At 46.2% G+C, this 122,891-nt stretch overlaps 3 protein-coding genes across 6 annotated transcripts; 2 read left to right on the plus strand and 1 right to left on the minus strand.

Annotated features, from left to right (window-relative positions):
* The first annotated feature begins 11,763 nt into the window (after positions 1–11,763).
* On the plus strand, positions 11,764–15,302 carry NHLH2 (nescient helix-loop-helix 2). Its single transcript, XM_048956615.1, has 2 exons — positions 11,764–12,379; positions 13,924–15,302. The coding sequence occupies exon 2, from the start codon at positions 13,944–13,946 to the stop codon at positions 14,358–14,360; it is 417 nt and encodes a 138-aa protein (XP_048812572.1). The 5' UTR covers positions 11,764–12,379; positions 13,924–13,943; the 3' UTR covers positions 14,361–15,302.
* A 25,971-nt stretch (positions 15,303–41,273) lies between these two features.
* On the plus strand, positions 41,274–79,852 carry CASQ2 (calsequestrin 2). The gene is made up of 11 exons (XM_048944862.1): positions 41,274–41,864; positions 54,266–54,350; positions 55,222–55,322; positions 56,719–56,830; positions 57,251–57,324; positions 58,424–58,554; positions 63,404–63,449; positions 65,786–65,840; positions 66,720–66,820; positions 67,142–67,216; positions 71,040–79,852. Exons 1-11 carry the CDS (start codon positions 41,631–41,633, stop codon positions 71,244–71,246), a joined length of 1,221 nt encoding a protein of 406 aa, XP_048800819.1. The 5' UTR covers positions 41,274–41,630; the 3' UTR covers positions 71,247–79,852.
* A 579-nt stretch (positions 79,853–80,431) lies between these two features.
* Positions 80,432–121,534, minus strand: VANGL1 (VANGL planar cell polarity protein 1). 4 transcript variants are annotated; one of them, XM_048944833.1, is made up of 8 exons: positions 121,476–121,534; positions 114,251–114,528; positions 112,299–112,425; positions 108,931–109,538; positions 91,635–91,768; positions 88,274–88,409; positions 86,026–86,260; positions 80,432–85,107 (listed from the first exon to the last, which is right to left on the minus strand). In XM_048944833.1, the coding sequence occupies exons 2-8, from the start codon at positions 114,331–114,333 to the stop codon at positions 84,847–84,849; spliced, it is 1,584 nt and encodes a 527-aa protein (XP_048800790.1). In that variant the 5' UTR covers positions 114,334–114,528; positions 121,476–121,534; the 3' UTR covers positions 80,432–84,846. The 4 variants fall into 4 exon arrangements, with proteins under 4 accessions (XP_048800790.1, XP_048800781.1, XP_048800804.1 ...); XM_048944824.1 differs by lacking the exon at positions 121,476–121,534 and adding an exon at positions 117,835–120,472; XM_048944847.1 differs by lacking the exon at positions 121,476–121,534 and adding an exon at positions 117,835–118,658 and having other exon boundaries at positions 88,274–88,406.
* Between the last annotated feature and the right edge of the window lie 1,357 nt (positions 121,535–122,891).

The raw sequence follows: 122,891 nt of genomic DNA on the forward strand, positions 1-122,891 counted from the left end.
GGAGATCCATACTCCTCACTGCTGCTGGGCGTCACACTCTTTCTCTCAGCAGACATTTCACAGTTGTTTCTAGCTGAGGCCAGAAACTACAAACTTTTTATTAACCCTTCTAGTCACAAGTATCCCCCACCATGCAAACCAGCAACCTTACTGACATCATTATTGCAACCAGGCTGCATCTCACATCTTACCACTTTGATTTTCTAAGTATGCCTTGTGCTCTCAGCTCAATCTCTTATTGCTCTTTATTTCCTGTGTGGGATGTGGCTGTGTGCTTTTGATCATTGCTAGTGTCCAGCACTCTGAGCCCCAGCACTCCAGCCACAGGCAACTTGTTTTATAAGCTGAAGCTCAAAGTCACGAGTAAGGCTGAATACTTCTGGAATTCACATTTCCAGACCAAGGCTGTGCTCCCAGTTTTAGAGTATTCTCCCCTAGTGTTACCAAGAAGATAGAAAATCAAATCTTGCCTGACTCAGCCAGTGGCATTTTATCTTCCTCTTCTCCTCTGTTGCATCTCCATGTTTCCTTGTCCTACACACTGCAACATCCCTTTTGTCTCAAGGGACTTGCATAAAAAGCCTGAATATACTCATCAAGTTCCATGCAGTGATATTAATTCCCCTTGTGCAATTACATCCTTGGGAGACCCTCATATCACCAAGCCTTTGCAGTCCTGGAAAATAGCCATTTATTAGCTGCAGCCCATAATTTCCTTCCTCCTGTGACCCATCCTATAATTTTCCTTGAGTTGACAAGATATAAATGAAAAGTGTACTTTTTTCCAACTGTAGCACATAAAATATGGATATGGGCATGAAATCCTGAATCCATCAAGGAAATAGCACCTTCTCCTTTTAGGACCTATGGTTCTAAAGACATAGAGCAGGGCTGAAGCCTCCATACCCTGCAAGACAAAGTCTGCTTAGACATAAGGCAGTGGTACTGAACCCGGTTACCCATAACTTGATTTGTACAAGTAGCCTGACAGATGAACTTTAATGAGCCTCACAGCAGCAGCTGAAGAACTTCCTGGTGACCCACCTGTCATCACTCCCTTTTCAGGTTTGGCAGACGGGAACACGTATCCTCCCATGGCTCTGCCGTGGCAGAGTCTGGTGCATTAGCTTAAAAGCACTGAGACACCAGATGATGAAATGGAGCTGCTGAGACTTCCTGTCACAGGGGCAATAACTTGTGGCTGATAGACGAGGCAGACATCTAGATATGAAAGTAGCCTAAACTGCTACAAGAAGATTTGCCAGCTCATCTGTCAACCCTAAGTGAGCAGTGAATCAAACTGCATTAGCTTTTCCTCAGTTCTACAGGGCAGCAGTCGTTGGGAAGATAACGCCCAGTATCCACAGCAGGCAACTCACCATTCACATAATTTTCTTTCTTTAAATCTTGACCCTGTATACAAACTATGGTCAACAGTCAGCTAGAGTCATTGCAATTTAACACCTGCTCAAAGGCTTGTTTTTACTGAGCTGGGGACTTGATGACCCACGTGCATCGTTACGAAGACCGCATCTGACACTAGCCTGTGCACAGATTCCCTCATAAATATTCCCTAAATTCTGGGGTCAGTGAATGTTTGCACCAAGGACCCTGGAGGAGTGATCATGTTTGATTTAACAGAGGTCCAATAGCCACTGCTCTATCCTAAGCCATCTTATAGAGTTAGGCAGGGGTCTGCTCTCCTACCAGATGCTGCTGGCATCTAAGCCTTAGTGAAGAGGGGGCTGGGTCATGTTCCTGTATGTTCTCTGCCAGATGTCTGTTAGTTACCGGAATTTCTGTGGCTATAACTCACCCATGCCCCATTTTCCCTTACCCATAAAGGAAGACCAGACAAGCTATTCACCTCTCAAATACACTTAGAGATCAATGGGTAGAAAACATCTCTGTAAGGTCATGCAACAAGTGTTTCTTCACAGAATATCCAAGTTGGAAGGGACAAACAAGGATCATCAAGTCCAACTCCTAAAGCAAAACTGAAACCAATTTTTGGGGACAATAGGCACAGCCGCAGTAGAGATAAGAAAAGTAGTTGAGGTTTATCTACAGGAAGCTGGACATTTAACTGCAATCTACAAAAACTGAAAAATTTTTTCACCTATGGCCTTGAACATCAGGCACCCAGGAATGGTATGAATTTATGAGGAAATATTTAACAGATAATGGCGGTTATTGGAAATTATTTTATCCCTCATGAAGTCTGTGTAGGACTAGGCCCAGACCAGTCAGTCTTCTAGGTAAGTCTTCTTTACCTCAAGTGGTACAGCACCCAACAAAGAGATTTTAGAGTTGTTTATGGTGAACAAGAACTAATAATTGCATTGGGATGGGGGAAGAGGAGAAACTAATAAGTTTAGGTAATAAATAGGACAGCTGCAGGCAAATGATGGATTTAATGTTGAGAAAGATATAAGGAAACACATTCAAAGTGGAGGACACAAAAACAGCACCAGAAACCAAGCAAGAGATGTAAATCAAAATTACAGGAATAGGAGGAGCAGAACATACCTCATTTTGTGATACCAGGTGAGATAAATCCAAAAAGGATCTCGAAAACCAGGAAAACAACAATGCTACATGGCCTCTACGGGATGGCAGATAGTAATCAATGGAAATGACTGAGAACTCAGAAGACTGAAAACCATGTTCCGTACACTCAGGACTAAAGAGACAGAATTCAGGATGATAAGGGAGAAGCTGATGCTGAAGCACAGAAGGCAATTAAGCCTTCATAAAGATGGAGCCTACAAAACGAAGTGAGCCTCTATGGGAAGGGCTTTTTAGGCTTTTCTGTGTATTCCCTGGAAATAGCTTATTAGAAATAACAAATAATTTGTTACGCTTGAGTGATTTCTTGGGGACCTACAAACCAACTAGCTGCTTTAGCCCAGCATCAGCCTAAGGCACCCTCTGATAAAGGAGGTCATAGAGGGCTCCATGTTGCTAGATAAAGAGCTGGGTTAGACGAGAGCCGGCCCTGCTCTCCTTCACACTCCATCACACATTTCAGGGAGAGAAAGAGACATCCAGGCCATTACTACCAATATGGGGCAGCTACCCTGAATGGCAGGGGCATGGGATGTAAATCAGTTTGCCTCTTGAATCAGGAATGACCATACAAATCACAAGAGCTGGTATAAAGACAGTTAAGCTGACCCAAACTGTACATCTGGAGATGAAATGGCTGGTCTGCGTCCTTGTATGCTCTACATGCTAGCATTAGTCTTGCTGCTTGTTCCAGGCATAAAAGTTGTTTAATCATGCTTTTCCATTATTTATCAGTTAGTTTTAGCCCCTGTTTACAAGGGTAATGCAGGGAGTGAGAATAGAGCACCGAAAAAGCCAGTGAGAGAGATGAAGAAGAGAGTTACAACTTCTTTTGTACTGACATAATAATGGCTGACCCCAATTAACATCAGCTTTCCCTTTCCTGGCAACATTCATCTACAGATCTCAGAAACATTCACCTCATTTCACACCGTTTCTTCTGCACTAGACTGGGAAATTCCCACTTTCCCAGGGAACAAAGTTGAGGTACAGAGGAGTAAAATTGAAAGTGCTTTCTGATTCCAATTTGGGTTTGGATTGAAAGCTGAGAGATCCTTAGTTCTTCCTCTATATCAGCCATCTATCTAATATCAGCCACAGACATTTCTGGACCTTTTACCCAGACCCAAAGCTACTGAACATGAAGCCACTTAGGCAGCTGGCAAGCATGGAAAAAAGGTGATACAATGACTGAAAGCACCACTGTGCCATTCTGTGAATCTGCGACTCTTTCCCATCTTGGAGAATACGTTCTGGTCCCTTCCTCAATTCCAAATGACATAGTAGAAATTATACCTTCGAAGGAAAGGTACAACAAAAATAGACAGAAGTATGGAACTGCTCCCATGCAGGTTACTATGTGACCAAAGTGACTATACAGACTTAGGAACTGGAGAAGAAACCACCAAAGGATAGGCTACAGAAGTAGGAATAAGTGAAAAAGCTAACGCAGAGATGATCAGAGTTTACTATTCCTAAAAATCTAGACGTGGGAGGCAAATTAAATGACAGAAACAAAAGGAAGAGAGGTAAGATAAATGATTCAAGTGGAAAAAATGTGACGAAAAACAAACCCTTCAGGGATAGTTAACCTCCAAGCTAAACCAATTCTAGCCTAAGAATTACCTAAGTCACCGTTTGCTAGAAGACAGACAACCATGCCTTGACTATCTTGACATCATCATCCTCTAAACCTTTATTACCAAGCCGGTGTTAATACAGGGCAAAAGAAGAAAACAGAACCCTTCAGATGTCTTCAGGTTAATGAGCAGATGCCCTTCTACCCACCTGCCTGATTAAACACCTCCTGAACGGCACCCACCTTGTTACCATAGGCCGCTTGCACTGTGGCATTAAAATGACATTTATGACTGCCTTGTTGCTAGGTGCCTATTGTGTTCCTCCCACAGACGTGCTCTCAGCTTGTGAACTTTGTTTCACATTGGCACATCCTATTTCAGGCTGCAACACCAGGCATTTGCCTAGATCTTCAAGGGTGTTCAATGCAGCCACCAGTGAATGGGCATGACTGTAGACAGAACACTGCACTGGGCTGAATGCTGGGGTGATCCAGTGAGGCAGTTCCTGTAATGCGCGTGTTTCTTCCTCATCAGCTGGCCTCATCTGGCTAAATATGATCACTGGCTTTTGTTTTACTTCTTTGAAGTACAGAAAGGAAGCCAGGCAGAAAGAGTGACGTGACATCAGTTGAAGGAGAAATGTCTGCTTGTGGAATACAGGTATCTTCAAAATCTCCTTCTTTGTTTTTTTGCCCTTTTTCTCACAAGGAAGAGCACTCCTATGGCTACACATGCAGACATCAGATTTAAAAATAGCCAAGTTCCACCTTGACTGCGGGGGAGTGAAAGACAGAAGACAGATGCATTGGCTGCCAGCTAGTCTTGACATCCACTTTTTCTTTCCCTCACCCTGGCAGCCAGCAGCTGCACACACGTACGCAAGTGAGGTCCTTGGGGGCAAGGCATGTTGCATCTGCAGCCCCCTGTATCACTAATTCTCTAACTCGATTTGGGATGCCCACAGTAAGGTAAACCAAGCATGTATGAAAACCACCAAGTTCCTGCTATTTATCCTGCTTAATTCATAGACTACTCATTAGTTATTTGTGTGCATTTTATTTTGTTCACTTCTATAGTGCCTGCTCCACAAGATGTTTCTCAGGGCTCAAGTTATACAACACGTGTGTGCAGGTCTGCTCATATTTACAGACACAGGCACAGGTCAGATTGAGGGGATCAGCTGCTTTCAAGGAGCCTGACCATGGTCATGGTCTTGGCCATGGACTTGATCTTGGTCTCGATGCCTTCCTACTGCTCAGGCAGCAGCAGATTCCTCCTTTTATTTCCCTGGCTGGCTATATTTCACCCATTATTTATCCTTTCAAGCAAATTCAGTCATTGAAAACATATGCCACTTCTGCCCACGTACTCAACACTACTCTTTATGCATTCACAAGTGGTAGAAGCCCCAGTAATACAGCAAACTTGCTTAATTTTTCGTGCAAACATATTTGCTATCATCTCCTTATGCATTTGTCTAAATAGTGTGGCTCACAAAGAACCCCTTGCCACAGAAAATTATGGATGCTAAAAGTTAATATATTATAATGTGAATTCAAAAAGCAAAATGACAAGTTCATAGAAGAAAAGTTCATCCGGTGCATTAAAGTGCAATTTACTGGATGTCAGGAGAATGTTCCAAGGAAATATCATTGAGGGTTTGTGCTGTTCTCAAAGGTTTCCCTGGCACACTTTTTTGATCAGAACTGAAAACGGGATATTTCTAACCTAACCCACTTGTAGGCATTCCTGGGTTCCTAAAGGTACTTTCTGCGATTTTATTGTGATATGGCTTCTAACACACCTATCCCAGGAATATCCTTTATTATTCAGGCTGCATTATGATCTTAAAAACTATGAAACATAATATATACTTATTGTTTTATTTTCAGACTTTAGCATACAAAACATCTCTGTTTTGGTCTAAGATTATGGAAAGGAAGAATGGGAAATACCCTAGACCTTAAGAGCAAAACAAGTTTAGCCTTTCCGACCTGGTAACAAAGCATTCAAACCTGTTTACTTTAACAAAAAGAAGGCTACATAACAGATGCAGCCACTGGTAATGAGTAGTGATGCAGGATGGACTAGGAAATATTTGGTTTATTCAGGCACATCTTCTCTTTCTACTGAAAATTCGTGCCCAGGTGGAATTTTCCCATTTGTCTGAAATTTCAGGAAGCCTGATCAGAGCAGCAGCAATTACTGTAGCTAGGCTCTGCGTAACCACAAACTCCTAGTTACTAACTGGTGCATGCAGGCAAATCAGCTGTACAGCACGCAGGCATTCAGCTGTTCACATGGCTCCTACCTAAACCTGGTGATGTGATAAAAAAGAACTCTTAAACAAAAGGGGCAGAATGGAGGAATTTACCATGGGTAATGGTGAATCCATCAAGATTTAAATCAAGAGAATACAGTATGTGAAAGATACATGCTTATTTTATTCTTGCAGGAACCAATCAGGAAATTCCTGAGGCCTTTGACCTATGGCTCACTGTAGTCCCTCCTGCCTTTGAAAACTGCACCATCCTCCATCTCCTGAGACACCTTGCCGTCACAAGGGCTGTGGACATTAACTAACACTGCAAGGATGATCTTCAAAGATATTGAAGCAATACGGCAGTGAAGGGTCGCAGCCTGGTGGTGGATACTGATCACAGTAACAGCTGGAGCTTGGTCTTAACATTGCAGCTGGTCTAATCCAACAAGCAAAGGGAACTAAAACAGAAACCGAGTGTCATGAGCCAAAAGCTTGTACCATGTAAAAAGAAATAGGGTTTTATCCAAAACCACCGATTTCACCCATTAACTAGCATGGAGACAACAAATATAAACAGAATCCCTGGGACAGTCACCCTCAGATTGCAAGGGGACAGCCAGAGGGTATGCCAGTCAACCAGTAGCTCACAGACCTCCCAAGGTTGCCTTACATCCAGACCTCGTAGCCTTCATTGCCTGGGATCCAAAAGGTTGCTCCTGACAGCATCCTCAAGGTTTCTGTGTGGTTATTAAAGCAGCTCCACCACCCTCCTCCCCCACTTCTTTAGCCTCCCCCTCCCCCCCTCGCCTAGAGAAAGCAAACATGACTGGTAGAAAACAAAAAACATCACCCAAATGTCCAAGGAAACCACAAATTGAGCTGCCAAGCTCTACCCAGCACAGATTTTTCAAAAAGACACAGATTTTCATGGCTCAGAGTTCTAATTTGTTTGACCGTTTATTTCCAAGGAACATATCCAAGAGTGACAAGCTCCATTTATTTCAATGGGCAGCATATGCCAGCAACTTGAATGGCGTATGCTATAAAAGAGAATGAATGTTCTCAAGCATTCTGGAAAGTTGTCCTTTCCACAGATAGAGGACATGTCAGTAATGGAAGTATAGCTCTGCTCTGACAAGCACTACCATAAAAGTTGCACTGTAGGTCTCCTATGTCTGATGTTTCCCATGACAGCCCTGGGGAGGTTTGCTCCCAGTGCAAGTGAAAAATGGCTGTCCTGATACCTGATCTAGTGCTGGAGAGCCCAGCTGAGTTCCTTCACTTTTATTCTTTGCCAGGCCAGAATGACATTTCTGCAGTAACAAACATCTACTCCAGGCCGTTAGTGCTTCACTCATGTGCTGTACAGCCAACTCAGGTCTGTTCTAGCAAAAGACATTACTTTCAAATGATGGCATGACACGAGTTTGAGATGTTTGTGCAAGCATGCACCTCCTTTCCATCAAATATCACCACACATCAATGCCATTTTCAGTCTTGCCTCCACATGCTCTCTACATCCTGCAGATGACCCTGCTGTGCATCTTGCCCAGCCCCACTGTCACGCTGGGAAGCCCCAGGTTCTGAATCTCTCTTGAAGATTCAGTATCATCCATCACTCAATATGTGGTGACCAGTTATGTTTTACTGATGGGCTGTATTCTTGCAGCACTGGGAAGCTTTTATTCACTCTCATTAAGCAATTATCTAAAATCAGTTCCATGTTGGGCCTTACCCAATGAGCAGTATGTGTCTCAAGATTTTCCTCATTTGCTGGTGAGCCTTGGAAATCAAAACAGTTTCTTCTTGCTTTTCAGTGAGATGGTCCCTACAAAGGTGGAATGTGTTTCTACTCACTATGAGTCTCTCTCTGGCCATCTTTCATTGTCATCAAGCTTATGAGCTTGCTCAGAAGATCATGGGTGCTGTATGAGCTGCAACTCCATCCATAGGAATTTAGCTCCACTTCTCCCATGCTTCCAGCCCTGGAGTCAGCATCTCAAAGCCAGGTAATGGAGAACAGATGCTGCTGGCTCCCTTACAGCCCTCCAGCATATCGAGATGTAATCCCAGATTCCCCTCCAGGAGATGTCTGCCCACTTGAGCCTCCAGGTTCACCAGCATGGATTTGACCTGCAGGATGGCCACATCCATGCAGCGCCCCTGAGCATCCATGTGTACTATACCTTTGTTATGCCCTTTTTTCCTATCCTTTTTTTGTCAGATGCTGCTTGGAAACTTAATTTTCACCTTTTATGGGGAAGCCAAACCTGTGCTAATCATGCCACTGAGGTCACCTGTGATACCATTGATGCCATTTGGGCATTTCAGTTAGTCTGGATGCCAGTGATGCTTGCTTAGTGAAGAGAACAACCATAGGCCATGACTGTATTTGATGATATAAGTCGTAAGATGGCCTTGCAATTACACAAATTCCTTTGGGACCATACTGATGCCCAAAGTGCAGATGTCCACTTGCACTGGACCATATTCTGATCAGAAAGACATAGTGATCTTAACAAAGAGCTTTTGTTGTCCATCTTTTAACTGCTCTTCTGCCACAGAATTTTGGGTTGTTTCTGGCGACCTCCACATCGCAGTCAGTCAAGCCGTGACCAGACTCTCCCTCCACTTGTAAGCAGAGTGAGGCATGGGAGCTTTCCACTGGGAGGCTTTGGCCTTGCACTTGAGCTCTGGGTCTCTGTTCCTGTCAGGCTGTCAACTCCAGCATCTCCGAGTGGCTTCTTGGGGCTAAAGACACAGAAGCTACACTCTGGCTCTTGTGTTTGATGTGAGGAGATGTGCGTACTGCAGTAGGGCAGCTGGGGAGATGCCACAGGCCTGACATGCTCAGGGCAGGGTAGGAACCTCTGGATTTAACACAGCTGAGAGCAGAGCAGTGGGGTAATCAGATCACAGTGGTAGTAAGCAGTACTTTAAGAGGTGTCAGAAATGCCTGCTCCTAACCGAAGGGCACTGAGATGCAAGTGCTTGGTCTCATCCCAGAAAGTAAAAATAAGAAGCAAGCCATGTGATGACAGCATCTGCAGCAGAGAGCAGAGTGGCTTGCATGAATTAACAGCTTCCTGGCTGCTGTCTGTGGCAGCCTTAGCCTAACACATGTGCTGTCACCCATAGCTTCTGTGGGCTTAGGCCTCAGGGTGACACCTTGAGTAGTGCTTCAAGGCAAAGTCACCAGTCCCTGAGCCATGAACAAATGAGAGCTGGAGAAGATCTGCTTCACAGTGTGAACTTTAACCCTTCAGAACCTCCACAGCCCATAGAGATTAATAGCATAACAAATTCTGTATTGCACAAAGCTAGGGGAGGCAGAGTTGACCAGACTTTCCACACTTCTTCACCCCTCTAGCCCAAGAGGAGCAGGCTATAGGGTTGACATCATGCTGCTTGAAGCATAGCATGGTGGTAATTTTGTAAAATGAGGACATTATTCTTGCAGAGTCCTTGAATGGTTCAGATCTCCAAAGAGCACTGGTGGGTGGTAGCTACCTGTGAGCTGATCCGAATAGGGATGTGCCACGGCCTCAGTGATTTACATCTGAACCCTCTTGGATGAAATTTTGATCGCTTCTCTTCATAGTGGCAAAGGGAGTTACTGAGAGCTGATACCTAGGATCTTAAACACACTTCTGAGCTCCATCGTGACATCTCTTTCCAGGCAGAGCAGGGCACCTCACAGTGACATCTCCTTAAAGCTCAGCATGAGGTTTATGCAGAAGCAGGAACTCCCTTATTGGGACTGGAAGATAACACGTTTCAGACCTTCCCTTAGCCAAACACCTCCAGAAGCTCCTCTAAAGTAAGGAACTCATGCTGGATACCCATGAATCCAGTGGCAGTAGATGGAGCCACAGCACCTAAGCAAGTGGCAGTGTCCCACTGCATTGGAGACCCGCTCTGGATAGGAGAAGGAAGAGGAATGCCCTATTTTCCCCCAGATAAATATCCACTAGAATTTTCTTGCAGATGTTTCTTCTGTGGGGCAAGTCCAGGATCACCACAAGAAGAAACCTTGGTCACAGGTACCCCTGTTTCCCGCAGGCAGGGACCTGGCTCCATCCAGCCTCCTGTGAGCAGAAAAGGCTCCCTCGCCTCATTGCCTGCATGCTGGAACCTGGGGGCATCAGGCAGACAAAGACAGACAAACTGGGGGGGGGGGCTCTTTGCCCCCACACAATGACTCCAGCAGAGCTGCTCCTGCCCTGCACCAGACTTGTAGGGAGAGTGCATGGACACAGGACGCAGGGAGAGCAGAAATAAACGCGCTGGGAGAAAAGCCTGGCAATTCTCCACAGGCTCAATGTACATGATGCAAATTGATGTTTAAAGCCTATTTATTAGCTTGCATGCAAAATGCCAGCGGTGTTTTTCTAGATCAGTGGGTATCCGATATTTTGGGGAGGGGAAGGGGACAGGGGGTGCGGTGGGAGCAAGCGTGGCGAGAGACTGTATATCCAGAGGCAAGGCTTTATATCATGGGCTGCTCTCGACTGTTATAATTTGTGGCACAGATTCAGCGAGAATCTGATCTGCTGAAAATATTTGAGCTGTGAAAACTCCCACACTGTGACAGATGTCAAGTCCAATTAAGAGACTCGTGTCCAGGTTTCTGTCCAATAGGATTTCCCATTAAATATCAATTTAAGAGGGAAAAAAATGCCGTCCCCTTTTTCTCTGAGTCTTTATCTCTTCCAACCATCTCTCGGCTGAACCCTTTGGCACCAGGAGCGGCTCTCCGCGCACATCTCCGCGCTGTCTGTCTGTCTTTCCGCATCCCTCCTCGGCTGCTCAGTCGCTCCGGGAGGAGTGGGAGGAGGAACGACACTTTTATTTTGCGCGTGAGCGCACCTCGTGCTGCAGCCTTTCCCAAATCCGCGGCGAGATTTTTATTTCTTGGGGTTTGGTGGGGTTGTTTGTTTTGTTTTTTTTGTTTTTTATCTGTTTTGTTTTTCTTTGCTTTCCTCACGTCCTCTCTTCATTCTCACTCAGAGATGCAGGAGGAGTTGGGAACCTCGGGAGTGGATGAGGGATTCTTTTCTCCCCCTCTCCAGCTCCTGAGGGACCGGCTGAGAAACTACTGAGCCTAACATTTGTCTCCTTACGGGGTCTCCCCTTCTCATCTGCCGGAGCTGCGAAAACTAACTGAACTGTGTGTTGCGTCAGAAAAATAAATAAAAAGAAGAAAGAAGGAAAGAAGAAGGAAAAAAAAAAAAAAGAAAAGAAAGAAAGAAAGAAAGAAAGAAAGAAGGGAGAAAAAAAAAAAAAAAAAAAAAAAAAAAAAAAAAAAAAAAAAGGAGAAAAGGAAAGGAAAAAAAAAAAAAGAAAAAAAAAGAAAAAAAAAGAAAAAGACAAAAGGAAGATACAGAGAGAGAAGGAAGGAACGAGCGCTGTGTCCCGACCCGCTCCGGGCACCGGGCCGGCCCTGGCGGAACAAAGCGGCCCCACCGCCGGCTCCGCACCCCGGCTCTGCGGAGAGGCCGAGGGGCGGGGAGGGGAGCAGCCCCGCTGGTGGCACCTCCGCATCCCTTTTGTTATTGATCCTGGCAAGAGGAGGACGAAGAAGGCGAATAATTTTTCTTTTTCCCCCTAAACGCGGCTCGTCGCCTCTGCAGCCCGCTGCCCCGAATTAACGGGCGGAGGAGGGTTCGGATGGGGGAACGGCTCTTTTCTCCCCCGATGCATCGTAAGTAACTTAAGTTGTTATTTATACTCCGTCACCGAGCACGGCGATAACATCTCCGGAGCGCTGGAGGCCGCGGCGAGGGATGAGAGCCTCCCTTCCCCACCCGAGCAGGACGCAGCTCAGCTCCTAATTCCCTCCGTTTGATTATTATTTTTTTCTGAATTGTTCCATGCTCTGCTGCCGGAGGCGCATCTGAACTGTAAAGGCACCGCCGAGGGGGCGAAGGGACCCGAGGGGAGCGGCGGTGCGAGCGGCGGCGCCGAGGTAAGCGGCCCCGCGGTGCGTCCTGCCCCGGCTGTGCGGGGTAGCCGGGGGAGGGGGGAAGAAATAGAAAGGAGCCTCTACCTGGTTCGGATCGCGGGAAACAACCGCGATAAAAGCGAACCAAACGGAGATATTAATCTCACAGTGTAGAAAAACCTGAAAGCAACTTTCTCCGGGAAGCACCTCTGTCGTTGCTCGTTTTCATTCACGTCTTTCCTTTCCCCGCCGGTGCGCTCTCAACCAGCCTGCCCGCTGGGGTCTCAGCTGAGCGGGGATTCTACTCTTATTTTTTATTTTTTTGTTTATTTTTTTTCCTCTCAAGAAGTAGCCGACTCGCTGAGCTGCCCTTATGTTATTCCTCACCCCTGCCTTGCGGGCCTATTAACATCCAGGGTGCCTATTAACATCCAGGGTGCCTATTAACATCCAGGGGGGAAGGACCTCTCCCGGCCCCGGCGAGGCTCCCTGCTCGCCCAGCTCTCTGGCCGCCCCTCCGTTCCGTTCTCTATTCTTGCCTTTGATTTTCCCCGAGAGCCGAGGCGGACTTTGCCAGGGAACTTCACAAGGAAATCCACGGCAATGGGATTTTTGGAGACGGGCCGTGCCCCCTCCCCTCCCCGCTCGACACCCCCCGACTCGCACACACGCACCCGGCATAACACACACACACCGCATCCAAGGTTATCCCCGAGCTCTGATGTATTGTTTTATTACATGCCGGCATGTCCCCGTACGCGCCCGGGTTTGTGCTGCTGTCTACATGACAGATGGTGCTCCGTGAGGCCGCAAGAAGCTACGATTCAATTTTCTTTTGAAAGGCACCACCGCACTTATTTATTTATTTCCCCTTTCTTCCTTCCCCCCCCTCCCTACTCCCCCCCAACCCTTTCCGCGCAGGGAGGGGAGAGGAGGGAAAATTTAAAGGAATCGGGAAGTTCGGGCCCTGCTTTGGGGTTTTTCTACTTCTTTCACCGTTTATTTCTTAATTCGCACCTAAATATATATATATATAGAAAATAAAACCTGCGGCTCTCCTATAGTCCCCATATAATTGCCGGAGAATACCACGACTAGTGTCAGGAAAATAGCAGTAGAAATAATAATAACAACAATAATGAAAGGAGCGCAGAGCAAAGAGCAAGTGGAGATCCGGGCACACGCGGCAGATCCCGCAGTTCGGACTGGGGAAATGAATTTCCCCGCAAGGCTTGGGAGCCTCGAGCCGGGCTTTCCCCTGCTTATTTACCAGCGGCGGTCTGCAGCCCGCATCCCGACAGAGCAATGGTGCGGCGGCGTTTGGCAGGGGAGAACGGAGGTATTCAAATGGCAGGGAAACAAACCGGCCCGATTTGAGCCGCTGGATGTTAGCTCGTTAGTAAGGCGGGTGTATTTCTTTTCTCGCTTTCCGGGGCCGCTCGGACAAAGGAGCGAGCGCTGGCAGCTCCGCGACGGAGCGCGGCCGCGGGGAGGCGGCGGTGGGGGCAGCGCTCCGCCGCGGGACGGGGGCTCTGAGCCCGCTCTCTCTGCTTCTCTGTCCCGGGAAGGCTCCTCCGCCCCCTCCACGATGATGCTCAGCCCGGACCAAGCGGCCGACTCCGACCACCCCTCCTCGGCGCCCTCCGACCCGGAGTCCCTGGGCGGCGCGGACGGCCGGGCGCTCAGCTGCTGCGTCTCCGACCCGGAGCCCGCGGAGGGCGGCGGCGGAGGGGGAGGCGGGGAGGGTCGCGGCGGGGGACGGCCGGGGCTGCACCCGCCGCCGCTGAGCCGCGAGGAGAAGAGGCGGCGACGGAGAGCCACGGCCAAGTACCGCTCGGCCCACGCCACGAGGGAGCGGATCCGCGTGGAGGCCTTCAACCTCGCCTTCGCCGAGCTGCGGAAGCTGCTGCCCACTCTCCCCCCCGACAAGAAGCTGTCCAAGATCGAAATCCTGCGCCTCGCCATCTGCTACATCTCCTATCTCAACCACGTCCTGGACGTGTAACTCCCGCCCGACCCGTCGGCCCCGCGGAAGCCGGAACGGGGCGCGCCGCCGCCGGTCAGCCCGGCCCCCAGAGCCCGCGGGCGGCCACGGGGCAGAGCGGGGCCCGGCGGAGGGCGCGGAGGGCTTCTCCTCGCGGTCGCGTCGCAGCGCTGCTTTAAGCAGAGAAGTGTAAAATGGGATCGTTCCTTCAGGCTGTCAAGTGCCCCTTTATATATATCCAAAAACATCTTCTTGTGACCTTAAACGTGTGACCCGTGGGTGCGGTTGAAAATAACTATTTTTTATTTATGGTAGAAGGAGTTGACAATTTATTTTTTTCAAGACTTATTTATTTTTCAGAGTGGTGGCAATTTTACTTTGGATACTTTGTGCCAATTGTTTTCTATAGTCGGGTGTTTACACTTTCTCCTGTGGAATATTACGTTTGTAAGTGTGCGTTGGGATCGAGGCAGTGCTCTGTTTTGGTTTACTTTCTTGTTTGTTTGTTTCGCTCCGATTATATTGCACTCGTGTGTGACAAACCTTCCCTCCCTTCCCGTTTCTGTTTTATATATACCAAGACGTTTGTTGGCCTTCTTTTCTTTTCTGTGTGCGTGTGTGTGTGTGTGTGTGTGATGGACAACCACTAGCACTTAACTAGGAGAGTTTTTTAAGACTTGTCGTTCTTCTGATCTATAGTTCCGTCTGAGAAGTACTTTGCAAATCGTTTATAAGGGAAGTAGTTCTTTTGTGGGTGTATCGCTGCGTGTGCCTATAGGCGGATGTGTGTGGGGCTGAGCGTGGCCTGTATGTGTGCGGTATATTTTTAGGAAAGGACTTTTTTCTTTTTTATTTTTTCTTTTTTTTTTTTTGTTTCCTAAAAAAAAAAAATAAAATAAAATAAAAAGAAGTAAATCCAGGACTGCTTTCCTTTGTGACAACCAAAAAAAAAAAAAAAAAATTGCTATGACCTGAAAATGTTTCATGTTCTTTGCTGTGAATCTCTTAAAGCAAGAAGCGCATTCTAGGGATGAGAAAGAAAAAGAAAAAACAGCAACAACAACAACAACAAAAAACCAACAAAAAAAAAAACCACATCTGCTATCCAAAGATTTTAGTCTTTTTCAGGGTTTTTTTGTGTGTCTCTGTTGCTTTATATAATGCAATATTTTGTAGTGAAAATAGATAAATCTGGTTTCTATCTGATACGTTTTTCATATCTCTCATGAATGGTGACCTGTTTTGCATATAAATAAAAGTATCAAATAAATGCTGTTTTTTTCCTAATTATTTCTCCCCGTTGGTCTTTCTGTAAAAACGAGGGTTGACAGACTCTACTGCCTGCCTTGCGAGCAAGGCTTGAAACCTGCTCACGATGTGCATGGAAAGCTCCAACAGGTTCCCTGCCCCTTGCCTGTGTGAGGCGGCCACCCCCCAGCTCAGCTGCCGGTGTGTGGATGAGGCACAGCAGCACGACTGTCACTGCTGCCCCACAGCAACCTGTACTTGGCTGCAGGCTTCAAGGCTGAGGCCTTAACAACCAACCCGATGCTGGGAAGCACCTGCTTTGCTGCACTGCTCTTTGATATGTCCAACTTCGCAACCAAAACACACGTGTTGCATCTTGTCTGCATGGAGTGGATTTCCTCGCTCTTGTTTAAATTTGGTTATGATCCCGGTCATGTCAGGTCCAATGCTATTGAAACCAAGCAATAAATCTTGTCCTATCCTTACTTATGAGAACCTCGTCTGTTCTCCTTTATAAGGCTCCACCACCGACAGGGGAAACATGACGCAGATACAGACTCAGTAACAGAAAGGTAAAGCAAGACCTCGCTGCCACCTGACTTATTACATTCTTTTCTTCTTTACTGCAAGGGGTTAATTTTACCCACAGTTTGAACATCGCCATCGACATGGGCAGGCTGCATTCAGTAGGAGCAGCACATCCATTGTTACTCGCTTTAGAGATAAAACCCTCCCTCCCCTCCCATTTTTATGGCTGACACTTTGTGCAGTGGTTTAATTAAGTGTGGTCTTACCCAGCTGAAAAGCTGCATGCAGAAAACCTGTCAGAGAGGCTGTTAATTCCACTTTCTACCAATGCACACTTCCCAAGTCCCAGGGGACAAACACAGACTGGGTAGTTCAAGGCACAGTTATCAAATCCAGCAACTTGCAGTGCTGAAATAACTCCGCCGCTCTGGAGGTGCTCTGCTTCAGGACAGCCTTGTTTCTTGGCATCTGCCAAAGTTTGGACACTGGGTCAAGTCTGATGTGCAAGTCCTGCCATCCAGCAAATCTTCCTGCTACCAACATCCAGGAGAACTTAGTTAATATAAAGATTAACACGTTTCTTCCTTCCCAAGTGTGGGAATGGATGTTTAAGGGAAGAGAGGACGGTGACTGCAGCTATCAGTGCCTTATTTTGGCACACAGGTTGTGGGATAAGGAGATGTGAACACATTGTCCCTCTGCCCACCTAGGGTGTTGCAAACACATTTTTTGGAGTAGTGTAAACATCAGCTCACAGGCTGAGAGATGGTCTAGCGTGGGCCCCACAGTGATATTTGCTGATATCCCTGATATCAGCCCAAACGCGTCCTGAGTTTCAGAGACATAAGCACGCCACTCCTTGCCCCAGCAGTGAGGCCAATGCACACTCCTGCAAGTGTCCCCACCATGCTCCTCATGGTCTCTTTGCAGTGAAGGCTGCAAGGTTGGGCTCCTGGCCCAGCAAGGTTCCTATCCTACAAACACAGATGAGAGTATTGCCAAGGTGGCTGGGTACTGCTCAGATTGGGAAGCAAAAGTCTTCTCTGGGTTCAACCATTCCTACCGTTCCCCAAGACAACAGAGAGCATGATTGTACTCAGAGAGAAGGCAGGAAGGGCTTTGCTTTTGCTGATAGCAGAAAGATCCAGCCTCACTTTTAACCTACAGAAAGGCTGGGGTGCATGACCTGAAGATGTGTCCTTTTCTTCCAAATGCAACTATTTATCCGGTACAGAAAATTGCTTCTCCCTGAAAAATCCATCTCACTTCCATCCACTCACCACCTTGCTCATGTTCTCTCACCACTGTGACATCAGCAAAACCACTTCTGTCTTTCCTCCTGGCATCAAGAAGGAAGTCATTCTTATCTAGCAGCTGATGACCACTGAAAACAAGACGTAGGTTTTTTTCTCCCACGTCCCCCTTAAAAAAATACAGATTAAGAAAGATCTGAATAGTATGAACAAGTTACAAGGACAACACAGTGAAAAGGCTGCATGACTAAGTGCTCTAAACTCTGGATTTATGGACGAGTAAACAACATAAACTCCATCTCATTGCAAATCTGCATTACAGAGTGATAAATTCTAATTATGTAATCAAAGTTACTTTGCCTACATCTGTGTTCCCTCGGCAATACAGGACTGACTGATCTTGCACAATGTTATGGTGGGAACAGGATGGAATTGCTCAATGGAAGGTTACATCATGTTCAGCCAGTCCAACAACCAGACCTTTTTGCAGGGCAAAAAGAAGGAGTTAATATTTCCTGGGTTTGTAGTGATTAACGTTAATGTTGAAGCTACATTCAGGTTTTGTTCTTTCACATTTAAAGAGGAGCTCATCCTGCAGACTGAGAAAGAAAGCACATTCAGAGACAAAGAAGGCAGAACCCCAAGAGCATCAGTTAGGGCTAAAATAAGTGGTTTAAGCCCAGTTCAACCCTATATATAAAACACAGCACTCATGTACAGAAAGCACTTTGAATGTATAGATCTCTAATACCCCAGTAACCACAGATATCCAACATCTCCTAAACATAAAATAAGATGTTTTAATGCGTTTACAGATGTATATAGATAGACACAAATAGATATAGGACACAACATGCATTTACACTGATACTGTTAGGAAATGGGGTAACTAACAAATTCAGCCGAACCCTGCAAACAGATCCAGACTCTGATACAGCAACTGCAGACAATCAGCAAGCCAAAAGTAACCTCTACCAATAAACACGCTGATATCCGTGCGACTATAGTACAAAGTATTGTCTTATTCCACATGTGAACCAGGTAGTATTTTACCACTTATATTTACAGCAGAGAAATACTGAGGGCCTTGGCTACGATTTCATATCTTTGCTGTGTTTCTAGCAAAGAGTGCATGTGTGTGTGAGAGAGGGAGAGACACGGGGGGGTGGGGAGCTGAAGGGGCTGTTGTGTGTATGAAATTCAACAAAGAGATGGATCTTTTCCATTATACAGCCATGAAGAAATACCAGAGACATTCTATCTGTTCATGTATCCAGCCATCCTGTAACCCAATTAACCCGGTCCTTTTAGGAGGAATAAATACGTTCTAATATCAGCCATTATTTTTCAGTGCTCTCCGTTTATTCTCCAGGGTGGGACAGATCAATAACCACAATAGCAACCGACCCAAAAGGAAAAGGCAATCTCCTGGCACTTCTTATTTATTTCTTCTGAGCCAATTCTGTTTTTGCCGTCTCTTCCCCTGGTGACGGATTTTGCCTTTCCTGCCCAGAATGGCCACGTCGCTTTATCCTGGGCTCTATTTGCATGTGGGCTTCAGATTTGTCTTTGGCTCCTCGCGCGGTTTGGGATGAGACTCTCCTGTCCCCAGAGAGGGGGGCAGGTGTTGCTCCAGTCGAGCGAATGGAACCAAATTACAGGACCGTCTGTCGCCTCCTCTGGGAGACGGCGGAGGGAGGGAAAGGCGGGGTGGGGAGCGGGATGCCATATGACAGCAAAGAAAAGCAGAACATCATACTGATGCCGATAAGAGCTTGGAAACATGAGTCACCCCAGCCCACCGCCCCACCCAAAACTAGGCAGCAGCCACCTGAAAGAGAAATGTCAGGAGCAGAGACAGAAATAAATTGAGTCACTGGGCTGGAATAACTCGGGCTTGGAGTGAAACGGAGCTCAGACCCAGTCCACTTGCAGGCGCATAAGCGCAGGCACAAAGTTGGGCTGCCTAACACAGCTTTCTCAACTCCTCACTGCACAGTTCAGTGGCCACCAGGCCAGGCTCCTCCACAAGCAGCTCAGTGCTTCTCTGTCTTCCCTCAGCCATGAGTTTCAAGGCTAACGAAGTGATCTGGCATCACTGGACCATGCTCACTACTGCAGCCTCCCTGCTTCCACCATCCAGGGCTGCAGCACTGGAGTTCCTCACTGAGATATGGAAGACAACTGGAGAAAGCTGCTGTGGGGACAATTACCTTCCTGGAGTAAGGGATGAAAGAAGATGATAACACAAGTGCTTAAAACAACAAAAAAGAGCACAAAGTTAAAGAAAGGCAAAACCACTCATGTCAGCTAGACAGAAGGGCCACATCAAGTAAGAAACTCGGCACAAGGCAAGGGATTTGGGGGTATACAGGTGAGGAATGCTGTGTGAACCTGGGGCATATTCAGGTGCAGCAGTGAGAAGGAATATCAGCAGCTTGATAGAACTGCTAGCATGGGAAGAAGGGGAGAACCTGCTCCAGCAAGCCAAAGGCAGCAGTTTGCTCTGGGCTAGAAATGAGTTCAGTCCAGGAAAAGACAGACACCAGGCAAGGGGGGAACTGGAAGGGGTCAGGAAATAGACTTCAACCATGACTAAAGAGATGGACTGGCTCAGGAACATCTCCTCAACAACCAAAAGAAAAGCAGTTTGTCATACACTGTCTGCCCTTCAGTGAAGTCTCCTCACTCTCCCTCCTCAAAACTTCTGCACATGGAAGTGGCAGAAAGGTTTGCATACCCCGGGACTAGGGCTCAGCTTGAGCTCACAGAGAAAATAACCACAAAGAAAGAAAATGAAAAGAAAAGCAGAGCAGAAAGCAGGATGGCTGTGTGTAGACTTTAAAAAGCAAGCCTTGCCCACATCTCAGGCTTTCAGACTCAGTATTTTCAATATTGATTTTTTTTCTGCTCATTCGAGCAGTCCCAGGATCTAAGACAGGCTTCAAGACTTTTCCAGAAATGACCCTATATACAGACCCTATATGTCACCCGAGGATGTAGCCACAAACCTGTATTGGAATTTTGTTATTCCGGATAACAAAGACAAAGACTTACCATGAAAAATTGCAGAAGGACTGTGCAAGACTGATAAAATAGCCCAAGAAATTCAATCTAAATGAAGTGATAAAGTGGTGCACACAGGGAAGAATATTTCTGACTCCGCATTCAGCTGATAGGTCCTGAGCTAGCCATAGAAACAAGATCTTGTATTTATGATATATTGTTTCTTGATAACATCAGCTTGGTTCTTGGTGGCATGGAAGAAAGAAAATGAAATGTCAGATATTATCATTGTAGTGAGAGCAGAGCAGGTAGAAATCAAGACAGAGAGTATAATTATGCCACTGTACAAAGTCAGGGTATCTTGAAAACTGCATGTGGCTCTGGCCTCTCAGTAAAAATCAGAATTACTACAGAAGCACCTGAGAAAGTCAGTATGGATAAGCCAAAGTACAGAGCAGGCTTCCTACAAGAATAGCTGAGTAAAAACGACCTAGTGAGATGTCATTTTACTGGAAGTCATTGTGTCCCAGTTACCAAGAAAGTGGTGAGAAAGGACCAGTTGTGCAATGCCTTCTGATATAGCAGGTGGCATCAATTGAAATTGGTGTGTGCCAGGTTCAGACCAAACAGAATGAGGTGTCTTGTCACATCGTGTACAGTAAAACTGTGGAACTTTTTCCTTGGAAGACTGGGAAAACAAAAGTGTTAAAGAGGTTTAAGAGCAGAAGTTCACAGAAGAGCAATCTGTCAAGGATCTCTAGATGTGCAAAAGCTGCTTTCAACTCAGGCTATCCTCAAGCCACAGGTGGCTGAAGGCCAGCAGATCTGTAGGAGAGATCATATATACCTCCATTATTATGATATACTCCAGGCACATGGATTTTGCCCAAGTTTGAACTAGATGGATGTTCAACCTGGCTCAGTGCAACTGTTCTTACACACATCTTCATGCTCTGAAGGAAATGAATCTTTGACAGATGACCAGTTCTCACAAGCTTCAGCCTTTTTGGCTCTAGACACAATAACTTTCTGTTAAGTGAGTCCTCATAGGACCAATGGAGCAAGGTATCTTTTGGATCAGGAGGGAGGAAAGTTTGTTCCTGGGGTCAATAATCAAAACAAACGTGTTTTTCCTGAAAGCTAAAATGTTGGACTCCGATGTCAAACAATGGTAAATCTACAGTACTTCTACTGATCTCAATTGAGACACTTAGAATTGTGAGAGTAACCAAAAAAGGATGAAGTCCTTTTGTAGTAGTCAGTAGGACAGTCAAATGGATCTAGCAATTAGCTGCAGATGAAAATGACAAGTGTCCAAAGAGGGAAAGAACTGATGACAGACTTGAGAGTTGAGTTTCAGACATACCGGTCACCAAAAACTACCAAAATCCTATATACCTTAGACTCAAGATGCAGAAAAGAGAAAAAATAAGGAAGGGAAATTAAAGTGGTGACTAGAAGAGGAGAAGCAAGAGCAGAAGAGTATGAGGGTTATCAGTATTCTATTAAAGAAACAGTCAATTGTCTTCTAAGTCCATTCCATTGGGGCTTCTCGGGTATTCAAAAGTGTCTCAGAAACAAGCACCTGCAGAGTGACATCTTATGTAATTACTGAAATAGTACAAGCAGACCAGGCTAAGTTCCACAGCCAGAGGCATCTCCAGCACAGGACAGGTCTTCCTACTCAGGTAGGTATGGTGTTTCCAGAAGTGGAATCATTCCTGATTTGTCAATAATAAATAATTGGGAATAACAAAGCATGAAGGCCTAGGGAATGAGAAAGGGTTTTCAAAGGTTTAAACTGCCTTTGTGTACCTAGTCATACGTACATCTCAAAGTCTATACTCTCTCATTTATCCTTATAGCAGAGAAAGTGTGGATTTCAAAACAAATAGCCCATTAGGCTCTCCCAGTGCAGGGCTCCCCACACAATGCCCCTCAATTCCAAAGCACTTATTGAGAAGGAGCTGCTAGATTTCTTGACCCATGAAGTAGCTTCACACAACATACAAAGTGTATCAGTGCAAGACTTCCCTACTCCATTCACCCTGTAACAGAATGCAAGATTAGAACCTTACTCTGTAGAGGTGAATTTGCCTCACGTGACCTTTTCTTGAATCACTGTTAAAGCAGCTCTCAATGGTGGGCTTATAGAGAATGCTTGACCTACTGACACTAATATCTCCTGTGTATCGTTTCAAGACATACAGGACTTTTGCTACCAAACAACTTCCTCCTCAACAGCATCCACAAGGTGAGACTACTATGTGAAATAGGATTTACAGGCTTCCAGAGTACATGGTATTATGAGAAGACTCAGGGTCAAGTCCCATCAGTAACACAGGGATTCTAACAGCAGACCACATCTTGGCCAAAGGGTAAGAAAACCCTGCAACCTTTTTAACCATGCAGATAGAATTAGCAGCTTTTAAAATGTTCCCATCCAAAACAGAAGTCCAGACAAGAGCCAGTATAGCATGAGATATTGAGACAGATCCTAGAGGGACTGATATGTCGAAGTCTGCAGTGCCTCTTGGTTTTCAGGTTTAATTCAGGAATGTCAGAAGACAGCCCAAGGACAAAATGTGCAGAGAAGATTGCATGTAGCCTGAAACATAGCCTTTCTAGGGTGAAGTTAAGACACACTGGCAGAATAGCATAGAGAAACCTGCATTGTTTGCTAGCATAAACAAGCCATAATAGCATTTACTGCCTTTCTACTCAGACAAACCACATTTAATTACCTTGTATCCAAGTTGCAATAATCTGGATGCAGATAGATCTGAGTAAATTGAAAGGAAATGGATTTTACATGACAATGTAGAAAGGAAAAGCACATTAAGATAAGGATGATTAGGTGTATTGGAAGAATGGAAGAACCTTGTAAAAGATAATTGGATTCAAAACAATAGCATCTTCAGCAGGGGAATTTCTGTCAAGTGGAAGTTATACCGCTGTCACAATCAGAGAAGTGCCTATACCAGATTGGCTACTTTTATTTTCTATGCATGGTGGATCCTTGAGTTTCTCCAAGAGTTGCAGCTTCTGGCTTGATTTGATATCAAGAGAGCCATTTCTCTGGAACTTTCAGTCAGTCTGGTATTTCTCCATGTCTCACATCCTCTTGGGAGACACCATATGCTTTCTTCTTTTACCCTTTACATGTTCAGACTGCAAACTATCAGCAGTAAAAGGATCTAACCTACCTAGCCTCAGCTAGTTCACTCTATCTATCTACATAAACTCTTGATTGGCACAAATACTTGCTCACTTCCATGAGGTGACCCAGACACTCTGGTACGTGCCTCTGGAGAAACAAGAACTGGTTACTACAGTCTGAGGCAATCACAAAGGGCTCTTAATTACTAGCACTGATATCTGAAGCAGAGAAAGAGAGCTGAGCAGAACTGTGCCTACCCGTAACCAGTAAGTTTACGGAAGCCCTATTAGATTCATCCATCAAACTGGGAGGCAGCTTTCAAGCAGTTCAGCATTCCAGGCCATTCTGATTCAGAGCTGTGAGTTAGTCCTGCCCTATTGCTGGTCATTGTGCTACAAGAGCAGGAACTCTCACTAATCGCTGAATGAGAGTTAAAGGCTGGGTCCTTCAGCAACTATGCAGAAGTCAAGATCCCAATGGAGATCACCATCATTCACTCCTGAAGTGGATGGTAGAGTATGATGTGAGTTTCCACATGTGCTGCAATCCAGCTGTACTTGTTTGCTTGCTACTAAAACCAATTACAGATAAAGCTCACCACATAACAGGAGAAGCTATTGGCATCCTTGTGGCACAGAATAAACACCTACCAGTAGAAATATCTGGTTAGTCTCTGGGTTAACTGGACCAACAATGCCAAGCTTATTGTGTCTTTAGTTCCGTTCTGAGAGAGCGTAACAGAGTGGCTGCTAAGGAGCAGTAAATCTGTCACTGAGGTCATGTTACATCAACCACCTTATCGTGATTTTGCTGTCCTTATGTTAGGCCCCTGAAAATAAGATGGCTGTCTCACTCCAGCTCCATTTTTACTGTTTCTGTGCGAAGAGGGACGGAAGTGATGTCTTCACTGTGCACATTCACCTGACAAATGTAGCTGCAGCTAGTAAAATAGCATCCTTGTGCATGGGCTCCACTTGATTATTAACAATATACAGTTTTTTGAATGTGTTTCTCACACTTCTTCAGAGTCAGCAGTCCTTACGGGTGGATTTTTTGCCTCAGAATCTTGGTCACTTCAACCTCCAAGGCTGGCATCCTTCATAAAGCAAGGTTGGTGCCCAACAACTCCTGTTCCTTATTTTGGGCATCTCTTGGGTACCCGTTGTCCCGTCAGTACAACTGGAAGGTGAATGGCATGTTCAATGTTCCTTGCTGCCATCCTCGTTGTCAGAGCTCATATCTGTGCTGGGACACCTCTGAAGTTCAGGCCTGACGTAAATAGCATTTTCCTCAGTGTCTACCAGTTTGACTGCTGTCAGTCATATCTTTAGTGCTCAACCCAGGCCAGACTTTCAACACTTACTCTATTTTTTTCTCTTCGTGCTTTCACGTAATCCTGCATTTCTGTTCATATTTTACTCGCAGTAATTCTACTATTTCTCTCCTGCCATTCTCACTATTTCTGTAACTTATCTCTAGATATGTGAAAAGATTCATCAGCTGTCTTGATGTCACTGGACTTCTGATGCTGACATGAAACACCTTTGGCTCTTCTCTTTGATTTTTCCAGTTCCTGCATATCTTTGATGTATCCCTTTGAACACATTTTTTCTTGACTATCTGGCGATGTTAACTTCTCTTTCAGGCACATCATTTCTGTCATAAGAAATACACGCTTTTGCTTGTCCAGCCTTCAGCTCAAAACTCCAGCTTACTCCAAAGTTGCTCCAAGACACCTATCATCCCACTCACCTGTTCTTTCCCTTATAAAAATGTTACCTCTGCAGACCTAGATATCTTAACACCAACAGGCTTGCTACTACAAGTATTCCTGGAAAGCGGGTAGGGTGCAAAACACTGTTTGAGTGACAGCCAAAGGAAGAGTTATTTCCCAGAAAGGGTGTTGAACGCATGCCAGTGAACGCTCTGCTTTCCTAAAGCCTTGTGCTGGAAGCCTGCTGATACATCAAGTTCAAGTAATATATTTGAGGATCACATAACTGTCTCTCAGAGTTTTTTTTTCTGGTAGTCTGCATTGAAAAATACTCGATTTAGTATATATATATATGTATATGTATATTCGTATCAGGAAGTAAAGGAAGAATTTGACCTATTTCATCTGCAACAAGAAGTATCTACTCACTGGCACCTCTCTTTAGTCTGTGATTCCTGAAGCCCCATCCAATTACTCTTTTGGACATTTACTAAAATAAACTTCCCTGCATTCCTCTCAACTATACTAGCATAATCCATGCTCTCTTCTTGTGCCAACATCACATTTACCCTCACATAGCTAAGCAAATGGCAAGGCAAATGCAGCTCAGAACTGCACACCTCCTTTGCTTCTTGGTGATGGGTCACACACAGTGGCCATGTACACAGTTTGGCTGTTAAACTCTGAAAATACTCTGTTGTGCATGTGCAAATGAGATCTACACTGATTTTCTTAAGGGGGTCGCAAGCTGGCCAAACTGGAGCAGTTTTTCAGGAGATGACAGAAGTCATATCCGCCTCAGTAGAGGCCCTTTCCAACCAAGCTTCCAGTCACTGCTCCAAAGAATCTTCAGATCATCTCAAAGAAAAGCGCTGTAAGTCATTTTTAAACCACAGATACATCTGTTTCCTTTTCTCTTGCTTCTTTCTGAGAAACACTTTTTGAGCTGCTTCAGATTAAATTCCTCTGCCCCAATCCAAACCACCAGAGACATCCACCAGGGCAAGTCTCAGCCTCCAGCTCTACTTTTGGCAAAGTTGTAAGAGGCTGAGAACAGATTTTTTTACAATGCAGCCAGCATCGTCAAATGCATCGTCAAAAATTGTGTTTCCTTGTTTTCTACAGATAGCTGTCACAGAAAGAAAACACAGGAGCTGAAAGCGACCCACCCATTGATTTACACCTATCTGCATTGCTAAGGGCCCTATTTCTGTCACATTCATTTTTCCGTCTTTTCAGTAAACCAACTACTGCACGACCTCTTCTCCTTGCAGTCTCTGCACACACCCACCACAGCATTAATCCCTAGAAATCACCTGCTGCAATTGCTTGATAGATGAATCCAGCAGAGGCCCTTCCTGCTCGTATCTCAATAGCACAGAGTGAGGCCAGGCTCAAGGGGTCTGCTTTTGGCCACAGAGTGTCTTCTATGTATTAGTTATATCCTCTGTGGGAAGATGTGTTTCTCCTGCAAATTTTCTATTTCAGATTTGCCCTTGGCATCAACATAAACCAGGTTGTTCCCAGTTATCAGGATTCAAGAAGAAATGTGTGCAAAGGATCAGTGCTGGCCAGTGTGATGAGCCCCACATCTTGTTTAATCCCAGCACAGAGAGGAATAAATGAGTACTGGAAGGAAACATCTCCTGTCAGTCTGGAGCATATACCTGCTTAGCTTGGAGCACAGCATACCAACCACAGAAGAATTTCATCTTTCTGTGAAGGAAACAGCTCCACCTGTTTGAGTGAAATGAGAAGTAAGACACTCGGATTTCTAAAGCTTTCATGAGCACAACCACAACTTAAACTAGTTGCTTAGTAAATGTATTTGATTGCATCTCTACAGGCATGAGCAGGTCAGATTCAGCTGGTTCCCTGGTTTGGACCAGCTTCACTGTTTCTGGCTCCCAGCAGTGAGAGCTAAGCACCAGTGGGACCACCACATGCAGAAACTCCTGACTGCTGAGGGCTGTTGGACACATTTGGTGGGATCAGTTGGTGCACTTCTGAAAATGGCCCAGAACTGCTAGCAGAACACTGGAGACCTTGCTTGACATTACCGACTAGGCTCAGGCCCTGTGTTTTGCAAATTCCTTCTCATGAAGACTGATTCTATGGCTGCTGGATCTATGACAGTCAGAGTGCACTCAGTTCATGCGCTGAATATCCTTCTAACTGTCCAACAGTGGCTACTTGTGAGCTCCCTGCTCCATCTCATCTCTTCGCTTTCCAGAGTCTCCCCGGCCTTTTTTTCCATCATAACATTTCTGCAAGCCCTTCTCCTATTTTATTTTAGTCCCAGGTGCCCCCTGAGCTCCTTGATTGCATTTAAAACAGACACAACGACATTATGAAGCATTAAACTAATGGCATTTGAGACCATTTTTCTCCCGTAAACCATTACGACGTCCCTGGAATGGTTGGTGGAGGGCTGCCATCCAGGGCTGCATCCCTCTCTGCCGCACGGTGCCTGCTGTGGGACTCGAGGTGCCATCTCTCATGCTGCTCCTGCTGTAACAGTCCCCAAGAAAGCTGTTTTGATCTCCAGATGAGTTGTTTGGCATGACCATAATGACAAATATGCGAACGGGGGGTTAACCATGAATTGCAAAGTACCCCTTGATTCCCCAAGGTGGAGAGGAATATATCTTCCTTCACACCCTTTTGATGTATAGTTAATTACACGAATCTGGAACTGTTTCCATGTGCAAACACAGTGAAAATTGACTTTCTAAGCCATCCCTGGTCCCTCTGCATATGTTGCTTGCTCTATCCCAATACCGCGCTCCGTCTGTACACGCACAAATATAATCAGTGCTGCATTAGACTCTTTTTTTGATAATCGAGCTTTATAAAGTGTTAGAGGAATAGAACGGAATGTAGCATCCTTCAGGCCTGACACAGCTTTTTAAAAAGAAAAAAAAAAAGAAACTTATTTCATATTGGTTGTTCTTTCTCTTGCCTGAATAAAAGCTTTAGCACAGCTTGAAAGGGTTGCATGTGCTGAAATGTAGCCCAAGGATATGTGTTATTATCCATCCCCTCTTGACCAGCAGGGTCTCGGCTCTCTCTCCCTTTCAGCCTTTTGTTTGAACAGATGGGATTGGGGAACACAGGGAAAGAAAGGCAGTCTGTTCTCATTAACTCTCCCAGTACACAAACACAAACCTGAGCACAGGGGACCTATGGAACAGGACTGCTTCCACTCCATACACATCCACCGAGACCATATGTACCCGCACACAAAGGCAGGAGGAAGACCCACATCAAGCCAGCTATGAGGCATTTACTAAGGATGACTCCTACCTAACTAATTAAAAAAAATTTTTTTTCAAAAGCCCTCACAGGTCATTTCGTTTTCATTCAGCTGTGCAATTTAAAAAATAACCTTCAACTGATGTGTTGTTGAGGCTGTTTTAAAAGAAAGCTTGTCATCAAATCAGCCTAAAACCTGAGTGGAAGTGTTTGCTGCAGCCAGATCTGACGTGAGTTCTGTGAAGAGGTTTCAGGCTGAAACTGCAGGACCAGGGGTGAGGTTCCTTAGCTCAGCCTCTGGAAAGGCCTTAGGCAGCTGCTTCTAGAAAAGATGCCCAAAACCTGCAGTTCCTAGAATCATAGAATCATAGAATGGCTTGGGTTGGAAAGGACCCCAAGGATCATCAAGTTCCAACACCCTTGCCACAGGCAGGGGCACCAACCATCAGTTCTGGTACTAGACCAGGTTGCGTTGGCCCCAGTGGGCTAACCCCTTCTTTGGGTTCCTCTTCTTTGAAAATATCTGCTCAAATAACATGCAGCCAGGGAATGCTGTAACCCCAGAGGGCAGAGTGTTTCTGTTTACATAGACAGAGCTCTTGGGAACACCGTTTAAACAAACACCCAACATTCTTCTGACTTTTTTTTCTCACTTTAGAGAAGACCGAGTAACCCCAAGGTGGAGGTGACCACACATCAACCTCATGACAAGCCCAAGGCCACTTGTGCTGTCTTGGCCTGTGAAAATGGAGAGGTGGGTTGCTCTGCACACCACCACACATCATACAACCAACAGAAGCCGGGGCACACAAGAATATCTACTGCTGGCACGTGGCAACTTACCCAGCTGTCATCCTGCTGCCAGGCACCAGCTCAGACAGTTCTTAAATGATAACACTGGGTTCCCACCTGAGGACAGCAAGCCCCTCCAGACACAGAGCTCCTCCTACTTCTCTTCATCACAATCTCCATTGCCTCTCTGAGTTGAATCTTGCCACCTTCCTCTCCAGGTCTGCTCCTGGCTCCGTTTGTGCTCTCCTGCCCTTCCCACCACTAATGGGGTCATAACTGAAGGGAAATGTGTCAGGCTTCTGCAGCTGCCTCACAAAAAGTCCCCAGATCAGAAGCACGGCAGGATCCTGGCTGCTCTGAAACAGCACCAGCTGAAATGAGGATGTTCGGGAACCAATTTCCCAAATAGGCTCCTCAGATAAAGCCCCCATTTGATCTTCCTGTTCAATTACATTTCCCCATGAGCCTCGTCATGCCCTAACAAATGCCATGTCTTTATTTAGCTCTCAGGTAGAGAGGTGGCTGAAGTTGAAGAGCAGCTTTCCTCCAGGTGCAGCGAGATGCTGTAAGCAGGCTCTTCCCTCAGGTCTGCAGGACAACACCCATGCCTTATGTCCAGCACTATGGCCATGCTCAGCACCAACAATCCCTGCGGCATCCCTTAGTGTGGTTCAGAAGCCTGGGGGGTGGCTGCTGGAGCCCAGCCCCCCAGCTAGGCAAAAGATGAGCTGGCTGAGCCTCGAATTTTGCCCATGAGCACATCTGCAGGGCACCAGGAAAAAAACAAAAACAAAAACATTGCTCTTAAAAACCCCCCAGCTGGCAAACCATTGAACATAGGCCCCAGAGCTTTCAAAAGCAAAATGCCTGAATTCTAGGTTAGGCAAAAATGACAGGGCTCTGAAGCATTTGCTTTCTAGCAATGCTTTCAGCCAGAACACTGCAACATGCTTGCAAGGGAGGGAAATTTAAAAACCCCAGCAGCCCAGAAAATTTAACAGGCAGGAGGTGACCAAGGGTTAGCTGAAGTACATGAATATTGAGCTTCCTTAGATTTTCTCTGTCTTTTCAGCAGAGAAGTTTCACATGTAATGAAAACGCTTTGCAGCAAAATGAATTTCAGATCAATAAAAATAAGCAGCTCGGGCTGTGAGCCATCCTGCTCCAGGTACATTATGTCCCAGAAGGACTGATCAAACTTCTCATTGTGGGCATATCCAAGATGTGCCAAAGCTGTAAGAAGAGCTTGATAAGTGCGGAGAGATCCTACTCTTGGTGCCTATCCCTTTTTCCTGTGCAGCTGCTACCAGCTAAGTTTGGAAACAGCACACTGAAAAAAACAGCACTTAGGTCTAATAAAGTTCTCTCAGAATTGCACAAAATGCTTTGCTCTGTCACGTACAAGAGTCTCTTTCAGACCATCTGTGCCTCAGCGCAGGACACTGCTGCGCTGCCCGTGCTTGCAGTGCTGTAGGAGGGATGGGACTGTGCCAGGCTGTGTCCCTGTGCCACCAAGCCACCTCTGCTTGAGCTCCATCCCTTGATGTCAGGGTGGGCAGCTGCCAGCAGCTGGATGTGCCTTATTGTACTCCTCCAGCTCCAGAGGGATGTAAAAAAAACTTGAAAGCGTCAACTCAGGTGGTGATGAGCCTGGAGCACCTAACATATGAGATTACAGAAGATGGGCTTGTGCTCTGGTGAAACATGACTGTTAGGCAGTATAGCAGCAACTGACACCTCACAGAACCACAGAATCACAGTGTGGGTGAGTTGGCAGGACCTTCTGGGTCCACCTGGCCTGATCCTTGCTCAAGCAGGGACACTCAGAGCAGGGTGCCCAGTCCCGTGTCCAGGTGGCTTTTGGAGATTTTCAGGAAAAAAAAACTCCATTCATTACAATGAGAGCCCCAAAGATGATGGAGCTTAAATCCTACACATCCCTTGTCGTTCACGGGCTGGGGAGATGATGTAGAGTGGCTGGAGGGAGAGTTCAGTTGACAGTCCCTAAAAAGCAGGTGGAGCCAACTGGGAACTACAACTGCTGCAGGCAGAGAGCAGCTCCCTCTCTCCTAATTTTCTCTGGGATCGGTAGCCAGAGGTCTCATTTCAAGTCAAGGTCAAGTGTTTTCACTGAGCTTCAGAAATTGTGCTAATTCCTTTGTGTGGCAGAGGCCACCACAGAAACATCTGGCTGAGCAGGGATGATTGTAAACCACCCTTGTAAGCCAGTGTGGAATCACAGTCTTTCCAATTCACCTGTAATGTCTGAACTTGGATCACAGCTATTACAAAAGGGTCAGAGAAAGCAAGTAAAACCCCGTATTTTAATCAGCTGTGAAAATTACACAAGCCCAAAAGTCAGAACTTCACATGAACTCTGAAGAAGTTCTGAGATGGATGGAGATCTGAATCTCTAGGTTGTCTGATCCAAGCGCTCCTGCAGTGGGGGAGGACAAGCTGGCTCTGAACTGATGAACTAAAAGAGGGAAGATTTAGATTAGATATCAGGGAGAAAATTTTTCACTGAGAAAGTGGTGAGGCACTGGCATGGGCTGCCCAGAGAAGCTGTGGATACCCCTGTAGGTGGTCAAGAAAATGCTGGATGGGGGCCCTGAGCAGCCTTATCTGGTGGGTGGCAGCCCTGCCTGTGGTGGGGGGTTGGCCCTGGAAGATCTCTAAGATTCCTTCTAGCCCAAGCCATTCAGTGATTCTGTGAATCTATGATCTGCAGCTCACCATGAAATGGAGGCTCAGCAGCGGCAGCGCAGGCAGAAGGAGCCACAGCCTCACCATACAGCCTGGGCTTTTTCCCAGAGGGACTGCAGGGCTTGTGCAATCAGGCTCAGCTGGTAATCAGGCAAAGTCCAAACTCGCATAAAGACAAATTATCCCTTAGTCCTTCCAACACAGGGGAAAGGATATTGATAGGGGAGAAGAGGATGCTGCTGCCAGCAGCACATAGAGGCATCCTTCCACCTCGCCTGCCCCTCGCCCCATTGTCATTCAAATAGACGCTGCCAAGCTCCTCGAGGGACTCCGCAAATCCAGAACGCCTCGCTCAGCCTCACGGCAGCAAGGGGCGGCACCGGCGACCCTTTGGGGGCAGAGAGACCATCTGCGCCGCCGGCACTCGGGGAGGGCTGCCTACGGACACCGCTGCTCGCTCGGTTGTGCGAGTTCACCCCAAGCTTCTGCTACCTCTACTGCCCCATCTATAATCAATCAATCAGCCAACCAATCAATCAATAAAAATAACGGTGTGAGGTTACGGCTGGGAGAAGCGGGCTGTGCCGTGCCCGCAACACTCCGCTGCGCGCCCGGTCTCCTGGCCGCTTCCTTCTCCACACAGAGCAAAGCGGCGCGCCTGAGGCGCGGTGCTGTGGCGCCCCCTTGCGGCGTGCGGGAGATGCGCTGTTCCCGCGGTGCCCGGCAGGGGGAACCCGCGGCCGCGGGAAGCCGTTGGTCGTTACGGGTCTCATCGCGTCCCTTTGTTCGGCGGCGATTTCGGAAGGAAAAGTATGAGGTTGTAGTGGGGTCTGTGCGAGCGATGCTGGCGCCGGGGTCCTGGGCAACCTCTAACGTGGCGGGGCAGTGCCACTGATACACGTGTACCTGTTGATGAGTGGACGCGTGCTCATCAGCAGCGCCCAGCCACCACGGTTGCTAATGGAAAAGAGCAGCACCTTGCTATACTGTAGGTTGCTCTGAAAGCAATGCCTCCAGTTAATTTCCATGGAAACGACAACAGATACAAAAAGCACAACACTGTTTGTACTGTTTGATAGAGCAAATTCTCAGCTACAAAACACTATTTTTCAACACAGCTACCGCCATTAGCTGTGCATTCTCACCAGCACGATTGAGAGCCTCCATGCCACACTTGTCAAAATCTGCACCAGTGGAGGTGCCTCACTACCACTGTCACCACTGCTGAAATGCACCACCACCACCTCGCTGTGTTCACATCCTGTCTTTGGTCTCCACAAATGTTCAGCAAGTACCAGTGAATGTCAAGGGGTGCCATTTTTCCCACATGGAGGAATTCAGTTCCACACCTTTGCTTCGTATGCACTTCCATGTCAGATGTCATTCTATCAGACTGCCCCTCTGCTGCCACCTGTTGCACAGCAACAACATGTAATAGAATATTGGTGGGAAGGTTCAACTTCTGCCATACTACCAACATCTGCCTCTGACATCATGGGCCAACATAATAAAATAGGAGGCACTACTTTCAGAGCAGCCCTCGTAATTGCACCATGTCATTTGACAAGTTTGGCCTGACCATATCTTCAAGGACCTTCAGGAGTTGGGCTCTTATCCAGGAAAAACTGTGACCCATATGTTTAACTCAGCATAAGGGCATACCTGGCAGGATGCACAGCGAAGCACAGGTCTCAGTGGTTTTGCAGGGTTCAGGCTAACGCTGCAGAGAAGGCTGACATCCTACAACACGCCAGCAGCAGGGAGGTGGATGAAGTGCTGCTTCCTAACTTATGCTAATAAATTCTCCACCTGTGCCCAGTAATTTACAGGCCAAGAAAAAAGCCAACCTACTGTCAAGGGGAGCTATAGATAGCAGCTAGTCAGAGTTCACCAAGGTTCAGTTAAGCAAAATCTTTCTGGTCCTGAGGGCTGTGGGAGAGCTGCACACTCCTGCTCCTTATGTTCAGGCAGCACTCACCTGAAATGCAGTGTGAATTCAGGAAGGAACATTTGGATGGAAATAAAAATGTCACAATTAAAAATGTCAAAAGAAAAATGTTGACTGTTTTATCTGAGCTATGTCATCAAATTAAAATATAACTGGAGAATTATCTACCTTACAGTGCCTGTGTTTTCCACCACTGGAGTGTTTTGGCTGGCTGTTTCTCAATTAACACTTCAATTAATGTCATTGAGGTCTGCTGAGACAATACTTCGTTAGCATTTGCCTTGTTGGCATATGCAGGTTCACACTGTTGGGGTAAACAATCCTGTTCAGCCACACTTCTGTGCATGTTCACAACATGCTGAAGTCAAGGGGATTTATTTAAGTAGTAAGTGCTTGAGGCCTTCAGCAGATCTGATTCATAATGAACACATAACGGAATCAAGCCCTGCCCTGATTCATTTAGCTGCCCAAATCTTGGCTTTGTGAGTCTAATCCAGATAAATAGTAATTAGAACTAGAATTAGTATCTGATCATTCTGATGTAGGGAGCAGCAAAAATATTTAAAAGTTTTGCACGTTCACAAGTCCAAACTTAAACATCTAATTGCTGGCTTAACCTCCCACAACCTGCTACCTGCAAATGAGAGTAATCTAGAATAGCTGCAGCCTGAGACCGGGCATGTGTTTGTTCATACACAGATATTACCTCAGGCTACACAGTAATATAAGTGTCCAGAAAACATCACCACATGGCAGGGTGGGTGTTAGTATCTTTGTTGGGACATCCTAGGTAGCATGAGGAACAGGAAAGGTCCTTAATCCTTCTTGGAATCCTTTTCCCTGTGCTAAATTGAACTGGGAAAGAAAAAAAGAAAGGAAAAAAAAAAAGAAAAAAGAAAAAAAAAAGAAAGAAAAAGAAAAGGCACACAAAGATTTTGACAAGGAGGAATAGGGATTAGTTATATTTACTGATTTTAGGTTCCCTTTGTTTGCTGCTCCTGGCTGGTAAGAACAGTGAGCTAACTTCTGTGCTAGATTGCTGCAGATCCCCTTTTCACATCTGACATTTGCTGAGCTGTGCTAACTATCAGCGATTCCAGATCCAGTTACTTCCACCCCCCCAGCCCTGCATACCCACACCTGCTAATCTGGGCAGCTTTTTAGGGCTTAGCTGCAGCCTTCGTTGTGCAGGGGCTGCACGCAGCTGTGATGTGCAGCTCCAAGAGGAGGTGGATGAGTGAAGCCTGCAGTACTGCCTGACATGGCACACGTGCGGGGAGGTGGGATAGGCTCCAGACACACCACAGCTTGTAATGCCACTGCTGCTCACCTAAGAGCTGTCACATTCCCCAAGGTCACCTGTTTCTCTTCATATCCTCAGGGGTCTCCAGCTTTCTCTAGCTCTCAGCAATGAGAGCAGTATCATGGTTTACCCTGCACGTCACACCATGAGGAGTGTCTGAGTGTAGGCCTCAGGCCGGCATCTGGTGGTCTCCTCTCTGCCGCAGCTCCGTTTGGAGAGAGCAAGGTGCTGCATGTGGTGTGTTCAAACTCATCTTTGAGAAACTTAAGAGAGCAAGGGTCCAAACCTTGTGCAGGTCCTCTGCACTGGTTTTGAGATCCTTCTTACTGGCAGTGCCAACTAAAATGCACCTGAAGAAGTGCAATCCACTTGCCTGGAGGCAACCTGTCATCCATGAGGATGTAGCAACTCACACTTTCCCTGCACCATCAGAAAAAGCTGCACACCATCCAGAGCTTACAGGAGAAGCAAGAAACCACCTCTCCTGCCAATCCATTTACCCCAGTCCCTTTCCTTACCCTAGACTGCTCTGCCATGCTCCCAACTCCCAACAGGTCTCATCTGAAGCAGGTGGGAGGTCCTTGGCACAGTGTGATGGAAACAGGAGAAGAGCTTGTGCGGCATGTGCAATGACACCCCTAGGGCAGAGCTGACCTCTGCAAGCTGGCACACCCCGAGTCCCATAAATATGACCAAAACCTGCAACCCCTCACGAAAGCCATGGCCCAGGTTGCAACTCTGGGCCCTCAGATCCTGGCTGGGCTTCTGCACCCACAGTCCACTGACAACAGCAAGAGAAGGAACTCCACTGGAGTATTCAGGTGATGTGACAGAAAGGACATTTCCATTCTCTCTTTTCCTTCTCCTGCAAGAAAATGAGAAGTTGTAGCAAAAAAAAAAACAAAAAACACCCAAACAAAGTCTTTGGTGAAGCATGTCCCCATTGTATCAGTACAGTCTGAGCTTTGAAGAGGTTTGCCAAGCCTCAGGAAACTGCTGTAGGAAAGGAAGGTGGTCTAAAAGTCACATAGAGTTATTCTTCAGTTTCTCCCTGCTATCACAGGGCAGATGAATGGAGAGGTGAGCATAGTCCTGGAGCCATGGCCACCAGGATCTCATTGCCTTCTGACAAGTAGCTGGGGGTCCCAGATGACATCTAAAGAACATCACTGTAGCCGCTGGCTTCCTACCTGCACCAAAACTATGAAATTCAGATGAGGTAGCACTTCAGCAACACAGGCCAGCAGCTCTTCAACCATGGGTGACAGCTTCTAAGAAAGGGGTTGAAAAGACTCAAAAGAAGATATGAAATGTTTCCTCCTTCTGCAAAGCTGCTAGCTGCCCTTAAATAATGGTGGCAGCTAATTTTTAGTAAGGTAGAAATGACACCAATTTTCAGTGATCCCTAATAAGTAAGGCAAGGTCTCCATCTTTTTACTAACTTCTACTATATCATTATACCATTTGTGATTTTCAGGTCTTTCCTTGGCTCTTGACTACAGGGTTCATGCTGTTACTGAAGAACTTCAAGCTTCCGTTTTTAAACAGGGAAGCTTTCTTCTCTTTTGTGGATGCAAATAAAAGCTTGAAAACAGGCATTCTGAAGCTGCCAGGCCAGAAGAAATTATCACAGGCAAGACACTTCTCAGGTCTCTGACTCGGTAGGCTGACTTAATGATCTGAGGAACACCTGAGTCATTAGCTCTGAATGCTTGGGAATGCTGTGTAACTGTACCCCATCTACACACTGATATCTTGAGTGAGTTAGCTGCCAGTAGGGATTATTCACATGGAAGAATTTGAATTTAAAAACTGTCTAACTGTTCTTTTTCTTAAAAAAAAAAAAAAAAAAAAAAAAAAAAGGTTGCATGTGTTTTAGCCCAGAGCTCTTAGTGCATAAAGGACTGCCTGTGATACACTGATACTTTCTGGAAAGCTATTCCCTAGAAATGTGCACGCCTGAAAGGTGCCAGCAGGCTCTCTAGAGAGATTCAGGGAGATTCAAGTGCAGCTAGAGAGAAGTGAAAACAGAGCAGAAATTTAAGAGCAGCAAAACGTTTCTGTCCCCTTGAGAAAATCAGGAGAGTGCTAAGCTTGTCCAGCTCATCATTCGAAAGGAATGAGGTTCCTGGTAGCACACTGTGGTCACTTCGGCACTTCCCCAGCAGACATCATGCTCCCAGGCAGCACAGCAGGTTGGGAGCGAGGGAGGGCTGAGCTGCCACTGCGCAACAGGTGTGAATCTGCTGGCCACAGCTCCCTCCATGGCCATTAAATTAAACACCCAGTAACCCTCATTGCTGGGACATTGCTAAACATGCTGGTGCTCATATGGCTGGGAAAAACCCGAGTGGCACCCGATCTGGCCACCTCAACCTTGCTCGGTGTAGGATCCTCATCTCAGAACCTGGCTAGGAGGTTGAGTAAAGATAGTGCTGCTACTTAATACACGCATCAGTGTGTGGAGATAGAGGCACAGAGCTGTGCTCACACATACAAATCACAGTCAAAGCAAAGCAGGAGCCCAGTGATCCTACCTTCCTCCAGGAGAAACGTAGTGGGCTGATGGATATGGCTAGATGGGGCTGAATTTGTCCTAGTGACAGCACACAATGTTAGAACACATTTTTTATTTCTTATGTTAATTAGTAGTAATTGAATTACTACTATATTAATGATAACTACTTCATTAGTAGTAATGAATGATAATGTCCAACAAAGAAGGCCTTCTGAACTATCAAAGAGCTATGTGACTCAGGGTGAGCCAGGTATCCCCAGTCAGCCCACTGACCTTCCCTTTACAACTTCTACATGGTATTGTCTTCTGCATGGAAGAAGACAGGAAAGCCGGTGGTACTTTCTCATCATACAGCAGGTCCTAGGGACATCTCAGTCAAAACACAAAGACTGTCACCAGGTGATAGTTGCAAAGATCTCAGGCTGTTTAAAAGAGGAACAGGAAGAATCCAACTCTGCCTTGTACTTATCACCACAGACACAGCAGCATCAGTGTTCAGGCAGCTAAGCACTGTGAAAGGCTTCTCGCCCCTCAGGGCTTTCAACAAGGGTGAAGGGAAGGGAAAGAGAAGTAGGTTTCGCACACTGCAGAGCTCTCCTCAAGATGGTGGTGATCTTCTCAGCCTCCTTGGAAAGGGTCAGTTCATGCCGGAGGTTCCCACCCTAATGACAGCCACTCTGCAAATTATGACAAGCTATGACCTTGCTTGTCAAGCTGGTGGCAAAAGGCCTTTTTTCTGAATACTCCTATCTTGCAAAACACATGAGGTCTTAGAGGCTTGCAAAGAGATTAGCTGAAGCAGAATCTTAAATCCTGGTGCCCTAGAAAAAGCCTCACTGAAGCATTCGGATCAGAGGTGGCTGGGGAGCAGCAGAGGACAAGGAAGGTGAAAGCAGTGGCGTGGGGCTGGAGTGGCTAGGGGCGAGGAGCATCAAGTAGATCCCTAATTTCTAGTACACAAAGAGAAAAAGATAATCAAAGAGCTTTCTGTTTCTCTCCTGCTTTTCACTAGCAGGAACTCAGTATTTCTACAAGCCCAAAGTGAAGGCCTGAGGCTGTCCTGTTCTGAGCCCTTCAGTTCCAGTTACAACCCTGCTACTAGTATCCTCCCAGGGGCAAAACAGCTCTGTCTCAGTCTCAAGCACTAACTTCTTGTTCTGAACACCCTCAACAAATGCATCTGGAATTGCAGGTCTGTATTGGCAGGTTTGCAGTGAGAACACGTGCTTTGACTAGAGTTCCACTCATTGGAATTAAGAAGTTCAGGTGACCAAGACAGTTGTTGAAGATTTAAATCAAACACACAAATTCTACCCCCTAGGAAGCTTATAATCATTTAAAACCAATTCTGATACAGTGACCAAGGTATCTTATGTTTCAGATGGATGCAGCCACAACTGAAATACCTCAGCAAATGCCCACTGAGTTTAGCACTAACAGTCCCACTGAGTTTCTGAGCAGTTTCTCAGATGGAGTCCCATTGACCAGGATATGTTTGTTGTCCAGCTGGAATAATTGCCCTAGAGGCAGAGGTGAAGCGTAAATCACAGGCTGCTGCTACACAAACAGATAGAATAGATGGGGATAGGGTGAGCAAGGCAGTATTTTTTTTGTATCTAAAAAAAAACCCCAAAAATATTTGTTCATCTTTCAAAAGGCAAAAAGAGGAGAAAATGAAAACTGGATTGTGTCTATTCTAGGCACGTGAACAAGTTATTCAGATTAGAGAGAAAGCATGTCAAAAATAACTTGGGTGATATGAAAGTGGAGCAATTGCTGTATATCTACAAAAATAAAAGGAGGGCAGGAACCTGGGAAGCTGATTTTGAAGTATCTGTGAACATTTCATTTTTGCAACCCTGTCTGATGTGTGCCTGCTTTAAAACATGCTCTGATGGCAAGGACAGCCTATTCTTGCACCCCAAGTGCATGGAGTCCTTCAAAGGCAACCAGTCAACCTAGTGTAGGTCTGATCATCACATGAGCTCAGTTCTGTGCTTTGCAGACCAAACATTTAGCAAAAACCTAGCTGTTGTCACCCACTGTGACAGCAGTCTTGCATCTCCTGCTAACAGCAGTCAGATTTATCCACGTTTTTCACATCTCCCTCTGAAAATGACAGCCCTCACAGAGAGGAGTGAATTTCAGAGGCTGTCTTGCCCTGGCTACTACCTGGATTTCTCAGCTTCCATCATTAGGACATCGAGTTGCAAACAAAGAAGTTCCTAAAAAGACAAGACCAGAAAATAAGAGGTTTTGGAAATAGGACAGACTTCAAAACTGTTACCCATAGAGTAGCAGCTCATGTGTTGTGGGCTACATTGGAAGTGACATCTATGGGGGAAGTGTGCTCCTACATCACCCAGAAGTGAGGTATAATTGCTAAGTAGCACTCACTTTTTGCCCCGAGCAAACAGCAAAATACCCCTGTCATAGAATTAAATAGGACCAGGGACATTATCTCCTCACAAATGTGAATGGAGTAAGGGTACGATGGAGCAATGTTCAAGAAGCAGGCCTGATGAAGGTGTTTGTCTGCACATCATTTTGGCACAGGAGACAACCCACTGTCACACTCCTCTTTGCCATCCTCCAAATATCTTCCCCAGTAGATCAGCATCATCCTGGTGGCAGGGCTGGCCAGCAGCCAGCTGGCTTGCCTCCATGTCCCTGTTGCTGCCAGTCATGGGGCAGCAGTGACACACAGTCAGAGGAGGGGAGGAGGTGAAAGAATGTGCTGCTGCACCAGGAACAGGGAAGCAGTCATCATTCTCCATTTCACTTGTTAGGAGATGCAGCAAAGCTCTGTGAAAAGACCTTCACGGACAACAGGCAGGTCCCTGAGGCTGGGAAGCCAGCAGCGATGGTGGCATCTGCCCATCATCTCAAGGAGGCCCATGTCTTCTGCCCCAAGGCACCAGTGTAAATCTTGCCCTTATTCTTTAGCGTGACAAGCCTTTAATCGGTAACCAGCAACCTCTGGGACTTGGCAACTGCTGTGTGAGTAAGAAGCTTCTCTGTACTTGGGATTACAGTTGCGAGCAGGAGATCCCAGGGCCAATAGATCTCCTGGCACTCTGTTAGCAGAGAGAGTGCTTCAGAAAAGAGCTTGAATTCCATCAAGCAAATCAAGTTCGTGCCCCAGGCAGTGTGACAGAGTCTCAGGAGTGCTCACCTCCTTTACTGCTGTGGAAATGTGACTTTTCCTCTAGTGGTAGTGATAAGTCTGAAACGATTTTATCCAAGCTCTGTTATCCACTGCCTAATCACTGCGATGCCCAAGTGGTTACAGAGATACCCTTGTTACAAAAGGCAGCCAATATCTTCTATTTTTGCTAAGCCCTAGTAGGACGGAGTGTGCCTTGGCTCTCTGTATAAATGAAGTCTGCCCCTTCCCCAAATCTGCCTGCATCCTCCCAGCATTGCCAACCTCCACTCCCTCCTGCACTCCCTCACACTCCCTCTCACTCACTCTCTCACTCTCAGATGATGCAGAGTGCCAGCAAGTCCCTCAATGCTGTCATATCTGTCCTTTTTATTCATTGCAGGGTTTATTTTTAGCCTGAAACAACTGCTTCCTAAAAATGGAGTTCCTAATGACACGGGAGCTGGACACAGCTATGTAAGGTATCCAGGGCTTGGCCTGACAGCTTCTCCTGTCTGTCTCTTTGTTGTGAGCCCAGGACAGCAAAGTTTGTTGCTTGCCACCAGCCTTGCAGAGCTTGGACTGAACGCTAGGAAGGCAGAAGAAAGAGAAACTCGGTGCAGACTCCCACTGGAGCCCTTGGCCTCCTTCTCTTCCCAAACTGAGAAGGAGAGAGACCTTTGCCAGCGCTGCACTGAACTCCAAGGGTTCCCCAATGAAGGCAACTTGCTGGATCCTGGCAGGCTTTTGCCTGCTTTTCTGCTGCAAGGCAGAAGAAGGACTGAATTTTCCCACATATGATGGGAAAGACCGAGTGATCGACCTGCACGAGAAGAACTACAAGAATGCCCTGAAGAAGTATGACATGCTTTGTCTGCTCTTCCATGAGCCTGTGAGCTCTGACAGGGTGTCCCAGAAGCAGTTCCAGATGACGGAGATGGTCCTGGAGGTAAGCACCACTGCGTGTCTCCCTGCCGGGTCAATGCCACTGCACATCTGGAGTTATGGAGACAGGTCATGGGACAGTCAGGGGCCTGGTGGGAATGGCCAAAGTTTTGAGGCTGCTTGCCTGAGTATGATTTAGACCCTGAGCTCTGTGAAGCACAGGGTAAAGCTTTTGTTGTAGTCTTTTGAGTTGTCAGCTGGGAAATAGCCTTTCTGGGTGGTGCACCAGAAAACGGGGAAAAGCAAATAACCATGCACACCCCAGCAGTATGAATTCAGCTTAGCTGAGCTTTTTCAAATCTCAGCACAGGTCTGAGTGCAGCCTGAAATTGTTAGGTCCCTTCTCCTTCTAGTATATCCTCCTTAGATTCAAGATTCCTTCCAGTTTCCTATTCCATTCAGAGCAAATAGCCAAGTCCCACCAAACTGTGTTGCAAATGGGTGTCCCAGCTCCACATCTCAAAACTCACTGTTGGTGCGGCATTAAATCCCCCTTTTTTTTTTTTTTCTGACACTTGGTTGCCTGCTTGGAATAAGTTTGTAGCTACTTGCTAATACAGCCGTTCATTTCTGTGCTGGAAATAAGCATTGTTAATTCTTTGGTGAAAGAATGATTAATTAATCCTCAGTAAAATAAATCACACTAAAATTTACAAAGTAGATTCATTGCATTCTTTCTTGTAGTGTGGCTGTAATCTAGGGACTCTCAGAGCAGTAGACCTTGATGGTTAGTTGTTCATTTCCTCCCAGGGGCTTACAGATATTCCTTCTTAACTAAAAGGCATATTTGGATGGAAAGTGAGAATTGCTGAAGAAATACATAATCTCTATTTTTCAGAGACAAAACGTAGTAACGGAAAACTACTTATCTTTAAGTATAGCAAATGTGATTTAGAAAATATTCTCACTCAGTGAGGGCTAGGACCCACAAAAGTACAGTGCCAAGTTCAAGGTCTACTGACCTCCTCAACAAGGCAAGCAAGAAAGATTCAGACCTGACCAGATTTTATTCACTTGTCAGGAAACAGTTACTTGTTCCAGGTGAGTGATCAAATAACACTTGGCAAAGAAAAAATAACCCTGGAACTCCAGCTGAAAAGTTTATGGCTGGTAGTATAATTGCATTGTTGTTTAATAGGATAGCTATTTTGTGCTTGATAGATGGCAAGCATTTACTAAGTGTGTATTTATAGAAACCTGGCAGAAGCAGGTACCCGTTGTACACTGTCAGTTGTACTCCCCTGGACACCTATCCCCATGGTAGCAGTCAACCATACTGAGCGTGCAATTGCTACAATGCAGCATGTGTTAGAGCTTTTATTTTGCAGGACTTGCTTCAGAGGGTGAATACATTAGCTCAGGGCTCTGGTGGTCTGGTTTCCAATTGCTTCTCTTCCATTGAACTCTGATGTGACCTTGGGCAAGAGATTGAGGATTAGATCTGCAGCAGACTTTATGTAACTGTAGTGCTCTGGTTCACTAATGCTCAGCTACAAGCTGACCATTCTACAGTCCTCAAAACTTCTCCAGCACTTGCAGTGCTGATTCAGTGCATGTCCCCATTGTCCCCTGGGCTGGGAGTTGCAGCAGCAATCTTACAGTTCCCACACAGCAGAGATCTGCAGACTGGACACTTCTTTGCCACAGACACCCAAGGCTTGGATTGGATCTGAGAAAGCAACAGAGAATGTGCTGCATAGGACACAAACCAGCAAGGTGCTGGTGCTCTTAATTTCTGTTACTAACTTAACCATTGCAGTGAGCTAGGTTTTAATCTTCTCCGTCTGGTGACAGCACTCAAAACTTCACCTCCCTCACCTCAAGCCACAAATGTTGTGTGGCAAAGATTGCTCTCAATCTGCCCTGCCTGTGGAAGGATGCCTATATGGAGCATCTCATGCTTACTCACTGTATTAAGGATTTATTTTCTGGAGCATCTCATATTTTTTTCACTTTACATTATTGAGGATTTGCCTGATGACTCACAACAAGGTATGCTGCTTCCACAGCCTGGAAAACACCACATCCTTAGCCTTACTTCTATAAAATTGCACTGATCTCCATCATAAGGAATAATGGCAACCCTTCACATGAGACCTTCAGGCAGGTGTGGAGTTAAGCAAAGATCTGAGCTAACCATCTAAGGGTTATTACTTCCTATTGCCTGATGAACACAGGTATGTGTGTACACAGAAGAAATAGGATTCATGGATGTTAAGTGTGACCTGGTATAGGGAACCTGCTTTGGCAGGGGGGTTGGACCTCTCTGGAGGTCCCTTCCAACCCCTACAATTCTGTGATTCTGTGATTAAGTCCTGAAAACCTCCAAAGTGCCCACCCCTCCTCTTTCTCACACACACCTTAGAAGAAATGTATAGTTCCAAAGACCAAAGGCTTGAACAAATATATTAGGACTAGGAAAAAACATGGAGAGATTCAGTAACAGGTCCCTCCATATTTGCTAGGACAAAATTACAGGTGTGCCCAGGTAGAAGATAGTAGGGCATATTATCAAAGCAAGCAGAAGTCCCAGTAGCACCTGCTGGTCCCTTCTTCACTTTAGACCCAGTCATTGGTTTAGGTCTCAGCAGGTGAAAAAAGACATGGCTACAAAACATCCAAGGAGGGCAGGATGAGTCTAGACAACACTCCTACAATCTAGGAGCAAATTGTCCCTTGGCCATGGTTTCATCCAAATACGTTGGTCATAATCATCAACAAGCTTGGACTTTAGTAGCTAGCAGGGCTTGAGCTCATGTGGCAGCACTTCCCTCTTCTAGAGTCTCTTCCCTTCCAAGTCCCTGCTCTGTTTGAAGCTTGCAATGCCTTAATTATGTCTGAGATCTCCCTGGAAAATCTTTTTGAAAATGGCCAAGAGCTTGAAACTTTATTTGTGGAGGCAGCTGACAGACAAAACAGGGCAGAGAGAAGAGAATAGCGAGGGTCTCATTTCCTTAGTGAAACGTGCTGAAAACCTGACAGCATAAGTGAAGTTAAGCACATAAGGTCTTGATCCAATTGCAACCACAAACATCAGGGTGAGGAGAAAGTGATATGCTAGGAAAATTCTCCTCCCCATTACAAATGCCCAGTGTGCAGAACTGACCAGCAGAATCTCAGGAATGTTCACCAGGCATCATCAGATAAAGGGATGCTGTGGTTACACTGATATTACAGGATCTCCAGCTCCCTCCACCCAGTCCTATTGGGATCTGCCACTGGATTCCCACACAGCCCAGCATGCCCTTCCAATTTGGAAAGGCAATGAAGAAGATCATCAGCTGACCTGGCAGCCCCTACCACCTACTCTGTTGTCTTTTCCAACCAAGGCAATTCTACGGCTCTAAGCTGATGAGTGTGGCTTCTTCACAGCTCAGACTAAGGGGCTCTCATGCTCCTTTGCTTCCCTTTCTCCCTCCACTCACCCCAACTCCTGCTGAACAGCTCCTCTAGGTTGTGAGGAAAATCCTCCACTCTAGATGATGACCCAGCAGCCTTGAGGACAGTGGCAGCAGTTCCTATCCCGTGGCAATTTTTCTAAGAGCCTGCATGCCCTGTGAGGTGAGCACAGAGAAGAAGATCACATACAGCCAGACACAAAGCTTCACAGTGCAGATTTAAGTGCCAAGTAAGACAAAAAGCTACTTGTCCCCAAATCTCTCAGCTTTAATGGAAAAAGGGTGAAAGAGGACAAGAACAAAGCAGGGAAACTTAAAATATCTGTTCTGCTACTCTTCTTCTTTGTAACTCTCCTATTTCCTCCAATCTCTTATCACTGCTTCTCAGACCTCTGCCTTCTCCCTCTCATCTCCAAACCCTTCCCAAGTATTGGCAGAGCTTTGCTTTCCAGTGGGCCAGTTTGTCTCTAGGGATCACGTTACAAAACTAAAGAGCAGCAGGGTAAGGGATTTTTATTTTGCACATGAGAAGCTCTCTCCAGCAGCAGAAGCTGTCTTAGTGCAGAGCAGGCTGCCTGCAAAGCAGACATTGCATCTCTCTCCCAGTGTCCAGTCAGTAGTACAATCAGTACTACTTGTGCTGTGAGAGAGAAATATAGCTTTTGAGTTCAACAGAATAAGGGTTGAAGTAAGCATAAGGTCTAATTCACTTGAAAGCAAGGATTTACTTTCAAGTGTTGACACTTGTAAAGCTCCACTCACAGGCTTTCAGCTGAGAATGGAAAAATCAATTAAGATTTGTCTGGTTTTAGGGCAGTTCCACCCATCTGGTCTTCAAATCATTTTAGTCTGATAGCTCCTGTGAGAGCTCAGAAACATGTCATATGTAGCAAAAAGGCCTTCTCTTCTGATCCAACAGAGGAAAAAAGTTTGCAAGTACAGATGTGTATCAACATTCATAGGAAGCAGTGGCTGAGAAGTTATCCCCATGTCCAAACAGATTACAGGAGAGTATAAAACCAAGAGCTTTCTTTAAGCACCCTCATCACTTTGTTTCATAGACTCAGTTTGCAACCTTTTTCTTTGAAAATAATATGTTCATGAGACACTAGCTCAGTATGACTTCCTTGGCTGGGTAAACATGTTACACATTGAGTGCCACAGAAACTGCCTGGTCCCTGCGACCCTACAGAGCAAGTCTTCAGGGTGAGAGATGGAGCACACCTGGAGACATACCTGAAGAAGCCTACAGCATGAATACCTCATAATACAAGTAATAAAACAGGTTGCCACACTGAGGCAGTGGCTTCCACTGCAGATAAGTTAATGCAAAAGGTTAGGAAGGGAGAGAAAGGAAAAGATGTGCACTGCTTCCTTTGGCCTCTGAGACAATGTAAGTACATCTCAGTCCATTAACAGCTCAGAGCGTTGATTTCGGCAGCAGCACTAGGAAAATTTCACTCCCTGACATGCCAATCATAAAGGAAGCTACAGCGAGCTCCCCAGGCTGTAGATGGGCACACTGGCACCCAGGCACAAATGGACAATTTGGCCTTTCTGTATAACTAGTGGTAGAAACAATTGCCAAGACTACTTTAATTCTTATCACCTAGTTTCCTTTCCCAATGCCCTTCCATCCATCTCATCACTGAGGCTGGTCTGGCTGCCTGAGCAGTTTCTAGCATAAGACCTTCATTTCCATCACCACTTCCCTCTTGGAAAGGCAATCTTCATGTTCAATCATGTATGGTCAGAGGGAGAGAAGTGTGCTGATGGCTGTTCTCAGAGTAGGAAATAGCTGTCATCCCAGTGTCTAAGGGAAATTCAGCAGATAGCCTCTGTAGGTGCCCTGCAAGAGCTTAAAGCAGTTGGAGACTCCTTCCATGGCACACCTTTGTTCTGAAATGCCCAAGAGATGAGGAAAAGTTGTGAAAAGCCCATCCTTCAAGCCTCAGTCATCTTGCCACACCAATTAGGCTCCCTAGAAACATGCCTGTGGGAGTTTCTGATGCATTCTTGATATCCAGGAGGCAGGATCACACTCCTGTCTAATAAGACGTCATTGACCTATCATAGTGCACCGTAAGTGAGCATCAAAAGGACTGGCCTGAGAAATCATTCACCAATGGGCATAGAATATTGCAAGTTGGAAGGGACCCATAAGGACCGAGTCCAGCTCCAGTGTATGTGTACTGTCACCATTTGTTGTTCTCTGCCTCAGACCTTGACATTGCCCAGGAGACTGCTGAGGCCAGATAGCATCCTATGAGCTGGAGCAGGTACCACACTGCCCTCATTCCAGACCTCAGTCTGGAAGTGGTGCCCTTCATTTAAATCAAGCTGATCAAAGCCTGCCACTACCCTGCATTTAAGCCTGAGTTTCACCCATGGGGAAAAGGGAAAGGAGATACAGTAATTCTCTTTAAAGCCCCAGGAGGGAGGGGAACTATTTAAGCACATAGCCTGAGGACAAATGGGCTATGAATAAATCAAGTTTGGAAACTAGGGAGCTCCTAATCACCAGAGTCAAGGGGAGAACAGCCCAGTGAGTTTAAAGGACACTCAGATTGAGCAACCTGGTCCAAGTTCTGATGACCAAAGATGTCTTTTTGAGGCCTCTGTCTGCAAACAGCAGTCACCCAGGCAAGGAATGAGTGGCCCAGGAAAGAAGTGACTTAGCAAGGTCCGAATTATCTTGTTTTATTTAATCCTCTGCACACTGGGATTTACCTACTTATAGAAAGAAAACCTTGCCTGAGGAAATAGAACAAGCAGCAGCCTCTTGTGCAGTTCCCCGCTGCGCTGGCCCCTGAGCACTGCTGATGGGGCTCATTCCTGCACACACTCTGGCGCAGCTCCGGTGCAGGCCAGCTGCACGACATGATACCTTCTCTTTCTGGGAAATTGCTTCTGCCCTGGCAGCCGACAGACTGAGCAGAGCTCTGACACCTTGAAGCCTGCGTAAGGAGACACTTGTTCTGAGAGTTTCCCTTGGGGCTGGTTGCTCACTGCTCCTTGGCTGAGTCCTCCTTCACCCCAAGGAACCTATTGCTCCCCCACATTCCCATACAGGTGTGGATTCAGGGCAGGAGCACCCAGATCCCTCCTGTGGCACTCCAGGGTTTCAGAGGCGTTGGCTCAGGCCCACTGGGTCAGAAAACTGAGAAATTTCCTTGGAGCTGGAAGCATGAAAGCACCTCTGGGTCCTGAGGAGGAGAGAGGACTGTTGTGCACTGAGCTCACTTCCTTCTTCCAGCACCCACTTGAAAGCAGAAGGCTGCTGCTCCACATAGGTTTTGCTGTGGCATCCAGCCTTTGCTTCCAAGCAAAGCTAGTTATAGCATCATTTTTGTAGAGGAAAGCTCCCAAATTCCTCCTCCTGCCTGGTTCATCAGAGTGGGGTTCAACAGAGGGGGTTCTGCAGAGCAGCCCCAATCCACCTGCAGAGCTGAGGTCAGCACATGCACACTCGCAGCCCCAGACTGTCCTCAGTGTGCAAGCTGCTCAACTGAGTCGGCAAAACACCTGTGAAGCAATGCCAGCAAGCACCAGCCAACAGCAGCAGCAAGTGGCCCCTGCCCCATGGATGCTCACAGCCACCAGCATCATCCCCAGCTATCTCAGGGGCTTTAACTTACAGCTGGCTAAAATTAGGGATGCCCGGGCGAGGATAAAAATACAGCCCTAGCTATGTGAAACCTTTAGGTAGGTGGCCAAAGAGCACATCATATGCCTGGCTGGGCTGAGCAGCCGGGTAGCTCTTAAAGGGCCGCAGCACCGTTCTTGGAGTGCTACCTGTGAAAGGACCTCCCTCAGTGACCTTTGGCTGTTCTGTATTTGGGGACTTGCCTTTTCATCAGGAGAGCAGCAACCCCTTAAGAGGGCAGCTCCAGTGGTGGAAAAGGGCAGTAAGATGGGCCATACTTTCTCTCTCTCAGCTCTGCTGCCAGGCCCTGTTGCAGCAGCTACTCAGCAGGCTCCTGCCCCTTCTCTGTGGCCATCACAATGTTTCAGGAGCTGTCATTCACCAGCCTGAGTTACAAGATCCAATACTTTTCTGATGGGTATTGTGAGGGGATGCAGCATGGCACAAAACAGCATTGAGGAGAGTGATACCCCTCTGCTCTACTACAGACTGTTCAAACAAGGGAGAAGCCAACCACAGTGTAAAGGTATGAGTTCTGCAGAAGCTTTCAAAGCCTTTGGGGAAATACTCTAGTTTCTTGCCATATCCTCCTGTTGTTTCTAAAAACAAAAATAAGTTTTAAGACATTAAGTCATCCTCATCTTCACATCAGCATGTTCTGGCCATCACCAAGCTCTTACAGCTTTAAAGAGCAGAGCAACAGAAAAGTGGAAAGAAAGGTGACTTTCCATATAATCCCATTGCTCTGTTCTTTGTGTTTCTTCAGTTTTGCTCTTCTACCACTGCCTGCTGGGAAACAGCAATTTCCCTGTGCATAGCAGAGGTACTCCCAGAGGCTATCAGAGACCCAGGTGCACCCAGCACCCTACCTTCCAGCCTGGCAGCTGGGGAATGTCAGCCTTGCTGATGGGGGGATCTTGACGGTGAAGTGAGAAGAAAATCCAGGCCAGAAACCTATAACGTCACTCCATGATGAAAGACTGACTATGCTGGGATACCTGTCTCATTCATCTCTATCTGTAACCCTCTCTACTGCATTTGTTCATCTCTATCTGTAACCCTCTCTACTGCATTTGTTCTGCCATTTGATGGCAAGACTGACGCCAAACGGAAGGTCCAGAACAATCACCGCCATCTGCAGCTGAATAGGTTTGTTGTCAGACAACTTATCACCTTTACAAAGGTGATGCTGCTGCTTCTGGTAGCATAGGATTTCAGAGTCTCCTTAAAGCTTCCCATCACCACACCTCAGTTCAGATAGTTATGGTAGTAAGAAGCTGAGATGCTCTAGCAAGGAGCTGTTTCCTTCTATCACCATTATTCAGATTGCTAGCACCTGCTGACACCACCCAAAATCATAGAATCACAGGCTTAGGTTGGAAGGGATGTTAATCATCATCTAGTTCCAACCCCTGATGAGACGGTGCTTTCTCACTCGTAGGTCATAGAACTGTAGAATTGTCCTCAGGCTTCATTTGGGGCTGGCACTTCTCACCAGTCTCACAGGGCCATGCACCTACTCAAATGAGAATAGGGCTGTTACCTGAGGAATACTCACAACTCCTGTTCCTGAGAATGCACAGGACTCAACTTGTGACCCCGTGGCTAGAAAGAGTGCACTGCAAAGGCTTTGTGCTTACGAGAATGGGATACACCTGCTGTCTTTGCTTGTGCTCTAAGCCCTGCCTGCCCTGAGCCTCTTCATGTACCTTAGGAACTGCATAACCAGCTAAGCCCAGTTCTTCCGGGGCAGTTTCTCCCTCCCATCTCCCCATGCAGCTGTTGAAGCTAAATTACTCACTATAGAGGCTGACACAAAGGCAGGGGCTCTGGCTGAATGAGACTTCAAGCAATATGAATTTAAGTGGAGAAGAAGGAGTAGGAGCTGTGTTCTTATATTACAGCCGCCTCTGTTCCGAAGTTCTGAGCCAAAAGGATTGTCAAGATCAGAAACATTATCTGCATTCAAATCCCACTAGCATTATGGAATCAGAAAATACTGTAAGGGGATATTACAGATGCTTGATACTGTAATGAGCTGGGGGCAACCAAGCTGCATGCCTCTGGCATCCTCTAAATGTTGCTGCCTGATGAAGTTCAAATGTGGATACGGGAATGCGTGCACACCTGGGCACTGCTCACACCCACCTGCCCCACTGGGAAGCAGCAAGCAGGAGTAACATCCAGCCCCATGGAGCTGGCATTTGAAAATGTGACTGTAGGTACAGGCAGCCTGCAAAGGTCTCCTACTTTCCAGCAGTGCCAGTGGAAAGAGCTGTACTGAGTCTCATGTTGCAGAAAGATTTTCCCACTAAGGACTGAAGAGCTCTGTGGATTGGCATGGGCTGTACTGCTCACTCCTTATCTCATTATCCTGAAAGCTCCAACAAAGGAGAAAGGCTGCCAGCAGAGTGCACAGTTCCATCATTTGCACACGTACACAAACACACTCTCCTCTGTACACACACTGTCTACATGCACTTCCATCTATTCACATTCATCTTCTGTCTCTCTTCAGAGAGACATCTCACATGCCTGTAGAAGAGACTGTGCAGTCTCCCTCTGAGAGGTCTCCAAAAGTCACCTGATGTGGGCCTGGCACCGTGCTCTGGCTGTCCCTGCTGTGGCACAGCCATGCTGTGATTCTGGTTTTTTTTGCCTCCCAAGCCCTAATGAAGTACATGTTCCCACAGTCTTGCACAAAGAAGCTTCCATCCCATCCCTAATTTTCTAGACACGTCTACTCTTTTCCAGCAAGCTCCCATGCTCACACACTCAACCCTGAAGAGCTGTCTTGCATACACTGCATGTTCACATATGCTACTCCTGATCTAAGCCTCCACTTTTACAAACATCTCTCACTCCTGCCCAGCCACTTGTCTGCAGCAGGTGTCACAGCCTCAGATGATGAAGGCACATTGCTGAACTTCTTCAAACACCCCCAAGAAACTCTAACCGTCTCCTGCACACACTAGTCAAGAGCTATAGGGCTCAAACTGCCTGGGCTGGATCTGGCACTTGACTAGCAGATGTAAGTAAGTAGCCTGTAAGACTGCAGCTAGATGAAGCGTATTTACATGACTGGACAGTCTCAGCACAGCCAGAGCCTCAAACTTTGAAGGTCTTTGTGCTGGTCTACACAACTGCTTCAGTGCAGGGAGTCACACGTCCCCTAAAGCTTCTGATCCCACAGGCTCCATCCCTTTTCCCAATAAAGGCACCTCCACGCAAGAGGTGCCCATCTCCTCCTTCCATGTTGGACATCAGCTGCTCTAACAAGGCCCAGGTGAGGGGACACCAAACTGATCAGACCAATGCTCTGAAGCTTTATCCATAGATGTGTGAATATAGACCATTGTTCTGCTTTATTCAGGCAGTGTCCTCTGTAACCAAGAGCCCTGACCTGCAGCCTCCCTTTTATTTCCAATTTTCGGTAGAGAGTGAGAGAAGAATAGCAAATCAACGCAATTCCTTTACAACCTACAGCACCTCCTAGAGACAGCAAGCCAGGTAGCTGCGGGAGGTTAAGGTAATTGGGTGTTCTTGTTCCCTGATGACATTGTGAAGGGGATATCTGGGTATGCACTGCTGTAGGCACCATCCTTTGGAAAAAGAAGCTGAGGTGCTGTGATGGTGGAGAATGTCTTTCTAGGGGGGCTCTGGGACATGCATTTGGTGGCAGGGAGAAGACAACCCTGTCCTTCAAATAAGCGTCACCGCTCTTAGCCTAAGTAAAGTCTCTGAGCCCATATCTTCAGGGTCCCTGCTGTTCTCCCCCAGGATTTTGAGACTTTTCCTCCATGATCCCTGCAATTGCCGGCCATCTGCAGGTGGAGACTATTTATAGCGGGGAGCCAAGAGGACGCATGGCCACGGACACAGCGGCGCTGGGTGACATTCAAACTGGCTCTGAGGTTGAGGGGGTGCTGAAATGGGCCCTGGAGGAGGGCAGTACCATAAATCAGCCCGCCATCTCTCTGGCTGCAGCCTTTCTGCTGCTCCCTCCAGTGAGTGGAGGTGGCCATGCCCTAATAGGGACATCTCGGAGGCCTCCAACTCTTATTCCCTATCCCCAAATTCAGTAGGGTTTTGTGGATGGGAATGGGGCAGCAGCTGAGATGGGGTGTGCTCCCTGTGGCAGGGTGCACTGGAAGGACAGCAAGGAGGCTGTCGGCATCAGAGGCATCTGTGGAGCAGGAGAAGAGGGATGAGGAGGGGGTGTTACAGCTGCTCAAGGGTCTCGAGATGGTGTTACCGCTCCAGAGAGTGCCTGTGGATGAGGACGTTGCCTGCCTGCCTTCTTCCCAGGGCCGACACATGTCCACAGCGCCCGGGAGGAATTCGCAGGGTCCCCACCACAGGGCACTTGCAGAGCGTCTCTCCTTTCCACAGATATCTATTTTCACAAATCAGGCAGGAACTTGATATCACCAAGAGGCCCCTTCATCAAAAATGGTGGGGATGGGACAGCAGTTTCCAAAGCTGCAAGGTGACAAATACGAGCGTGGCTGGGATTAGCCCTGTTTCCTGAGGAAACAGGGCAGAAGAGAGGACCCAGAGCAGGGGAGCTGGCCAAAGCCAGGACAGGAGATGGGACTTGAGACACTTCAGAGCAGAAGAGATTGAATTGTGTGTTAGCTTGACCATGTTGTCTTAATACTGCGCTGTTACTCTCTGACTGGCCCACAGTTCAATACAAGCTGGGGCATTAAGCACCACTGGATTTGAATTTCCTTCCAGAGGGACAAGACGAGCAATAAAGGATTGATATAGCAAGATACAGGGAGAGCCCAGGACAGAAAGGCCAGGAGCACTTCATGGTGTAGCACTGCTATTTTCACAAAGCCTGGGTGCTTTTGCTACTCCATCATATGTAAGCAGTGATACTTTTGCTACCCTCAGTTTTCCAGCCACTGGTCCCTAGCACCAACCACTCCCAGAATTAAAACATCTTCAGTACCTAGACAGTGTCACGGTCCCCTGTACGATATCACAGATGCATGAGGAAGGAGAGAGTTTTTGGTCTGCCAGAGGGTGTAAGTCTTTCTCCCAGCTGTTCCCACTACTTCGGTGTCACCATTGTGGCTGGGAACTCTCTCCTGATGCCCAAGTGTCAAAGCGCAGTTGGCAGCCCGTGGTATCACCAGCAAACCCAGCGCTGTGACACAGTGGGAAGAAATCCAACCCTTATGACCTCCAGACAGCCTTATCTCAGCAAAGAGGCAACATGTGATGTGTGCCACCCATCGATGCTGCCTGGGAGCAAAATATGGGTCATCTGTGCCTCCTGTGCCATCCTGACAGGGCACAATGTCCTCCAGCATTCCTGCTGCTCATGCTGGACTCTGGTTTTCCCCACAGCTGGCAGCTCAGGTCCTGGAGCCTAGGAGCATCGGCTTTGGGATGGTAGATTCCAAGAAGGATGCCAAACTCGCCAAAAAGCTAGGTAAGTCCCATGTTTGCTATCTCCAGAATAGCTTGGATACCGTGGTGTGAAAACTCCATGCTCTTCCTGCACAGACAGCTCTGATACAGTGATGCAGAACCAACACCTATTGAAGCAACAAGTGTCCACAGATGCCATCTGGTTCCTGGAAGGGTGATCCCCAGCCACTAATAGGAACTTCAGCCTTGCAATGGCAACCAGGTGCCACCCCTTCCTGAGTTGCTCCCCAGATATAAGAGGAATCCTCCATCCTCCTGTTTCCACCCCTTGAAACAGCTGCCCTCTAGTAGCTATGTAGTATTTTTTCATATTTCATCCCACAAAGAATATGGAAATACTACGGCATGCAAATACAATGGTACTTAAATACCACACTAGGCTTAACACCAGAGACTTATTTTCTTTCCTAAATTACAGGGTGTCACAGTATATGTGAAAATAAAGCAGAGAGCTTCTGCTTCTCCAGAAAGCAGTACATATCCCTGTCATCATGCACTGCAGGGCTCAGAGCCCCTCATCTTGGAGACTTCATCAAGATGGTGTGGCATCCAGTCCTCAGCTCAGTCATGTGCCAGCCTGCCTTCTGCACCATCTCCAACAAATGCTTCTAACTTTTCCCAAAGCAAGCTAAGCATATGAGAGTTTAAAATTTGCTTTGACTTCTTGGTCATTTTTTACATTCACAGAGTTAAGTCTCCTCTAGGCTCACGAGATCATTAGGATTGTTTCTGACTTGACCAACCAAGTCAACAGGCAACTGCATTTCCCCAGGAGGTGTTGCTAGAATAACCAGCAAGATGCTTCGATGTAAAAAGAGTGATGCTTTTAGTGACCTGTTGATCACATGATATTTCCTGTTTCCTTCTTTCAGGCTTGGTTGAAGAGGGAAGTCTCTATGTCTTTAAGGAGGATCGGTTGATTGAATTTGACGGGGAACTGGCCACAGACGTCTTGGTGGAATTCCTCTTGGATGTAAGCACAGATAAGTTCAGACAAAGCCTCTCAGAGAAGACTTTGCACTCACTTTGCAAAAAAACACAGGTTATCTCTATTTGAAACTCCATCCCTGTTTGCTGCACACCAGCATGCAAATGATGTTGTTTGCCAGCTTCCCAAATACTTGACCATGAGTTCCCTGAAAAGCCAGGACCTTTATATGCCATCAACCACTTATGTCTTAAATATATTTTTTTCTCTCTTTCCTGTTTGTGGAATATTTGGTTGCTCAACCAGGGAGCAAGCAACAGTCGCACATAAATTCCAACTAAAGCAGAGCTTTTCTGGCAGCCTGGTAGTGATGGAGTCCTCATTTATGTGGCTTAAACCCCAACAGCACAACAGCAGGAGGGAGATGTGCACAGTGGAGTGTTACTGGTAAGGGGTGCAGCATAAGCCACCTCACGAGGCTCCGTTTGCCATGCTTTGTGGTGCACCACGGATAGTACAAGTTCTGCAAAGAAAGGAGGAGAGTAAGGATTCCTATTTGTATGTTTTCCACTCAAGGAAAAACGCATAGAAAAGCAGGGAAATAAAAGCAAACACATCAGTGGTACCTGGACAGCCTGATCTCAAACAAACCCAGTGTTTCTCTACTGCACTTCAGGTTATGCAGTGGCATGCCTGCATTTGTTTTCCTAGTGAAGCCACACGCAATTTACACCAGTATTGCTTGGCACATCAAAACAAAACAAATAAATAAATCAGACCAAATCCTTCCCCCAGCAGTGTCTGGTTAAGAAATAAAGTTTGGACTAAAACTAGGATAAACTAGCTGATTGGTCTTCCAACTTTTTCATCAGAACTGTGATGTGTCTGGGGCCAAAGAACAGATTTAACCCACCATGCACATGTAGACCAACCAGGAAATTTCACTTCTAGACTTCCCACTGCTCCGTTTTTTGGTCACACTCTAGCATGTTCTTTTAAATATTTTTCCAAAATATCTTAATAATGGTCTCTTCCAGCAAGCTACACTTAAAAACAGGTATGTCCCTCATTCACAGAAGAACACAGTCCTCATACTGCAGTCCTTTTAACCATTCTACCATCTTCACAGCCTCTCCAAAGCCAGCTGCAATCACTACACTTTATCTCCCATCACAGCATCTATTTGGGTCACCCATACTTCTCTCAGCGTTCCTCTGAATGCTTCAGCCTGTGCAGTGAACCTATTAAATGCTCCTTCTGAAGGTGACCTACGTGTCTCAGTTAGTTTCTCACAGAGAGGCAGAGAGCACCAAACAGGGTTTCCAGCAGCAGATAAATTAGGTGACCTCTTTCTCCCCACTTAAGCAGCTAGTGACACAGTCTGGCAGTTACGGGTTGGTGCAGCAAATTGTTGTGTTATCAAATGCATTTGTCATGGCAGTTGCTAGAAGACCCTGTGGAAATCATAAACAGCAAGCTGGAGCTTCAAGCCTTTGACCAAATTGATGACGAAATCAAACTGATCGGCTACTTCAAAGGAGAAGACTCTGAACGTAAGATGATTATGTTCCTTGTGGGAGCCTTGGTGAGGGTGCTGGGGGTTATATGTTCCTGTTCATTAACATTAAGGAGACAAGCGGTTGCAGTGCATTAGTCACTGGAGGATGAGGTAGGGTTGCAAAAGTGAGCTTCTGCTTTTGCTGTGCATAAGCCCATTCCTACACCCTTGGGCTTGCTTCACAGGGCTGCTGATTTTAGCCCCTGCTTAATGTAGCATTTTGGGATCTGTAGTGGAGCTGCACGAAGTGTATTCTGTTCACTCTACATGAAACGGTTCTTGTTTGTAAATCCTGAAGGTGTGTAAGAAACACATCTGCTGTATTTTGTAATAATTTATATTTGCCTCCTGTACTGATCAGAATGAGACCAGATGTCTATGAAATCTTTCCTTCATTCCCCTTTTCTCCTTACAGATTACAAGGCATTTGAAGAGGCTGCTGAACACTTCCAACCGTACATCAAGTTCTTTGCCACATTTGACAAAGGGGTAAGCATCCACACACCTCATCATTGGGAGATCATAGACTCCTTTCTGCACAGCTTAAAGCCTTTCCACTGCGAAGGTATAGGCTTTGAAGCAAGAAGTTGAGAGAAGGCTTTCCCTAAAACTCTGAGTGTGAGGGTTAGAATGGCCATGAGCATCCTATTCTGGGTAACTCTTTTGGTGCAAGAGGGTTGAACCAGATGACATCAGAGGCCTCTTCTAGACTCAATCATGCTGTAATTTTGTGAACTACCGGTCAACAGTGCTCCCACCTTCCTTCAGCTCTGCATCTGCCCCTGGCCCTCCTTGATCACGAGCTGTCACTTGCACATTCACAGTGGGCATGTCACTGCAAAGATAGATCAAGGCTGGTATGCGTAAGCGAGGATTGGGAGTCTTTTGCTCTGTTGTAGCTCATTTCCTCCTTTGCTATTTGAGGCTGTTAACGTCTCAAATGGACAAGATAGGTGTACTCTGGCTTCAGGCTCCTCGTGTGCAACACCTAGACAGAAATGAACTGGAATGGAATAAATGAGAGCTGTTCAAATAGGGGTCATTAAGACATACAAATCAACAGAAGCATATTGTGCAAGAAGGTGTTTATTGCACAAGCCGTGTTTATCACAAAGCCTTGCTCTGCCTGTAATTTCCAAATCCACAACTTATACAGCATTTTCCAGAAGCTCAGAATGTTCCTGGATTTAGTATCTGGCTCTAGCTTTTCATTTTGAGCATTCCTGTAACTTGTAGTATTTCTGTCTGCTTTTGCATTGGCTCTGTTCGAAGATTAAAAGCCATTTCTGTAGTGGGGAGTCAGATTTGGATCTGGTTTTGGGAACCAGCTCCAGCTCCATTAGGCTTGCAGGACAAAGATTCTTGCTCTGCCACAGTGCTTGGTACTTAGAAAGAATCAGTGCTTTTTTTTTTCTTTTTTTTTCTTTTTTTTTGCAAGGACATATTCATTCATATTTTGCTGGCCACACTAAGAGTGCACTTTGAGGGAGAGAAAATTGCTTGGCATCAACTCTTGCACCAGCAGAGGCTCTGGATGCACAGGATGCACCTCAGGCTCATTCAACTGTGACCATTTGAACTCCCACAGGTTGCTAAGAAACTGGGTCTGAAGATGAACGAGGTGGATTTCTATGAACCATTCATGGATGATCCTGTTCACATCCCCGATAAACCTTACACAGAAGAGGAACTGGTTGAATTTGTGAAGGAGCACAAAAGGTATGTAGCAGTCAGGATTCTCCTGGCCATAGTAAGAGGGCAAAGGTGTCCTTCATTGCAGGTTGCCTCTCCAGGACAGTCCTTCTCAGTAAAAATGAGGATGGCTACCACATATTGGCTGTTTGTTCACCCATTCTTGAGATTTTGGTGAATCTTTCTACTCCCTTATTCCACTTAAAGGGTTAAAAATGTAGGTTGCTCTGAAAGTAATTCCTCCTATTTATTTCTGTGGAAAATATGACAGATGCAAAGAGCACAATAATGCTGTCTGATAGAGCAAATTCTCAGCCACAAAGCACTACTTTTCAACATAATCACCATCATTACTAACTCATTTTCATCAGTGGTGGACAAGAGCCTACATGCCACTCTCACTGAAATCTGTGCTAGTGGAAGTGACCCACTGTTTCACAGCTGCTATCATGGTGTTGTTGCCCATGCAGTTCATCTTTCATTGGCCTCGAAAAGATGGAAGTCAGAAGGTGCCAAATCTGGACTATACAGTAGGTATGGTAGGACAGTCCAGCCAAGTCTGGCAATTTGCTCCATGGTCTTCAGACTGGTATGTGACCTGGCATTATCGTGTTGCAAGAGAAAAGCTGTATTCTTCTCTAGCTTGAATTTGAAAGTTCAAGCCTTCATCTTAGTCAGTGTCACAATGTAGTGGTCAGAGTTGATGCTTTGTCTGGGTTCTAGGAAATCTGGCAGGATCACCTCTTTTCTGTTCCAAAAGACAGTTTTTTAATGTCTGAGAAGACATTACTTCATCCACTGAGAGCTGTATCTTGAATTTTTCTTTGATGGGGAATTCACATGTCGCCACTTCATGGACTGCCATTTTGATTCTGACTTATAGTGTTAGCACCACATCTTGTCACTGGTAAAGATACAATCCAGGAAACCATAATCTTCAGCCTCGTATTGGTTAAACAGGTCCTGTCAACCTTGCATACAGTGTACTTTCTGTTTCAGTGTGAGAATCTGTGAGACCCATCTGGCACTGCGATATTCCAATGTTTTCACCATCGTTTCTAATGCACTGAAGCTGATATTCAGTTCCGTACATAGTTCTGTAGCTGCAATCTGCTGATTCATGTGGATGAGCTGATCAAGACACTCTTCATTTCAAGGCATGACAGCTGTACATGGCCATCTGAAACATGGCTTGTCTTTCACATCGCCATTGCTGCTGAAGAAATGCTCCACCTACTGCCTCACTGTGCTGACACCCCCTGTTTGGTGTCCACAAATGTTCTACATGTGTCAATGAATGTAATTGAGTGCCATTTTTTTCCTGCATGGAGGAATTAAATGACACACTTTTTGCTTCATATGCTATTCCATAGCAGACCCCATTCTGTTACACCACTCCTCTGATGCCATCTGTCACATGGCAAAGATTCAACCTCTACTGCCGTAACACTCACATCTGCTTCTGATGTCATGGGCCAAAATAATAAAATAGGAGGCAGTACTTTCAGAGCAGCCTTTGTATAAGGGCATAACTACCTATGAGGTGCTTTATTAAGTACTGCACTGCCAGACAGCCTTAGGAAGGGACTGTTCTGTCCTGAGATATCTCTGAGCTGGTGTGGCCTCAATTAAAGAGGTTTTGTGTGCCATAACATAGGAGGGATGTAAAATTGTTATAGAGTAACCAAAGGAGGACTACAAAGATAGGGAAGGGTCTGGAGGGCAGCAGATATGAAAAGCAGCTGAGGTCCCGTGGTTTGCTTGGCCTAGAGCAGAGGAGGCTGAAGGAAGACCTCATGGTAGCCTGCTGCACTGAGCTCTGCTCTCTGGTGACAGAGACAGCACTCAAGGGAATAGCATGGAGTTGTGTTGGGAAGTGTCAGGTTGGGGGTTAAGAAAAGGTTCTTCACCAGAAGATGGTGAAGGCTGCCCAGGGCAGCCCTGAGCTGCCAGAGTTCAAGGAGTAGACTAGAGGGAATCAAGTTGTACCAAGGAAGGTTCAGGCTGGATATTATGAAAAATGTCTTCTCAGAAAGAGTGGTGACACATTGGCACAGGCTGCACAGGGAAGTCATTGAGTCACTGTCATTGGAGGCGTTCAAGAAATGTTTAGATGTGGTACTAAGGGACATGGTTTAGTGGGCAATATGGAATCACAGAACCAATATATTACGTCAATGTTTTCCTCATCCACCAGGTGGGTAACTCCATCATAGAAGGAGATCACGTTGGTCAATATTGATGGGGGGTGGACGGTTGGACTAGATGATCTTGGAGATCTTTTCCAACCATGGCGGTTCTATGATTCTATGACTGTTTAGACATAGGCTTTCAATTTTGGGTAGTGCATTGTGAAGCCAGGAGCTGGATTCAATGATCCTTGGGGATCATTATAGAATATCCTTCCAACTCAGGATATTCTATAATTCTTTTACTTTTGCATCCTTACAAATAAATACAGCACATGACAATCACACAGGCTATCCATTGCTCATGCAAGCTGCATTTCACCACAGACATCTAAGGAACTTGAAAGGGGCTGAAGAAAAGCAGAATCTTTGAAGTTGCTAGAGCACCCCAAACAGTGGAGATTTGCATTTGTGCACACACAGGGGTTAGAGATAGGGATTGCTGAATGCAAGTCTTGCAAACAGATCTGTGCTTTTTCTGAATTATGAAGGGGTCCTTTATCTTCCATGTACTCTCAGGTCACTTTGCTGACCTCCTGGACTTCCTTCCCATCTTCTCTCTCAAGCTCTTCTGTCAAGTAGCAGCATCAAGAAGATGTTTAAACACAGACAGCTAAATACTATAGTCTAGTGAGGCATGCTCTCTATCAGCACAAAATTGCAGTGGAAACACGTGAATGCACTCAAAGATCCTTGTCACAGAATTTCCTTTCTCTAAGAGCTGCCCCTAGAAAACAGCTAGGCAAAGCATCTGAAACACTAGATACAAGTATGAGATATGCATTCATCCAACATAATCTCCAGTTTCAGTCAAACAGCAGTGAGGACACTTGCTGGGTCAAGAATTGTAGCCCTGTCCTTGTGCTTAGTGTTTTTTTCTTCAAATTCTGCAGTTATTCTTCACTTCATTTCTATTTTGCTGCATAAAGTATCTAAACGTAAGGAGTTCCAAAGCTGAATTGTGTATTGCATCGAAAGAGTATTCCTCTTTGTTCAGTTTATACCAGCTGCCTTATAATTTTACTGTGTGCCTACCAACTGTGCTCTGAGAAACAATGACTAGCCTGGTTCATTCCTTGTGAACGGTAAACATTTTTCACACTCCGTACCAAATCCCTCTTCAGTCACTTATTTTTCAAGACAAATAATTTTCTTTAAGTTAATCTCCACAAAATAGAGGCCATTCCAAACCTTTCTTTACCACTGCCATCTTTTCATGGGACTGTTTTGGTTGTCCTATATCATTTCTGTGACGGGATATTCTGGACAACAAATGCATTCAGTGAGGGGGTATGCACAGTGGAGTTGTCTATTGCTATAATGATATGATGTCTTTTGCTCTTTAGCCATTTCCCAACCATTTGCAACCTCTTTTTGTTTTGTTTTGTTTTTGGAACTGCTGCTTTCTCAGTTTATGACACCTGGGCCCCTTCCCTTAGAGGCAATAATTAATGATAACTAATTTAGAGCCCATTGTTGGACCTGTATAATCAGGGCTGCTTTTCTGCAAATGTGTTACTTCCTATATGTCTATCCATCATGAAGACACTCAGGTCTCTGGAGATGCCTTTGTAACTCCTCTCCGTCAGGCCTGGTGTGGACCATCTGAATAATTGGGTATAATAAGCAAATGCTGTCATCTTCCAATTTCCTACCTTTCTTCAGATAATGTAAGAATACATTATGCATATGATCCTGCCAAAGCATATGCTGTGAATGTTAACTGGCTCCTCGGAGCCATCAGGAACCTTTAAAAACCTGAACATCCATTCCCTGTTTCCACTGCTCTGGCAGAGAGGCAAACATAAGCAACAGGCTTCACATCTCACAGGATGCCCCCTCATCTTGATGATATGCTGCCACTCACTTTACCAGTTTCTCCAAAAACCTAATGGACCCACTCTTTTTGCAACAACTTGCAGGGCTTCTCTGCCGTGAAGAGCTGTTCTGCTTGGAACACTGATGCCACAGTCAGCAGAGACTCAAAGGGTCCCTTGTGCTTATCTGCCACAGCCTTGTGTCCCTTTGTTGTTCACTCCTCAGCCAGCCAGACCCTCTGACAAGCTTTCTGCTGCAGATGTGTCTGAAAACATTTACTATTCCTTTTTTTACCCTTTATGAATTGCTTCTTGAAAACAAACTCCAAAAAGCCTACCAGGCTTTGGCTGATTTACATTTTCTTTCCAATGGTTCTTATGATGTATTTTTTCTCGCTAGAGGTTATTCTTTGCTATAACAGAATCTGGGGGATTTTTATGGCAAAGTTAAGCTGGGCTAAAACTGCTAAAAGAGAACAGTGTCCCATAGGAAAACAAGAGTATGAATGTCCTAGGGACAGCAAAACAAAAGTGAATGGCTCATCTTATGCTCTCAGCCTGGATGGAACAATCTGCCATGTGTAGGATTGATACCCCAGCATGTCCCAGCACAGAGTGGCGTTTCATCTTCCCAGGCACAAGGAGTGGCTACAGCAACTCCAGCAAAGCCAAGGGCAGGGTTTTATGACCACACATGAAAGTAGAAGATGACCTACCCTGCCCCAGACTTGCATTCAAAATGTGGTGGCTTGCAGTGCTGAATTGGGACATCAATCAAATGTGGCACAGTGAACTTGCCCATGACAGTGGCAGTGTTGCATGCAATGGTGCTGGATATATCTTCAAAGAGCCTTTCTTTCTTCTTTTCAGAGCCACCTTGCGGAAGCTGCGCCCAGAAGACATGTTTGAGACATGGGTTAGTACACGTGAAGATGAAGCTTTGCGTCCCCTGCTTCCAAACAGAAACAAATCCCCTCTGGTTACCAAACTGCTGCTCCCAAGCCCCAGCCTTTGGCTAAGCAAACAGAGCCACACTTTCCCAGAAGCATAAAGAGTTAATTCCCAAGAAATGGTTATTCCCTCCCAAAAGTAGAAGTTATTCTCAGGTAACCAACTACTCCAGCCAAGATAAGAGGTATCCTGTTGTTGAGAATCTCTGTACTGACCATGGTACATCAATGCAGAGCAATCTTGGCAAGGATTATCTAATGGACATCCTTTAGATGGGGGAGTCACAGAGATTGTACCAAATGAATGACTCATGGAAACTGTACTGGAGCAACAGTACAACTCAAAACGCAAGCGAGGGCAGGCAGTTCAGCTGATTATATAGATTATGGAGTAAATAGCCTGTTGATTGCTCTTATTGATGTGTGAGCAAGCTGCAAGTCAGCAATTGTGGAGAACTAACCAGCAGCTTGGAGCAGAACACACACACAGAGTTCTCCTGGTGTGTAAATGTAGGGGAAGGGGGAAAGGGTGAAAAATAAAGAAAAATAGTGTATTGCAAATTATTCCTTCACCATGGATGAATAAGACATTAACAGCCATCTAGAGAGCTTTAACTGCCAGCTGAATGTGGAAAACAAAGCTGAACAGATGCTTATAGAAGTTACAGAAGATGCAATCATTCTTCCAAAAATCTCAGTACAGCATTTTTAACAGCATTCACTATATAACGTGAAATGCTGTGGGAGTTAGAAGCACTGAAAACCCTGGGAATCTTTAATACAACAAGGCAAGAGGTAATAAACTGTACTGAGAGTTATGAGCCACTTAGGCATGGTAGGTTTTCATTTTGTTTTAAAATACAGATTCTGTGTAGAATATGGCTTCCTAGATCCACTAAGTTCCTCAAAGTTATTTTCACAGGCTTCACTAGGACCCACATTTCACAGGCAATGATTTTGATTTCATACTGAATACATTCTGAAATAACCTCTAGAGAAGTGTGTGAATTGTCAGTGGTGGGATATTTGTTTAAAAAGCAGCCTGGAAATACAAAATGTTCCTCTGCCACACGACTTGCATCTGCACCACAACAGGGTGGATTCAGGTCTTACTGCAAGTTCAGGACAGCACCAGTGGCTTCATTGGTGTTACTCCAGTTTAGTTTGCTTCACAGACTGTCAATATATATGCACCAGGATAAATGCATATATATATTCTGACATATATATGCATTTATCCTGGTGTATATATATATTCTGATCATATATATATTTGTATTTTCCTATCTGACAATGCTGCTGATAAACATGGAGAAAAAGGAATGCTGCAGATTTTGCCAGCCGTAAGTGCTCTGAATCCCAGAGAAAATCTGCCCAGAATACCCCTGTGAAAACATATTCTCCAAAGATGCCTCCAGTGGCCCTACACTAGCTGTTGTTTTTAAAGATAATATTTTCTACTTAATCTTTCAGGTTTTTTTTCCTTTCGGTTTTTGATGGTGGCTTTGTCACCTCTGAGCTCAGTATGGAAAAGAAATTAGCATTTAGATGGGAATTTCTTCTCGCATTAAAACCAATTGAAATCAAATCCGGGACCAGCAGTGGGTGAGGAATGTGAAGCCGTTCTGTGGGAGATGACATTCATAGCAGGCGGATGACAAAACAGCTGGCGGATCGATTGGCCTTTGCCAATATCATTACCCATTGCTCACACATAGCACAGAGAGAAGCAGCCCGCCAGGCTGTCGTTTCTATCTTCCATTCATTTGAACCTCAAAGTGAGCCTCCTACTCAATGCCCCTTGCTGTTCATGAAGAGCCTTGTTTAGAGCAGAGACCCTTCACTTCCCACAAGATGCCCAAGTGATCCACATCACCCCCCACAGCATGAGGAAAGCTCCTTTAGTGGACTCAAACAAGCATACTTTAGGGCTGAGCACAGTGAATTCAGGTGACCTAGGGTGAACACAGATTCCCATGCTAGGTGGTTTTCAACCTTCTCAGCAACCAAGGTTTTGACCCACACCATTAGAGAAGCTCTATTGCCTTTGCTACTGGAGTGCCCACCTTACTTTTAGCCCCAGTTTTTCAGCAATGCTGCCCAAATAACCTGTTTTGGTGCCTGCTACCTCCACAACTCAGCCTTACTTCAGCTCTCATTTCTGGTGTCTCAATGGTGCCTCAGCTAATTTTCTCTTGGAGATTGTGCTGCTTGTTCAAAGTTATCCCAGCACCTCTTGTCTCCAGCAACCACTCAGACTGTCTTCCCTCTGTCCCATCAATAACTGTTTCATTGTTTGCAGGAGGATGACATGGAAGGAATCCATATCGTGGCCTTTGCTGAAGAAGATGACCCAGGTAGGAGACCATTTTATTCACTGTATGACTCTTCATCCTCTCAAGGTGTAGGTCCCCTCCTCAGCCCCCAGAATTGCTCCTTCTCATCCCCCCTTACTATCTGCTTTGTTGTCCTCCCACACCTTGATCCTCAGCACAGGGGTTACCATCATTTTCTAACAAGCCCCTGGGACCACCCTCACTCTCCCCTGCCAGCTGACTCAAAGCTCTCCCCTGACCAGACCATCCTACACAGGCTGGACGTAAGTACATGGCTGGCTGGAAGAACAGGTGTCATCTCCATCCCAGTCTGGGACCTGGAAGCAATCCATCACTTCTGAATCTCTGCCACAGCTGTCACAAAAGTTGTGCCTAGCACAGACCTCTGGTTTAATTGGTGCGGCAGGTCATATGTTTTCCCATAGCCAGCAAGGAAGCTGGAGCTTGGGCACTAAGATTTGTCCCTAATTCTGAATCTGTCTTGTTGTGTGAATTAAGAATGTGCTGAGGGCTTGTTCTGTCACATCATGAAGGAAAAACTGTAGGCATAGCTTCCAGAAAAGCCACAGAATCAGTGATTCTCAATGCCAGCAGCGTGATGAAAAGCTTTGGCCTCTTAAGGGCTGGTGTCTCCTCCCTCGCCACAAGAAAACACTTACATTGTTCCGCTCTGTGGAGGGATTATGAGGATTAATTCATGTGTAACTAATTTCAATACCCAGGGAGGTTGGTCCAAATTAAAAACCTTATTATCAGAAGAAAGAGTGGGGAGACAGCATTTTAATGAGAACTATAAACAACTCCTGTGTTCATAGGGGGTGAAGGAAGTCAGAAACCCCACAAGCGAAAGTGGCTGGGTGTTTGCAGGAGAGGGCTCTAGAGGTTCCTCTGTCTTTTCAGACGGCTTTGAGTTCCTGGAAATCCTGAAGCAGGTTGCCAGGGACAACACTGATAATCCTGACCTGAGCATTGTGTGGATCGACCCTGACGACTTTCCTCTGGTGAGTGGCAGGGGCTGGTTTCCTTCCTTGATTTGGCATGTGGATATAGGCACAGGAGCACACAGGATTAGCCTGGGTGCATGCACAGGATGCAAAGCAAGGGGCACTGCACCATGGGCTGTCACTAGGAGCTGCTCACTTGAGTGATGTCTCAGCAGCGTCCCCAGAGACAGCAATTTTCTTTGCTATGAGCAATGGCCAAGCTTTCAGTTTCTCTTCCATTCCTTCCATGGTATTCTGGACTCACTGCCCTTCCAGTTGAATTTATGCAAAGGAATATTGCAAAGATCCTTGTTTGAGTTTTGCTTCTTGCTCCTGCAGCTTATCACTTACTGGGAGAAGACCTTCAATATTGACCTGTTCAGGCCGCAGATTGGGATTGTGAATGTCACAGACGTGAGTAGCATGCATCTGAAAATCCAGTGATTCCATGAATAGAATGCTTGAAAATTATGGGACCCAAAGCAGAAAGTAGGTCTACTGGCATTAGTAAGATTTCTGTTAAGTGCGAGGAAAACAGGCTTTTTTCCACTGGGAAAAAGCATCAAGACCCCATCAATCCTGTGTGCAGGGAATGAGAGGAAGGTGCTCAAGCTTAGAAGCTACAGAGTGTAGAGTCATAGAATCATAGATTTGTTAACCTTGGAAAAGACCTCTAGGATCATCTAGTCCAACCATCCACCTACCACCAACGCTGCCCACCAAACCACATCCCTTAGTACAATATCTGAATGTTTCTTGAACACCTCCAGGGATGGTAACTCTACCACCTCCCTGGGCAGCCCGTTCCAGCACCTCACCACTCTTTTGGAGAAGGTTTTTCTAATATCCAACCTGAACCACCTCTGGTACAGCTTGAGGCCATTCCCTCCTGTCCTATTACTGTTACCTGGGAGAAGAGGCTGACCCCCACCTCTCGATAACCTCCTTTCAGGGAGTTGTAGAGAGCAATAAGGTTTCCCCTCAGCCTCCTCTTCTTGGACTAAACAATCTCAGTTTCCTCAGCCACTCCTCAGAGGATTTGAGCTCCAGACCTCTCATAGCTTTGTTGTCTTTCTCTGGACATCCTCCAGGGCCTCAATATTTTGTATTAAGGAGCCTGAAAATGAACATAGTAGTCACCAGAGTTGAGTGCAGTGGGACGATCACCTCCCTGCTCCTGCTAGCCACACTGTTTCAGGTACAAGCCAGGATGCCCTTGGCCTTCTTGGTCACCTGGGCACACTGCTGGCTCATTCAGCTGAGTGTCAACTAACGCTCCCAGGCCTGTTTCCTTTGCACAGTCTTCCAGCCACTCTGCCTCAAGCCTGTAGTATTGCCTGGCATTGTTGTGACCAAAGTGTGGGACCTGGCACTTCTTGGTTTCGTTGAACTTAATCCTATTGGCCTCAGCCCATCGATTTAGCCTGTGCCCAAGACAGTTCTCAACCTCCACATCTCCCACTAGTCTTTCTCAATTTGTGAGAACAGAGAACAGTGTTGAACAGCAGGTCTATGGGGGTACCTGCCCCAATAGGCTCTCTCACTTCTGTGTACGGCCTCTCTTACCGGCTGTGTCAGGAAACTATCTTCCACACACTCCAGGAACCTCTTAGATTGCTTCATCTGGGCTGTGTTGTACGTATCAGGGAAGTTGAAGTCCCCCACAAGAACAAGGGCAGGTGATTGCACAACTTCTGCCAGCTGCTCCTAGAATGCCTTGTCTGTCTCTCCATCCTGTTAGGCAGCCTGTAACAGACCCCCACTAGTATATCAGCCTTGTTGGCTGTTCTCTTCATCCTTAAACGTAGAGGCTTGACCTGAGCATTGCCTGTCCCAAGTTCAACAGCACTAAAACATTCTCTAGCACAGACAATCAAGCCCCTCCTTCCTTGCCTATCCCTTCTGAAGAGCTTATAGCCATCCACTGCAGAACTCCAGTCCTAGGAGAGATCCCACCATGTGTCAATAATGGCAACTCATAGTTTGCCTGTGGCACAATGGCTTCCAGCTCCTCTTACCCATGCTACATGCACTGGTGTAGATGTACTTCAGCTGAGCTGTTTGCCTGGCCCCCAACCCCAAGCAGATGCAGTGCTGGCTGGATGTGTCTGGTGTTTTAGGGCAGCATTTGTCAGAGTATTAGGCAGAGAGAGAGAAAAGGGAAGAGGACCAAGATGGTTTCTGTCACCTGCAATCATGAGAGAGAGGAACAGACAAGCTAGAAATAGAGCCCCAAGTCTTCCAGTCTTTTGCTCTTATTACTAGCTTATGGTGTCTATTATATTTATTGCAGTTGGCTACATTTAAGTCATGTCAAAGCAACATTAAACAACTATCAATGGGCATTCATAAAAGTAGGACTGTCAGTAACAAGGGAATAATGTAAAAAAGCAGCATCAGGCAGGAACATATGCCTTATTATCTGGCAGTCACTAAGAGAACTGTAGAAACTCATACATTATCTAGATTTGATATAGTAAATATTTCAGGTTGTCGATTATAGTATTTACAGATTTTATTTCATTCCTCTTAAGTCTGTTCTCTATTCCTCAAGAGAGAGATTTAAGAAAGTTCTAGGTTGGCTGGTGATATCTAACACAAACATTGAGCTCATTTTGCTATTTCAGTGTTACATCACTGCTTTCAGTGGAGTTACACAGGTACGAAGTAGGGCTTACACAGCCAAGTATAAATAAACACTCCTGTTGGCTTCAGTGGACATAACCTCTGTGACCCTCTCACTTCTCTAAAAACTTACCAGTACAAACACAAAGCTCCCAGAGGCCCACACTGGCTTGTCACATTGTTGTGGCTCAGAACTCACACCATGATGTGCTTCAGAACATTGCTGCTGCTTCTGCACAGAATCTTCTCGATGGTCCCACTCCCCCTACCCTTATCTGAGATATCCCTTCTTGCCACACAAATGGTCCTGTGCTCTGGAACAGGATCACTTACATGAAGTAAGAGCTGCATGCCTCTCTGTGGTCCTTTTTTGTTGTTGTTGTTTCAGTTTTGGTGTTTTAGAAGGAAAATGTAGCAGATACAGAGCGTAAGAAAGACACAGACCTGTTGGAACAAGTCCAGAGGAAGCCGCCTTGTTTAGAGGGCTGGAGTGCCTCTCCTGTGAAGAGAGGCTGAAAGACATGAGGTTGTTCAGACCATAGAGAAAGCTCTGGGGGGACTTCATTGAGGCCTTTCAATTCCTAAAGAGAGCCTATAGGAAAAAGGAGGAGAGACTCTTTGGCAGGGAGTGTAGTGAGAGGACAAGGGGTAATAACTTCAAACTGAAAGAGAGTGGGTTTAGATTAAACATAAGGAGGAAATTCTTCACTATGGGAGTGGTGAGGCACTGAACAGGCTGCCCAGAGAAGCTGCGGATGCCCCATCCACAGAGGTGTTCAAGGCCAGTTTGGATGGGGACCTGGGCAGCCTGAGCTGGTGAATAGCAACTCTGCCCATGGTAGGGTTTTGGAACTGAGTGGTCTTTAAGATTCCTTCCAACCCAAATTATTCTGTGACTCTCTGATTCTAAATACGGTCTGGCTTTTTAAGAAGCCAGATATAAAGAGAATAAATAAAGAGAATTAAGTACCACTGACAAAGAAGTGGTGTGTGTAGCTATCATCTGACATATGGAAAGTTCTTGCTTCTGCAAAATCAAACACTGATAGAAAGAACCTCACAGCACCTCTGTGAAACAGGAGGCTGATCTTGTTTACAGAGAGAAAACAAAGAAGGAAAAGGAGCTTATCAAGGCATTTACTCAAGGAACCTATAGGAAAACAGAGAGACAAATCTAAGCTATGTTTTCTGTCTCTGGCTAATAGCTGCAATTTAGACAGCACCTTCTAACTGCATTTTAAACAACATCATCTTGTTACTCACCCTCACCTCTCCAGTTTATGGAAGTAATGTAGTGTAGGACTAGGAACAGGGCAGCAGGCTCACATCAAACACACAACAAACAGCACCAAAGGTTCCTGTAGACACCTCAAACAGTCCTGCTTCTCATAGTCAGAACCAATAACACTTCATGGGGAGGGTGGTATTCCCAACATTCGGGTAGAGTGGTATTGTGGCTGCTCCTGCCCATGTGCTGTAGCAGGGAGGGAGCTAATGCCACCTCCAACCCTGCATCCCTCATATGGTCCAGTCCTTACCACAACATTAGCAACAAATCTAATCTCTTCCCGTGTGACTGAGGGTGGCTAATCCCTGTCACCTGTCTCCACAGGCTGATAGCGTCTGGATGGAGATCAGGGACGACGATGACCTGCCCACAGCCGAGGAGCTGGAGGACTGGATAGAGGATGTGCTTTCTGGGAAGATAAATACTGAAGATGATGATGATGACGACGACGATGATGATGACGACGATGACGATGATGATGATGACGATGATGATGACGACGATGACGACGACGACGATGATGATGACTAACTGTGACTCTGTACAGTTTGACTTGTGGAGGCTGAGAGGCCTCCCCCTGTGGCAGGTCCCTTCATCAGAAGACCTGTGTTTGAGCGTCAGCAAGCACCGCCTGCTCCTCCTTTCCCCCTTGCCCCGCTCCCCCTGCCCCTGCTGGGACTCCCGGCCTGATTCTCAGAGGTGCTGAGCCACCAGGACTGCTATCTTGGTGGGTGGCACCGGCAGGTGCCCAGCACCGCTGTAAATCATGCCTCCGTAGAAAGGACAATAGGAATCTGTAGGGAACCTGCCCCAGTGCCCAGTGCAGGAGGAAAGCACCTGCATGCTCACTGCCAGAAGGACACAGGGAGCCAGTTTGTATTTTCCATGCTCATCAGCCCATCGTGTACATCCAAAGACCAAATCTCACTCAAAACAGAGGGAAGGTCACTGTAAAGTTTAGTCCTTTCATTAAACAAAATGCCCTTTGCAGCTACTCTGCCAAGACCACTGGATCCTGAAAGTTCTGCTATTGGAATGTAAAGCTACTTGTTAGCATACTAGGAGCAGCACAACATTTGAGGGGGGGAAGACAGTTTTAGGAATGCTAGTTAGTGTTCCTAAAATAATTTTTAGTGATTCCATAAAGTGACAGTATATTTGTATCTGACAGAGGATGCAGAAGCCAACACCACAGTCCCTGTTTGACACACTTTCTTCAAGGAAAAAGTAGAGTAAGTGCAGGTGGTTTTAGATGGGACAGCACAGCTTGCAAGTTCTTGAGCTTGGAAGTTTCTGAATGCTGGAAAGGCTGCTGCAGGTCTGAGTCCAGACTCTTAAAGATGAAGATCACTGCACTGAGCCTGACTGTTGGTTCTTAATCTTGGGGAAACACTGGAGCTGACCTCAAACCAGTTCCAAACATCTGCAGCTGAGGTGGTGAATGTGAAATAGCACACTTCTGCCCATAGAAACTTTCATAGGGGCTCACCCTGAAGCCTTCCTACTCCCCATGACCTTCCAGCTTTAGGTGACTTTTAACCAAAATTCCATGTAGCATCTTTTCCCATGACCAAGGTGTTAGGAGGGAACATATCCATCCAACCATACTAGATGCTGGATTAAGTGAGTTGGGCAATGAGCAACGAAAGCATTCAAGCTGGTCAACTTCTACATATTCAGCTGCAAATTCAATCCCTGCTTGGAGACTTGGATGTCCCATGGTAGCCTGTGAGAAACCTCTTCCACACTGAGGTGGAGCTCATGGCATCAGCTTGCAGCAAAGGGGGCCATGAGGTAAAGGGCCAGTGACTGAGTCCCAGTGAGTGCCGCTCCATCCATGTGCAGGTCACTTCAACAGCATTAGATCTCCCTGCTTTCCCATGCCAGCAGATTTCAATTGTCTTAGCTTCTTAGGTTTGACAATAGTGCAATGAATGGAGAGCTTGGAGATGCTTTATCTTTATAAATACTTTATAAATATGTTTTCCAGTAATTCAGACTTGGTAGCGGAGGTGGGATGTACATGTCCTCTCTTGAAACAGTCAAAAAACATTGTTCTGGTCTTTCTTAAGAAAACTGGCTTATGTCAGAGATAAGTGATGTTAGTGGAAATAATAGTGCAAGGAACAAGAGATTCAGTGCACGCTGTATGAAAATGAATCAGCCTGATGAGAAACAAGGTTTACACACCATATATTTCCTTCATTGGATAAGCTGCAAAGCAAGATTTTATAGATTTCTTTTTCTCCTTTACGTTGGTCAGTCTCTTTGTCTCTCTCTTTCCCTCTATACTTGAGCTGAAATAGAAATTTGAAGTTACTAGTATAAATTGGCTGAAGTACTGATCTACTTCTGTGTGTGCCATGTCCCCTCAGTGGGAGGCGCCAACATGAAAAACACTCAGCTGGATGTCTACATACCTCTGAGAATGAACGCTGTGCCTACGTGGTAGATGGCTATAGGCCATGCTAGCTTCACACTGAGCATCTGACACTCAACTAGCACTTTTCAGGCACTATCTATTAGCATGATAGGACAGCTACGTCCTCAGGTTGGGTATTATCTGTGTTAGCCCTTTCTTATTTCTTTATGATGTATAAGCACTTTCTGGAAGACTTGAACCAAGCGTGTTTGGGGAGATCATCTGGGTGTTTACACCAGCGTGCACAGCGGTGAACAGCTCAGCCCCAATCCAAAGGATCTGGTGGAGACTTTGGGAAGGTTTGAAATGCAGTGTGCTGTCAGACTGGAGCTCCTCTCTCCAGATCAGAAAGGTGACCAGTGCTATCCCTCTGCTCTGCCCTTTCAGCTATTTCAGCCGGGAGAGAGGGAACAAGCTGAACTCAAAGACTCATTTACGCACATTAGTAAAGAGCAAGAACAGGCTAAACTGGCAGTTTAGTAGTCTCTTAGTCTGTGATTAAGGGACAAACTCTGCTTATGTGGCTCACCTGAGAATAGTACTTGCTTATCTTTACCTTGGAGATATTCCCAGGAGGAAAGCATGTGAGATTTCACTCTGTATATTATAACTTCCTCAGCAGCTCTGCAGCCCCAGATCAGTCATTGCTAAGTCCTGCCACTCTCGAGAAACGTGAAGAATAAACCAAGACTTGCTCTACTGCCTTTCCCAGCCAGCACTGCCCCTGGACACCCCAACTGCTTGGATACTTTCCTTGTAATACCACTGCTCCCAGACATATTTCTAGTCTGATACGCCTCTGTCCATATGCTCCAATGGACATAAATTAGGCAGAAGAAATAGACCCTGCAAATAGCATTGCAGATGTGTTCAGGTGCACAGGTGGTGGTTAACCTTATACAGATACTAGAAAGACCGAGCTCACACTGCAGCCAGTAGGCTGGTGTTGGTGATTTATGGAGAATTCCCCCTGTGTTATGAGAAAAAGGGCTGATCATATGGCTGCCACTCCTCAGTGGGGCCAGCACAGTTCTTGAAGCGGACTGCCCTTCTCTCTTCCCTCAGTCCCACGTTATGGTTTCCTTTAGTTCTCTTTGACCACAAAGGGGATCATTTTGTCTCCAGCTTTTACTTACAAAGCCAGAAGTGGCTAGTCTCTTCTTTTGGGATAAACCCATCAAAAATTAACAGGTGTTGCAAAAGAGGAAGGATTGCAGCAACGAAGAACAGCAGGTGGCCAAGGCAATCTCATTTACCTACAGCACCCAGGTTCACAGGGACTGAATGAGATACAGCTCCTCGTGAAGGAGCTGAAAGTTTGAATTTGAGTGTCTTCCTTCCAGGGACAGGTAAGATACCTGTGTGTTGTGGGTTACAGCTGGTGAGACAGGGAGAAACTCTGCACAAAACCACTGAAATAGTTTAATTTCCCAGTACACTACTGGTGTAGATCCATACCCATACCTGCATACCTTACTCTTCTCCATCTTATGACAGTTACATCCAGAGAACTTGGAGGTGCAGTGGGCCACACTCAGTGTTTCTGCAGGTAGGTCTATTGGACGAGGGCAAAACAGAGTTCATCATCTTCATGTAGTAGATCTATCAGAAGCACAGAGGAGGAAGCTCCTGCCGTTGCAGCAGGCCTAAGGACATCGCTGGAGAGACTCCATGAACCAGAACTATGTCTGAGCTAATGTCAATTCCATGGGAAAGTTTCTGAAGGAGAAGACAAGGGTGGCATAGTGAAGTCACAGGATGCTTCATATTTTCATGGTCAGCAGTTCTGCTGGTGTTTCTGAGAATAAGGGTGGTCTCCCATGCTGGTAAATTGGACACCTAGGCTGTTTCCCATCCTGAAGAGGTAGATATTGGCTGCTTCTCTGTGTCTGTCCACACATCATACATCAGAAATGATTCAGGGATTCATTACCAGGGCCAAACAAAAAACATTGCCTTTTATTCTCAATTAATTAAACAATTAATTAGACAGGAACATATCAATTTCTGGCTACTGAAGTCTTACAGTCCTGTGAAAATGACTCAGGATTACATCTGGATCTCTCTCTGCCTCAGCAAAACTTCAGGGAAGCCCCTTATAGGGCTAGTCACACACCAATGCCTGGACTTAGGGACCTGAAGAGGGACAACCAGTGAACAGGCAACAAAGAACCAAGAAAGGGCATTTATCCTGGGTTAATCTGGCTGTGCCAGTAGGACTGAGTCCTATCTGAGACCCAAGACTTGTTACGCACTGTGCTGCAGCATCTCCCGCTTATTCCCCAGTTCCCTCAAGACTGGTACCCCTGACACCCAACCTAGGCCAGCCCAGATCCAGGGTAATAACCCTTACCAGGTCTACAAGGTGCTAAACTGTTAAATTAATGAATAAATAAAAATTATTCTGCTACTCTGCCTGAGCATCAGATGAGTGGCAAAGCTTCAGGCATAAGAAATAAGCCTCAAGCAGAAGAAAAAAGAGTTAAACAGACTTTTGACAGAGTAATTATCCCATACTTTAGCAGCAGTCTGAAAGCCAACCACCCACCTAAGAAGAGCAGCAGCCATCCTGACTGCGCCCTTCATTGGCCGTGGGTGGCAAATGTCTCGAACCATGGCCATGGGCAACCTCCTGCTCTGCTTGGGCTGGGAGGAGAACCTGCCTGCCTGTGCAACAAGAAACATGGGTAAAAATAAAACTATGCATGACCAGTGAGATTGGCCTGGAGTGGGATTTTGCTCTAAAATTCAAACCAGTGTGCCAAAGCCCACTCCTGCTAGTGACAAAGGAAAAGGAGTTATTGAATGACAGAAGTAACCAAGCGTTTGAAGAACAGTTTAGCCCCTGCAGAATGAAATCACTGAAGGAATTTGCAATGCTTCCCAGTCTAGTTACTGAATTACTAAGCCAGTTTCTCCAACTACTTTCAAAGCAAAATTATAATCAACCGTAGGATCTGGTATTATGAGTACTCAAGAATGAGCTTTTACAAAATAGAAGCTAAAAGATTTACAGATCTGTTTCACATCTGTGGTGCAGACTGAATCAGCTCCTTCTTGTTCCCTGTTTCAAAGCATGCTCATAGCATCTGTCGTGTGCTAAAAGGTCCAAAGAGCTAAAAGTTCTGAGTGTCTCTTAAAGTTCCACAGAGGCTGAATCAACTGTATTTTATCAAGAACTCCCTTCTCTTCACTTTTATGGAGTTATTATTCATGTAATCTTTTCAAGTATTAAAAAGAAGGACTGCAGAAGTCAAAGTATTTAAAAGCCTGATTTTCACCTCTGGAAAAATCAGGCACAAAATGTTAAAATTCAAAGAGAAGCTTTATGTCTAGAGAAATCTATGGTGTGTCTGATTTTGAAGCTTTTGTACATTCATATTCCTAAGGATGCTGGAGGGAAAGAACATACCCTGTCTTCTAAGGTCTCTCCCATCAACTTCTCACTGCCTCCTCCTCGTCTTACTGTTTCTCTTGAGGCTTTATTTCTTCTTCTGTACTAGGATACATAGCGTGGTGGCCACACTGAGCTATCCTAAATACTCATACACAAGTTATCTCCTTTCTTTCTTTCCTAAAGCTGCCCACGCAACTTACAGGGACCAATTCTCCCTTCATCTGGGCCTTGGTCCCACCAGCACAAAACCTCTCTGCTCCTCCCGCAAGCGGGACCACAGGCTGCAGGAGGCAACACTGCTTCCCTGAGTTATTTGCATCAAGCCAAGTCATGCACAGAAGTGATCTCCTTCACTCATTTGGCTCTTCATTCTGTGGGGGGAAGGAAGATCAGCTCTGGGTTTTGGAGGTGTCTGGCAGTTTTGCAGTGGACTCCAACCTGATCACTGACTCCTGTATAAACGTTGGTGTGAAAAAGAAAGGCTTCTCCAACTGCATTTTGGAAGGACACAGGGAAACGGAGAGGAGAATGGAAAACAGTTTTATTTCTGTTGGAGGTACTCTCTGGTACAAGCTAGCAGCAGGGCTGTAAAATGTGTAACAGCACTTCAAAGCAACCAGGGTAACCTTATTCATAGTGATTTATGCATGTGCAATCACTGCACTAAACCACCCGTACCTCCACCTGGTCCCTGCAGCACGTGGGTTCTCACGTGAAAAGGGGATGGACACCCCTGACCCCACGGATTATTTGTCAGGCCGGAAAGAACTGTAACCTAAGCCCATCACCATCCCAGTCCAACATAAACTCAGGAGCAGTGTTGAAAGACAAATCAAAAGCACCGCTTGGACAACTCCCTCCATGCCTTCCTGTCCCACACACTGTTGCAGCACACACAGACAGAGATCCCCCTCCTCTAGCATCATGCCCTGCCCAGAGCTCAGGGCCTGCCTGGCTGCCCTGGCTCTCCCTGGGAGGCCTCAGCTCAGTCTCTCTCCACACTTTCCCGGGGTTCAGATCTAGGGCAGGAGCAGCAGAGCCGATGCATAGAACCTGTTTTGAGATTGGAAGCTCTGCTCATCACTGCAGCTAGATGTTTCATCAAGCTGTTTATTTAGCTAATGTTATCACGACTTGAGGCACTGCTAGTGTTGCATGCAAGGCTCTGGAGCCAGCAAAGAGACGAATCCCTTTCTTTAACCCGTGTGTTACACACAGACCACACCTTTGCCCCATTTCTCCCCACTGAATTCTCCGAAGGCAAAGTTCCCTCAGCACACGTAACCATGAGGCCTGGTCCCACCACCACACCACACAGTCAGCAGACCTCCTCATGTCCTAGGCCACACTTCAGGCACCGCCTCGCTCAGCATCAGACACTTTACCTCAGCAGGCATTGCTGTGCTGTCTCGGGGCAGCCAAAGCTTTCAGGGCACTGCAAAAGGAGTTCTTCCTTCCTAAACAACTCCAGTACCCCCCTTCAGGAGCAAGGCGCTCACCTCATGGGCAGCACACCCAGCTCATCCACGCGCTGTTCCCAGTCACTGCCTCCTTCCCCATCTTGTCAGGAGTTTGTGTGGGCAGCACTTGCCCCAGCAGTGTGCCCGGGGCTCCCTCACACCTCAAGGACCCTCATGACTCCAGTGAAAGATTTGGCCAACCCAGAGCAGCACCCTCAGCTCTAATTTCTGCTGAGCTTCATACCGCAGCCCCTTATGATTCAGATACCTGAGCTCTGGGCGAAAGCCAGGGGAACTGGTCCCTCTGGCAAAGCCTGTTTCTACCTTCAGTTTCCACAACCCATAGCTAGAAAGCACAGAGACCAACAGCACAAGAAGGACATGAAGCTGTTGGAAGGGGTCCAGAAGAGGCCATGAGGATGCTCAGAGGGCTCAAGTACCTCCTCTGTGAGGACAGGCTGGTTCAGCCTAGAGAAAAGAGGAACTTTTTAATAAGAGCACGTAGCGATGGGTAAAAGGGGAATGGTTTAAAACTAAAAGAGGAGAGATTTCGATGTTAGGAGAAAATCCTTTACTCAGAAGGTGATGAGGCACTGGGAACAGGCTGCCCAGAGAAGGTGCAGACAGCGCAGGGCAGGACAGTGTTGCTGGGCCCCACCAGCAGGATGAAGGGACATGGATCAAAAGCAGAAATCAATGGAGAACAGGAGGCAGCACACCCCACCCCACCCTTCCTTCTTCCTTCTGGGCTTTGGTTGTTAGCCCAAACACCTTCCTCTCCCTCTAAGCACAGAATTACTTGTTGGGATGTTTCTCTCCACCAGCGTTTGTATTTTTAGCACTTATCTCAACAATTGCTGCACTGTGTTTTTCACCACTCCACAGCATCCTGTGGATTTTTCCAACAGCTCATAGAGAAGAGCTGCTTTGCATGGTGAAGTGGTGAGAGCCCATGGGAGGGGCTGTCCTAAAGAGCAAGGCACCAAGGGCCTACAAGACATGGTCTTTCAAAGCTCTCGGCACCATGAGGATGGGAACAGCTGCGCCCACAGAGTGATTTCAAGGCAAGAAGCCCTTAAAGTCATTTTTAGCAGAGCACACATCCATTGAGCAGGCTCACATCCACTGAAACAAGGAGGCTTTGCCTCAACACTCCTCCTCCCCACCAGATCCTAATAAAGGATTCAGCCACAAATCCTACACTTCATAATATATGAGCAAAGAATACAGCAGGCAGAAAAACCTGTTCCAGCCCCAGCCCCCCCACCGCACACCCTCACCAGCTGTATTTGCTCTCCATCCTTGGAGATTTCAGGTGTTCAAAGCAGTCACCTACCAGTCTCACTTCAAGAGTGATAAATGAGTTTGCATTTTACTATGGCAGGGTGGATCAGAAAGGTCTGAAAGGAAGGTGACACAAGGCAGCCTCAAATAGGTTAACCCACATGTTTGCAGGGCCCCTCCCAGCCACAACTTAGGAATGCCTGGAGGCCAGAGCCCCTTTTCTTCTTCTTTTTTTTTGTGTGTGTGTCTGAAAAGATAAGAGGAAAGAGTGGGACAATCAAATCTGGTTTCAGTTTATTTCCAGAATTTTACTGTACAAAATATGCAAAGTGTAAAACGGTTTTATGTTTCAGTTTAAAAACAACAAAAACCCATCCAGCTATAACTGAAGAGAACCCAGCTTGGAACAGAACGACTTACTAGACGAAACCCACAGTGCATTAATGTCACAGACACCAGGAATTTGCTTATTTAAGTCCATGATTAGAAAAGAACTGAAAGACCATGTACCACTGCAGTTAAAGTCACATGTGCAAAAAGGAGGGGGAAAAAAAAAAAGAAAAAAAAAAAGAAATGCTGGTTAGTGTCTGTTAATTAGAAAACCTTGGCAAAACCCACCTTACTATACACAGTATGTGTAGAAAAAAGAGTATTACACAGTGATCAAAAAGGGAGCAAGAAGAGAGCTGGCTCCCATCCCCTACCCCAAGACACAATAACGCTGAATCAAAGAAACAGGCACAGAAGAGTGTAAGATCCCTTCACAGCTGGGTCTGTGCGGGCAGCAAGCCGCAGCATCCCCGTGTGCAGACAAGAGATGCTCCCAAGCCCTGTCAGCACTGGTGGAAACTGCCAAGGGAAGTCGCTGTGGGGTAGCAGAGCACACCCACAGCATCATGCACTGCCCACGGGGCTGCACTGCAGCACATGGATCAGCACACGCTGCCTCTTGGAGGGAAACAGACAGGCAGATAAACTGGTGATGGGGGGGGGACCCATCTGGAGTAAACTCAATGAGATCCACACCAGCGGTCGGAAACAGCAACTTTTGGTCACCATCTACCTGAGGCAGCAGCCCAAGCACATAAGGATGCATGTTCCTAAAGGAGACTTCAAGGCTCAAAAAAAGCCCTCTCTTTTAGGAGATCGCTTAAAAAAAAAAAAATAAACCAAAACAATCTGATCCCAAGAGTGCTTCCTTCTTCACAATTCAAACACTGAACCACCAAGCTTGGCTCAAGGCTTTAGACAAGTACAATGCATACACCTATAAAGAGAGAAGCACATCCACGCACAAGCTGAATGAGAAAACAGACATCTGTACAAACATCTCAAAACACCTCTTGGACGGCAGGGCAGAGCTGAGCAGAGCCTGGGGCCAGATGGCAGCATTCTTTAATAGACTGCAAGATTTTTCATTTACCTTTTTAAAAAAAGAGAAGATTGAAAAGTTTCTGTGAGCAAGATGAAATTGGCCTGAGTAGGTTTCCACATTTTGCATAGTATAGATCTTTCCAGTTTCTTCACTAACGAGCGTTGGAACATGCACATCTCAAACAAGACTTTTACAAGCTACTTCTGCACGGCCAGTTTTAGAAACTGCTTCTCCACAGCTTCTGGCATGCTTAGAAACAGTGGAATCCCTACACTTTGTGTGGAGCATCCCAAAGCAAAAGAAGAAAAGCTCTTTGCGGGTTCCAATTTGCTCAGCTCTCTCCCAGACTTGTGTCCTACCCCAAGCTGTCTCAGGCTCCAAGGCCAGCACCTCACATCCCACCCGGTATTTGTTCCTCCTCAGCAGGAAACTCAATTGAACACAGCCAGTAAGGTGGAGTGACTGGATCTGCTGGCATGAAGACTTCAGAGGTAGCAGAACACCAGAGGAAAAGCTGAAATCTGTCTCCAAGATGCTGCTCCAGAGTGGATTTCTCCTGCTGCCTTGAAAGAGCCAAGCACAACCCCAAAGCAGGGTATACTCTGGAGCTGACCTTGCTCTGCCACTCTTCCATGCAGAGTACACCTTCAGCAGATACTCTGCTGCATGCAGGGTGTGTGTTTGCCAAGGTCTACTACCCTGTGCTCTTAGAAGCTGCGAGAAATCCTAACTTTCCACTCTTCGGCCATGAAAGAGAGTCAGCCTTTGTGAAAACCCACAGTCATTTCCATTTTCCTTGAAGCAGCTGAAAGTCTTTGTTGCATCTGGTTTAGGAAGATCTCAGCATGGTTTTGGATTTAGGCTGTAACAAATATGAGTCTTTAAACTGTTTGAGCAGCATACTTGAGAATCACACATGGAAAAGAGGAGTGGGCCAACACAGCACTCTACTGAATGGTGCAGCATAAGGTCCTCCTCTGAGGGGCATGGGCTCAGCCTTCACTACAAACAGGGTTATCTCAAAAACCACTCATTTCTAAAAATCACTTCTCAATTAGATAAGAGCATACAAGCTTGGGCGACAGGAGGGAGATTAACACACAAGGAGATGGTGCAGAATAGGAGGCATTTGGAGAGAAGCAGCCTGTGCTTGGCTGGCAAACTGTACAAGCCTTATTTACGCTCAACTCTTGGCAAGCTTTCCAGGAGTAAGGACTGCAGGATTTGGATTCAGAGCTTTGTTCCCTGTGACTCAATTCTTACTCATTAGCTGGCTAGAAACAGAATTAAACAAACCAGTCTGCTCTCACTGCTTAGGATTTTTACCAAGAGCCTGAGTTCTTACAGACTCCACAGATCCATATGTGGATTTCAAAGCACTTCGTGATGCACTGAGTTTAGCCCACAACAGCCCACTGAGGTAGGTATGATCGTGGTCCCTTGATTTTGCATGGGGAGGGGAAACAAGCCCCTAAAGAGAGAGCTGGAGAAATAAAAAATCATAAAAAAAAACTGGGAATACCCAGGAGTTCAGATTCCCTTATAGACTGTTCTCAGCTCGGAACAGGTTGCAACTCTGCAGTAAGCAGCCTGTTTGAGAGGTGAAGCTCTCTCGTTCAGATTTTATCAAGCAAAGCATTCACCTCAACACTGGGAAGAGTGCTTAAAGCAGGGGCTGACAGCAGAGAAGGTAGCACAGATTAGGAAGCAGATCCAGAGTGAGCATGCCTTGCTTCCATCTGGCTTTCCATGTGCTTAAGGATTCAATGCAACTAAGGATTAAGACATGAGTTTCCTGAGCAGACACTGTCAGACAGGCCAATCGTCGGGGAGAGGAAATCCTGGGAAAGGAAGGTTTTATGGAGCAGTGCCCTAACCAAGGTGCTCCCATGTGTAGGGCACACCCAAGCCCCCGGCACAGCAGTTCTCTCTCTGGCTGCACACATCCAAGCTGGTTTAGCCATAAGCAGAAGTGCTTTGTAGTGCCCATGCTACTCCCAGTCTCTCCTGCCCTGGCTGGTAATGTACACCATAAAAAACAAATACATACACCTTCAGGAGAGCTACATGTGAGATACTGTATGCTCCATCACCTTTTTTGTTTGTTTTGTTTTTAAGGAGGGAATAAATCTGTGTTTTTCCAAACTAAAATACTGCAAAGGCCACAGTCAGTAAAAAAGTCCCTGTACAGACACAGACTGCAAGGAAGTCTGACCTAGAAAGAAACTCAGGCGTTGAGTTTAGACAAGGAAAACTCCACCTACTTCTCATCCTTGAAGGGGCATAGATAGGCTTGGTCTCATCACGCACGTTTTGTTTCTTCACAACCAATTCTGACACATCACACAGAGGCCACAGGATGGAGGTGAGTATTACACATTCAGACGAAAGCTGCCAGCAGCGGGAGGCCACACAGACCATGGGTTATACTTGGCTGGGGGAATCTCCACCTGGGACCCTCCCTCACCAGGGAGCTCAGGTGGCTGGTAGCTCCCTCAAACCCAAGAGGACCAGTTGGGGCTGCTGGACATGTGGCTCCTTCTCAACTACCGCTGCTGGAGCAGGGAAGCAGCCCAGTGGACTGATGATGGAGCCCAAGGAAGGCCTGGGGTAGGCAAAAGAGGCTGTAGGAAGCTATCATGGGCCACCACAGAAGATAAAGAAGTGAATGGCATTGGGTGTACCTCACTAGCAGGGCCCTTTGCAGTAAGAGATCTCCATGGAAGGCAGGTTGGCTCATGCTAGATACAGATCTTCTCATGGCAAAAGACTGGGCAGGATGAATCCAGCATTTCCACTTGAATCTGTCACCACAGATCAGGGCCTCTAGGAGGGGCCCACCTGAAGACGAGTCACTGCCAGGCCCAGAGGTGGCTCTGCAGTCACACAGTGCTCATAACTAGCATCCAGACAGGCTCATCTTACGAAGAAACCTTTCAAATTAAGAGCTAAGCACCTCTCACAAGAGCAAAGAAGCAGCAGGCCATCCTGGCACTGAGAACGGAGAGACCCCCACAGCAGAAAAAGGCCAAGAAAGGTAGGCAGGTTTTCAGCATTCAGACCGTTTGGTATTTCCCAGCTTTGTTGAAGGCGGGGAAGGACGCACTGCAGCATTTCAACATCACGGCGGTTCTTCAAAGCAAGAGGGGAGCAGTAGAGCCAGCCCTTTCCTGGCTCCACTCTTCAAGGAGGGAAGCGTTTTTGCTCGTCTGTTTTCCAGACACACTGAACCCCTTGGATATGGAGGGATACATTCCTGCATGCTTTCTTCTTCCCCTCTGCAGGGCTGCAGACGTAGCAGTGTCTGTGATGCATCTGAGAAGGAGCCAGCTACTTACCCACCCTGTGCAAATGTGCAGCCCCCGCAGGTGTGAGAGGAAGAAGGGTAAGGCAGACCCCGAGGGCACTGGGGCTAGAGAAACACGTTTGGAAAGCAGACTGGGGAGCTTTGGAGAGCCTGGCAAAGGAGAGGGACAAACACTGAGACAAAAGAGGCAAAAGTGGCATGCAGAACTGTTTCCACTAACAAGCATTGCTAAAAAGAATTTTGGAAGAGCAGCAAGATGGGCTGATCCAGGTTGACACAAGCAACTTCACAGAGACAGAAACAGACTGCAAAACCATCCCACTTTGTTCACACAGATCCAGCACTGATAAGAAAACACACACAGAGTAGGAAAAAAAAAATAAACAGATCTTCAGTCTTACTTATTATGTAGCTGACACAAGGAAACCTCTCACACTCTCTCACTTCCACATGAAAAGAAACTGTAAGTTCTCTCTGTACAAGCAGGCTTCTGTAGTGGAGAGGTGAGCAGCCTGTTTTCAGGAGAAACAGGTAGCAAAAGCACACACACAGAGTGTAAGGCAGCATTCCAACAGAAATACAGACATTGCAACTGTGCAGAGAAAGAGAGCGTGAGATTCACAATATGCCTGGAAAGGGGAAAAAAAAATCTGTTCTGTCTCCAAGGCTGAGCTAACCAAGCCAAGTCACCCTGTCGCCTCTTAAGATATTCCTTTCTAGATAAGATATCCCAGCTCCCTCCACCCCTTTCCAAATAAAGTGCAGATGGTCAAATATTACTGGTCCATCATCTGCCAGTTTCAGTCAGCATTGGGGAAATAAAACCCAAAAGCAGAATAGTGAAAAAAAAAAAAAAAAATTCCAAACAACCCATCCTCAAAATCCCTTAGACTGAAGTCTCGGACTGTAAGCGAAGGACAAATTTATGAGATTTAGGGTCTATGAACTCTTCAGAGAGTTTGATGAAGGGAATTTTCTTCACATTAGCAACAAGGCTGAAGTCCAAGCACTTGAGGACAAAAACAATTCCATCTTGCAACCCACTTGTGACTGCTTCCTCGCTAACGAGTGTCCACTGCTTGGAGAACCAGCGATCCCTGTCGTACTGGAGGGTTGGGCCAGGGCTGAGGTAACGCTCCAGGAACGCCTAGTAAGAAAGTGAACACATTAGCACCGGGGAAACAGCAGCCCCATGACTCTGTCTGCTTCCACGCTCTCTTTCTTTCTCTAGATACAGCTCTGTGAGCATTGGCTTGCAATGCAGGAAGTTATTTCAGCTTCTGGGCTTCAGGAGACATCTGTTCCCCTCTCCCTTGCTATCTTAATGGCAGCAGAAGCACCCCCTTGCACCTCTGAGGAAGATGCCATGTGGATCCCAGTGAAAGGTCCACCTCTGTTTCTTCACAGCATTTCCACACTCAGCACAGAAAGTCCCGGGTAAATTCCCAAGAGTGAATTACTGCATTTTTGTCCTTGGGTTGCGTTCTCCAGCAAGGTGGTTGTAGGATGCTATTAGGGAGGAAGGAGGACACTGAGGACCACATGACCCATCTCCCTCATCATTCAGTCCCTCCCTGCATTTGCAGTTCAGCAGTCAGGGTGTGAAGCAACAAAATGACATCTGACCAGGCAGACCACGAGTTACAAACACTGTCAGACATGGATTTAGGCTATAAATAGCAGCAGTCCAAAATGCAGCAGCGTGGAAGAGATAAAAAGAAGAAAAATGTCATTTGCAAGTTGCTATCTCCATCAGTCAGCCAGCTGGGAAAACTGCCCATGACTCAGGGCCACCACCTTGGACACTTCTTTGATACTGACTCCAGTGCTGAACTGGATATCAGAACAAGCAGCTAATTATCTCATGGGTACTTTCAGCTGAAAAGAAAAAGGTGCTTCAGAGGAAACACCACTTCCTGACGCAATCTAAAGAGTGCTGACTGCATTACAGAGAGCAGATATAAAAATCTCCACTCGCTTTCCCCAGCAATTCCTTGCCCTGTGCACGCACACGTGCTGTCCCTTTATCCTTTCTACCCTACACTAGGGTTAAAGAGCACGTTACCTTTGGTGTCATGTTATTTGTGATGCAGAAGGACAAGTGCTGCAGGATGCTCTCCATGCTGTGGTACTGCTGCTGGCGGGTGGTACGAAGGTACTTCTGCAGAGCTCTTGCCATGGACGGGAAGATCGCCTGGGCTGCTTCTCGAGAGTCCATCATCTCTCCTGGAGCTTTTTGCTGTTCCTCTGCCTGGAGGCGTTTGATATGAGTGAAGGCCTCCTCTACCGCAACCACAAGCCTGCAGAAAGAAAACCAGCACAGCAAGAGTCACAACACAAGAGGTAGAATGGGTCTGTAGTTAAGGCAGAGCCTGGGAGTCAGGATTTGCAAGCTCCAGTTCCTATCTCTACCACTGACTCACTGTCTGCCATACAAGTTACATAAAATCCACTCCGCTGACGATCTGTGAGGTAAGACAGCAGCTCTCCCTTTCTTGCCCAAGCCATCCAGAAACTGAGGGTCATAAATCAGGATTAAGGCTTTAAAAGCCTGACTGTCGTACTTGGTTCTGCCAACACAGCATAAACATCAGTTACATGACTTAACAAGACACAGCTGCCCTTGTGTTTTAAGGCATATCTTTGGAAATGGCCGTTCCAGCACGCAGTGCAGCAGCTTGATGTCAGGAAGAGGCTGGCTATAAACTAGCATGACCCAGGATGCAGAGTGCTGTAAGACTGTGCTCACCAGCTGCGGCCTGCTCTGATTTACACCAACTGGGAGCAGACCTTGCATTTCAGGATGACTGCCCTGTAACTCTCCACTGAACAATGATGAGGTCCCCATCTACCCTCCTAACACTGCAGCCAAAGACATCCTATGCAAAGCATTCCTGTGTTGGCACAGGTGAGCAAACACCGAGAACGCACCATAAAAAGGCAAACATGCCAAATGACACTTGCAAGCCCAGCAGAATTTAACTAGTCAGGGACTATGCTGCAGTCAATGGGGAAAAAGCAACAGTAATGGAAGAGCCACCCGACAAAATTATTTTGCCTCTCTACATAGGATGTGTTTCACACTCAAGTCACCAATTACTGTGACCTTTATGCCATTACCCAATGTATAGCAAAGCTAGAAGAAGCTGCCTCAGGACAAGCAGCGGTACAGAACACTGCATTCAGGCTGTATACAAAGAACAGCACAAGAATCCCTAACCCCTGTAAGTTTTGTTTAATTTGACTGGGGGAACAGTGGAAATCAGTTTCTAATCTCTTTGTGTCCTTTTGTTGCAGCTCTGACCTTCCTTCTTTGTAACATCTGGCATGCTCTTCTAGTGACTGATGGTTTTGCTCTGACTAAGCAGCTGTTCTAACCAGCCTCATCAAGAAAGAGAGACATGCACACATTAGAATGCTATATTGCATAGAAAAGAAAATTTAAGATCCTATTACCCCATGGCTGGAAGAGAGCCTGACCAACTGCAGCTACAGAGCATAGGTCAGACCAAATCAGGCTAGAGGGACACTGTGCCAGCACTTTCCCAATGAAATATAAGCTGCCAAAATAAAACACAATACAAGCCAGCTCCATCCAGTTATGGCACATTCCTTCCAAACACAGGGGTGCCTGTCTGTACGCAGCTCCCCTCAAAACGTTAGGTGTGTTAACTACAAACAGTAATTAGGTTCTCAAGCAAACAAAGGCACAAACTCTCTGGGATCACCTCACCAAAATGTTAACTCCACAGACTAAGTGTGACTACAGAAAACACCTATTTATTTCCAAAATAAAACAGAGGCAGTCCTGGTCATGCCTTTCCCCTCCAATTCATTACTAGGAAAGACAGGCAAACTGCCCCTTTTAGTTGCCTGTAAAAACATATTCTTTCCTCTCCCACAAAGAGGCAATACCAACTGTTCCACCAGCTCTGCCCTTGAATTACTTGAGCCAAGATGACAAGCCTGAGCACAGGGGAAATAATGGGATTTCCTACAGCAAGTAACTATGGATTTGTCAAGCACTGGACTGTTCCCTAATCCGTGACATCACATTAGCTTATCTGGCACAATATACACAAGCTCTGCTTATGTATTTTCTTCATATAACTCTAGTTTTCAAGCTGTCACTGTCCCTTGTGCATCTGGGTTTCATATGTTCGCGTACCGCGACAGATTTACAGCCACCCCCCAGCCCTTAATCAAAAATCCCTCTTCTCTGAACAGGCTCAGCAAGTCTATCATGACTGAGCCTCTAAAAAGCATCAGCTGAGCCGCACTGAGGATCACCCCTGGGGAAAGGACACCTTTACCTTGCACGACGCTTTTTGACTCGGCGCTCGTGGTCGGCCTCTTCGTAGTAGAGCTCATTGTGGCTAGAGTCCCTGCGCCGGGCTGCGGCTGCGATCATGGCACGGGACTGCCCTGAGGCGTTGTTCCCTGGGCCTTCCGCAAGAGGAGACAAGAAAGGCGGGCATTACTGTCACAGAAGTGAGCTGGGAAAGAGCAGTACCACAAAGCATCTGCCACAGGTGTGCCACAACTCTGCCCCTACCCCGTCTACACAGCTGGGGCTATAAACGCTTCCCCAGCCTTCATGAGCTCTGTAGAAACCCCGCTGGACAGCACGTGCTTGGAGAGGAGCTTTCTTCCTAGCTCCAAGGATGACAGTGGAAAAAGAAGTTAGTAGGGATCTCACACAAAGACAGGTAAGATACGCATGCCAAGGATGCAACTTACCATCCATTATATGTGCTTTCAGTTTGACAGCAAGAACAGCTGCAACGCCCCACATTTCAGCAACAAGACAGTGTGAGAACAGAAGAAACATGGCGTTGGAAAGAAGAGAAAGACAAACACAAGAACATCAAGAGACGTAGATATGAATGAATGAAAACCAAAGTTCAGGCAGTTACACATGGAAAAGAAAAGCAGGATACAGAGACAACATAACCACCTTCAGACAAAGCACCAAGGTTTGCAGAAGAGTAGATGCTTTCTGAGCAACAGGTGTGCTACAGGTTAGGCTCTGCACACAGCAACTCCAGAGCAGCATCTGCTATCAGAGCTTCTATTGCTTCTATTCCCTGAACAGGTAATCTATGAACTGGTCTTGAACACTCCAGCAAATGAAAGAGGAGTTTACAAGACCTTAAGTAGTGACCATACAGTGCAGGAACGGCCTAGGAAGCTCCCAGCTCTGGCTGTTTGGCAGAGATGTGGTAGAAAGGGAGAAAATGTTACTCTCGATGAGTGTACCAACTCTTCTACCCAATAGAGGATAAAGAACGGAAGCCTAAGACAGTCTCCAAACCACTGAGAGCTGTTTCTCCAACTGCTCTTACCTGGCAGTGACTAAGGCCCATCAATTGCACAGACATGCTTAAATTATTCTGCTTATGCAAAGGCAGCTTTTATTTATTTTTCTTAAAAATCACAAACAACATTTCCAAGACAGAAGCCTGAAGCTCAACAGTAGGAAGACCCATCATTTAAACAGATGGCTCCTAAACTTCAAACTTTGTTTCACAGACTTGAAATGGAGAATACTACTCAAGGGAGACACTGGTTCCCAAATTTGGGTTAGAATTATTACAAGCCTTTTTGACTATGCCTGGTGATGGAAATTCAGGTTTTGAAGGAAAGCCTCCCCACTCTGTATAAGATTACAGCAAGATGTTTTTCCTTCCTGGCTGCTACAACATCAAATACAAAAGCTGCCAACAAATTAAGCTGCTTAATAGCGTTACTGTTTTTTCACACAGAGGGTGTAAAAGGCTGTCAAGACGCCAAGGCGAGCTGCAGCCAGAACTACACTCCTCTTTGTAAAGAGGATGGGAATGATTCTGAAGAATATGCCTCTAAGCCTGAGATTTCCACATCTACAAAGGCAGAAGTGTTTCACAAGGAACAGACCAGGGATCCTGTACTGCCCCAAAATGGAAAGTGCAAGTTTTGAGGCCCTACCAGGCTCATCAGATTGCCGTTAAGAAGGCCTGGCCAGCCATATCTGGAGCTCATTTCTGGTTCCTTATATTTCAACTAGTTTCGGAGTTGCTAACTCACAAAACTTCTAATGCTGTAACTGTACTGACAGTTTTTCCTCCAAGCTTGAGGTACCCCAGTAACTGCTACAGAATCAGGCACCCTGCTATTTCTTAAAGAGATGCTGCAAGCTGGTAATGGGAACAGCATATCCTGCAGTACAGTTTGAATGGTGCACAGACACTGGGATCTGGCAGCTCTGAATTTCCAAACACAGGGCCTCACTGAGAATGAGCAACTGGAATGCAAGATCTCACTCCTAGAAAAGTGCAGAACAAGTTGTGTTACTTCTCTCTTACTGAATTAATTCTTTCCCGCCTCCAAGCTTCTTCACTCCAGGAAGCAGAGGACACGGAAGAAGCCTGCCCCTCTGCCCCCCTCCTGCTCCCTTTCACCTATCCTCTGCCAGAAATGAGAGATCTCACTGTAAAGATCTTAAACCTACAGTTGATTATATGGACTCTGCAGTGCTGCATCAAGTTTGGGGAAAAACTAAGAAAAAGGCTTTGAAACTTCTAGAGCTACCAAGAATACAAAAATTAAAAAAAAAACAAAATAAATAAAAGACATCATAGCCTTGTTAAGGCAAAGGAAAAACCCAAGACATGTGGCTGCATTGACCGATGTTCACATTTCAGTGTCTACAGCACACACAAAGCCACCTAGACCAGCTAAGTCCTTTCAGTTCCTTCCTGCTCTCAAAGCCTTTCAATACAAACCCATTTATATGCAGGACTTAGCACATCTTGTCATGGGATTTCAGCCGTGCCTCACTGAAGAAGCTGCCCCATACAACTTCCATCAAAGCTCTCCCATCAGAGAAGTGCACACTTTTATGAAGGCTCAGATGGCTGGGCACAGCCTGCTTATCAAGCCTAGCTTTTACTGACAGAGCTTCAGAGTGCCAAATGATTAAGTCCAGTTTTCACTGCTTTAAGTGCCCTCATGGATCCACTCAGCCATCCTCCCACACATACCCTCAAAGCCCAAGAGCCTGAAACAAGTTTGCAGAACAGTAAGGCTCCATGGGGATAGTTATCTGTCTTGGCATTTTCCCGCAAACTGCTGAGCATCACGATGACTTGGAAGCACAGCCAAGCATAAGACATGTACAGCTAATTTACTGCTAAGGCTGCAAGCTTGATGAACATTTCTTTCCCTGTCAAATGCTGCTTACACAGTTGCTCCTCCCCGCATTGGTATGAACCTCCTCAGCTTTCCTGAAGGCTGCCCACAGCATCTGTGCAGTGAATGACTGGGGAACAGATCTAGGTTAAAAGTTGCGTTTATTGTACTAGCACAACCAAGGAGATGACCTAAGGGTGACAAGAAGCAGAGGCTGCCCAAACCAAGCAGCAATGCCAAGAAACTCTGTCAAGCCACGTAATCATTAAGCCTGACCCAAAACTTGGCTGTTTTCACCTGGCAAAAACAAAAGCCTTTTTGTGGGCTAAACACATCTGTAAAGTCATCTGGAATCAGCAACCCCAGCACCCTTCGGAAAACTTCCAGCAAGAGACAAGGATTTGGCAAAGCAAAAAGGTGAGAATGCGTGCAAACAAAGCATAAGGCCAACACAGCCCTTCCCTATCCCACCCGTTCTCAGAGACTACATTTCACCTCACCTACCATCAACATTGTAGACTTTCAGGCCAGCCATGTGTTTGGCAGCACGGGATTTGGAGGCTGTTAACAGCGCTGGGTTGTAGACGGGGAAATCTCTGTAGTAATTTTCCAGAACCACCAATGCAGCTCGCTGGATGCTAGAGGAAAAAGAACAGGAGAAGATAAACTTGCAGAACGCAATAAGGTCTTTTATTTCTTTTTAAAATACTCAGGCTCTCCATAGGACATAAAAACTTGTCTGGGATGCTAGTAATGTCTCTCCATGCCTCAACAGGAGGACGACAGGAAAGCCCTGAGCAAGGGCAGAGTGTCAATGATGTGCCAGGCCACCTGCAGCACGGCAAAATGCAGACAGTGCTCAGCTCCCTGGCATGCCCAGGCCAGGGATCAGCGTGTCCTGCTGGCTTTGTGTGGCCAGCCTGCACAGAGGGACCAGCTCAGTGCAGATGCTTTTCCATTTGAGTCATTTCCAGCCGCACCTTGCAGCTTCTCAGATCTCCTCCATCCAAGCTTTGACAAGAGCCCAATCTTACCAGCTCTTGCAGCATGATAAGATCGTTGCCTTAGGAGCACAGCTACCTGAGAATGAATTATCCCAGCAGCGCCTGTTAAATCCCAACTAAGGGACAGAATCGAGGCAGCATCACACTTCATTTCATTTGGAACCCACAAAAATTAAAAGGGAACTGCCAACATATTTGTTGGCAGTTATTTGTGAAGTTCACACTTACCAACTAAGCCTGTCATAAGGAAAGCAACCAAGTACTCTCACACGTGTTACAACATAGAGGGGAAAAAAAAAAAAAAAAAAAGAAGAAGAATAGTAATGTGGGAAAACAGACATGAACAAATTAAAACCTACATTCAATTCTCATCGCTGCCACTGATTCAACGTGTGCTCCTGGAGGAGCAATTTAATTTTCCCATGCCTTGTGCTAATATTAACTGCTACATCACACCCCAGTAATTCAACTCTCACACACTACCTCTGTCACTCTCACCATCTCGTTGCCCATCTCCCACCCAGCAGCAAATGAAGTAGAGATGCAGCCCATCTACAAGATGCTGGGGAAGACAAACAAATCCAGACTTGCTCAGTGTGTACCTTCCTCCTTTACTGTTATGGTACAGCGTCATCTGTTTTGTTAGCTGTACACTTTTAAGATGATCAGTTGAGGTTTTAAAGCAAATTCCATCTTTAGGACAGATGCATAACACCCCACCACACTAACTACAGTATCCTTGGGAGCTTTATTCTCCAAATACCAGTTCTAAATATCATATCAGATACGTTAAAAGCAATTTCATTTAAGCACTTGGCTAACGATATGTAATGAAGGCCACTGTTTAATCAGGGAAATAATATTCCTTTAACACAGACCTGCAGATGGACAGCCCCCACACACAGCCAGTTTATTTCTGCCTGCCAAACTCCCGATTCCTACTGTGGATTTATTGCAGCTCCAAAACAAAATTTCACAAAATAAATCATAGCTGCAGCATATCTTTTCCCGTCTGCCTGTACTCAAACACGAGTGAGTTTTTCCATGTCTGCTTCCCAGGAAGAAAGGTGAAATTTGATGAGCTTTGTCGCAAAATGTAACATTTAGAAACAAGATGATAAAAACAAGAACAGTTACGCCTTGGCAGTGCAGGGCTCCGGTCTCAGACAGCATTGGGACATCAGTGGCAGCAGAGGAAATGTCTGGGAGGTGCTCCACCAGCCAGCTGGCTCTGCTAGGGCTTGGGAGAGCATGATGCACCTTAATGCACACACATTTTCCCTGAGCTCCACAGATGCTGTTATCATGACACCAGTTGTTCCTACCCCTCAGTGACTTACCTAGCCCTCTGATTCACTGACACACATGCGCCCATAATCCAAACACGATCAAGCTGTTACATTGCAAAACTCAGCTGTTGCTGCCCCGAATATTAAAGCCCTGTTATTTTCTACTGATGCAGTTTCTTAAATTTCTATTTAGGAAATCTCTGGCTCGCATGCAATTCATCACAGGCCCACCAGGTGAGGGGGGCAGCTGGGCTGGGACTCTTCAAACTCTTTTTTAAAGAAAAGAAGAAGTAAAAAGAAGGTGCTGCAGCTGAGAAAATTAGAAGGGTGACCATAATTAGCCAGGGTGAGGGGAAGGCTGAATCAGAGCCTTCTGGGCAGCGTTGCTTAACCTTTTCACCCACATCAAAGGGAAACCTCACCCTGCTGCAAGTGGGAGCTGCAGAGCAGCAAGCAGCCCTACAAGCGACATGGCCATCCCTGGCATAGCAGAGGGACCCAGCTCACTTGGGCACCCCAGCAGCCCCCAGAAACAAGCTAAGGAAGCCTTGGGCCTCCTGCAAAATGCAGCTCTTTGGGATTTTCCACAGCACGCCAGACCCTCTGCTGCCACAGCAAACAAGGTGCTTCAGTGGCAGCCTCCTTCCCACCCACCCACCAGTTCCTCCAGGAATGGGAACTGGCAGCTGGCCCACAGCCCGCACTCGGATGCCTTTCCCTGCAGAAGTGTCTCAGGAGGAGCTCAGCACCGTATCCACCCACTGCATCCATTCACTCTGTACTTCAGCAGATGAAGGCCTTCTGTATACACAATTTCAAAAGAATGGGGAGAGGTGGGAGGAAAAGGAACAGAAAGTTTCAATACCAGACTGTCCATTTAGGGAAGGCCAAAGCAAGGACCTTCCTTATGTCCTGCAAAGAGCATCTGGCAGCCAAATGTAATTCAGGCATAGCAACAAAATACCAGAGCCCAAAAAAGCAGATCAGGATGTGAAAAGCACTTTCAGGCAACAGAAACCTGCGACACAGAAAGGACCTGTTGCACAGGACCACAGCCTTGTAAAGGCAGCATCAATAAAATCCTACTTTCGTTGCTTTGTACTTTGTGCACTTTGAGGGGGCGTTGAAATAATTTGTTTTTATTATCTTTATTCTTTTCCTCCTGAAGAAGGCCATGTCACAGCATGCTGCCAGCAGGGAAAGCAAACAAGCAGATCCGGCAGCAGTGCTGCGTACCTCAGCAGCATTTGGCAGCAGAGAGAGGCCGAGTCCTTAACAAACAGCAATTGAATTAACTTCTGTGGGATCTCCAAGGAAATGGAGGAGGGGACTGTGTGACACAAAAGCACAACAACCACAACAACTGCCAGCTTTTCCCTGTCAAAAGATAAGTCATGAGCAACCTGCTTGAGTGCTTGTTGCTACACGGGATTTTGGTATCTGAGGTCTCAACACTGTGTCGCTCACTCAGAGGCCGTTTTAGCTTTGTATTTGCCTTCCCTGACATAGCTACACCAACACTGAAACTGCTTTTAGAGGATTTCCAGGCAAGTGAGCCAGTGCTATACTGAGAGCACAAGGAAGCCTGCTCACATCATCGGAATACCAGCTTAGAAACTGCTGCTTCCTGGAAAAATGGTGCTGAGTCTGCTGTAGTGGTGGGAAGATGGAAGTAAGAGGGGGAGTGGTGAAAAAAAGAGATTAAAGTCACACCTCTATACTCAAAGTTGCCATCAGACACAAAAAGACTGCAGTGGTGTCACTGATGGGGTTTTTAGAAGCTTTGCGCTTTGCTTTCTGAGCTAGGAAGGCAGCTTGCCATGGCTCTGTTACCCACTGAAGGCACAGGGGTTCCTCACAGTGTTGCAGCAGATACAGATCTAAACACACACCTAGAGAGAACTAAGATGTTTGCTACCAGAGCATGAACTTCCTTACCCTGCCACAGAGGCAAAACCCATAGGATCAGAGCTTAGGGTGAGCTAAGCATCCAAAATCCACAGGGAGAATCAGAGATTGGTGCTGTACTAATTGAGGACTGAGCAAGCCCAGGGTTACTTCACTAAATGGCTCCCAACACAGACTCATCTCCTCCAAACAATGTTTTTTTAAGCGCTGCAAAACAGACACACAGCATCAAAACAAGCTAAGGACTTGCATGCTAAACACGTGCCACAGTTGGGAAGCTCTGGCACCTCAACGAGAAGCTGAGCAAGAACTGCAGAGAGCAACCCACTATGCATAGCCGGCTTTGCCTTACAGGCTGCCTCCAGCCCACAGCTGCATCAGGTCCATCTACAGCAAGTTGCTGAGGTCTCCTTACTCCCTCTGGGATGAGATGCCAAGCAGAGATGCCAAGACAAGGAACTCCTTCAGCAGCTGCACCAAGCAAGCCAAGCAGAAAAATACCTTTTGATCACCATAACTGCAGTGGCATTTCAGCCTAGTATAGCTGGGAGAACAAGACCGCAGCCCCTAGGAACAGGAAAACCACATTCTCTTGTCAGGCAACCACAACTGAAGTCTCCACTGGGCTCAGGCAGGAGGCAGGAAGGCACAGCTCTCCTTCCCCCAAGGAGCAGGCATCGAGCTACCAGGACACAGTTTGTTTTAGATGTGAGCAAACAGCCAGTTTGTGTAGAGTGCACGCAAGCATAAACACAGCACAGAGAGCTTGTCCCACAGCCTTCCACCTAGATGAGAGCAGGACAGCAAGTTGTTGTTTTCTTCGTGGGGCTTTTTGGGGTTGTTTTTTCTTTCCCCTCTTCATCAGCAGCCCAGCCAAACCATCCAGCACAAAGGAAAAAGGAAAGGACCACTGCCAGTCTACTACAGATCCTGCTCTTATGTTGTAACCTTTTTATTCGGAAAAGAAGCTGTGAGCATGGAAATGGGAATTTTTAAAACATAGCCTTTTATAGAAGGGCATGGTCAAACTTTTTAGAAAAAGAGTCTGCTCCTTTAAATGATATGACCCAAACAAGCTCCTTATTTAATACCTCCCTAAAGAGCCCTATAAAAGTATTCCCAGGCCAATGCTCAGAAGATGCTGCTACAGAAGTACAGAGTGCTAAGTTTGAGCAAGCAGCTATAAAAACCCAGTAAACCCACAGGCATGCACGCTCCCACTGCAATCTCCTTCTCAGAGGCTTTCTAGCCTGATATTTCAGCACGTTAATTGGTCTTTAGAACACAAGCATTTTTCCCCAGTCACCTTTACTGGCAAGTTTCAAAAGGTCCAGTAAGATGGTTTACTGGGAAAAGCAAGACACTGTGCTGGGGTGAGAGCACTAGCACTACACCTCTTCCTTTCCTCGGTAACACAGCAAGCACATCACAGGACACAGTGACACGGAAGGCACAGTCACAAGGATACCTGTTAGCCCTGTTTTGACATTCAGTGAACATAAAAGATAAGCTGCAAAAACCTTACATGGGTTTTAGAAACAAAGAAGAGCCTAAAGCACAAGAGCAGCCTCCAATGGGATGCAGCAAACACTTGTTCCATGAAAAAGGAAAAGGCTGAGGACCTTGATGAGTCCAAAATGGTGCTGGGGTTCACTGCCTGCAATTTTAGGATGCCTGATGGCGTGGGGTCAGCTCAGATAACCAGGAGGTCTGTCCTTCTAGGCCCCTTACAGAAGAGCAAAGGGCGATCTGTCAGTATGTGGCAAAGGTAAGTTGCAGTGCTTACCTCAGCCCGGCCTTGAGCTTGCGTCAAGAGGGCCTGCAGGGCCACATGTGAAAGGGCACCTTGTGAAGGGCTGAGCTCCTCCCACAGCAGCCAGCTGCCAGGAATGTGGGCTGAAAGGCAAACCACTCTCATCCTCCTTGCTAAGGTCTCTCCAAAGGGAGAACGGTGTGCCTGGGGGGCTTCAAGCACTCCCTCAACATGCAAAACCACATAGTACAGCCCACAGACAACAGCAGTGTTCAGGCTGCCCTTTTTAAGACACCAACAGCCTCACGAAATACCTAACAACTCTCAAGCTGGATTCTTCCATCCCCTTTGATCAGATGAAGGGCATTCAGATGGATGAAGGCACTACCTTTGCGTCTCAAACCCAATTCCATGCCCTCAGATGTTAACGGTGGCTGAATTGGATCCTGACAACAGCAGCACAGGGATCACAGCTCCAGCTGAGAATCGGTTTTTCTGAGCATGCTGCCAACACAACAAGCAGCCGGTTTCCATGCCACAGTTTTGCAGAGCGGTGGGATGTCCTCAAGGGAACTAGTGAGAATACAGGCTTGCTTATTTAGGGGAAAAAGAGAAACAGCTACTGGCTGCTCACATCAACGTAAAACCAAAGCTGTGAAGTGAAAGGCTTCCTTTATCTATTGATCAAACTGTAAGGTTGGGAAGGAGGGTAGAGAGAAAGGAGTGTGGAGGACAACTTCAGTGAAAAGATGACTAGAGGAAGCTGCTGCTGAGCTGTCCCTGCATAGTAGCACTGATACGGGTTAGGACACCCAATAAACAGAGATACAGAATGGCTACTGGCTTCTCCAGCTGCAGCTCAAGTAGCTCCCCTTGTCCATACCCAATTCTACAAAGGCTGGTGACCAATCTACAGACACTGTTGCAGTTGATCTTAGAGTTTAAATATAGAGAACACAATCCCAACAGCTCTCCTCTGCCCCATCTCATAACTTCCACCAACTCAAGTCTTTGCACACCTTCAGCACCAGGATAATTAAGAAGACTGAAGAAGTTGAGCTGGACTAAATGACCCATCCACAAACACAAACTACAGAGCCATATAGATAACACAGAGGTATAAATACCAGCTCAGCCATTCAGTTTGCTGTGCAACTAGACAAGGTTTCATTGGGAAGGCAAAGGGAGAATCAGACGCTTGATAGGACAATTTCTTGCAGCAGCATCAGTTTAAGCAACAATATGAAACTATGATCAAGCATTTCATAGAATCATTAAGGTTGGAAAAGAACCCTCAGATCATCTAGCCTAACCATCAGTCCATCCCCACCCTGTCCACTAAGCCACATCCCTCAATGCCACATCTACATGTTTCTTGAACACCTCCAGGGACGGTGACTGCACCACCTCCCTGGGCAGCAGTGCCACTGCCTCACCGCTCTGAGAAGACATTTTTCCTAATATCCAACCTGAACCTCCCCTGGTACAATTTAAGGTGTCTCTCATCCTAATATTTATTCAACAGAAGGGTGAAATGTGTTATTTGATATTCGTAAGTAATCTAGCACAGAACTGCCAGTACACCAAACTCCGTTTGCATGAGCTTCTCCACTGTGCTCTTACCTCAGAAACTGTAAGCAAGAGTTTGTCTTTTAATAAACAAAAAAATCCACCATATGCAGAACTCCCCCAAATTCTTAAACCTTCATTTCATTCAAATATAATTTTAGCACAAAACATAACTACGGTTTTAAAAAAAGAAAAGTAATTATCTCCTCTTTCCTCTTCACACCCATCGGGCTGTATTAGGTAATAGCATCAGCTGTTGAGTTCACAGTTCATCTTTGAAAAACATAGATAAAGTGTTTGAGGGAAGCTTGTCCTCTTTTAAAAGTGTGTACACACGTGAAGTTGCTCTTAGGACTGCAGGAGTTCAGAATAAGTCCTGAGGCACAGGGGGATGTGGTCCTGGTCCCTTAGCTGTTTGTGCATTTTAAAAAATCAGCTGAAGTGAAGCATCACCTTCTGAATAGATAAGCTGGGAATAATACCAAGAACTCCCTCTGCCTCAACACTGGAATAGTCACTACATGCAGACACAGAGTGCCCACTCCTAGAGCACCCAGAAACCTTGCAGCAACCGCACAAAGCGCCCTAAGATTACTGCTTCCAGTCCCTGGTACCGATGTATCTGCAGCAGTGATGTGTCTCCTCTTGCCATATGCATATATGCTAGAGCTTGAGCCTCTAAAAAGATAATTAAGAATGCAGGAACCATCACGTACAGCAAGAAGTTTGTAAGAGACACATTTTCAGTAGATAATTTAAAGCTTGACCATATGACATGAAAGGCCAGAGCTTACAGACATCTTGCATACACTATACAGGAACTCTTCAAGTTACATTAATAGTTACAAAGTACTTTTTTTTTCTTTCTTTCTTTTTAATGAAAGCTAAGAAATGCAATTTAAATTCCAAGGAAAGAACAGAAAGAAAGCATTCAAAGGTTCTTTGGCAGCAAAACCAGCATAGCAGTGGGACTTTAAGGTTAGAGGCCTGCCCGGACACCAGCAAAGCCCTACACATAAAGGAGCGCCTGATCCAACCCACAGCTGTGCCCAAGCAAAGCTTCTCATTTTAAAGCCAGCAGCACCGAGAGATTCTGCAAATGCTGCTGAGGCTGTGGGAACATGATCCACGCTTTCAGGCTGAGCATCTCCAACCCAGACCCAAAAAGGATGCACATTACCCTTCACTAACCTTTGACTTTTAGGGAACACAAACCAGCCAGCAGCCTTCATGTTGCAGTGAAGCTCCTTCCTTACATGACAGGAGCCTGTCTGCCAGAATGGCTCTCCCAAAAGCTTCAGCCAAAGACTCAACTTGATCTAAATGGTGCAATAAAATTTAAGCGTAGAGATACACTTAAACGGCTGACTGCTGGGAGGGGAATGAAGTTACAAGTGAAAATATTGCCCTCAGATTTGTGGCCAAAAAAAATCTTCAGTTACCACCCAACTCCTTATTAACTCTTCCCTATTCCTTCAGGGTAGGTAGTTTCCAGTTTTCTTAAACATTATTTGGTTTCTGCTGTATGAGAACTGTAAATTCTTAATTTCTTACACTTGAAACTCAAAGATGCCTCCTCCTTTCCCCCTAAGGACATACTCCTTTGCAGAATACTTGTATTTCACCATTCACCACAAAAACTGGCTGTTAAAGATTGTGGGGGAGGATTCTTATTTTTTTCTTCAGCATTTGAAGATAAAAGCATCTTCATGGCCACAGAATTTGTTCAGCAGCTTAGAGAGACCATCTGTCTCTGTGGGTGGTACACACCGGCGACTTGGAGGGCAGAGACAGCAGGGGGAAAGAAATTACATGGCAAATGCCTTAAGTACAGGGCAGACTGGAGAGCCTGCTGTTGTACTGCTGGATGCTGGTTGTTTAGAAAGACAAACCAACAACAACAAAAAAAGTCCCCACAGATGAAACCAGTGGCATTTCCTCCTCACCACCCCTTTCAGAAAGGACAAACCCAGCAACTCCCCATTACCAGCAACTCATACTGTACTACTGTACTGGCTGTACTGGCCAGGGGAATTAATAATTGACTGCGGGCCCTCTGCTTACAAGTATGCTCGTAAACTTTTTAAAGTATTAACTATTCAAAAAATGTGAGAGCACTCCAGGGTGTAGCAATCACCCCAGAGCTACCAGCCACTGCTGCTTGGTGCATTCACAGGAACAGAACACAATCCTTACGTAGGCTGTAGTTCACCGTGCCCAACTCCAAACTCCTCTCGGAGAAAGATGCAGCACAGCTTGTGTGCATGGGTAGTGTAGATGCAGATTGGTTTGTCCTGAAAAGCATAGCCCAGGAGTTTGTGAGGGTTCGTGTTTATGTTGTTATTTTATTGGCACACCTGGGGCTTGTGAAATACAACTCTGTATTACTGCAGCACCTCACATAAGGCTCCCCACACGCACAGTGGAGAGATGCACAGAAAAGCAAGCAAGGCAGCCAAGATCAAACAAGAAGAGAAGGATAGGCAAGATGACTGTGGGCCCTTCAGTCTCTTGAGCTGTCATCTTTATCAACGTTAAGAACAGCTCTATGTGTAAAGCTATATATAAAGCCTTCTGAAAAGTGTACACAGAGACAAGAGGCTAGGAAAGCACGCTCCTTTCAAGAAAAACAGAGCCCTATCAGACTTCGCCACATCAGAAGTTCCCAGATGAGCAGTGCACACAGTCAGAGATACTGACGGTCTATTCCAGATTTCCAACCCCATATCTAATGAGAAGCATCTGGCACTATTGGAGCCTGCTGTTCACTACTGTCACAAATAAACATCCTTTTAATGAGGTGTTACTCTGACCCAAGTAGGAAGTCCTCGCCGATCTCTGGCAACACACCCCATACACCATCAGACAGACCCTCATAAAACAGAGGCACCACTGCTATAACTCATCCCCAGCATCAAAGCAGGCTTCCATCTGCTCTGCAGGGAACAGCAGGCAGTATTACAGAGACTGAGGGAAAATTTGCTTCTGCAGTTCTACCAGTACCCTCACAGTAACAGCAAACAGGCAATCCGCTCTTGGTGGCACCATTCTCCCTGAAGGCAAGTTCCTCAAGCCCAGGAATGGAAGCATAGAGATTCAGCCCAGCTTTGGAGAAAAAAGGCTGGGCTAAAACCCATAAAAAAGTGGTTGTAAACACCCAGTTATGTGAAATGCTGCTAGGGACACTGGCTTGGAGGTCATGTCTGACACCTCTCTTTGTCAGCGCTAAAGAAGCCACTCTGGAGCACAGTTAGGTTTCTTCAGTAACTTCACACTTGAGGATGCAATTAACGCCCATTTAGCGAGAACTTCTTGGGAGGAGAGAGTACTTAAGGCTGGTGCTCATCTGGCTGGGTGAAAGGGGAGGAGAGAGACACTCAAACAACTGCTCATCAGGGTGCTTTGCTGGAATTCAGGACTGAGAAAATGTACTGAGAAAGGAGGCTGATTTCACACTAGCTAGAGAGCGTGGATGTCCAGTCCTTTGGTTTGCCTGGGCCATATTGAGTGAAGAGGAAGCGTCTTGAGTTACATCTATGAAGGCAGGACAGAAAGTAATGCCTTGTAATTATTTCCATGGAAACTACAACCGATAAAAGAACACAATAACACAATTTAATAGAGCAAGTTCTCAGCCTCAAAATACTATTTTTCAACACAGTCACAATCATTAGCAACGCATTTTCACCAGCAATGAACAAGAGCCTGCAGCCACATTCATAACAATCTGCACAGTGGAGGTACCCCAATACTGACACCTACCACTCACCACCACTGCACTCACATCCACTGCTTGGTCTCCATAAATGTTCAGCAAGCATCAGTGAATGTCACTGGGGGCCATTTTTCCCCATGGAGGAACTCAATGACACCCCTTTGCTTCATATGCACTCCCATGTCAGATGCCATTCTGACAGACTGTCCCTCTGCTGCCATCTGTCACACAGCAACAACATGCAAGGGAGTATTGGTGGGAACCTCTACTGCCATACCACCAACATCCACCTCTGATGTTGTGGGTCAACATAACAACATATCAGGCATTTTTTTCAGAGCCCCTCTCATTTAATATATAATTAATGTATATAAGTAACAATTTAAATAACTTTTGTTAATGCTTTTTTTAAAATTAAAACACGCACAAAAGAGCAACAAAAACGTAGGATATTTGACCCTGTTTGTATGAAACTAACACATCAGTCTGCTTCAATGCACCAGTGCGTGGTTGGTGCGGAGGGGCCAGGCTGAGCAGCTTGGCAGGAAGAACTGCTGCCATGATGGTGCAGGGAAGGGATGCGCTGCACTACGATCTGGGCCAAGGCTGCACATGGCCCACAGGCTGCAGGTTGGACATGCCTGGGCTAGAGGCTCTGGTGACAGAACTGTTTTGCAAAGTAGCTCATTCGTGTAACACGCTGCTGTAGGGAGCTCCTGTAAGCAAGGCAGTGGCACAGTTAATCAGATGTTTTGTTACAGAAAAAGATACACATTCACCTCAATCTCTCATCACAGTGTTTATCACTATGGATAACAAGGGTTGAAAGAGAAACGAGGGCCAGTTAGAGTAATTCCTCCAGTCCCTGGGAAGGCAGGTCCAGCAAACCATGGGCAGGGTGGAATGAAGGAGTGTGTAAGCCCAGACAGTGTCCAGCTAGTTTTATCACAGCAGACACGGCACTGCTTTGCAGTCATACTTTTGACCACCCAGCTGGAAACAGAAATAACCTGCAAGTCCATGGGATCAATCACAATCAGAATGATCAATTTAATGAGATGCACATTAGGAAGCTTCTTCACCAGAATGCAACAGAGTTTTAGCAGCTTTTGCCTCAGGCAGGATGCCATCCAGCCTCCTAAGCTCATGGTTAAGCTGATACATTTATCCATGCCGAAAAAAACAGAAACAAAAGATATAATGGAAACTTTCCTTCCTTCTAGAAGGTAAAGAGATTTAGGACAGTACAACCGCAAGAGAAGCATTGATACAACTCCAGGAAAATGCTCTCTATACAGCTGAAATGCTGACTAGGTTTTACTAATGAGAATAATTTCACCCTTGATAAGGGGGACAACACCTAGCTGCTGCAAAATAAGACGTGCAAAAGTGAATTGCTGCATGAAGAAGCTTCTTCCCAGACCTTAATCCCCTATATACTACCTTACTAGGGAAAACTGCCCTGGTAGCACAAAGGGATGCACACACAGATCTGTTAGATCTGTAAATACTGAGCCTAGAAATCACTTTTGTAATCAGTAGGTTCAACAGATACAAGAACGCCAACCTTAGATCAAAAGAAGCATCAGTTTCCACCACACAATTCTCTTTTCAGCTTTGTTTTGTACTGAACATAAGGGTTCAAGCACCACCTATGGAACAGCTGCTCCTCTGCCTCAGTTCAGCCAAGAGACAGACTCCCCTTCCAAAAAACACTTATGCATCTATTTTGTTTTGTGAGCCTGTACAAGCCACAAGATTTCTCAATAAGATACGGTTAAATCCTGCAGGGAAGGTGCAGGCTCTTCAGAGACATACACCTGTTTCAAGGAAGCATCTGCTCTCTTCTTGTATTTTCAAACCACAACTCAGCAAATAGTCATCCAAATACAGATGGTAAACACAAGGACGAACAACACTCTAGCAGACATTTTCTACTACTTCTCAGTACTAAGCTTCTTTTGATTATATGGAAGGAACATCAACCAGCACATACCAGCCTGCAAAAGCTGTGTCCTGACTCAAGCTGTATGGAAGGCTCATAACCAACCTCCCTTCTTGTCAGTTCAGAACAAACTATCATGGCCATGCTCTTCATATTAATACTGCAGGGATGAGCAGAAAAACCCACTCACAGACATTTCTAACCTCAGAAAACAAAAACTACAACAGAGCCACATTCTGTATATGTGTAGGATCAATAATTACCATGCATGTTCGAAGTAATTTACTTTCCTGAGTTGTCTAGACCAGCAAAGCTCTAGGGTGGGGAAAGACTATTTACTGGAGAGAAAAGGACTGCATCCAGCACTTGAACGTGAAGAGGAGGGTTTTCTCCAGGAACACCCTATCTACATTATTTTTGAGCCATCCAGAAGGAACTGAATTATGGATGACAGATGTCATCCATGTCCCAATAACAGCAAAGCCATCAGCCTTTCAACAGGAAAGTTATCTACTGTTACTCTTCCCTACCTTTGTTTCTTTTGTTCTTGCTTCCAAAATTCTCACCAGCATCCCCACCCCATCTCTCCTTCATTTTCCAAGGCTTTACCTTCCCATATCTGCTCTCTGCCCACCTCTTTGTCCATCCATACCCTCATAAAGCACTTCCCTCACACGGCAACCCCTCCTACTAGGAGCAGCAGAGCAGTCAGTAAGTCGAGACTTGGCACTCAGTTCACAGGGACTCCAATTTAACTTTTACCTCCCCTCACCAAACCCTGAGTCACTGCCAAAGGGAATGCTCATTTTGGCAGCTAAAGTCTCCCAAAAGAAAAGCTGTAGCCAAAGCGCTGGAGGTGGGACCAAGCCAGTCTATTAATAGGTTAATTACAATATGAGTTTGGGGAACTACTCCCAAATATGCTTACCCTCCTGGACCCAGGGCCCTCAGGGGTGGAATGGAACATCAACCTCAGCATATTCAACTTCTTAACTGCAGTTGGAGCCAAGGAGGGTGGAAAATTCAGTCCACACTCTACCTAGCAAAAACCATAGTTTTACAAAAGAGCAGCTAAGCTGTTGTTTTCTTCCTTTCTCTCCCAGACAGTTTCTTCACATTTAGCGGCTCTCTGACACAGAGAAGAGGCAGAATTTGAAAGCCTGCACCTTTGACTGAAAAGGCACCAACAGTTTTTGCCAGGGAAACAATTCAGGACTACTCAACCATGCACAACTGCACAAGATGTCCCAAGAGTCTTCTCAGTACCAGCCTCTGGAGCCTGTTGGACTGCTGAGGATGGAAAACTCCATGGACCAAGACTCTGAGATGCTTGGGTGCACAAAGAGGACTAAAGAACAGACCAAGGCAACATTTTTATTTCAGAAGGCAATCAGATTACTACACCTGCTGAAGCATGCTTGCTCCTTGCAGGCAGCAGGCCACAACCTATATATGACCCCTTTAAAAGGGTTGGGATGAGGCAAGCATACACAAGAGTAAACACAAGGAGCCCACTGGCAGCAACAAGCAGCATACACACACTCCATCATAGCCATGACTATCTCTCCAGTACACCCACAAGGCTGCTTCTTCAGTTCTCCTAAACATACTGCCTTGGTGCATCTCAACCATCAGACCTTGCGTTGCAGGAGAGTAAACCAGCCTCTATGGCATTTCATGGACAAGCACGTAAGAGACTTCACGGACACTTTACAAGATTATGCTACAAGGGTGTTTCAGTTGCCAAATTTCTCTTGTTCTGCATGAACACCTTGCTATCCTACGCTGTTAGAAGATGGAAACAGGAATTTCAATCCTTTCTTACAGTGCTTATCATACTGGGGTCATGCTCCATATAAAGTCCAGCTGCTTGTGCCATCTGCACACAAATAACTCTCCTCTCTTGCATTCTGCAAAAGAGAGAGATGAAGGGAGAATGTGTTCTTCCTTGTCTGTGAGACACTTGGCTTCTAATCAGAACTTCTCTCTTTCCCAAAGTCTTACCTCTACATTAGCAAAGATGTTAAAAACAACAGGCTCAAAAACATGTTACACAGCTGCCAGAAACTCAGGAAAAAGCAGCACTAGCTTCCCATTCTTAAACATGCTTGGCAAGACTCTCCTCTCTAACACAAGATGCTGCTGAAGCATCTCCGTTTTGCATAGTTTGGATTCAGTGTGCCAAACAAAACTGCAAGCAGCTTGCCAACAAATGAGAAATTATTAATTTTTTCATACATCACAGATTTTACTAGTCCTTGCTGCCCTCGCATCACCTAAGGCATTCCAAAACCTTTCTGTAAAGAGAAAACTGCTGCAAAGAGAACGCTGTTTCTAATGCTAGTGCCTGGATTCTCAAGCAAATTCTTTGTCTACAAAGTCACAGTTACCCGTATGGTGTGATGTGATAGAAAGCAGAGGTCTTAAGCTACAGCAAGTGAGGATCTGCTTAGATGTGATAGCAGTAGGCACGGAAATATGAAATTGCTTACCTTTGGACAGTCTGTAAGGTCCTCAGATAAGCAGGGATCTCCAGATGAGATCCCTCTCCTCCACTGCCAACTGTTAGCTGAGGTCTGGGAAAGGGTGGATCCTGGCTCCATCCCTTCTGGTCACTCAGGAGCACCGCATGTGCCTGAGTTCCCCGAGTTGGCCCTGCCTGCCTACCAGGTACTCAATTGCTGGTTCATACCATGACATAGCATTTCCACTACACATGGTTAAAGACAGACAGGTAGACTTTGGCAGAAGAAGGATCTTAATTCCTCTGAACACAAATCAACAGTCAACTACCGTGCAAACCCTCAAGCCAAACCTGCACTTGGTGTTTATACATAGGCATACACACGCAAATACTGAAGGCTCTGTGCACAATTCACTTCTGAGAATTGTGAGAATTGTCATGGCATTCTCAAGGCACAAAGCCACAGTGCAAAGGAGCTCTTTGATAGCTCCCTCCATTTCCCACCACTTTTAGATTAAAAAGATGCCCTGGATCTGCCACCTACCACAGAGGAATTTGCAAGTTTTAAAACAAATAAATAAATGAAAAAAGAAAATCAGCAGAGATTGCTCTGTTTTTTAAACTCCAAAGCTGACCTTTGGGTAAAGCAACTGGAGTGCTTCTATTACAAAAAAGGGACTCTGCCTCACATTTTACGAAGGAGAACTAGTAGTGTCCAGACCTGGTTCACATAGGAAACCACAGGCCTTTCTGTTAAGCCAGGATCAGCATCCAGGAGTCAACTCCCAGACTTGAGCTTCAACCACTAAATCTGCTTCAAAGCAATTCCATTGCTAAGCTAATAACTGGAGACTGTTCCTACATCCACTTAAACCAGCAGACACTAATCTCTCCATCTGCAATAAATATGCATGCCATAGGGGTCTGGACAAGATAAGTGGAGCAGATATTTAAGCACTCATACGGTCTGGGGAATCAGCTTCAGAGCTGATAGGGCACAGGAATGAAGAAATTTCTAGACATCTTCACATGACACAGGAACTAAGGAGACAGATACTCATTCTTTCTTGTATCTCTGTGTAGAGAAGCATTAACCCCAGGAGAAAGGCTGAAGCAAGCATGCGTAATACCTGCAGATTGCCCTCAAACACTCCTAGATGCATCTGACCCATCAAACTGGTCAACAACAATGACAAAAAGAGCAGGTAGCATCATGAATCAGGACCAAACCAGGTGCAGTACCACAAGGAACAAAAAAAAAAGCACAAACAAACAAACAGCCTGTATCTACATGTGTCCCAGTACTCATTAAAAGTTTTGTTCTTCAGTGTTCAAGCTGCTGGAAAGTTGTGGCTGCACTAAGGCTGCTTCAGAAGAAGTCTCCCCGCAAGCCAGTGCAAAAACAAAGTCAGCTGACTTTTCTGAGCTGCTGACCTCAGAAAAGAAGGGGAGTTGCAGGCCACTGAAAGCATCCCATGGTGTAGCTTCATGCCTCACCCTTCAAGGGAGCCCCTACTTGTCACAAAAGCAGGTGCCAGAGCTCCAACACCTGAATGCAAACATTTCAACCAGTCACCAACACCTCACTCAGGATCTGAATGGCAGTGCTAAGTCTAACACAAGGAATGTTTATTCAGGTTTCTTCCACAAGTCCTGGCTGCACAGGGGAGGACAGACAAGATGTGTTCTGCATTTTAGCACATTAAGTTGCTGAACCTTTTCTTACTTATTTCCTTCAGCCCCTGCCACGTGAATGCAAGGAACCTGCTGGCCAGTCAGGAGGCTCTGAAGAGTGATGTTCTGATGTGTTGTCAGAGGGCATCCGGTCCATGCAACCACAGAGCACAAACAACCCTCAGCTACATGAGGAAGCCTCTCCTCTCTACTCCAGCAAGGAGGCCGAGAAGGCCTTTAAATAAGCACCTCACTGGGCTTAGCCTAGTGACCAGCTTAATGTTGAGCTATCAGCTCTTTTCATTCTCTGACTCAAGGGATGTTTATTTAGGTTTCTGAAGCAAGGACAATTTGGTAGCATCTAAGGGACTAGGATTCCTTTGGGGGAAAATTCAGAAACAAATGACACCATATAAACAAGTGCAGTTGGTGCTTCCTGCTGTTATCTACACCACTGGACTCCAGTGGCTTGTACCTACCTCAAGTGCCCCAAGCTGTAGTATCGCGATTCTCCATCTGTTGAACGAACAACCTTGACAGTAAACATGGGCTGCAGCTGCCGTAGCTCTAGCAGGACAATGGCCAGGTAGTGAATGAAGAGCAGTGCATCCACCAGAGACACTGCATACTGCACTATTCCTTGGTAGTTGGTGTCCTTTGAGTCCAAGATGCGAACGCCATAAAAAAGCCAGTAGGAAAACACAAACAGGAAGATGAGGACCAACAAGAGGGCCCGGAACACAAACACCCTTGGCATGTCTGCCTTGGGCTGGCGGAAAAACAGAGCCCAGGTCCCAATCAGAAGAATGAGCAGTTTAAATGCCACAGAGATGAACAGTCCCTCACAGACAGTACCACACGGCTCCAGATCATCCCGCCACAAGATCTGGGGCAACAGAATGAAGGCGATGGGGGTAAGGAAGACGAGGAGTCCGAGAACAGCTGCCACTGTTAAACCAAGGTAACGTTTGCAGTCCAACTCAACGCTGTCCTCCAGATCCTTACTGATCCTGGCTATGTCCTCCTGGGAAATGCTGTGCTCAGAGGTACCTGTGATTGCTGTTGTGGTCTCACCCCAGTTGTCATCCTATGAGAGGAAGAGAGAAACAACAACAACAGTGAAAAAATTGGGTTATTTCTTCCAGGTCTTCTATTTTTCTTGCCTGGAAAAAGCTTATAATGTGAGTCTTAAATCTTCTACGTAAAAGCAACATCTTCAAAATATTGAAGGATCAACCCTGAAAATTAATAAGATTCAGCCCAAATCAGTGTCTATAAATGCTGAGTGGTAAAAACACGTAATGTAGAGCAGGTAGCTCAACTTTCTTTGCCACTCAATATATCTCAGAAATTCTTTTTCCAGTACACCTAAGTGTGTAATCACACACAATTAGTACTTAAGTACTAATAATACAACATAACTCTTGGAAACTGTAGTAATCATCAGGTCCTACACAGAAAACAAGGACTAGCACTCTGCAGGCCCATGCAGTGGGCTGTAGTGCAAGTGCATCACAGAATCACCTGGAAGGGAAAAGTCCATTTCAGCGTTTCAAGCCAACCGCAGTCATTACACAATCATAAACAAGTTCACACATTGTTTTTCCATCTGTAAGAGAAGCAATTACACTCCTAGCAAGTTATTCTACCTTTTCTTTTATTCTCCTCTACAGTAGCATTGTCCTCAGTGGCTAATATATTTGAATAAAAGTTAAATTTGAAAAAAATCACACGTAGCCATTGAAAATATTTCCTGGTATGATGCTTTAAACTTACTATACTGTAAATATAATCAAGCTTCAGATTGCAAAAGACATTCAGAAAGCCTAATTTCTTTCCCTGCTAATTTCAAAGGATTTCTGCAGGCTAATATAATACTTCCATCCTGTGATGCCTTCAATTGCTACTTCTTGGTACTGGCACAGCCAAAGAGCTGTACTGACAGACGTGGGTTTGGGATTTGACTCACAGTTGCTGTTGAAGTGACTCATACCTGAGAAGACTCCTGGTGCTTCTCACAAATAGGTACCAAACAACGTCAATGCACGTTTTGCTGCTTGGCACCCAACACCTTTGTAGCTCAAGGCTCATTCAGAAGTGCATATTTTGCTTTTGCTCTCACCCTCCCAAATCTTTCTTTCTGCAGCTTCGGTCATATATAGGATTTACACCTTCTCCCAGACTTTGGCAATTACATATGCTGAGCTAAGCACTTTGTTTTAAAGAAACAGACATCATTTTATACACAAGACACAATACTTATAGACATGAGTGCTGCAGGAATGTAAGACTAGGGGCTTCCTACTTACCACTTGAATATAAAGCATTATTCACCTCTATAAAAGCTACAGGAAAGAGTCTTCAAGAACTTTCGGGAGAGCAGCGGACAGAACCAGCAAGACTGCTGTGAACAACTTTGGTATTTTAACTTCCAATGCACTTCAACACCTCCCTGCCTACAGGAGTAGGGTTTTGAGATAGACCAACCACAAACAGACAGTAATGTAAAGTAATCTAAGGGTTTTTTGAGTCACTCCTCATCAAAGCAGAGAAGAGATACCTGTACCGTAAGATTTCCTGAAAGCAGTATAATCATGTCTCATTTTCCTTTTTGCCCATGTCTCCAGTAAAACAATCTAAGCATTTCAAGTATTTTATGCTTATGTACGAAATAACTCTCCATGATTTCATCCTTTTGATTGACTGAGAAGCTGTGCAGAACAGAGAAGGGACAGAAACACCACAGTGGCTTAAGGCTACAGCTCAGAAGAAAACAGGCAATTCTAGTCCCAGTTTACAACTTCAAACAGTTCCTCCCATTCTAAATGGCACAAATATCAAAATCGTGCAGTTACATGGAAATATAAGTCTAAATCTCAAATGGTACAAGGTTGTTGAATCCAATCCAGGGCACTCTGCTTCCCAGGAGAAAAGTCTTGCTCATGTATCTATTCAATTTCCTTTGACTTTAAAACGCATTGAGGAGGTCTGCATGAAAACAAAGGCCTAAAAATTTTCCAGAATGTTTACATGTACTCAAAGTAATAGCTGGGACTCTTGAAAAAAAATATTTGATTACAAATACTAAATGGAAGTACATGTAAGGGCTACCATATGCAACCTGAATAGAAAATTGGCAATTTTGTTTTGAAAGAATGAAGTTAGAGCCTCATAGCCAAAAACAAACACACCAAAAATGCAACCCAGGAAGTAAGGAAACATCCTGAATTCCCTGTCTTGCAGAATCAGTCATTCTTTGCTAATGAATATGCACCTTCACATTAACTGCTAGCACAGAGAGTGTTGGATCCATCCTAGATACAGCCTAAAATAAGCACTCTTCTTATTTATTAATAATGATATATTAGTTTCAGTGAGTTTGGAGGGTTTTTCCCCTAAATTCCTAGCTATTTTGCACTACCTTTATACTTCTTGCCTCCTTTTCTTATTAGGGGATACTGGCCCTAACATTTGACACTACGATCCTGTGCAAATCCTGTTTAAACACAAAAGTGTACACACAGGTGAAAGGCTTGACCTGAATATTGCACAGTGAGATGATGGAAACACATGTTTCTATAGAGCTTGGCAGATAACACTCTGGAAACAGAAGCAAATCAGTGCCCCAGGGGTAAGTCATGTCAGTGCTGGTGCTGTCAAAAGCAATACTCTCAGGAAAGACAAAACTGATGAGACCTTAGTGTAATGCATGAATAAACAGTAGCCATAGGTCATGGTAGTGTACTGACAGCATGTAAGCAACATGCCTCTTCCTATTCACATGAGACAAAGTCATAGGCTCTGTTCCAAAAATCAAACTCCACATTTAACTTCTCTGCCTCCTTACCTGGCCCTCCTCTGTTCGAGAGGCGTCATTCCCGAGCAGCGGTTCTGCAGGAGGTGTCTGGATAGTGACGGACTTCTCCGACCGACTGCCATCTTTGCTTCGTGGTGATTTGTGCCTGTCCCGACTCCTTTTCCAAATAGAGCAAGAAAAGAAGAAAGTTACCAAAGAGCTTCTGGAGCACAGCTTGGAACCTTTAATTTACTTGCAGCAGGTGCCCTAAGAATTTGGTTTTAGTCATGCTTGCTCACCTCTTGATCAACACTGATTTAATTTGCAATAGAACAAGCTTCAGGAGAGGAAGAAAGTGACCTTGTCCAAAGCAGCACACAGCCCTGTGGCTGGGGCAGTTTAACTTGTCAGTTACTGAAGAGGGTCACCACAGGGGCAAAGGCACATCCCTACCATCTCAACTCTTCTTAAAATGGCAGTGCTGGGCTTAAAAGGGAAGCTTGCATTCCCTCAACAGCTGAGAATGCCATTTGGGACTAATTGATCTACACAGCTATACACCTCTGATAGGGTGTCCCACAGGGACACACAAAGGTAACACAAGGAAACCTCAGTTCCTACAGGTTGTAATCTTGTCAGCTGGGACCTCAACACTGTAGGACAATTGGTGATGTTTATTTGCATTCCCAGCTAACTTCTCACAAAGAGAGCAAAAACATCAATGCCCGCAGAGCAGTACTCACTGTCAGAGTACCTTTGTAGACCTCATGGCTTCTAATATGAGAATGCCCCAAAATGAATTAAGCCTGATCAACCTGCTTGACAGTACTTCCCTCCCATTTCATATCTGGACAGGGCGGTGACCTTTGCACCATAGACCCCCATGTACTCAGACACTGGTTAAAGCCCAGGAGTGACCAGGGTCCCAGCACTGGGTTGTGGTAATCCCAAAAAAGGTTTCATAGGATGAAACTTCCTTCTGTTTGCAATAGGAGGCTTTAGAATTTGGTATGCTGTTTTGAAAACCTGTAAGACATCTTTCCACACTGCATTCTGAACTTCAAAGAGCAATCCACACTGGGGCATGGATTGGTGATGTTAAAGGAAAAGGTATTGGACAAAGGGAAGAAAGACAAATGAGATGTTTTACTCAAGAACTGGACTGCCAGCAAACAGGCTATTTCATGGAAGAACTCTTTTTCCAACCATGAGGGATAACTGCTTATGAAATGCAAAGTTATTTTGGACCAACTCAGTTCTAAGTTACAAAGACCATAAATGGAACCAGTTTTGCTTGTAAAACTAATGATGAAGATTAAAAAAAAAAAAACAAAAGAAGAAAAAAGGAAAAGAAAAAAGGAAACGAAAAAAGAAGAACAAGCATACTTTCCAAGTAATTAGATGTCTTAGAGTAAGAGGTTTTTTGATGGCACTGAACTACCAAAACAGAAAGAGGACTTGCTATTCAAGTTCACAAAAGCCTGCCTTCAAATCCAATCAACGCTGATAAAGGACTTGTTGTGGACTCAAGCACCACTTAAGTTCTATTAGAAAAAAACACCACCAACAAAGAGAAATCAGGAGGATGGGGAGGGGGAGAAAGGAAGCCTTATTGTTACACAATAAAGAAATGGTATCAGAATAGAAACAAGTGGCAAGTATCAGCTTAGGAAGTCTGACACATCTCCCCAGAGACTCTATTCACCCCTCACACGTTAAAGCAAAGTCAAGTGATTTTTTTCCTTCGCATGGCGAATCTCCAATTTTTCCAGCCATATGCAACCCCAGCATTACAGCAACAGTTTGAATGTCATTAAAATAATGGCATAATTGCTTCCTATCTTGTCTCTGGGTTCCTCTGGAGAACTCTCGGCATGCATCGCCTCTAGAGCTGTAGCCCCGTTGATTACATCCTGGCTTTCGTTTTTGTTTTTTTTCTTCTTTTTCCACAGGACACATCCTAGCTTAAAGCAGCAAGTAATCAAGAATAAATATTTTCTTACCCTTGTCTGTGGGCTTTTTTGGAGTGACCTGAGTAGTGGGAGTATCCCGAATATGTCGATTCTGTATCCATTGCAGCAGACATGGGGTCCACAAGGATTTTGTTTAGAAGACGAGTTCTCGGTGCTCCTGAGGTGGAGTCCGTGATAAAAGTGCTTTCCTGAGTACTCTTTGCTTCCCAGTCATTAGTGAGGCCTGGTCCTTGGGGAGCAAGTGCTCTTCACTTGCAAGGAGTCCTTCCAGAGGCAGGAGGAGGGGAGCTCTGCTCCTCACGATCGGCCTAGGAAAAACAAATAGGCACGCTAAGCAAAGCAAAACAGCACTCACGCTGTGTTAATTCCCTCACCCCCATCCACTCGGCCACATGTCATTAGCTCATCACACTGTGCCCAATTTACAACCTCACCCCATCTCTGTTTCTGAACTGCACTGGAGACACACAGCCATTTGCAGAGCTTTAAATAAGCTGGTAGAAATCTAGTCCATTTATCCAAAAATCTGAAACAGCTTCAGTCACTTGCAGAAGACCTTTGAGCCTTGGTGAAGACTGGACATCCTGGACACAGACACTCACCCCTAGAAAAGATACTGGGCTTGACTTCCACATCCCCGTAACACACATCCCGAATACCAGCATGTTCAGAATGGCAGCAGTATAGTCTGCTGCTCCTGAGGGAAGGGACGGGGGTGTGTGTGACTATCCCAGCAGAAATGCTGCGAACGATCAGACCACCGTGTCTGAACCTGCTTTGTTTTCATAGCCGCAAGGTGTGCCCATTTTACAAGCATTTGCTACTACACAATCGATGGCAGGGCGAGCGCCTCCATTCCTTCGCCACCTTTGCCTCCAAAGCTAATTTGGGCCTTGAAGAACTAAATTTTACTACAAGTTACAGCTATATATACACATACTAATCGCACCAGGGAGAGTTGATTAGAGATCGTAACTGGCTTATATGGGCCAACATTTCTTGTGGCACATCTCCACTTGGAACAGAAGCTTAAATCCTATCTGCAAAGGGCAGAAGAAAGCTGTCTGTTTTGGGATGGGAACACAGTAATAACAGAACAGCCTCTAATAGTTACACGCCAAGAACTTTGAACCCTGTGGGGAAAAAAAAAATAAAGGCAGACATCCAGTTACTTCCCAACTCTGTATTCTGCATTTGCCAAGAAGGAACACAGAAGAATTAGGGAAGAATTAATTCCCCCCAGCCAGGGGGAATTAAGCACAGTGGCACAGTGCAGGGTTTGACATGGAGCAGCACTCTCCCATGCTTCCTGCCAGACCGCTGCCCTGAGCCAACACCAGCAGGACAGAGGGCTATGGACATGTGGAAGTCTGAGCAGGCAAAAGACTGCTTTAAATAAAATTAAATCCCTCCATTTCTCTCTGCTCACAACGCTTTTTAAAGCTGTTAGCAATAGAAGAGTCAACAACTGCTTTCCATCTTCTACCTTCCCAGAGAAGAGCAACAGAAACCAAGCCTAATACTAGGCCGGCTCCCCTTTCCAGCCACAGAATTCCTGCACCAACACCTCCAGAAAAGCTCATGAGCAAGCAGAGAGCCCTCTGCAATGCACAAACCCTGCTTAAGAACCAAGTCCAGGCTCCACAGGCTTCCTTGGCCCACAGCATGATGTGGAGCTGCAGGCATTTACCCGAAGCTTAAGCTCACCAGGGCTCCCAGGAAGGAAGTGTTGGAGAACCTCAGCACACATGAATTCCTAGGCTGTAAGGGAACATCATGCCTCAAAAAGCTCCTCAAAGGAAGCACAGAATTTATGAAGGACAAAAAAGAATGGAAACATAACGCCTGGTTTTGGAAGGGGAGAATGACGAATTTAGACTGTACAGGCACAACAAAAAACAAAGCCAAGGCACGGCACAGTTTGAAATACAGCATCATGACTGTAACAGGAACTAAAATCCCCCAGCCAGGGAGACATGATGCACACAGCCTGGAACTTATGGCTCCAGCAACAGGACAGGACTCAGAAAAGCTGTTTTTTAGCTCTATCCAGCTAAGCCACCTCCTTAAAATCCCTGCTTCCATGCTCCAAAAAGCAGTGTTATACCAACAGACATGAGCACTAAAGGACCTTGTGAGCACCAATACCCTCACAAGCACAAGAGGTGTTAACAAGTGTTATGGGATTAACCCACTCACTGTGCCATTACTAGAGGGAGAGAGAGCAACCATGTTCACAAACATGGCAAAGCCATAGAGGAACCTGTGAAGGAGGTTTCAACACACGTGATTGCTTATCTTTTCTCCCCCCAAATCCCAGGCAGAAGACTCAGAGCTAGAGATGTCAGAGAATATTTCAGCAGATAGAAACTGCTGTGAAAAAATGCCCAGGCTTCCTAGACAGGAACCACAAGCATGCAGTTCCAGTTTGGCAGTGGGGGAAGCAAGGCAGCACTGGGCATGGGAAGCAGCCTCACAGTAAGACTAACATGGGAGCACTGAGGCAGGCTGGATCATGCCAACTTTCATTTTCTCTGTAAACAAGACCAACGGTTTTGACATAGCTCTGTGAAAAGTCAACAACCAGGCCACCAAAAAACGTTAAGCCTCCTGGACTGCAGTCAAAAGCAGTGTGATGAACTCAGGAACTCGGCACCACCTCCTGCTCTAGCTGCAGGATGTACTGGGGGCTGAACAGCTCTTCCCACCACGGCAACTGGGAATAAAACAAACCTACCCAACCTCCGCTGGAAAAAGCAGAAGATGCTTGGCTTTGTCTGGTGCTCAATTGAGGCTGACCTTCGGAAGGCTTCCTAGATTTGTTCATCAGAAGATAGCCTAGATTGCAAGCCCAGTCCAGCTAGAATGAAGCAAAGAATCTAAGGTGGAGGTGCACAGTCTGCAGAGAAAATCAATCCAGGTACACTTTTTGCAGTCAAACAAGCAGGGCACCTACTTCCTGGACTACGTCGTGGCAGGAATGGGGCTAGCCTTATCCCAAGAAAGCTTCTGGGATTGCTGGGAAGGAGGTGGGGGGCCCCCATCAGCTGGGGCCTCATCCCTCCAGAAACAAGTGCGAATGAGAAGCACAATCCAGTTAATTCAAACAGCTTCACAAGAGATCACTACACCTCCTGCAGAAGGCATGGTCTGTTTGCAGAGCACCTGGCCCCGTGTGAAACAAAGCTCCTTTGGCTTCAGGGTACAGCTGCACTGTACTTGGGTTTTGACAGGAAAGACGGTGTAAGTAGCTCCCACCTCCACACCACAGTTCACCACTCTCAGTTGTGTCAACACAATTCTCAGAGAGCAAACAACACCACTGTAAGGAAGGAAAAAAAAAAAATAGTAGTAATCTCCCCTCCCTACTTTGCCACACTTTTGTCTTGGGTCCTTTCTGTGACCCAGTTCATAGTACAGCACCAAAGAGCAAAACCAACCCTGCGATGGAAAGTGGCAGAGGCAAACACCTAGAGGGTGGATAGGATCTCTCCTGTGTGCAAACAAGCGTGTTGTGCAAGCACACACTTTGCTGCCAGTAGTGGGGCTGAGACTCTCACTTTGCCTTTCCCTCACTCACAGATGAAAGAAGGAAGCTGCTGATTTCATCTTACTGTGAACTCCTTGATGGAAACAATGCTAAGGAGGCCTCAGAGGAGATTTGGGGATCCCAGTCAGTCTGGCAAGAAGCATGGCCGAATCCTGCACCACAGGGGAGAAATGTAGTTACCCCAAGTATTGAAGAGATCACTATAATTATAGTTCCTACACAGCTATGCAACTCACTGTAACTCCCTCTTTTCATTTGCACATAAATCTACCGAAAAAAGTTCTTTTGAATTGCTATTTTCCATGCTGGGAGCCCAATTCCATTTCCAGTGAAGTCTGCTTTGTGATCGTCTTCAAGGCAGCACAATTTGGCTCCCGGCCCGAGGGAAATTTAAAGGAGCAAGTTACATCTTTAAATCAAAGAGGGAAAACGCAAACAAGAACTTTTTTTTTTTTTTTTTCATCCCATGCTTTCCCAATGGATTTCCCCCTGTGGAGCTGAGGCAAACGATTCTATCCCAGCCTAGCTTTGAAACTTTTGCCTGCGCAATTTCATTCTTACCCAGTTTAGATCTTGCAACCTATTGGAGTCAACTTACCCATTTGTGCATGTAGTTTCAAATATCCAGAAGTGTCATATGGAGTTTACATATATCCAGAAGCAGCCACCAGTGCCCACAAGTACGTGTGCACCTTTGGTTCAGCACACTGCAGGCCTCACTCCTACAGTAGCCTAAAGAGCAAAGGATGCCTGCTAGTGATTGCGACGAGCTTTACAGATTTAAACACGCAGAACCCCAAGAGCCATGCTAAGGGACAGCATCAGGCTTCAGGAGCAGAAATAATTAAAAGATTGCTGGACAGTCAGGAAACATTCCAGAGGCAGCACTGACTCGGCAGTTACAACACATTCCTGTTATTCACCTCAAAAAAACGACGTAATTCACTGCATTCAACTGCACACATAGAAAGATCTATGAGCAATGCCACAGGAACCTCTTGCTTTTGAATTTCCTGAGCGGGCCCCAGTCCAGCAGTGTGACCTGTAAGCACAAGAGTTCACCCACACTGATGTACTTGCAGAGCCAAGGCTCTCCATTAGGTTTAACTGCCAACAAGCTCTTGGAAGTTATTGTTTTGGAAAAAGTTTTTCCCAAAGCTTATATACTTCTGCATGTCATTAAATACGTTTCAATCTAGCCTTGAAGTAGGTAAACCAGAGCCTTTGCTCAATGGTGGTGGCTCCTGATTTGCAAGCCCCTCATCCTAAAAATAAATGTTTAGCAGTCAGCAAATCTAAGCCCTCTAGCGATGTGTTCTCTTTTCTTCACTGCTCACATGCTCCTTAGAAACAGTTCACAGACCCCCGGGAATTCCCAGCCCCTGGGCTGAAAGCCATTAGTCCATGACATGGATATTTCAAAAAGAAAAGAAAAGCCACTTAATTTATTGGAGTGATCCACCTGCATGTTTAATCATAATGCAGACTCGAAAATTTAGTGTTCTCATGATCATGTTCTCAATCGAGAACAAAAATGCCTGAACAAAACCAGCACCGTGGGAGCAGTGTTTCCAAGCACACCACCTCAACATACAGCTGATCCACAACTTGGGAAGCTCCATGCGGGACCCATCAGTCAAGCCCTTCCCAGGAGGATGCCCTATGCCCACTGTAAGAACCACATCTGTGCTGCCCAAGTTTGTGAAGCACACAAGCAGCATCCAAGTCATCAATCATGCAAATTATACCTTAGTTGCTAATTTGTCAGAGTAGTACAAGGAGTGCAAGCTTTCCCATCTCCCACGTTAATGGACCTTCAAAAGCACTTCTCAATCCCAGGACCGTGTTTTCTTGTTATTCCAGAGCATCTGAGATTGCACATATGCAGGAACTCAATTTTCAACACTGGTATCTATAACCCCACAGCCTTGCTGAAACAAACAGGGCAAATCTGCCTTGAAGCTTGTGCTTCAGACTGCCTACCAGAACAGATGGTACCCGCATCTCATTTAGAAAGTTTACTTGTATCCACAGCAGTTAGATACCAGGATAAAATTAAAGGCTATAAATTATAAAGGTTTCTCTACCAAAAGCATACCCTCTCCTTTAGGATATCCACATCTTCTTGAATTGTCTATTTGGATTTTAAAGAATATCTCTAAAGACCCTAAACAAACCCTCAGGACAGAGGCTCCCTCTGATGCTCTCCTTCTGCTCAATCCATAACAGATACCAGTAGACTCGGCAAGAACAAAGCGCACTGGCCCCTGAGAAAACAACCAGTTTTTCAACCTAAATCAGGTAGCTGATGATGAATTAAAACTCCTGAGGTAGTTCTGAAAATGGTTTACTTATTCTTTCTGCCAAACCTTCACAATGACTGCTTCCAGCAGTGTCACGGTTCTCTGCTCAAGACCGTCTCTCGAGCTCCGACACAGCACAAGGGGCCACATGATCCCTAAGAGCAGGGTGACATTTTTGATACCATTCTCAGCTCTGGTTGTCAGAGGGGCGGATGGAAGGAAGGCCACCAAAGTAGCAAGACGCTCAGTTCTGCAGGATAACCGCAGTCACAGAGGCTGTGTTTCACTTGTGTGGTTCTGTGGCAGCAAGCCCTGCCAGGTACACGTATCCATAATACAACAAGAACACTGCCGCTGCTAACTAAAACCAAAAGGACAGTAGCAACCACAAGGAGTTCTGTGTTTGGGTGAGCGCCAGCAGGCACAGTTCAAGCGCCTGAGCCCGTTCCAAAGCCAACGACTGCAGGGCAGCTAGCTGGGTGCCCGGGAGGCTGGCACAAGGCTGGAAGCCCTTCCAACACCGCGTGTGGCTCATGCAGAGCATTCTGTGGGGAGGCTTTCTGCAAGGCTCCATTCACCATTTATTTTTCGAAATTAGCAACGAGTTGACCACTAAACTAACGCTGGTCTCAGAGCTGCGGCCAAACTCCCGCGGGGAAGAATAGCCAAGCACGCTGAAGGCCAAACTCTGCAAACATCACATCGTTTGGGAATGCTCCGCAACTCTTCCGAAAGCCGGGACAGCCCAGCGACCTCACAGCACGCACTCCGCAGCGCACGGACTTCGAGGAATGAATGCGGTGTCGGTGTCACTTCACGCATTCACTTCTTATGGCTGGAAAAATCCGCGGCCAAGGCGTTACGGACAAATGCGGAGCCAAAGCGACTCGCTCGTAACCCCGCAGATCCTCCGCACAAGGCACGGGGGTGTTTTCCACGGCGGCCACCCGACGCAGCGAATAGCTTTGCCCTCTGTTGGGCGCGCTCAGCTCCGCACCGCGAATCGGCAGCGCCGGGGCGCGGGGAAGAATCTCCGCTCAGCTCCCAAGCAGTAGATCCCCAACCGCGAATCCGCCGACCAGACATCACCGCTCCGTTGCTCGCCACGAGCGCAGGCACCCAGCCGGCCGCTCGCCGGGCAGCGCGGCCGTGCCGCTCCCGTACCCCGCCAGCGGCTCTCCCAGCGGGCAGCTCCGGCGAGAAGCGCGGCGAACGGGGCCGCCCAGCCGAGCCCGTGGCTCTCACCCCCCGGGCCTCCCCGTCGGGCTCGCGGCCGCCCGCCCCACCGCCCAGCCCCGGAGACGCAGACGGCCGCCGGGATCCTCTCCCGCCCGGCGGCGGAGTCGCGGCGGCAGGAGGGCGCGGACCCCACGCGGGCACGCAAACACGCGGAGCGACCGACCTGCCTGCCGCCGCCCCATGCCGCTCAGCCGGCACCGACCCGCCGCCTTCCCCCGGCGGCGGCCGCAGTCGCCGCCGCTTTCCGCTTCCTGTGCCCGGCACCGCCCCGTCCCTCCCCCGGCTCCAGCCGCGCGGCCCGGCCCTGCCGGCGGGGTGCGCCCGGTCCCGGCTGTACCGCGCTGGGAGTGGCCGCCCCGCCGCGAGCCTCCCCCTCCGGGGCCCGGCCTCGCCCCTCACCTGTCGTCGGCGCGGCACGGAGAGCCGTCCCTCCGCTCGCCCTCCAAACCTGCGGCCCCGTGTTTCTCTCCCTCCCTGGCGAGAGGCTGCTGTCTGCGCTCCTCGCTCGGAGAGATCTGCGGTGAGGGAAGGCACCCCAGCGCTGAAGGCCTAACCCACCGTGCCTCCCACCCTCACCTTTTCTGTGCCTGCGTGGTGCTCTTTTCTCTAGGACAGCCCGTTTGAAAAAAGGTCTGGGGCCATACAATGAACTCACAGGTGAGAATCATAGAATGGCCTGTGTTGAAAAGGACCACAACGATCATCTAGTTTCAATCCCCCTGCTGTGTGCAGGGTCACCAACCAGCAGACCAGGCTGCCCAGAGCCACATCCAGCCTGGCCTTGAATGCCTCCAGGGATGGGGCATCCACAGCCTCCTTGGGCAACCTGTTCAGTGCGTCACCACCCTCTGTGAGAAAAACTTCCTCCTAATGTCTAACCTAAACCTCTTCTGTGAGAATGCACAGAAGAAAGCCAGACCTCCTAGATTCCAGTCCTGCAACTTGAATTACTCAAGAGCAATGCAGCCAGTGAAAGGAATGAATGCAGATAGCACTGGAGTTACTGCTGTCAGATAGTTTCCGCAGCACATTACTGTGTGTTCCAGCACATGACAGAGCTGGAAGAGACTGCTATCAAGCGATGGTGTCCATCTTATGTTCTGTATCAACTCGTGCCCAAACCTGCCTGAGGCACCAGTGCCCTGCTGCATTCCTCCCAACTGCCCAGTGCTATGTCTGGTGACATGCTGACAGTTGGCCTGAATCTTGAAAGTCTTTTCCAACCTTAATGATTCTGATTCTGTGACATCACACTGGGCCCAGCACTGATCCCTTTGCTCCACAACTGCACCAAGGCAAAGAAGGGATGTGCTGATGGGCCCAGAGGCAGATAAGTGAGGTGCTGCTACATGCTTATCTTTCATCATGCTTAGACCACTGAGACATGAGGAAGCATTTGGCAAGAGTCAACCTACTTGCGTGGTGGGATCATAGTTTAAGAATTTGTAAAGTGCTATGCTCATGTACATTATGTTTTTCAGGATACCCTGATCTAGCTGTGGGTGTCTGGGTTCAGTATCGGGGAGTTCAACTTGATGACCTTTAAAGGTCCTTCTGATTCTATGGCTGGTACTGCTTT

Source organism: Lagopus muta, chromosome 1 (assembly GCF_023343835.1).
Source record: "Lagopus muta isolate bLagMut1 chromosome 1, bLagMut1 primary, whole genome shotgun sequence".
In the NCBI taxonomy this organism is placed as follows: domain Eukaryota; kingdom Metazoa; phylum Chordata; class Aves; order Galliformes; family Phasianidae; genus Lagopus; species Lagopus muta.

What these genes read in the sequence shown, in the direction of transcription:
- NHLH2 (XM_048956615.1), top strand. Translation starts at nt 13,944, where the DNA reads ATGATGCTCAGCCCGGACCAAGCGGCCGACTCCGACCACCCCTCCTCG.
- CASQ2 (XM_048944862.1), top strand. Translation starts at nt 41,631, where the DNA reads ATGAAGGCAACTTGCTGGATCCTGGCAGGCTTTTGCCTGCTTTTCTGC. An exon ending in TGGTGGAATTCCTCTTGGAT is followed by an intron (nt 55,323 to 56,718) that starts GTAAGCACAGAT and finishes TTGTCATGGCAG; the next exon opens with TTGCTAGAAGACCCTGTGGA. An exon ending in CAAAGGAGAAGACTCTGAAC is followed by an intron (nt 56,831 to 57,250) that starts GTAAGATGATTA and finishes TTCTCCTTACAG; the next exon opens with ATTACAAGGCATTTGAAGAG.
- VANGL1 (XM_048944833.1), bottom strand. Translation starts at nt 114,333, where the DNA reads ATGTCTGCTGCAATGGATACAGAATCGACATATTCGGGATACTCCCAC. An exon ending in CTCGAACAGAGGAGGGCCAG is followed by an intron (nt 109,539 to 112,298) that starts GTAAGGAGGCAG and finishes TTCCTCTCATAG; the next exon opens with GATGACAACTGGGGTGAGAC. An exon ending in GAAAGTCTACAATGTTGATG is followed by an intron (nt 88,410 to 91,634) that starts GTAGGTGAGGTG and finishes CTCCTCTTGCGG; the next exon opens with AAGGCCCAGGGAACAACGCC.